The 144,179-nt window shown below is 36.3% G+C and overlaps 1 long non-coding RNA gene and 1 pseudogene across 1 annotated transcript; one reads left to right on the plus strand and one right to left on the minus strand.

Annotated features, from left to right (window-relative positions):
- Nucleotides 1-15,854: 15,854 nt before the first annotated feature.
- LOC147916052 (uncharacterized) lies at nt 15,855-107,467 on the minus strand. The gene is made up of 3 exons (XR_015553325.1): nt 107,308-107,467; nt 26,124-26,267; nt 15,855-16,016 (listed from the first exon to the last, which is right to left on the minus strand). It is a non-coding gene; the product is annotated as an uncharacterized LOC147916052 (long non-coding RNA).
- On the plus strand, nt 78,005-79,137 carry LOC101400767 (glycoprotein-N-acetylgalactosamine 3-beta-galactosyltransferase 1 pseudogene; annotated as a pseudogene).
- Nucleotides 107,468-144,179: the final 36,712 nt, after the last annotated feature.

Consider the following 144,179-nt stretch of genomic DNA (forward strand, 5'->3'; position numbering starts at 1 on the left):
ATATTTCTTCATGATTAAGGTTTGGGAGATTGTATGAGTCTAAGAATTTATCTATTTCTTCCAGATTGTCTAATTTGTTGACATACAGTTTTTCATAGTATTCTCTTATAATCCTTTGTATTTTTGTAGTATCTATTGTAATTTCTTCTCCTTCATTTCTAATTTTATTTATTTGAGCCTTCTCCCTTTTTTTCTTACTGAGTCTGGCTAAGGGTTTGTCAAATGTGTTTATCTCCCAAAGAATCAGCTCTTAGTTTCATTGATCCTTTCTACCGCTTTTTGGTTTCAATTTCATTTATTTCTGCTATAATTTTTATTATTTCCCTCCTTCTGCTGACTTTGTGCTTTGTTCTTTTTCTCATTCTGTTAGGTGTAGTGTAATATTGCTTATTTGAGATTTTTCTTGTTTGTTAAGCTGGGCCTGTATTGCTATGAATTTTCCTCTTAGAACTGCTTTTGCTGCAAATCATGTGAGTTGGTATGGTGTATTTTCATGTTCATTTGTCTTCAGATTTTTTTGATTTCTCCTTTAATTTCTTCATGGATCCAATGGTTGTTCAGTAGCATGTTGTTTAGTCTCCACATATTTGTCACTTTCTCTGCTTTTTCTTGTAGTTGATATCTAGTTTCCTAGCATTATGGTTGCAAAAAATGCTTAATACTATTTCAATCTTCTTAAATTTATTGAGGCTTGCCTTATTTCGCCACATATGGTCTGTCTTTGAGAAAGTTCCATGTGCATTTGAGAAGAATGTGTATTCTGCTGTTTTGGGATGGAATGTTCTCTCTCTCTCTCTCTCCATATATATATATATATATATATGTTTATATATATATATATAAACATATATATATATATAATCCATCTGGTCTAGTTTTTCATTTAATTCCACTATTTCCTTGTTGACTTTCTGCCTGGATGGTCTATCCATTGATGTAAGAGCGGTGTTGAGGTCTCCTACTATTATTGTGTTGATATTAATTTCTCCTTTTAAGTCTGTTAGTAGTTGCTTTATGTACTTTGGTGATCCTGTGTTAGGTGCATAGATATTTATAAGTGTTATGTACTCTTGGTGGGGTATCCCTTGTATCATTCTATACTACCCATCTTTGTCTCTCATTGCATTTTTTATCTTGAGGTCTATTTTGTCTGATATAAGTATGGCAACACCTGCTTTCTTTTGTTTGCCATTAGCTTGGAGTATCATCTTCCATCCCTTTAATCTAAGCCTGTTTTTGTCTTCACAGCTAAGATGTGTTTTCTGGAGGCAGCATATTGTTGAGTCTTGTTTTTTAAACCATCCAACCACTCTGTGTCTTTTGATTTGAAAATTCAATCCATTTGTATTTAGAGTGATTATTGATATATGAGGACTTAATACTGCCATTTAAATTTTTTAAAAGAGCAACAATACACATGGAGATAAATATGTATTCTCTCTTTCTCTCTCCCACTTTCCCTAACTCTCACTCTCTGAAGATCTAAAAGAATCAAAATAGTTTTAATAAAGTAACTATTAACTGGTAGTCATTTTAAAAGTCTATTTACATTTGAAAAATCAGAGAAAAGAGAAAACAAAATGGAAGCTAAACACACAATGATATGTGAGGATTATTTTTAAAGAATCATTGCCTAGAATAGAAAATGACATACTTCAAATGTTGAGAAGACATCTCCACATGGCTTCTGTCCACTTATGGAGAATGTTTCAAAGATGCAGAAGTTATTTATTTGTTTGTTTGTTTGTTTACTTATTTATTTTTCTCTTCCTGGACTTTGAGTCCCTTTCCCTATATCTGGAAACTTGCCAACTTTGAGCATTTGGGGGATGCTGGGCCCACACCCCACTAGAAAATGTGCTAGGAGATGACTTTGGCTCAGCCAAGCAGGCACTTCTGCTTAGGGTTTTGAACCAGAATCTAGTGACACACTGCAGCAGCCCTAATAACAAAAGTGGGGACACAGTCAGTGGAAATGATGTCAGGAAAATCAGTGGGGGGTCTGGGTCTAGTGCCCTGTGGCAGTGGCAGTGGTGATTAAGGTATGACACCCAGAGTTGAGAGGGAAAAGAAGCAGTTTTCTCACTGAACTGATTATGGGGCCTGATTTTGGCTGTGCTCTGCCTACAAAGCTTCCCTATGTTCCTATTTGCTTTTGAGCCTGTTTCTCTAGCTATCCTTGTGATACAGCGCTGTCCAAATGCCATTTTCTTAAATCAGCCTGAACCATGTTTTATTGCTCACAACGAAGAAGCTTGGCTAGTATTGAGACCATAACTAATCATACGATTGTTTTATAACAAACAAAAATTCTAATTTTGAATTACTGGCCACACCTTTTCTACCAAAGGAGTGAGCTTTCTTTAACAATACATATTAATGAAATATTGGTGCATCAAGGAAAGACCAGATTTTCGTTAGGGGTAAGAAAAAGAGAAAGATGTATGCTTGGAGTAATCACAGTAAAAAAGTTCAAAAATGGGTTTTCATTCCTATAAAATAAGGCGATTGAAGGTCTGGTTTGCCTGAATGTGGTTTTCCCATCTCTTTGGGAGGCTTTTCTTTCCTACATGACTGGTATATAAGGAGGGCCTGGGTGCAACTGGTTAAGGCATAGAGGACGAAGCATTTAAGTTGCCTTGATAAGTCAGAAAATGCATGATGCAGGAGTCACGTGGCCTGAGACTTGGAAATTATTTGTCGATTCACCAAGTAGTAATGGGGAGGGATACCATGCTTTCATTCATTCCACAGCATCCATTGAGTGCCTTGTGTATGCTAGGTGCTATGATATAGAGTTGAAGAAAGAAGACAGTGCTTTCCCTCTAGATCTACTAATCTAGTCGAGAAAATAAACTTTGCACACATAATGCCACACCTACTTTTATAAATACCAGATGTCCTAAGTGCTATGATAGAAAAGTTCAGGTTGCTGTAAGATAATATAATAAGGAAATTAATTCAAATTGGGGCTGTAAGGGAAGATTCTATTGAAGAAGGGGTCTTAAATATAAGATAAGATCTCGTTAAGTGAAGTTAAGTGGAAGAATGATCTAGGGAGAGTAAAAAGCAAATGTGAAGCCCTTGGAGATTAAATATGTGGTCATCCTAGAAACTGAAGAAGACTTGTGTGCAGACACAGTTAGAAGGTGGCCATTTGCAAGCCAAAGAGAAGCCTCAGGAGGAACCGACCCTGCTGGCATCTTGATCTTGGACTTCCAGCCTGCAAAAACTTGAGAAAATAAATTTACGTTTTTTAAGCCACCCAGTTTGCGGTATTTTGTTGTGGCAACTCTAGGAAACGAATACATGTACCAAAGTGCTTTACAAAGAGAAAACAACAAGATCTGCCCTAAATAAAATCATATTAATTTTCAAAACTAAAGCTGATGATACATACGACTAGATTTAATTTGTAGAAAAATTGTGGTGGTCAGTGGAAAATGTTCCAGAACTAACGGACACAGGAGGCAGAGACCTTATTTGGGTTGAGGTTAAAATAGTCTCACATTGATGAGGGTCTGAGTCAGTGTGGTGGTAACAGAGGAGAGGAGATGATTGAAGAAGTATTCAGAAACTGAAATCAAGCAGAACTGATGGTACCTGGGTTTTTTCTTCAGCAACAACTTGCCTCTACCAGGTAGATTAAGGAAAAGTTCCTTAACTGGGGCTGGGGAGAGAAAACTATAGGAGGTAATTTCAACTTTGGCCTTTCAGTTGAAGTATCAAGGGACCATCTAATGGAGATGTCCAGTAAGGACTTGTAATATCCAGTAAGGATTTGTTAACGGAACTTGTAATTTCAGGAGAAAAAAAATTTTCTCTAAATATAGAACTGTGATTACCTATGTATATTTAGAAGGAGATTTCAAGAAAAATTTTGCATACCATTTCCTCATCCTGCCAGTGAAAACTGTTTTCCAGAAATTTTGTCATTATCGTTTTTAGAGTTTGGATGAAAATATTATTTTCTCAATAGTTTGGTCAATAATCAAAATCAACAAATGCATTGCATGCTATGATGGATGCATACACACACACACACACACTCACACACACACTACACTAAAGGAAGCTTTTGCCCTATGAGTAACAAAAACAAAGCAAAACAACCACCACCACAAAATGCAGTAAAGTAACAGACAGGACTAGAGAGAGAGGTGTTGCCAGAGAAGGTCAAAAAAGCAGAGGTCATTGAGGACTAATATAAATAAAAGAAACGTCAAGGATTAGGCTGCATTTCACAAGAATTTGAACATGGATAATATTTGGCTAGTCATAGAAAATGGAACATGTAGAAAGCAAGGAGAGAATATCCCAGGTTGTTATAGTAGAATTTTAATACTGAGAGGAAAAAGGAGATATGGTTTGGGAGAAATTGTGAAAGATTTAACGTCATGAGAACTTTCTCAAGAGAAATTGCACACAAGTCGTTGAGGGGTGACTGAGATTGTAGAGCTCTGCTTCTTAGCTCAAGATGTGTGGTCTTAGGAAGAGCGCACGTGCAACCTCCTGTCCCATTTGTTAAACAGGAATTACATTATGTAGGCCATATAAATAGTTGGAAAGGTAACTAATGACCCACAGATGAATACAGTTATATTTGCTTAAAGCAGTACTATATGGGCCAGCGATTGCAACCTCTGTTAAAATATTTGCTTAAACTGACATTGGCTGGAACATAATATTATGTAGCCAAACTCGACATATAATAAGACATTTCCAAAAGGAGGAATATACTGAGAAGTTGCTACATTTGATCAATACTTAAGGAGTCAATTCAGTTGGCATCTATCCAACTGACAATAGAGTTGGAATTGCGGGACTTAGAAGCACAGATTATTCAGAGGTTTCATGAGAGCTAGAGCTATAGTGGGTTAACGGTCTAGAAGAAAGCTGAACTTAGTAACGTTAGGACAATACATCTTCCGTACAATGTGTCACGGGCCGGTACATGAATATGACACACTTCCAAGGGCAGATAGGTTTGCCTCTGAAAGAAACAATGTGTTTATTTCTTTAATAAGTTTTAATAATTGAAATAAATAAGCAAGTATTTTCAAGCTTACAAAGTGTGAAGTAGTTTGCTTATATGATCCAAGTGCTATCTGAAAAAAGCATTAAGAGTAATGGCATTCCAAAGTGACACAGTAGGGTCAAAATTTCTTCTGGCAACAGTGGCTGCAAGATTAGCAGTTTAAATTTATGTTGACATGTTTCCTGCTCTTGACACTGGAAAAAGCATAATGTTACTGTAGTTCTTTTCCCACTTTTATATCTACTTGGTGTTAAAGGCCTAGATACTGCATGTTACCCTTTTATGTAAATAAGCTTATCAAAGGTAGCAAAACCATGTGTCATGTCCATTTGAGGTCCATAGGATGAAGAGAGAGCTAGGGATGGGCAAGACCTCTGACAAGGTATATACATTGAGCCCAGGTGGAAGGCTCAGGTGGAAGGCAAGCCCAGGTGACCTGTAACCTGCAGCAGAGCCAATAAACAGATCACAGCCAAGATCAACTAAACCACAGCCAAGTTGCAGATCCAAGATCATGAGATAAATGATTGTTGCCTTAAATCATTGACATTTGTGATGGTTGTTACACAGGATTATTATGGGAATAGCTAATTAATATATGGGTCTATGACTTAAGAAAAATTTGGTAAATCAGAAACGAGAACAGAATTCACAAGACGTTTAAATAATTAGACCATGCAATCACTAAAACGAAAAAAGAAAGAAAATTAGAATAACATGGCTAAAAAATGGACTGTGTAAAGTAATAAAATTAGACTTAATAAACTCTCAAGTCAGTGTGTTGAGCTGTTGCATGTGTGAAGAAACTAGACTTCTTTAAAACAACCAAACAAAAAACTGGCTCATCTATGTGGTCAAAACACCACCAGCAGACCTGCCTGGGTTCCCTACATTTCTACTGATATTAATGCCTATATCCCTGTTAATGCTCATAAATTGATCACTTAAGGTTGTCCTAAAATAAGCAAAATGGCTGTTAGATTTGTTAGGCAGAGCACGGAATGAAACTGAATAGTCCGTTGTAATTAGGTTGAATCTTATAAAGAAGCAGGAATATGGCAAAATCATAAGAGTGGAGAATCTTAACTGAAGAATATAGACCTGTTTCTTTTACATGAATGACAGTAGTCTCTTCATAGCCTGAATCTCCCTTGCTAGCTGAGCCACCCAATATCTTGACATATCTGATTGTGTAAGTTCATCATTCTTGGTGATCCTGCCAAAATGTTTAAAACTGCTAGACGAGCTAAGCAAAGTGGATCCTGACCTGTTTGGCTGGATTGCCAATATGGTCTCAAAACAATGCTACCTTTCAGTCAAGAAATTTATTGTTAGCTCTAATCTCAAGGATTTAATATCCCTCTCATACTCCATATACCTAGTCTATGTGGAGAATCACTCATTAATTTATTTATTCACACAATGATATTTACTGAAAGTCTATCAGCATGCACTAAGCAAGTGAATGAGTGATTAAAAAATAAATAAAAACTCCATAATCCCTGATCCCAAAGAAAGTATAAATTAGTGAATAAAGAAGGAATACACAAGGTAAAATTTAATGCTACAAAACAAGATAAAATTGCAAGGTAGGTGGCAGGAAATGTCATTGTATGATTCAGGGGTGAAGGACCTTCTCACAGAGGTAGCAAAATTTTATATGACCCTTGAAGAAAGAACTTGCTGTGATTTAGCTGCACAGGGAGCAGAAAAACCTTCTATGCTGATACAGTGCAAGGGCCAAAGTCATGGAGGTAGAAGTATGTAGCATGTAGGGGTGGTTGTGATTAAGCAAATTTGGCTAGAGTGAGGGTTGATTCTGAATAAAAGTGACCCATAAAGCAGAAAGCACACCAAAAATAAAGCTAAGATGGAGCTATTTGGTTCAGAGCTCTGGTTGATATCTACAGAATATATTGAAAAGGGCCAATTTTTAGAATCTTTATGAGTTCAAGAGTTCATAAGGACCTGAGAGTCATAAAAGACGATCCTGGCTTAGGTTTAAGCTAAAGAAGATGCCTCTCTCAAGCATGCAAAATTTACTGTTTCAAAAATACTGTAGTAACCAAAACAGAGCAGTCCAGTCAGATGGTGGGTGAGTTAAGTGAGTTCCAGAAAGAGTTAAGAGGTAGATGCCCTAGCTATTCCATGAAGTAGGGCTACATATTAAGAGTGTGGAACAGGCAGTATACAGAAGCTAATCAATCAAGGGTAAATATGTGCTGGGATCGTACCAGGTGCCTTCTGGTCTCTGTGCTGGGAACTGGGGACTAAATGTTGGGTTAAGCAGGCACGCAAGCAGGACAGTGGATTGGTGAGAAGTTAGAGTTACACGCCTTCTTTCCCTAACAAATTCAAACTCGGTTTTCAAAGTGTGTGTCTTCAGTATCTTCTAAGCACAGGGACAATGGTGGATCCTGGGGATACAGAGTCAATCAGGATATGGTGATTGTTTCTCTTCTTGGCCCTGCCCTTTAGAGTCCCGCAGACCAGTTGTAGAATCCCCCATTAAGGAAGTTGCAGGAATCCACATCAATCACATATGCATTTTAGGCAGAACAGTCTGAAAATTGAATTAATAAGGAAGAAAGCCAAGAGGAAACACAACTCAAGCCAAATTAGCCAGGCAAGCAGACCACGCAAGAAGGAGCAGTGAGGTGTGTGAAGGAAGTTGAAGAAGTGGAGCAAGGAATGGCATGGGTAAAGGATGGCAACGCACAAACCACGTCTGAGAGTCACTGACATCCACTGGGATATTTCTTTTCTGTGAGGCCCAACTTTATGCTCTCACTGCAGAGGTGACTCAGTAAAGCTATCATGCAGGTAGCAGGGACTCCAGATACAGACCAGGCGTTCCAAGACAGGTCTCTAGACCAAAAATGGAGCAGTGAGACTAAAAAATACAGAGCTATAAGCCACAGGGAACAGATAGTGTTTTGAACACAAAAATCTTGGGACCTAGTCAAAAGATCAAAATAGAGTTAGCACCAAGGAAAATTGAGAATGAAATCTTGAAATACTCATTTAGGTCACTTTTAATTCTTCCAGACTAGGGTAAGGATTGGTCTTCAAGACCAAAGACTGTAAGGGATTGTGTGACTTGGGAATGAATGTGGGAATGAATTACGGGGGTAGATGATTACAGGGGTACAGATTAGTCACATGGAGTTTGCAATATGGATTGGAAAAACGTGTATTAGATGCATGGAGATAAGTTAGGAAGGTCCTGAGTCTAGTGAAGCAAGAAAGGAAGAATGTGCCTCAGACTCAGACTATGGCAAGGAGAAGGAAGGGATGGATCCAAAAACATTATGAAGAAAGCCTCAGAAGGAATTAATGAGGAAAGGAATATAGCAAGGAAGATAGAAGGAAAAGATAGAAATACGACTCTTTTTGGTAACAGTATCGTTGATACTGTTACTATCATTTACTCTGTGCCAAGCATGGAGCTAAGTGAGTTTATATTTGATTTAATTTGAAATCTGAGTCGTAGATTAATTAAACAACTGGTCTAATACGACACAGTCATTAAAGGTTGTAGTAGACACTACTGGCACTCTGCTCAGACACCCTTTGGTCCTTTTTATCATTTTAGTGTGTGTGTGTGTGTGTGCACGTGCACACACTTGCATGTCCTCCCTCCCCCCAGTTTTTGGGTGCTTTGATTCTGATAACTAGCACCTATGATTTTTTTCACTGAATGTTTTTGGCCTATGGGAACCTCCTGGACATATCAAAAACTGGGATGCCCAGGAGTTTACATGCTCTCCAGAGTGTCTCTTAACTAAAACAATATTATAAATACCCCTCACCTCAAGGTGGGATAAATTCTGAGGTGTAAGTTGCTATGCTTCAGGGCTCTCTGTGGGAGGAAAGTGTGGCTGGGAGTTCACCTGAGCTCAGCGCCGTGATCGCCTTCTTTCTCTTTCTCTCTTCTTCTCTTCCTTTTCCCCTCACTCCATTGCTGGTTTTCCTGGGAGAAATTCCTCAATGAATCACTTCCTCACGAGTCGTCAACACAGGGTCTGTTTCTGGGGAAACTGACCTACGAAAGTGTTGGAGCCGAACTTGAACTCAGGGCCATTTCACTCCAGACCTCTGCTCCTAACTCTCTACTGTATCCCGTGCAGGGTGCAGGGTGAAGGGGCCTTCAACAGCTGGCTCACTTTACCCCATAACAACCCCTGGCTAAGTCTGTACTCATGCTCCTCACTAATGTCACTAGCAAAACTTAAAGGATCCAAAATGCTAATGCTAAGCCACAGCACCTCCTGGGCTACACAACAGCTCTAGGTAAGGGAAATTATTGGCAAAAGTGTTAAGTCAGGAATTGAACACATTTTTTTCCCACAGAATCTAATGATCTTTATTTGACACATAGTGAGCTTGAAGCATTCACTTGGGACTCCAATGAAATATGTCGTATGCATTTGGAAAGCAGGATGCAGTTTCCCAAGAAATAGTAAATAATTTCCAATTAATTACTCTCCAACATTCCTATGTGGAGCCATCGAACACTAATAAAAATTCTTTCAATGAATATGGGTGGAATGACAACAAACTCACCAGATTTAGAGAGTCAAGAAACTTAAGTTGAAAGAACGTGGGTGACATCATTGAAAAGCAAGTTAAAGAATAGTCAGGGCTACCCCAAGGAAGCCATGGGACCTTTATTGTTTGCGCATGCTCTATCTTTAGAGGCAAAAAAAAAAAAAGAGAGAAAAATAAGAACACCACTTTGAGGTATAATACTCTGTAGTTTATATTATGTTTTATTATATTACATGTTTGAAATCATAGTCATTTCAAAAACTTTAGAGTATATATTTTATTATGTCTACTTTAAACATTCTTAAGTATCTTGTGAAATTTTATTTAATACATGTTTGTCATCTTTAGAGATTCTTCTGATTAAGTGGCTTGATCCTTATGTCCCATAGTGAGAAAACTTTGCTAGCTGGTAATGGCAAAGTGGACGAAAACTCAGGAGCAGTGACTCCCCCCCAGTTGTAGAGAAGAATCTCTGTTGCAGAATCTTTCAGAAACAGCCCATTTATATACTAATTGGTCATGTTTTCTTATATAGTCTATTTCCAATTTTCAAACATTGAAAACCCTCTTTAAATTGTACTACTGGATTCATGCAGGGATCCACTTAAGAATTTAATCATTTAATCAATCTAAAAAAAACTATGTCTCATACTTCTCATCACAATCAAGATTATGTCTATGTCCCAGGAAGAACAATAAAAAGATCAAACCTGGTGGGCAGACACTAAAATCATGAATAACGGGGATCCCGGGTTCTCTAGAAAATAATGCACTTTCAGAAAATAAACCACACTCCAATATCTACTTTACTGTCTTGTGAGAGGATTCATTCACTGTTTACATGATCCTTAGAAACACTCTGAAGGTCAAAGAAAGCCATTAATTTTTCATTGAGTTTAGTTAGAATATTAAAGATAAGTGACAATGAGAGAATGAAGGCATGAAGATAAAACATCTAAGATGAATAATATTATATCTCACTAAGGAATTCTCTCTGTGAAGAGGGAAGTGAGCCTGGACACTGGGCCATGGGTATTCATTACACGTATGTAGTTCCAAAAGGAGGGAGAACACGGATGAGTCTTTGCAAGATGAGCTAGCGAGTGGGCTGGGCCTTCCTGAAGCAATCCCCACGCTCTCTTGGGGGCTTCTTGGTGCTGACCACACAACCAAGTTGGCTTCAGTAGCATCAAGAAGTAGAAAGTCAGGGATGCAAAGAATGGAGAGAAGTGGCAGGGTATATTATCATGTCTAGGAACTAAATGCGGCTGAAATGTTTTGGACAGATCAGCAAGGAAAAAATGAATTTCAAAAACATTCTGGGGCCAGCCCCGTGGCTTAGCGGTTAAGTGCGTGCGCTCCGCTGCCGGCAGCCCAGGGTTCGGATCCCGGGCGCACACCGACGCACCGCTTCTCCAGCCATGCTGAGGCTGCGTCCCACGTACAGCAACTAGAAAGATGTGCAGCTATGATATACAACTATCTACTGGGGCTTTGGGGGATAAATAAACAAATAAAATTACAAGAACATTCTGAAGGAGTGACCACATTTCCACCCCATCCCTGCCTGAGAAAATGGACATGAATCACAGACACATCGGAGTTGAAAAGTACTTGATCAAAGGATTGCTTCTGAAAATAAATGAAGGTGCTTCAGTGCCCAAATGGCTGTTTTGTGAAAATTGTTTTATTACTTAGAGAAGAGATTTGGGTATGACTTTCTGTGTCTGCTTAAAAATAGCGCTTCATCTCAGAGACCTCTCACCAAAGAGGCACTGTAAGAGGGGGGTAACATCCCTCACCTAGACTGTGCTCTCTGCTCTTAAACCCTCCATCCCTGCTTCCTAGTAAGCGAGGAAGGAGGCAGAGACGAGTCAGCTATAACATATGTGCTTGTCCGTTTGTCCGTCCAGGCATGCTCTGCATTTAAAGCAAGGGGATTTGCAATTTCCTCCTACTCAATTCTCTCCCACATTTTCTTCCTTCCATCAAAAGGCCTTAAAGATCACTACTCTCCACATTGAGTATGTAAGAGTAAGTTATTGTATACTTTCAATTGTGAGTTTAGTTTTTCATCCTTTCCAGAGTTCCAAATAATAATTATATTTTTCTCTTGCTCTCCAGGGCCGTGTCTTGCTTTGAACTAGCTCTCAAAGATTCCCAAGCAAACATAAGATCAGCTCCATCTATCTCAAGACAATTGATGCTACAGCTGTGCAGGTTTGAGGGAGAGAAGCTGATAGCACCAGAGGCCATTAACTTTCTTTTCCAAAATCACCTTTCTCATTAGATTTGAAAAATGTGTTTGAGAACAGCAGCTTAGGCAGTTCACTAGATAAAACTTCAGAAAGATAATACACACAAGGAAAGGTGAGACAAATTGCAGTGATAAGGTATGTCAGCAGAGGGCTGATGTTGCAAGAATATAGTGTCTTTGTATCTGTAGCCATTCGTTACGGAAGGTTATGTCAGTGCTGTTGGTGTAGAGAAAGGAAGACTCCCATATACACAGAAGCAGCTGAACATAATTATTGGTACCTCTGGACTTCTGCATCCTTCCCTCAGACTACTCAGTGGCACTGATATGTTCATTTGAAGAAATTTATATGCCAAAAAGTTATTCTAAAAATAATTATTTTCATACTTTAATAAACAATTCATAGTCTGAAAATAACTACTCACTCTGCATTATAATATTAATGGTTCTGCCTCAGGAAAAAAATATCTGATTATTAACCCTGAATAATCAGGAAAGTCCAAAGGTGTCCTATTAGCTTAGGAAACATAGTTATGTTTCCTGAGGGGAGACGGAAAAAAAAGACACTTAAAATGAAAAAAAAAAAATCCCTGTTTTCAATCTTAAGCTATTATCAATATATATATCACAACATTTTATTCTTTTACAATAACATCAGTGTGCAATTCCTCATTTTTATCAATGAAATACTGACAAGTTTCTGTTGATAAGGGAAATATCTGCATAATCCACAAAAGTATTGAGAATAAGGTAGATTCTTATCTAAGCGTTTTCCAACTTTTGTGTCTTATACCTGGAGAATGTTTAGAACCTCTGTCCATGAACTTTCTCTTGGAAAAGGAACTACTTTCAGGCCAAACATGAGTAACAGGAATCTGATGTAAAAGAATTCCATTTGGAAGATTAAAACTCTCAAATGTGATTATGGACAAATCAGAAAAGAACTTCCGCACCCCTTCCCCAACACTACTACCTTCCAGTTGTATGCTCACGTATTCTGACTCTCTGGTTTCTATGAGTGAATCTCTCTGCTCCTATCTTAGGCTAAGCTCTCTAGTTTTGCAGTGCTCCTCATGCTCTCACTTACTCAAGAAAGTTGCTTCTGCAAATGAATTTTCCCATGTCTCTACTGGATCATTACACAAGCCCACAAATATGCTATAATATCCTTCACATCACAACACACAAATAAAAAACAAAACAATATACCTTGACCTTACATATCTCAACTAAGCTGATTGTTCGGTTGCATAGAATATCTTCAGCAGTCCAAAAAGAAACACCATGTCTGAGAATCACGCATCAGAGAGAGGATGGGAGAGGGATTTATCTACAGGTTCCCTCACATCTCCTCTTTCTCTTTGGCCAAGATTGTTCTCCAGAGCATTAATGCCATACTTTGTGATGTTTCACTGGATCTTTGAGAAGCCACTGGGGAATTAGATATCACACCATGAAGTGTGGGACTTCATTAGAATCCCAGAGAAATGGCAAGCATCATGGTGTCTGTGTGTCTCTTCAGGTAGGTTCTAGGTGGCAACATCACCTTGGCTCCCTCTGCATCGGGTATGAAATGGCCCTTACCCTGATAGAAGACCTAATGGCCTTGACCCCTGGTAAATGAGGCAGGTGACTGTGACCACAGCGGTGGTGACAGCTATGGGTTATCTAAGACCAAGCTGCCAAGAGCCTAAGAAATAGGTAAGGTAAAGTCAATCAAAATGTGTACATAAATTGTGCCTGATTAAAAAGAAAATTGTCTGTACTCTTATTTAGTTCCACCACTCCATGAAACTGCTCCTGTCATTGATCTTCAAAATGCCAACTTCAATGGTCAATTGTTTCTCCTCATCTTTCTTATTCTCTCAGCAGTCTTACCTAAAAGATTGCTCCCTCACCCTCGAATCACTTTCTTGCCTTCCCGAAGACCATACTTTCCTCATTTTTCTACTATTTGGTTTGTTTCTCAGTCTCTCTGGTTGGCTATTTCTCCTTTTCTGAGGTTTCTAAATATTTAAGTATGGAGGGTCAATCACTGGGCCTCACCGATTCTCTCGCTGCTCATTCTTTGTGTGATATCATCAGTATTGCAGTAAATACCATTTATATGCTGATGATGCCTGAATTAATTTCTCTGATTTCAACCTTCTCTGATCTCACTTCCCATATATTGAACTATTCTTTCATCATTTCCTCTTTTTTTTTTTGTGAGGGAGATCAGCCCTGAGCTAACATGCGTGCTAATCCTCCTCTTCTTTTGCTGAGGAAGACCAGCTCTGAGCTAACATCTATTGCCAATCCTCCTCCTTTTTTTTCCCCAAAGCCCCCCAGTAGATACATCATAGAAGTACATCCTTCTAGTTGCTGTATGTGGGACATGGCCTCAGCATGGCCGGAGAAGCAGTGCATCGGTGCGCACCCAGGAGCCGAACCCGGGCCGCCAGTAGCAGAGCGCGCACACTTAACCGCTAAGCCACCGGGCCGGCCCCATCATTCCCTCTTGACCCTTTTCAAATCTTAAATAAATAAATGAATAAGTTCATGGAAAAGGAATCTTGACTAACTAATAGGAAAGATTCTTAACTTTCACAGTAATCAGAAAGATGTAAATGAAATCATTAATTATATACCTTGTCACAACCTTTATAGCCACATAAATTTTTTTTAAAACAAGTAAACAAGCAAAATGGCATATAAAGTGATGGTGTGAAGAAAAGGAAATCCAAGGCGACCCTTTACTCTTAACACTTGGGAGAACTCGCAGTTGATAGCTGGTAAACTGGAAAATACATACTTCCTAGGACACATCAGACTTATTTCATCTGTCCACTCTAGAGACATGTCCTTGCAAGAAGGATATTCTGAGTGACTACATAGACCTTATGCCTAAAACTTGTACGTGTTCTCTTTTAAATAGCTTTATTTAAGTATAATTGATATGCAAAAAAGCTACACATATTTAATGTATATATTAATGCATGTGTAATTTGAAGAGTTTGAACACATACATGCACCTGTGAAACCACCACTGTAGTCAAGGTAATAAACATATTCATCCCCTTCAAAAGTTTCCTTCTGCCCCCCTCTCTTGTGTGGCAAAAAGACTTAACATGAGATCTACCCTCTTAACAAATTTTTAAGTGCACAATACAATATTGTTAAATATAGGCACTATGTTGTACAGCAGATCTCTAGAACTTATTCATCTTGCATGTGTTCTTAAAGTGACAAGAAGGCTCATTACAGAATCAGTTGCTATAGTAAAATACAGAAACAATCTAATTTGTGTTAATAGTGGAATGGATAAATTTTGATATTTTTATACAATTAAATATAGAACAACTTGATTAACTCTTAAGAAAACAAGTTGAACACTATGCACATTTCTTGATGCACCATGAATGGCTTCATACATCTATAGTCACATGATAATAAATCAGTCTAGAAAGAAATGCACTGTATTTAACATAATGTGACCTTTATATTGAAGGAGAGAAATAGGTCCAGGTAGACAATTAATAGAACTCCAAATGTATGTGTAACATTTTATTTCGTTATAAAGAAACTTTGAAGAAAAAAGAAAACACCTTGCCTTAAAAAGCATTTTAAAATCTATAGAAGTAGAAAGATACTAACATTTATCAGTGGCTTACTATGTGCCAATTTTATGATTCAGAGCCTAGAATCCAGAGCCAGAATGCCTGGGTTTGAATCCTGGCTCTGCCGTTTACCAGATGTGTTGCTTTGAACAAGTCAGTTAGCTTTTCTAAGATTCAATTTGTTTGTTTATAAAATAAGGATAGTAGTAGTACCTACCTCTTAGCAGTGTTTGATAATTTAACTACATGATTAATTTCTAAAGTGTTTCATATAGTGCCTGGCATTAGCAATTATTCAATAAATTTGAACTATTATCACTAGGTTATGAACTCAGGCAGTCTACCTCCAGGGTCTCACCATGCTAGATAAAGGAGAAAACCAGACTGAAAACAATTATAATTAGGTTGTATCTTTTATTTTTTCCATCTTGAAAATATACCCACGGTTGATGAGGTCATTAGCAGGAGGAGCTGCAGTCTATTCTTGATTAATTAGCACAAGGCCTTAAGCATAGGTCAAGCTTGATGAGCTGTTTTCCGTCAACTGATACATAGTATCATATCCATAAATCTAAAGAAATCAAAAAGAACATTTAACCAGTGATTCTTGCAAAAGTTGAATATGAAAACAAATTATTATTTGAAAACTATTCATTAATGCAGTTATACTATTGCAGTTATATTGTATTGTCTAAATTACACTGAAGATGAATTACAAAACTGAAAATAAAAACTCCAATTACCTGTCAATATCAATATGAGGATTATATATGTACCAGTTGAGGAATTTGCAGCCAAAGTCTCTATAAATACGTAGTATAAAATTTGCTGAATTTGAATTTGTTTCCCAAATTTATACTTAATTTTTTCGCACTTTTGAATACACAGGAGAACCGAAGGTTAGGGAAGAGACGAGGAAGATTTTTGCAAGAATCATTTAAACTAGGCAGACTGCTCACTGCCTGCCCTAGTTGCCACATTTTTGCTGAGGAGGCATTTCTGGGAGAGCTCGCCTTGCAAACACATGCTTTTGTATTTACTCTCCAGGTTTTTCTCATTTCAACTTTTACATGGCTTCCTTCTATAATTCCTTGGGGACCACCTGGCCTCCTTTTCAGACTAAATGCTTGGGTCACTATGGAAGCCTAACTGGTAGCCACCTGTCCTCTGAGACACCCTCCCTCAGCCTTCACAAAATGGCCACAGGGCCCCCAGCACAATAAAACATAGCCCTTCATGGATGCAGGCTTCTTGCTCTCTCCATTTTACTACCATAGTCTGATTGAGGGAAATGCTCTCACCTTTTTGCCATGTTTCTTTTTTAATAAAAGCAGAGAAGTGTAGGATGTCCAAAAAGGATTAAACTGTCCAGGCACCATCTTGGTTAAATTTATTCCTGGGTATTTTATTCTTTTTGATGCACTTACACCAAAAAGAATAAAATTGCATCAAATAAACTGCATCGAAAAGAATAAAATACCTAGGAATAAATTTAACCAAGGAGATGAAAGACCTGTACTCTGAAAACTATAAGACAGTGATGAAAGAAATTGAAAACAACACAAATAAATGGAAAGATGTACGATTTTCATGGTTTGAAGAATTAAATGTCCATACTACTAAAATTTAAAATGTCCATACTACCCAAAGTAATCTACAGATTCAATGCAATCCTTATCAAAATACCAACGGCAGTTTTTCACAGAAGCCAAGCAATTCATCCTAAAATTTGTATGGAACCACAAAAGACCCCTAATAGCCAAAGCAATCTTGAGAAAGAAGAACAAAGCTGGAAGTATCACACGCCCTGATTTCAAACTATGTTGCAAAGCTATAGTAATCAAAACACTGTTACTGGCACAAAAACAGACACATAAATCAATAGAACAAAATAGAGAGCCCAGAAATAAATCTCACTTATATAATCAATTAACATACAAGGAGGCAAGAATGTACAGTGGGAAAAAGACAATCTCTTCAGTAAATGGTGTTGGGAACACTGGACAGCTACAGGCAAATGAATGAAACTGGACCACTGTCTTACACCATATATAAAAATAAACTCAAAATGGATAAAAGACGTAAATGTAAGACCCGAAACCATAAAACACCTAGAAGAAAACATAGGCAGTAAACTCTTTGATATCAGTCTTAGTAGTATTTTTTTGGATCTCTCTCCTTAGACAAAGGCAACAACATAAAAACAAACAAATGGTTGGGCCAGCCCCATGGCTTAACGGTTAAGTGCGCGGGCTCCACTGCTGGCGGCCTGGGTTTGGATCCTAGGCGCGCACCGACACACTGCTTCTCCAGCCATGCTGAGGCTGCGTCCCACATACAGCAACTAGAAGGAAGTGCAGCTATGACATACAACTATCTACTGGGGTTTTGGGGGAAAAAGTAAATAAAAAATATAAAAAAATAAATAAATGGGACTATATCAAACTAAAAACCTCTTGCACAGCAATGGAAACCATCAACAAAATGTAAAGGCAGCCTACTGATTGAGAGAAGATATTTGTACATAATATATCTGATAAGGGGTTAATATCCAAAATATATAAAGAACTCATACAACTCTATAGCAAAAAATACCCGATCTGATTAAAAAAACGGGCACAGGACCTGAACAGACATTTTTCCAAAGAAGACAAACAGATGGCCAGTAGACACATGAAAAGTTGCTCAGCATCACTAATCATCAGGGAAATGCAAATCAAAACCACAATGAGATATCACCTCACACCTGTCAGAATGGCTATCATCAAAAAGACAAGAAATAACAAGTGCTGACAAGGATGTGGAGAAAAGGGAACACTTGGGTACTGTTGGTGAGTATGTAAATTGGTGCAGCCATTCTGGAAAACAGTATGGAGGTTCCTCAAAAAATTAAAAATAGAATTACCATATGATCCAGCAATTCTGCTTCTAGGTATTTATCCAAAGAAACAAAAATCATTAATTTGAAAAGATATATGCATCCCTATGTTTTTTGCAGCATAATTCACAATAGCCCAGATAATGGAAGCATCTTAAGTTTCCATCAATAGATGAATGGATAAAGAAGATATGGTATGTATATACAATGGAATATTACTCAGTCATATAAAAGAATGAAATCTTCCCATTTGTGACAGCGTGGATGGACCTATAGGGTATTGTGTTAAGTGAAATAAGTCATACAGAGAAAAACAAATACCCTATGACTTCACTTATATGTGGAATCCAAAAAACAAAACAAACAAACAAAATAAATGAACAAACAAAACAGAAACAAATTTGTAGATACAAAGAACAAACTGGTGGTCAGTGGAGGGGAGGAAGGTAAGGGACAAGAGAAATAGGTGAAGGGGGTTATAATGGGTGATTAATAGGTGACGAGGATTTATAACTTCCAGTTGTAAAATAAATGTATAGGGTTGGAATATACAGTGCAGGGAATATAATCAATAATACTGTAATAACTTGGTATGGTGACAGATGGTTACTAGACTTATCATGACAATTATTCTGTAATGCATATAACTGTCAAATCACTATGCTGTACATCTGAAAATAGTATAATATAATATAACTATACATCAATAAAAATCAATAAATAAACTGTCCCAGACACACAAAAAATTTGAGACACAATTCATTTTGATTTTAGAGTAAAATCTATTTAGGTTGGTTTTCTCATCTCTACATGGACTTCTACATCAAAAATAATTAGAAATAGAATAAAAATCTGTTGACTGTTAGGCATTTATGCCTATTTCACAAATTTACTACTGTGAAATAACCTATGAAGATGTTTTGAAGACATCTCCATATATGTAGTATTTTAACTTTTAAGTTTTGTACCAACTAATTTTTTTCGGAGCATTTTAGTTGTGGGTTATCATTTTAAGACCTATAAATAAAGCAATGTATAGAGCAAAAACACTGGGCTGCCTTCATTTCCAAATATACATAAAGAAAATACCATGTGTAGCAGAATGTTTAATGTCAACTTCAAGGAAAAAAAAAAGGGAACTCGAGTATTTCAGAAAGTTACTTTGTGATTCTTCCATAAAGAACCACTGAAATAGAGAAAGGCAAGAACACCATAATTAGAAATCATAGTTGATTAATAGAAAAGCAAATTGTCCCATCATAGAATGATTTGAAATCCTATATTATACGGGGTTGGATAGGAATTGGCATAAAATTATGTGAGAACATAGAGTGATCAATTTTGATTAAACTCTGTTTTGAAGAAAAGCTTGTGGAAAAGAATACTCTCTTTCAATCATTCGTCTTTTTAAATTTTCTTTTTAAAGGTTGCAGTTTTGTATTTTAGCACTGACTATCAATATTGCCTTTAGGTTGGAAATGGTTCACTGAAAATGGAAGAGTTAATTTAAGATGTTTACTATATGTTCAGGATATTTCGATGAACTAAATTCAACACAATGGACTGAAATTATACATTTTTACATTTAAAAAAGAAAATATTTTAGTGTGTAGCAACTTCACAGGTAGAAAGAAACATAGCTGAGGGCGGGTTTTTTTGATTGTATAAATCTAGCATTCAAGTTGTCTATATGTAAAATGTATAGCATTGTCTATTCAATCAATCACTCAATGAATATTTTTGTGCATGTTCTACTTTCTGTCCTTGGCACTGGGGATATAGTAGTAAATAAACAGACGAAAGTCCTGCCCTCACACAGTTTATAAAGAAGAGACAATAAGCAAGTGTGTGTGTCTGTGTGTGTGTGTACACAAAGATTTTATACATTAGACAGTGATAATACTAAAAAATAAGTAAATCAGGGAAGGGAGGCATATGGACTGTCAGAGTTGCAAGTTACGGTTTTAGACAAATGGCCAAGAATGGCCTCTTTGGGTAGATGACTTCTGAATAAAATCTGCAGAATGCAAGGGCACTCGCCGTGTTGACATGTGTGGTCTCTGTGAGAAGCAAATCCTGGGGATTCTCACATTGGAGGCTCATCAAGGAGACAAGCGTGCATGGTGGCCAAGGTGGATAGTAGAGAAGAGGACATTGGAGAGGTAAAGAGGCATTCAATCATGCAGGCTTTATAGTTACAAGATTTTGCATTTTACTCTGAGTTTGGAAGGCATTAAGAACATTTGAGCAGAGGAAGGGCATTTTAGTTGAATCTCTCTGGTTGCTTTTTTGAGAAGAGACTGCAAGGGGCAATGGCAGAAGCTAGGAGATCAGATAGGAGGCTATCGAGGTATTATAGCATTTTGGTGAGAAATGACAGTGAGATGGGAGGGTGAAAAGTGCTTGAATTCTATAGATTTGATGCTGCCAGGATTTACTGACAAATTGGAATAAGAGACTGGGGATGATAAAATGGAGAAGTCATGGCTGATATCAAGTTTGGGGGCCATAATACTTTCAAGAATGTGGGTGCGTGTAACTAAGAAAGGGATAACAACGGGAGGAGCAGACCTATGAAGCTCAGGGACTCAGTTTTGGACATGGTAGGAAATGGATACACCAGTATGGAGCCAAGGGCAAAGATCTGGGCTGGAAATATCAATCAGGCAATCATCAACATAGAGATGGCGTTTCCTTTTCTTAGAGTACTCATTTCATGGAAGTTCATCTCATTTGCAGTTCACATTACCATCCATGAGACTGAATGAAATAAGTTAGGGAGTGAGGATAGACAGAAAAGAGGAGATTCTCAAGGACTGAGCACTGGGGTAATGCAACTTTAGAAGGACAGGAGATAAGCAGGAACAACCAAAATAGAAGAGAAGAAATAGGAAGAAATGTAGAAGTAATACCAGGTGAGTGTGGTATCCTGAAAGCCACATGAAGGAAAAGTCTCAAGAAAGATAGTTGTGTCAAATGCCTTTGACAGATCCTACAGAGTGAGGATCAAGATATGATCATAGGACTATGTGGTCTTTGGTGAACTTGACATAAGCAGTTTCAGTGCATTGGGGCGAAAACTTGATTAGAGAATATTCATAGAAGGATGAGAAGACAGGCAATGAATACGGACAGCTTTTTCTAGGAGTTTTGTTGTAAACACAAACAGAGTAACGAAGTGGTACCTGGAGGAAAAAGGTGAGGGCAAAGATGGAATTTTAAGGTGAGTGAAATAATAGCATGAGTGTATGCCAGCAAGAAAGTACCTTTGAGAGGACGTAAAAAGATGCTGATACAGAATGAGGAAAGAACTGCACAAGCCTTTCGGGTTGGGGGTGGGGTGATAGGGAACACGTGACATTTAGAGATAAGTGGGGGGTAAGGCCTCAGGACATTTTCTATTACTGATCAAAAATTTTATGAGAAGGGCTCCTCTGCTCCTCTGATCCCCTTAAATTCCTCCACACCCCAACTGTGTGGGCACCTCCTCTTTCCCCATTGTAAAAGTTAACATAAGTCAAACTGCAGTAAAAATAGACCACCCGATGTGAAACGGCTCAATCAAGCACAATAAGTTTATTTCATTTTCACTTATTGGTCCAAAATGTCCTGTTCACTGTTGTTTTCCTGGAGACTCAGAATTAGAGGCTCACTTCATCCACAGGTCGCCTTACTTTAAGGTTTGTCATGGTTACATGCAGCAGTAGCTGAAGAGAGCATAGAGGAGAGAGAGCCACCTCATAAGCCTTGACGAGAAGTGGCCCCTTGACGAGAGAGAGCCACCTGATAACCCTTGAGTTCTCACCATCATTGGTGAGAAATAATCGCTGAAAAGGGAGCACATCCCAGGTACCTTTGAAAGAAAAGCACAGATTTTGGTGGACTCTTGCTTCCATGACCTGACATCTGCATATGTGTATTTCCACTCTGGATTACCAGAAAGTAAGCTCCATGAAGGAGTTGTGTTTACTGTTATATTCCGAATGCCTTGACGAAGGTCAGGCGGGTACTAGACACTCAATAAGTATTTCCTAAATCAATTAATTCAAAGCAAATACACTTATTTGGCCTAAAAATAATTTCCCCTGAGCCAGGAAAGGAAACTCTCTCAGCATTCAGGATAAAGTATCCATCTGACAATTTTACTAGATTTTGCTTAATAAGCTTCAACTTTGTAATGTATTTTCCACTATTCCCAAAACACAAGACAAAAATAGACTTAAAAAATGTGATTTGACTATTATGATAGGTAAACACAATGTAAAAAACTTCATTTGATATGGTTCAATGTGCTTGAAGTATGTTTTTTGCCTTTTGATATTTCTTACAGTGTAAATATTCCTTAATTTATATATACTTTTTTGATATCTAATAAACAGTAAAATAGTTAACATTTGCTATTCAGGAGAAAAGAATCCAATTTTTATTATTATAATCTTTGTAACCACAACTTGGATTAGTCGATTTCACTGTTCCTTAGCCCTGCTGGTGCAGGAAGAATAAAACAAGAGTTACAATGTTAAAATTCACAGTTACATTTAGGATATACAAAAGTCACCAAACTTAGTTAATAATTTGAATGCTTTCAATTAGTAAGTAAAAAAAATTTCAATTACAATATTTCACACTGCAATACAGAGTCCGGGAAATTTAGGAAGGTATGTTTTGAAATATTTCTGTATGTTAATAAATGGTGTTTTATTAAATTACATGACCTCTAGATATGCCATCACTTGCTTATCCAGATTTTCTGAAGTTTGAACCTTAAATGACTGAGAACTAATTATAATAATCTGCTTTGGGATATTAATGTTGAGTGACACCCAGAAGCCCCAGCTGGTACCCAACAACAGTGGCAATATACTTGAAGTCATGGGATTTGGGAAGCATATACCAGCTGTGCTCTATCACCACTTTGGCTGCCTCTCCATTTCTGAATACAATTCATAGAGTTGACATGTTGATTTAGAACAGTGACAAAGTCCTGAGTGCATCTCTGGTAAGTGCCCAGGCAAATGATGTTCTGCCGTGCTATTTTTGAAGTTCAATGACTTTCTGCCCAGTCTTTTGGTTAAAGATCTAGTCTACAAAGTTATCTCTAATGCCAAAAAATCATCATAGTTAAATTCTAAAATTTCCTTAGGCAAAGACACTGATCTTCAGTTTGAATTTTGTCCGTGATTCTACTGGATTTCCAGGTTAGCCTGGAGCTGAACTGAAACTCTTTGGGAGTCTAACTAAGCAGTCAATCTCAGTGAGTATTGCAGTGATTTTGAGAGAGCTGAGGCAGGAAAGTGCGGGCTAAGATAGTTTCCTCTCAGAAGGACCACACATTCCTTGGGAAACCATTTGCATAATCTACTCTAGAAATTTCTCTTGCACTTCTGAAAGGTAAACTACCACAGTTATCGAAAACAGAAAACCCAGTCAAGTACTATCGCCAAAACATTGCTAGTTTTCTGAGGAGCTTCGACGATCTTCCAAGCTATTTGTCTCATCTTTATCTTCATAGTTTTCATTACAACTTCTTTGGTTTATACTTATATTAACTTGGGCCAAAATTACAAAATAGGAAGACATGAAAAAAATAATAGTACATTAGTTTGGGAAGTAGATCTATATTTATTGATGCTGTTTAATGTCTCTTAGTATTATTGAATCTTAATTAGGTGCTTATGATGCAATGGTGTATGTATTACTCAACCTATATTTTCTATTTTAATTCTCACAAAAGCATCTGTAAAGTATTATACAGTAGTATCTATAAACTATTATTATGGAGAATTTACTGTAGAAGGAACTGAGGTTTAGAGATGTTACATAACTTAACAAGAATTGCTTCATAGCTAAAATATGAGAGTCAGGGTATACACTCAGTACCACTGATTCCAGACTTCTCACCTCTACATTGGCTTTCCTCCAATTAAAGCGTTACCTTTTCTATCCATTGATCATACCATTCTCTTTAACTGGAATGCAATCCCTTCCCCATTTTCATCTATTGGATTCCTACTTATGTTTCAAAGTCCAATTAGAATAAATACACTAATAATTTTTGTGGCAGAAATGACTAACTTCTTTTTACCAATTTGTGAAAATCTTTTCACTAACTTCTCACCAACATACAGAATATCTATATTCTCCCTTCCTTAGTTGATGGTTAATTTACGCTATCCAGGATCCTCCTATCTTATTAGGACCTTTTGACTAATCCTCACCAGTAGAAAGTAAGTAGAAGTGATGGATGCCACTTTTAGCCCTGATCCCAGAAATTTCTTCCGTTGGCATTTCCCACTCTCTCTTCCTTCAGCTCTTGCCTGGAAGCACAGATTCCAATGAAGGGCACCAAGACCCTAGAAAATGATAGAGCAAGTCTGTGTCCTCCACTCACTACATCCTGACTGCGAACATCCACATTGGGTTTTTCATGAGTTTGTAATTGTCTTAAGCCCCTGAGATTTATTTGCTATAGCAGTTGGTGCTATAGACTCTGTCTAATGTACCATTTAACCTGTGTTGATTATTTGCAGTTTACAATGTGCTTTCACAGACAATATCATGTTTTAACATTATAACAGTCACATGACATGGGTATTATTAGTTGCTGTTATGGGCTGAATTGTGTCCCCTAAAAATTCATATGTTGAAGCCCTAACCTCCAATACATCAGAGTGTGAGGTTATTTGATATAGGCTCTTTAGAGAGGTAATTAAGTTAAAATGAGGTCCTTAAGGAGGGCAATAATCCAAAATGACTGGTGTCCTTAGAAGAAGAAATTTCGACATGGACACACAGAGGAAAGACCACATGAAGACACAGGGAGAAGATGGTCATCTGCAAGACAAGGAGAGAGGTCCCAGAAAAAAACAGCCCTGCTGATACCTTGATCTTGTACTTCTAGCCTCCAGAATTATAAGAAAATACATTTCTGTTGTTTAACCCACCTTGTCTGTGGTAGCTTATGGCAGCCCTAGAAAACTAATACAGTTGCTCTGAAGATAAATAAATGAAGCTTAGAGAAAAAAACAAACTTTATAAATGACAAAATGATATTAAGTAGCAGAATCAGGAGTCAAGCTCCGTTATTGAGATGCAAACATGTAAACCCTGTCTATTGTTTCTGACCTTTACCGTGAAGATTCTAGCTAGATAAACTCATCCGAATTCTTATAATGCTTATTGTTTGTGCCATCGATTTGGAATGTCTATACCACCATAGTTATTTATTTTTGTGATATTTCACTACTGTATTTTAAGCTCCTAGTAGGAGAGGACTGTATCTCTGAGTCTTTTTATCCCTTATAGAATCTGGAACCATTCCTTAAAGTTGAGAAGGAATCAATAAACATTATACTTAAAATACAGCATTAGCAGGTAACAAATTATGTTGAGGGAACCAAAAACCAATGTTAAAAGTTATTTATGTCACAATCAAAGTATGTGGGCAACATGGTTTTATGACCTATAAAGATGTTTTTATTTCATTTGTCAAAAAATTTATCAAATATACATCTCTTCAAATTTTTTAATGTGAGATTTTTTTCCTTTTATATATTTTTTTCAACAAAGATTTTCCTGCAAACAGATTTTAAGGGGCATGAATAGGCTGAGTCTGTACTATGTTCTGCAACTCACATGCAACCTTATAAAAATACTTTATATCTTTTTTACTAACCCAGGAATTGACATTATTCTAGATATTAGAATAGTGACATATGTAAACACAAACTTTACTGTTACTCTTTGCTTCTTCATGTAGGATATGGAAAGCTCTGTTCAAATATTTGTTTCACTACTTACCTTGATTCATTTGTGCATTCTATTTGCCTAATAATATCCCACTCTAAAAGTCTTAGGCATAATTCCTTAAAATTATGAATGTCATGGTGACTATCAGCAGGCACGTACCAGTACCACCGGTAGTTTTCTTTAAAATGTTCAGGGCTGAAACAGCAAAATAAAGATATAAAATAACATCATAACCAAGCAAATTAATAAAAAATAATAGATTTGTAAAGCTCAACATTCGTGTTTGACACTCTTGAAACATTGTTAGCTTGCAAGACATAAAAAAAATATTAAATAAAAATATATGCATGCTGAAATAATTTAGATTTCAAAAGCATCATTTTTAGTAAAGGATTTTAACTGCCTCAGTCTGGAAATAGTCTGCAATCTGGTTGATAAATATGTGGCAAATGACAAATTAATATGTGTTGGCCCTCATCAACATCAGAGACAAATGTTATTATAATGTTTTGGACTCTGCTCAGTTTTCTCTGTCTGGGGAAAGGCTGTACAAAGTGGCAGAGAATCTGCAGTTCAGAGGGATGGAGCTGCCCTCTATGTGAAAAGCGTGTGTGCTGCACCACACAATAAAAAGTGAAAGGTTACAAGATTCAGAGGGAAACAAATTTTATTAATCCGCCAAATCCATTAAAACCCCTAGATATTAAAAAAAAAAAAACTACTATGGAACTGAGGTCGCACCAGGACCTCTAAAACCTCAGTGGAACTAACAACTGTTTCCCAGTGGATTATGTATTTCCAGACATTAAATACTCAATGTAGTTTCTATTTCTTTTAATTTTTCATTTATAAGCTTTTCAAAATGTAATAAAGCCACATTAACACAATTAGAAAATACAGAATAATTTAGATACTTAAAATTATTTTGAACACTTCTACTAGATTATACAAACACACAGTAATAAACCAAACTTTTTCTTATATTCAGAATATTTCCATAAAACAAATGTGCTAATGAGTTTTCTAAGATCCACCCCAAGGTGAAAGAAAATAGTTCAACTATAACAGATTGTTTAACTTCAAGAGTCTATAAATGTGGGCAAGTCTCAAGTTGCTAATAATAAGTGTTATTCTTTATGGTTTTAATTGTTTATATTTTTTATTCTCTGTCTTCTATTCACATCATCAAGAAATGATTACTAAGACGTCATATAAAAGAAACTATATCATATTAATGACTATGAAGTTACAAATAACTGTATTCTAGTCCCAGATATGTTCATTAATTATTTTCTTGGACAGGAATGAAGAAATTAATAGTATTAACTAACAGACTTCTTCCAAAGATTAAATAGAATATACATGTAAAACATTTATCTCAATAAAAGGCACATAGTAAATGATTAACAAATATTGTGTATTCTTATTATTAGGATGACTATGATGTAATATTATGTCTCTGAGTTTGGAGAACATCGGAAGACAGTACTCTTTTCCACTGCTATGGTGTTGCTTGCCCTCCACCCCAGCATGTCAAAGCAATAGTGGTCAGCATATTGTGGCACAACTATTAAATTGTGTTTGACCCCTATCATATTCAATTCTGATTTCCTCCTAGTATGGGATCACTACTACATTTGGCTCCAGTCTGCCTTCTCTCTTTCTGCTTAAAAATTGCTCTGGGAGTTTGGGGATTGAGTTTGTTCAGGCTTAGAGAAAGCCTGAAGCTAGTTATATTCTACAAGTGCATTGCTGTGTGTAAATATCATTACAACAAATATTAAAACACTCCCTATATCACAAAGATTTCCAAATTCTTGTCAATGGCACTTTTGGTATGAGCTGTAGTCAATACAACTAACTTCCAGTGCATGAAATAGTTCATAAAATTTTTGGAATTATTTGTTTATTACATAAGAATGTGACTTGTAGTTCATTTCAAAATTGAGTGACCATCCATTTTTGTTGAGCACTTACTTTGTGTTTTTGTACAAAATGTACATCATGTAAAATGTATTTTAAAGAGAGAGAGAATTCTAATGCCCATGATGATTTCAAATGATATAGCTAAGCCATAGATTAAAGTTAAGACAGTTCAACTTTTTCATACTCTAAGAAGATTCATTAATGCTGATATATGTCCCGGTGCATGTATCAGAAGAACACAAAAAGAATAAGAACTCTTTGATGTGATACGGCAAGAAAAGTAGTACTTAGAGCACAGGAGTTTTCTACCAAATTCTGCCCTGTGATCTTCCACTATCCGTTTAACTTATCTATGACTCCAGACCTTTATGTAAATTTGGAGATTGCATTATTCTCCAAGTTTTCTCCCACTGCCCTAAAGCTAAGATTCTAATATTTGTTGATAAATGAGGCTTGTGTTTAGCCCATATCACAGCCATGGGGGCCTCAGAAAGAGAGGCTGGACAGGAAGCCCCAGGAGCTCCTGGGCAGGTACACATATTTGGACTAAAATGTGGGTTAGCTGCATTCTGCTCCAAGAACCATCGACAGCATCTGTGTGAACCCAAACAAGCCACATGATCTTTCCCTCTCAATGTAAGAAGAGAGCTCATAATAGCATTCCACTGCCCTTCTTCTTTTTTTTTTTTGTTTTTTTGTGAGGAAGATCAGCCCTAAGCTAACATCCATGCCAATCCTCCTCTTTTTGTTGAGGAAGACTGGCCCTGAGCTAACATCCGTGCCCATCTTCCTCCACTTTATGTGAGATGCCACCACAGCATGGCTTGACAAGCGATGCCTCTCGCCCATGATCTGAACCAGGGCCGCCAGCAGCAGAGCGCACGCGCTTAACCGCTATGCCACAGGGCCGGCCCCGCACTGTCCTTCTATTGTACAGCTGAGAGTGACACATTACAAGCTTAATTTACAATAGATGAACAATATCTTTGTAAATAAGATTATAACTGTAGTGTTTATATGCTTAGTGGAACTAAACACGTAATGTAGGTTTAATGACACTTTCTTTTTATTCTTTGAGTAATTTAGGTATCAGGGAGAATCTGAGTACTTACGCCAAGTGAAAAAAATGAGTGAAACTCAGATTTTTAACCAACCAGTTAAGGCTTGCCTATTCTGTTAAGGGTGAAAGTTGGGAAGCAAATAAGAAAACGATCTAACATTTACCAAGGGCCTTCTTGTCTATGCCGTACAAGATACTGTACTTAATATTCTCCTCATTTTATACGTTTGGCATCTGGGGCAGGAAGAGGTTATGTCGTACGTCCAGGCACAAAGCACTGGAGTGCTGTGCAACAGGAATTTGATTCCATGTAAACAAATCATAAAGTTCGTGCTTTTCTACCACGGATTACTAGGCTAAAAGTCATCATCTTGGAATGGTCTGAACTTATTCCAATAATTAAGCTATCTAATGCTAAAAATTCTTTGGAACTCTTCAGATTCTCTTTATAGTAAATCATGAGCCATGTACACACACAGTCAAATTATTCTCATTATGGTAGTAATATCTCAGATGGAGTCTTATTCCACAATATTAAATGGATTTTGTTTTATCTTTTCGGTGGCTTGACATTAACATCATGTCATTCCTGTAGAATCTGTCTGAATATTTTATTCCAGGGCGGCAAAAGGAAGAGTTTAAAAGGAAACAATATGAAGAAAGATCAAGTTTTTCTGATGCAGCAAGCTTAGATCAAGGTACCCTGGTCCTTCATACTTGAAAACACATGCCTTGAGATGGATTTGAATCGCATCACATTAATACATTGTATCTCTGAACTCCAAATTCTTCACTATATATTAAACAACACTAAAGTATTTTCAACAAGTTAATGAACGTCATTGCTATCCTACTGAGATTGGTCTTAACTAGTCTTATAGATATGCATGAATCCTATGTTTACCATACACCTTATTTACAAAATGAAATAGCCTTATATATTGTAGGAAAAGATGACATTTAAAAAATAAAACAATAACAACGAAAACCTTCTAAAAGGTAACAATTACAGTTTTATCTGACATTGAGAAAGAATAAATGGACATTAAGAAGGTGAGAAAATAGTGCTTTCTTTCCTATATTCAGTCTCTATTCTAAATAAAAATGTCATAATTTTAAATAAAAGAAAGCTTTTTTGATTTTTTTTTCCAATTCACAAAGATCAAGCTAAGTAATGGCCTTAAAAATTTCACAGAAGATAAACTAGAGCTTCAAATGGAACAAAACCACACATAATTACCCTTGACAGTACTAAGAAAAAAGTTATGATAAAATTCACGCAGCAAACACAGGCAACACTGCATCCAACATGGAGAGACATTTTCTTAGTAACTAAGAAATTCGAAGAGTAGAGAAGTCAAATTAAAAAGAAAAAAAAAAGCAACCAAACTCCATGTTTGTGGAAAAGAGATTGGTGCCTAAATAGTAGCCCAGTACAGGCAGAAACATTTAACAATTATTTTAATTTAAAAATCCTGAAATAAGTAGAGAATTGAGGAAAATTCAGTGTAAGAGAGGAATCTGTGCTCAAAGCTAAAGAAAAAGTGAGAGCAATTTAGCTAAATAAAATTAAAGAAAAATTATTATGAAACAAGTATATTTATAATGTGAGAAATATATTAAAAAATAAATGATCTTTAAAAGTTCATCATTTATTCTTCTTAGTAAATCCAATGTATGTGAATAACTGATGGCTTTAGCAACTATTGACTAATTTATCCCTTTACCATGAATTGAAAATTCAACTTTATCATATAATAAATTCCAATATTTTTGAGAGCCTTATATAGGATCTATATTCTCTTTTGTTAACCTATTAGTACACAAAATAATAATTCTTTAATTACGCACTTTATAGTATGTTTTAATATCTCTTAAGCCATATAAGTCTCCTTTTAATTTTTAACATCCATTTTTTTGCATATTACTATTATGTAAAACCAGCACCTCAAATTTATTAAAAAAGAAAAAATCCAGTTTTTAGTTTGGTTTCAAACTGAATTTATAGCTTGACTTGAGGAGAATTTTTACCTCTGTAATATTTTGTCTTGCCATGAATTAATACAACACAGTTTCTGATTATATAAGGCTTCATTAAGGTCCTTTACTAAAGTTTTATTGGTTTTTCCTATATTGTTGTTGAACCTTTCTTGTTAAGACTATTCCCAGTTTCTCTACATTTTTCTTGCTGTTGGAAATCAATGCATTGTTTATTTTATTTTGTATTTGGTTATAACCAAAAGAATAAACACTTTATAATGTAGTCTTGAACAAACTAATAGTTTTATTTCCATTTTTGTTCTAAGAATTTGATAATTGATAATCTTGGATTTGGGGAATTGAAACTTTTTGTCTATGGCTTTATAATGCTTATAATACTATACAATACTTATATATTTTCTTTCTTTCTCTTATTTTATGCATTAACATATATTTGCTAAAGCAAAGTCTAGCAGTGGCAATAGTAGACATCCTTGTTTTTCACATATAAAATTTTAGTAGGAATGCTTTCTAAAATAAAATATTTACTGTTTGCTTCTGGTAGTTAACTGCATTATTATGTCATAATATAATAACACATTATAATTATAATATAATTATAATATAATATATCTAACACGTTATATATATAATAACACATAATTGCATAATTATATCAGTTTTATTCCACTACTCAGAAGATTATCATGAAGGAGTAATAAATTTAATCTTTATTTTAAATATAATCAACAAATATTTATGAAGTGCTTATCTGTGTTAAGCATGGTTAAAGAGCTTTTCTTGAATGTAATGAACTACCGTGATAGATTGATGTTTAACTTTTTGTGTTGCCACAATAAAATGTATGAAATTATGCTATACTTTAAAAACAGTAATGTTAGTAGTATTTACTATTTTTACTTGTATATTTATAAGTATTATCGAGTAATAATTTATTCTTATTATATTTTTAATTGTTTTGTGTTATTGCTTCTTCTTCCATAACTTGAATTGATTAGCTTCATATATTTTCCCTTGTTTTGGGAAAATGTGAAATATGAAAATTATCTTAAGGTGTCTCATTTATCTATTCAGTTCCTTATCACTGATCTTTGATGAGCAGAATTCTCCGACTTTGATGAAATCTAATTTCTTATGTTCTGTTTTATAGTAAGTTCTATGTAGTCCCATCTCTATTACATGAAGATGTTCTATTTTTTTTCATCTAGTCACTCCATAGTTTTAGATCTTAACCTTATCTCAATAATCTACCTCAACATAAATTTGGGTATGGGGTAGTGTAGATTATGCTTGCTTTCTTTAAATAGCTAGCCAATTGTTCCAACACCATTTGTTGAAAAAAATTCCTATCCTCATTGAACCTCCTTAACCATACTTGTCAAAAATCATTTGACTATCACCAAAAAAAAAAAAAGTGATGGATGTTTTAATCAACTTGATGGGGAGAATCTTTTCATAATATATGTGTATATCAAATCATCACATTTTACACTTTAAATATCTCACAATTTTATTTGTCCATTATGCTCCAATAAAGCTGTAAAAAAGATATAATTTGATGAAATATGAGCTCATTCACATTGGTTTCTCTACCTGTGAAATGAGAGTCATAACAATACGAAAGGCCAAAGAGAAGCCCCATGAAACTGGACCCTTCTCCAATCCCACCCTGGCCAGATAGTAAATCAGAATCAATACCGTATCCTGGATGCAATGGCAGAGACTTACAGCCCCTGAAAGACTTACAGAGCTCAAAGGTGGTGATCCCCATCTCACTCTTGTTTAATTCACTGGTCTGGCTCCTGGTGACACCAGACAGATGATGTCGGATGCCAGCGAATAACTGTAAATTCAACAAAGTGGTAGCCTGAATAGCAGCTGCTAGCGGGATGTGCTCTCTTCACCTGACTATGGCCATATACTCTCCAGCACTTAGTATGTAGCTATTGATCTGGCAAATGTGTTCTTTCTAATCTCCATCAGGAGGGGAGAATCAGAAGCAGAGTCCATTCACTTGGAACAGATAGCATGATACATTCATGTTCTCAGCCTCACGGGGAAGAACCACAAAGGGACCCACAACATCTCAAGTGCTGGATGTAGATGTGGTTCTAGAGTGAGCATCACGGGAGGAGGATGATATCAACTACTGTCACACACACTGTTGCTTGTGTCACTAAACGTCCTGTTATAAGTTTTTGTTTGTTTTTTAAATGTGACTGACCAACACTGTGAGGAATAGATGACAGGGCGGAGGGAAGGTAACATGGGGAATAGAGCAAGCGGTGGTCGAGATGGGGAGAACACTGAGGTGCGTGTTTTACACTGTCTTACACGGATTCTGAGTTCCCTACAAGGATTAAAGTGTCCTGTAACCTGCAGAGATAAAAGGTTTGCTTAAAACAAACCCGTTTTCGTATTAGTTTCCTTCCCTGTCTCACTTCCCAGCTTCACTGCTGGTGTTTTCCAGGATACACTAAAGTCAACTACTTCCTTTTGAATTCTTGTCTTGGAGTCTGCTTCTGATGAGACCAAAACCAAGATATCAAGGGACAGTAAAGAACAGGAAGAAACTGAAGGTGGAGATATGTGCCCTGTGAATCTTGAAACCTCGTGCTGAGAAAAACCCTCAACAATGTGTTCCCATAACCGCCTTCAACCCTGGTGAAACAATTATTTCCTGCTCCTACAGTTGCCAGTTTTCTAACTTGAATCCTAGTTATATCAAGCCCTTAGCATAATAATTAACATTTAACATGCTTTCTGTAAATGTTGAATAAATGATCAGAAATCTCTGGAAAGCTATAAATCTCCAGCAAAATATGAAGGAGGACTGAAGAAGATTATGAGAGAAGGTAGAAAGATGACCTCTTTGGGCTCACAGAAATAGTTATTGGAGTTATTGGTACATCTACATGGCTCCTGTGTTTTGTGAAATTTTGTGTATGTCGTTGGCACATATCTTCCTTTCATCTCTCATGTGCTTGGATTCCCCAGTTACGGTACTGACTTCTTTAAATGGCTTTACTCCTCTTTCCTCCAGGACTTCAAAACACTTTTAAAGCAGAGTTTAATGATAAAAAATGAAACTTTACTAAGATATGAAGAATGAAATGAAGATAATTTGAGGAAATATTTTAATCACCCCTATATCCTTGTAGGCAAGACTTCCTTGCTCTGTCCCTCATCCTGGTCTTCGTGTTGGTGAGCTTCACCATCCTGGGTTACCAAGAGGACTAAGTGAGATCACGGAGGCCCCCAGTACACTGGCTGCTACGTTACAGACCCACACTCAAATCCACCCGTTCTTCTCCTTCCTTTTAATGATATTAAATATTTGTGATAAGTTCACAAGATCTTAGTTTGAATACTAAATCATAGTTCCTAATTTCTAAGAGAGGATTTAAAGAACAAGGAAAACAATAGTAGAGCTTTGGTTTAAATATGAATTGACTCGGTGAAGAGATACCCAAGTTTTGGCCTACAAGATCTATAGGGAAATTCTTTGCCAAGCTAATGTGCGAAAATGAACTCACTCTCCTATTTACACCATAAAACAGTAACTTTTTTTTAAGGGAAACAGTCTTCTTGCTCATCCCTTACAATCTTAAAGCCATTACCCCTCACATCTCCTATGCTAGCTCTGTGCTTTGGCAGAAGGCCACACAGAATGAAAAAGGAATGCACTCGATGATGAGCTTCCTGATGGTGATGTTTCCATCTGTGTAACCATAGAGAACTGAATATTGTAGACAAACATCTTTTGCTGCAGTTATTTCAATTGAATAAGCACAATTTTAACATGAATCCATTAAAAAACTACTTTGGTTCTGGGAAACTGAGTATTAGAAATACGAAGAGCATATTGGAGTAAGTTCAAAACTGAACATCAGGAGTAATTAAGGGAATGGAGAGATTGATTTATGAGAAAAGATTAAAAGAGCTCAATCTGTTTAGCTTGGCTAACAGACAACTAAGTAGGGGATATGGTAATTGTTTACAAGTACTTACAGGATGTAAATATCAAGGCTGGAGCAGAAATGTTCAGGCTGAGATCAGAAAGCCTGAATCACTCCAAGTTAATAAAGAGAAAATTTAGGTTGACTGCTATCCAAAATTTGGTGATAGTTAAGGCCTTTCAGCAGGAATTGTCCATGAGGGAAAATGGAAAAACAAACTCTTTGGAATATTTCAACGTGAAATAGCTTTTGTGAATCTATAGCTGCCACATTTATCATTAGCAATATTTGAGAAGTATTGAAGTTGCATCATTGTGTGCATGGAAATGGCTTTCTATGCCATTCAAATGAACCTCAGTACATTTGAAAGATGTTTTATAAATATAAAATTCTAACATAGATGAACACAATACATGTAGGGAGGCGTTATTATTATTTAAAAAAAATATTTTTGACTTCTCTTTTTAAAAACTTTCTTTATCCCAAATAAATCACAATTTGGTATAATAATTGAAACAAGTTTTTGCAAATTCATATGTATCAATTAAAATATAATAATGTAATATCATGTTTATTCATATACACATGTAATTCCTATAAACACTCGTATAAGATTATTTGTGCTATTAAAGTACCAACACATTGTTTAAATTAGTAGAAATAAGAAATTCACAGCAATTTACTATATGCACTTAAAATTTACTTTATAGAAAAATTTTTAATAAGAACATTATGCTATTGAAATAACTCAGAAAAAATATAAATAACAAAAAATATAAAAAAGATATATAAAAATAATCATAATACACATTTTAGATCAAAATAATTTAGTAAATATTAATCTTATAATATTATTAAGCTCATATATATATATGATATGTCATATATATATCATAGCTATCAAATCAGTATCTATCTATCTTCTATATCTCTTTTTTCTGTCTCTGGCAGAAAATGTAATTTATTTCTTTACAGGTCTCTATAAAACAAGCACAATGGCCTAGCCATTTTTCTTTCTCATGGTCCTTGCTCTGTTGAATTTTATAGGAAATAAATGAATTAGAAGCCATCTTCTCCATTCTTCACATTTTTATTATTATTTAGGAAAATTAGAATTAAATATGTGTGCAAGTTGAGAGAGAAGCTGAAGTGAACTACAAATTCTACTTTTTGATATAGATTGGCTTTTAAATGAATGATTTCATGTTTTTTATAAATATCTAAACTGTATTTATAAATGTGTCAATTATTTAGAATGTGCTGTTTAATAATTTACCTTTGACTTTATCTGAAAGCTTTAATTTGAATTAAATAATCTATTGCACATATATCCATTGCCTAAGATTTCTTGTACCTCTGAATCTAGGTGTATACTACTTATCTATTAGCTGCTCAGGGAAATTAGAGAATTTAAGGTACACACACACATATACTTCCCCCCCCCCCCACACACACACACACTACAGTTTGAATCCTGGTTACTCTTGAGATTATTTTCTCCCTAATTGAAAATTTATTACTTTTCAAAATAGACACAGAGTATAGGAGTATATTTGTGCATATGATTTGTAAAAGAATTTGGAGTAGATGAAGTGGTTTGTGTAATGCACGAAAGTATTCCTTTAGGAAAAAAAGAATAGACATCTATTCTGCATAGATAAAAAGAATCGTTGCAATTTTATATAAAATAAATTATAGTTTAGGTCCTGAGTTGTTACATTACCATATAAAATATATTATGGATCTTTTGAGTATTCATGATGGTTGTAGTAAACATGAGTATATTTATCTAATTATAAAATTATATGTATTGTTTTCCTGTAGATGAACATTATAATTTATATACTACAAAAAGAATATATATAATACCAAAATGAAAACTTCTGAATACATTTGGCATATACTAGTGTTATATAACATAGGAAAGGACAAGAACTAGCAGAATTTGTAAATGTAAACGAAGACCTGTAGAAGTTCATTTTTCTCATAAACTGTAGGCACCTCACTAATTTGGATGCATTAAAATGAGTATTTAACATATTTATAATACTACCAGGCCATCTGATCTCACTTCTTACATGTCTCTGGGCACCTTTTCCAACAGTATTACACAAAAAGTCATCTCCCTACAATTAAGAATGGATTTTTGAAGTATCACCATTGCTCCATTAAAGCTAATGCTGCCAAAATGTCCAATCAAAACTTGGTTTATGTTAGATTATGTGTACAGCATCATGCATTCTCAAAGATTCTGGAATCCAACTGGATTAATTTATCTTCACGAGTGGAAGACAAAGAATGTCATTTTTACTCCAAGGGATGAAGATTGTAACTCTAAATCTGAAAAAAATTGTTATTGGACTAAAATTAAATTACTGCCTAATTTCTATCAATTGCTCCCAAAATTCTAAAAAAAAAAACTGAATAAAAAATGAAGATATTCATTCCTAGAACAGTTAATCCCTGAGTATTGGATGAAGTCTAATATTATTACATCGAAGGCAATATCCTAGGACTGTACACTGATTTAGACCATTGCTGGGTCATGATTAAAGAGGCAGGATTATCTAAAAATCATTCTGGGTTGCCTGGACCATGAGCCAATGGGAACTAGGGGTTTCTACCTTCTCCTAGCTTGAGGACCTGCCACCCAAAGCCAACTCCTACAGGATACTGGCTGTTCCCATGAGCTCCATGTTTCCAAGGTGCTGGAAGCCTGCTTTTTGAGATAATGCATGTGGACAGCTGCCATGCAAATCCAGACTGTCAAGTGGTCAAGTGGTCCTTTCCAATTCTGACTGACAGGTTGTTTCCATGCTCACCTTGTAAGCAATGAGAGCAATAGAGGGTGACATATCCAGCAGTGTGTTATGGCCTGGGTATGCCTCTCCATCGACAATATGAGAGATGATGGGAAGACTTATGCCTACTCTTCTCTTGCTGGCCTTCGATTTGCAAGTTTTTCTAAGGAAGCTTGTTTTTTAACCCATATCATGTGACATTGTAGAATTCATTCCAAGTTCTTTTGCTGATGACCATAAGAAGGTCCCATTGCAACGAAAAAAATGAAGATCTCATAAGACATATGCGTAACGGGTGTGATTTGGAAAGCATGACTTTTCTAAAAGAACATTCCATAAATTGAAATGTCGACCTGACATGCAGAAGAATGTTGAACATTATCAATAGATATGCAGTTGCTATTTTATGATTTGACTACAAAACTACACATCTCCTTTCTATTCCCTCTCACATTGAGGGACATCTATTATTTCTCAAGAAAGAAAATGTTTCCTAGAATGCACCCTGCAGGTGTAATTTACCCCAAGTGTCTGCAAGGCCAGAACTGGGTCATATGGTCAAACCTACCAACACAGGAGTCTGGGAAACATATATTTTATTTGCTATCCTCTTTTGTTGAAGGGAGTAAGTGATGAGGGATGTAGACATATCTGTTTGGTAGCCACCCATTGCTATTCACTTCTTGTACTGATATTTTAACTGACTTTCTGGAGGGAATAGAGGTAAGCTCATGTGTTTATTCTGCCCTATTTAACCTGGGTTATGGATCTAAATATACTTACTGAGATATCTCATCCCTGCCTTTTATAAGTGGGGCCTGAGAAAACTAAATGTAATTCCACAGAAGTTGAACTAATATATCATCACATGAAACAGCATCTCTTTGCCAAGCAATATTGTGAAAAGCTTAAGTAAGAGGTGGCCTAATTCCTCCACAGTCATGCATATTCTAGAATACCTCCAATCACTTCTCCCTGGAGAACAAATGTCAGAGATGTCTTAGATGTTCATGGCCAGAATCCACCTGATCCCTTCAGTGCCCTCAAGCGAGTGTCTCTCTGACATCTGTGTTTTGCTTGGGCCATAGGATTAGTAGACATATTTGGAGCCCCATGCTTAGGACCCATCCTCACTTGGTGCACCAGGAAGCCATCCTGTCTGATCCTTTGCAATTTTTAAGGGTGCTGTCACTGAGTTGAGAATGGCTTATTGATACACAAGAAACCACTAACCTCTGAAATATTTCAATGTCCATGTAGGTTTCTCCCTATCAGCTCTGGCTTCACTTTGGGTGCTTGCATTTTTAAAGCTAGAAAATACCACATGCTACTTCCATTTGTTCCAATTCTGGGATCACTCAACGCACTTCTTCAGACTAACATTTCATCTTACCCTGAAATGGCTTCTCCTGGATGTGACCCATGGACAATCACTAACCCTGATCTCTCTCTTTTTTCCCCAGCTTTACCGAGGCATAACTGAAAATATAAATTGTGTATATTGAAGATGTAAAACTTGATGTTTTGATATACGTATACATTTTGAAATGTTTACTGCAATCAAGTTAATTAACACATTCATCACCTGACATAGTTACCTTTTTGGTGTGTATGAGAACAATTAAGATCTACTCTCTAAGCAAAACTCAGGTATATAATACAGTACTATTAGCTACATACTTACCATGTTGTAAATTGGATCTCCAGAAATTATCTGTCCTGCATAACTAACACTGTATACCCTTTGTCCAACATTTCCCTAACCCCTAACCCCTGGTAACCACCATTTCACTCTCTGCTAACATTGACAGCTCAGTGTCTTATGCCAAGCAGATTCAGTACATGCTTTTGGAATATTTTTGGAATTGCTCAATTTTTTGGCTATGAAGAAATTAGAACTATGATTGTGAAGCAAAACTATTGGGACAGAGAAAAATTATGTAATATCAGATTTTAGTTCAATAGTACAGAAAACATGAGAGTAAATCAAAGAAAAGTAAACAGCAAGTATAAACAAGTGAATAAATGCATGTGTTTTATTTACCCTACTCCACAAGATCTAGGCAACACTAAGGCATGGAGGTAGACAGCCGTGAAAAGGACATTGGAATTGGAACTAGAGTTGTACGGTCATCCTTACACCACCATGTGAGTGTGATATTGGACACATTATTTCAACTTTCTGAGCCTCCTCTCCTATTGAGCCTTTCTAAGATTTGAGCTAATGCACACAGAAGAGATACGTAAACCAAAGCTTTATACATCTGTAAGGTATTATAACACACTTCTAACTTATTTCAACCTGCCAAGATGACATCTTATCTTCCTATCCTCCTTTCCCTGAAGAATTAAAGGAAAATCATTTACCTTCTTTCGCCAAGGTCCAAGAAAGACAGACTATAACAGATAGAAAAAGTGAAGAAAGAGAAAATTTAAAAATAGAAGTTGCACATCTGTGGGAAAAAGAGCCAAAAACAAGAAAGATAAAGAGCTTTGGATTATTGCTTCTGTTGTGGGAGGGTGAGAATAAGGTCAAAGATTTTAGAATCTTGGCCAAGGCCTCCTCGGGACTGACAGGCCAGCCGGACTCGCACATCTGCTTAAGCTCAGCGGCTCTCATGGCTGTGGTATATTGACAAGTTTTCAAAACTACCAAATAGAAATGAATCCATTTTAGTTAAGTCTGGATAATAGCATGTGGATTATCCCTTTGCTGATTGTACTTTGTCGACATAAACAGTGCCATAGTTTACACTGGCCCAGCAGGAGCTAGCAAGGGAGAAAAAAGAACTTTTAAGTTTATTAATTACTTCCTTTTCTCAGAGAAGGTGTGGAGTATCAAGTACACCAAGCCAGATCTCTTCTAATTCAGACAGACACACTGTGTTAGTTGAAAGGAGAATGAGGAGAATTTGAGAGCATAGAGCATGCTGTGTGGAAGGAAGTTAACAATAGAATGTTATGAAGTGGACATTCAGATCTTTAAAATATGATATATGAATCAAGTTTTAGTAATTGCTTTCATATTAATTAACTGGATATTCTCTTTTACAATGTTAATATGTCACTACATCTAGCCGTTAAAACATAGAGCTTTCATCATGTGGGATTCAAATACCACATGGGTGGTCTTCCCAAGTCTGTGAGGAGAATATACTTTCAGAAGAAAAAGGCTAACAAAGAAAGTAGTTCTAACTCGTCATGAGAAAATTAATATCAGCATCAGCAGCAGAGGGTTATTCAGTGGCAAATACAAATATCTACTGGGCATAAACTGAAGAAGCCACTATCATCATCTACACAGAGAGCACAACCTATTCTGGGGGAGAAAATGGTGTTTGGTGGTGGTAGCTTTTACTGTTCAACATTCATTTGTTCATCTTCCTGTTAAGAACCCTCTAGGTATCCTTTTGGAAACCAAACATTCACATTTTGAGCCAGGTGATATTTTCGGGGGTGGACGAATTGATAGCTCAGGGTGGCCCTGATCGAGGTAAGTCATTCAGCAAGGCTCGTCCTTTTAACCGGGAGAATTTGTCTGAGGAGGGACATGCAGTCATAGTCAATGAAGTACCGTGGGATATTTATCAGTGACTGTGGAAGTCAATCTTACTCTCTCTTTCCATAGCAGGTCCTGAAGGAGACACCATTGTTACCCTTGATACTATGATGTGAGCCCCTGAGCACAAAGATAGTCACACCCAGGTCACTGCTTTGAGGAGAACAACATTAAGATAACACTGAACCAGAGAAAGGTGAAAAAGAGAATTACAAGGAAATGGAGCTTAAAACCAGATAATAAAATTTCAAGTTCCTAAACAAAACACATTTAAAAACAATACTCTCCATGAATTATTCAAATAAAAAAAGGTAATTTTTTTCATTTTCCAGTTTCATTACATTTTTTTCTTTCTCATCAGCATTATAAATATTTCTATATTGTCACTTAGAAATATACATATAAAACAAATATTCAGTTGACTGGGTTTATGGAAAATGTGTTCTACTGCCAGCTCTATCATTAACTTGCTGTGATACTGGAAAGTTATTTAACCTTTCCTGGCATAGATTTCTTTTCTCTCTCTCTGTTTCTTCCTTTCCTCTTCCCTTCTTTTCTTCCTTTCTTCTATAACCATTTTTGATGCAATTACGAAGGGCTGGGACTGAGAATTCAAGAATGAAACAGGAAACACTTTCTGATCTTGAAGGGCTTCAAGAGAGTAGAAGCGACGTCCAAATAAACAAGTTAGTAGAGCAAGGTTATCAGTACCACAGGGACTTCAGTCTTGGAAAGTGCTGGGGGAGCTCAGCAAGTCATTATACATAGAATTCTGTCTGTAGATGTCAGAGAATCTCTAGTGGACTGTGATCATTGCAATTGTTTCTTCCAGTCTAGAGTGCATCCACTTCCTTTCTTCTTCTTGTAACAACTATGTCTTTCTTGTGGAATGTTCGATCCTTATCTCATTTAGTTCAGATAGGATTTGATCACCTCTCCCTCATCCCCAACCCATGCTGGGCACATAATCCAGGCCTGGCCAAACTTCAACTCTGTTATCTCATTAAAAACTATAAAAAACTTTTATAAAAAAATATAAATGAGATCTCTCTTTGTTCTGGCAATATGATAAAATATATAAACTGAAATAGTTGTACATCTAACACAAGAAAGACTGGTTGAGAATAACAAACATGCTAAAGGACGAAAGGGAAATCCGCAGTGCCAAAAAAGCACAAGCATCTCAGACTGAAAAACAGAGTGGTTAGTGCACGAGTTGACAGTGTGTGTGTGTGTGCGTGCTTGTGTGTTTAGTGATATGTGTATCAGTAATCTAAGTGCTTGGCTCTTAATAGCAATAAACAAACAGAAGTTAAGACTTTGAAATTACATGAGATGAGTTGGAGAAATCTCTAAATAAATCTTGGCCCTTAAATGTTACACCTTTCTAGGAATAATAGGCTGAAAAAATTATCTCACAAGTAAGGAAAGAAACAAGGACTAATCAGTATTGATTGAAGCCCCAATGGAAAAAAATCTCCCAAGATAATTTTAAATTTGGGTTCCTATCATTTTTTGTCTTAGAGTTCAAAGTTATACTACCTGCATAGTTCAAGAACTCTCAAATAAGGAATGCAAACTAGAAATTGGCAAAGCCACTCTCAAGGAAGACATCCTTAGTTCAGGCGACACAAAATAGGTAAAGCTATGATATAGAGGAACTCACATGGATAGGAACCCACTACAAGAAAAATTCAACAGATACAACCAACATAAGGCTGAGAATCCAAGTTCTTCAGATCATAGACAATCTGAAAGAAACTATAAAATAGATATATTAAAATTAATTAAGAAACCAATAAAAGGAATCAAATGTATAACAGAAGAAACACTATAAAAAATGGGCATATATGAAAAAGAAACAGAATTTACAGAAATGAAAAATTAGAGGCAAATTAGAAAATTCAAATGTCATATATTAAAAAAGTCATGTAAAGAAGGGCCAAGAATAGCAGAGACAATTCTACAAAAGGCTAAAAAGAGTAAGTTGAAAAGATACTCAGTATCTTAGGTTACTAGGGAAATGCACATTAAAACAACGAGATACCACTACACACCTACTTCAAGGGCCAAAGTCCAAAACATGACAACACCAAATGCTATAAAGGATATGGAGCAACAGGAAATCTCATTCACTGCTGGTGGGAAGACAAATGGTACAGCCACTTTGGAAGACAGTTTGGCAGTTTCTTACAAAACTAAACATATTCTTACCATATCATCCAGCCTGGGGGCCTGGGGGTATGTGGGAACTCTGTGTACTTAAAGCTTAATTTTGATGTGCATCTAAAACTGCTCTAAAAAATAATGTTTATTTTTTTAAAAAATGGAAGGGAAAGAGAAGAAAGATGAGGACGAGAAAGAGAGTTATTCTCAGCTATTGGGCCATAATAAAAAGATCAAGTAAATAACATTGTGAAGTATTAGCACCAGGAAAAACAACTAGACAAATAGATCAAAACGGGGAGGCAGAAAGAGACAAAAATGTATATTTTTATATATTTTAACTCTTTAGAATCTTACCTCATATTAAATACAAATTCCACATATATTTAGGAAAAAGTATGTGAATAGCAAATCTATAGAATTTAGAAGAAAAGATTATAGAAAAGCTTTATGACTTCAAGTTTGAAAGATTTCTGAAATAAAGCTCAAACATACAAAAACATAAACAACATAAAAAGAAAAATTACCCACATGGATTTCAATTCGCAGACCAAGGAAACTGAATGCCAAACAGACATATGAAAATATTTTTAACCTCACTGGGAGGCCATTATAATCAATAAATAATAAAGCCATATTTTGTCACAATAATCAGGTTAACTTTTTTAAATAATCAGATAATACCAAATTTTGGTAGGGAAATGCAAACCCATTAGAAAATAGTTTGGCAGTATTAATAAGTGTAAAAGATTTCTCTTCTAGGCATCTACACTAGAGAAACTGTGTCTATCAGCAAAGGGAGATTTTCACGTAGTGTTCATTGCAGCACCCTTTACAACAGCAAAAAACGTAGAAATTTCTTAACTAATTCTAAACAGATTTTGGGTAAATAAACTGTGGTTTTTTTATGCAGTGGAATTTTCTAGAGAGATTAAATAAAAGAATTTGTGTGTGTCAACATGCATAAGATCTAAAAACAACATAATGTTAAGTGAAAAAATCAAATTGTAAACTAATGCATACATTAATCTATATTTTATGCTGATACAAATCAAAACTATCATATATACAGTTTATGATAAATATAACTTAGGTGTTCATCTGGGGATTCTGATGCAGAAAGAAGATAATGGGGCTTTAGTGATGTCTGTAATGTTTCATTTCTCTAAAAAATAGATGGAGAAACTCAAAACAAATACAGCACATCTGTTTAATCTTGGGGGTTGGAGTACAGGGGTCTGTTCTGTTATTTTCTGTATCTTTCCATTTGTTTAAAGTGGTTTGTAATTAAAATAAAACATGGATGAGTAGGAATTAATCTGGTAGAAAAACACTGAGAAGGCACTGCCGTCAGAAGGAAGCCAAAGAATTAGGAAGCTCTGAAAGAACAAGATGTGGCTGCGGAGAACCACAAATGATTTGGCGTGGTTTTGGTCTCAAATGCTGGTAAGGAATTAGGAGAGGATAGGGATGAATAAAGTGGATCAGAGTTTGATAATAAAAGGACTTTGGGTATTATTCAATCAAATTTGGACTGCATCCTGTGGGCCAGTGTGTTAGATAGAATAATGGTCTCCAAATCTGTCCATGTCCTAATCCCAAAACCTGTGAAGATGGGGCGTTACATTGCAAAATGAGTTTTGCAGATGTGATTAAGTTAAGGATCCTGACATGGGGATATTTTCCTGGTTTTTCTGAATGGGGCCAATGTAATCACAAGAGTCCTTATATAAGGGAGCAGGAGAGTCAGGTCAGGGGAGGAAATGTAGTGATGGAAGTAGAAGTTGGAGTGATGCAGGGTCGTGAGCCAAGAAATGTGTGCTGCCTCTAGAAGTTGGAGAAGGCAAGAAAATGCATTCTCCCCTGGAGCCTCCAGAAAGCAGCCCTGCCAATCCATTTTAGACTTCTTACTCCCAGAGTGGTAAGATAATACATTTTTGTGGTTTTAAGCCACTAAGTTTGTGGTCAGTTGTTGGAGCAGCAATAGAAAACTCGTGGAGCAGTGATGATGAAATCTTGCTCCATGGAGGAACAAATAAAGGATCCTGCACTCTGTGTATGCAGGCACGGGGGAGGGGTGGGGAAGGGGCACCCTCATCTGCTGTGTTGCAGTTTATATCTATAACAAAGTAATAATATTTACTGTATTAACTTGGTTAAAGAGAAATCTGAGACTGATATTCTCAAGATTCATCCATCTTGCTGCAGAAGAACAGACACTGCATGATTCCACTTATATGGGGAATATAAAATAGTCAAACACATATAAACAGAGTAGGATGGTGGTTGCCAGGGGCTAGGGGAGGGGGAAATGGGGACTGTTGTTCAATGGGTATAAAGTTTCAGTCATCCAAGATAAATAAGTTCCAGAGATCTGCTGTACAACATATTGCCTATAGATAACAACATTGTACTCTATACTTAAAAATTTAAAAGGGAAGAACTCATGTTAAGTTTTTTTACCACAATAAAAAATAAATAAATAAGAGAAATCAGATGAGAAAACAAGCAAGCAGACAAAGCAAAATTAAAACTCAAACCTCTCAGTTGAGTGTAGAAAGGATATGTAAAAAAATACCAGGAAAATATGTGGCAATTAGGTAGTTACTTATAGTTATTAAGAGAATATCAGAGAAAATATCATGACTGTGGGGGATGAACATGAAGAAAAACAAATAAAAATAAGAAAATAAAGAAAACTGTACATGTTCTAATTGTTTTATATTGAATTTATCAAAAGTGTAGAACTTACTCATTTTTATATATTATTTTAAGAGTTAAACTTTATACAACTTTAAGTTATAAACTCAAATTTATATTATTTATCTCCTTTTATTCTGGGAAATTGTCAAGACCACCCACTAATTCTTCACAGAACCCCAAAACACCTAGAACGTTTTGGAACATAGTGGGTATTTGGTGGTATTATTTTAATCATTATTTCTTTAAAATATCATAGATCCCTAAACATTAATAAAGCATTATGAATACTACTTTTGGCATAAATTTCCCACTTATGATTTAATTATTTTGCTCAAAGTTGTATGAATATCCCTAGCAAAGCCACCAAAATGAAATTATGTTTTAAAAAATAGAATAGCAACAGCTGAAAAACAGCAAGTAAAATGCATAAATATTTCTCTTTTCCTATTATAGCTTCTATAGGTTTCTTATGGGGCAAATTTCAAAATTCAGAAAAAAATCCCACCATTTTTTAAAACATCCCTTTCAAATTTACATCCAATTTGAAACTGAAATTGTTTGGCAAACAAAAAGAATATATAAGTACACAATTCTCATATGCCAATTTGACAAACTCCCCAACCTCCCAGCAAACAAAATAAAAGAATATCAAATATATCACCAAATCAAATTTTTAGCCTTTGTAAATAGTAAAACAGAAACTCTATCACTGGATCTGAAATCCAAATATGCATTAGAATCACAAGTTAGCTGATTTCTAGTTAAATAAGTCATCTAAAGTCTAATGTATTTATTTCTTTGAATAAGTTCTCTTCTGCTTTCTTTCTCTTAGAATTCTTATATTACTTTTTCTAATTGAACTGGATATTTCTCAAAGAATTTCTTCATTTTTTTAAAATCTTAGTTCTCTCTCCTCCTCCACCTGCGTCATTTCTAAGTTTCTATCTTTGAGTTCACTAATTCTCTCCTTCATAAGGTCTGATCTACTTTTTTTTTTAACTTATAGCTCCAATACTGTATCTTAGCATTTGAGGTTCACTCCAAATGTCATTGTTTTTTAAGGAAGATTGGCTCTGAGCTAACATCTGTTGCCAATATTCCTCTGTATTTTTTTTCCTTTTTTTTCCCCAAAGCCGCAGTAGATAGCTGTATATCATAGCTGTACATCCTTCTAGTTGCTCTATGTGGGATGCTGCCTCAGCATGGCTTGATGAGTGATGTGTAGGTCCCTACCCAGGATCCAAACCAATGAACCCGGGGCTGCCAAAGCAGAGCGTGTGAACTTAACTGCTATGCCACTGGGCCGACCCCAGTTCTGCTCTGTTCTTAATGCTTTCTACGTCATTTTTTTTTAATCTCACTAATTATGTTCTTCATATCCAGAATTTCTGTTTGTGGTTGTTTTTTTTTGAGCCTCAATCTCTTTGGTGAAGTATTCCTTCTGTTCAATAATTTTATTCCTGAGCTCATTGAACTGTCCCTCTGAGTTTTCTTGTAACTCTGTTTCTTTATGACAGGTATTTTGAATTCTCTGTGAGTTAGATTATAATCTTCTGTGACTTCAGGATTGGTTTCTGGAGAGTTGTCCCTCTTTTTCTGTTCTGCTGTGTTACTGTAGTTCTTCATGGTGTTTGATGAATTGACCCTCTGCCAGTGCATTGGTGGTAGTAACCACCTTTCTTATTTGGATGTGGCGTTGGTTACTTTAGTTCTGAGCTGCTTCTGGTTGTATTTGAGAGCCTGCACTCTCCATCCTCCATTGGCTCTGTTAGAGCCATTGTCAGTGCCCTCCTTGTGCTGTTTGTGCATCTGGGGTTACTGGTGCCTTGCTTCTTAGATGTCACTGCAGTGTCCGGTGACACCACCAGGGTCACCAGGTTGTGAGCACTTCTGCTGCTTCTGGGGTCACCTGGGTCTCAAGTTCCTCCACTGGCTCTCCAGAGGCTTGGATGCTGCTGTCCCATTCACCACGTGTGCTGCTGTTCCCAGGTTGTCTGAGGGTGCTGGTTTTACTGCTGCTGGGGTGATGGGTTCACAGGTGTCACTGTTGCTGGCTGGGGCCCAGGGACTTGTATGCAGCCCCCACTGCTGGTGGAGCTAGCGTTGGGGTTGCCACCACTAGGGGCTGGGTCAGTGGTTCTGCTGTGGTTCCTGATGCTTCCAGACACAGATTCCGCCTGCCACCTTTTGGGTGGGGGGCAGGAGCTGTTTTTTCTGCTCCCGCCCCGTGTGCTCATAGTTGTGCAGGTCGGGCCACTGCTGCCACTGCCGCTGCTGCTGTAAGGACCTTTGCGTGAGCAGGGCTGGCGCAGCTTGGCAGGCATATTCACACAGGTGGGGCCACCACCCCTCTACAGGTGTTCGCGCACAGGCAGGGCTGCCTCAACCTCCATTCACAGTCACGCTGGCCACTGCATGAGGATCCAGGGCCTGGATTGCTGCCATTCGGGGGGAGGGGGCTGCTCCTCCAGTTCCATTGCTTCCCTGGAGTCCAGTCCACCCACCTTCAGATGTATGGCTGCATGGATCTCTCAGGCATCCTGCTGTGCTGTGTAGGGAATCCACTGTTGATCAGTGGATGTCCATTTGGTTGTAACTTAGAAGCGAGAGGCAAAGGGAACAACTCACTCCACCATGAGGCTGATGTTACTCCTAATGTTTAATGTAAATGGGGTTTAAATCCTTGCTGTTGCAAAGATTAAATGAGACTTTTTTTAAAAATAAGACATTTTGATGTGAAATCACTAAACTATAAAATGGTTTACAATTGTAACAGTTATATTATAATGTACCAATAAGGACAGACTAAGACATGAGCAGTATCAAAGAAACTTGAGAATTTATTTGTGAAGAATCTTTAAAAGATTACAGAGAGCAGAATACATTTCATACTTCCCAAACTACATCTTTGACACTTTAAAAATCATTCTTGATGTCAAGCTGGGCAGGATTATCTTACTAGAAAAATAATGCCAGGATCCATAAGAATACCTTAACCTGAGACGACATGGTAGAATTTAAAGGGCAGATATGAGTGAGTGCCATGACTTTTTCCACTGCTTAGAAAATCTGCCTGTTTTCTGGTGCTGAGCGCTCAGCTTCATCAGCATTCACATAAGCTGGTTCCCTCAGGCTTAATTTCTCTAACTAAGGCGCAGTTCCTCAAAAGTTTAAGTTTTCTTTGCATGTATTAGTTACAACTTTTTACCATAAAATATTTTTTCTAAAAAGTTAATTTCAGAGAGATTTAATGAAGAATGAATTTATAAGCTCTATGTAAGATTCCTTATTATTTACTCAAAAGCCCAAAAGTGGACATTACTCAAAAGTTGACATTCATACAAATTTTGAGATTCTTTTCTTGTTTTATCTCATTAGTCAATACTCAGTTGCTTAAAATATAGAACAACAACAAAAAAGAAAGAAAAAAGAAAAGATTGAAATGTGTCTCCCTGGCACTGGAAACAAAAGAAACAAATTTTATGTTTTTATTCAATTTTTCAGAGACATCTTCAAAAATCCCAGTGTTTAAAAATAAACTTATCTTGTGGAATAATTGTAGATATACAGAAAATTTGTGAAGAGACCACAGAGAGTTCTTGAATACCATTAAAGCAGTTTCCCTTAGGGTTAATATCTTAAGTAATCATGGTGCATTTGTCAAAACAAAAATTAATATTGGTACAATACTATCGTACTAATTAGTACAATACTATTAGTGGTACTATTAGTACAATATTGTTAACCAGACTCTAGACTTTGCTCAAAATTCACTAGTTTTTCCACTAATATTCTTTTTTTGTTTCAGGATCCAATCTAGGATACCACATTGCATTTAGTACAATATTTTAAAACTATAATTAGTATTTGGATGGTGAACATGATGTAATTCATGCCGATATAGAAGTATAATGATGTACACCTGAAATTTATACAATGTTATAAACCAACGTTACCACAATAAAAAAATATAAAAAAAATAAATTTAAATAAATAAATAGAAAATCTTAAACTTCTGCCTTTGACACTTTTTCCAATATGTGCATAGCCAAGGGTAGTTCTGATCCGTGCTGCCCAGTCTTTCATTCTTACTCCTAAAGGCAAGCATTCCAGACTTAAGTACATTCATATCAGCCCTTTGTATTATTGAGTTAAAGTTATTTGTAGACTTTAAACATAACAGATGTTTCTTACATCTGTATAAACTGCCAGCCTTTGAAAAATCATGAAGCGTGCATTTGGCATTTTTTTTTTCTTTGTGAGGAAGATCAGCCCTGTGCTAACATCTGTCAGTCCTCCTCTTTTTTTTTTTTTTCCCCTGAGGAAGACTGGCCCTGGGCTAACATCTGTGCCCATCTTCCTCCACTTTATATGGGATGCCACCACAGCATGGCTTGCCAAGCAGTGCATCGTGCACGCCTGGGATCCAAACCAGTGAACCCCGGGCCGCAGCAGTGGAGCGCGCGCACTTAACCGCTTGCACCACCGGGCCGGCCCCTGGATTTGGCGTTTTTAAGACCTTCTCCCTTCAACTATTTGTTCTCTCCAACACGTGCTTTGAAATAAACACTGTTCCCAACACCAGACGACACAATGCCCTCCCCCCACTGTCCCAAATTTGCCCTGGCCTTCTTCACCTGACTCATACTTCATACCTTCCTTATTCCCACATTGTTTTTTGTTTACCATATTAAAATTCATCTGAGCTATTTTCCTCTCCCTTAGGACCCTTCCATCTGCTTATCAAATAATTATTATGTAAAGAAGTAATAAGATAAAGCGCCAGGGTCCTCCTAATGCAGGAGTTTCACTTCATTTTCCTCTGATCACACTTGCTCCCACTTCTCAAAGATACAGATGTTGCTTCTTGAAACCAAGTTCTATAGTTTCCCTCCTTATGTAGTGAGGCCAAAAGAACAACTCCCACATGCCCAGCACAGAAGGCATCAGTATGCGAGTATCTCTATCAATGAAAATAGTAGCAAAAATAATATGAAAAATAAGTGTCAATTATATGCTGTTCTAAATACTTCAGATGTAACTGTTGGTGGACCCATTTAGGAAATGAGAAAACAGAGGCTGCCGGTAATTAAGTAAGTAACACTCAGTCTTCAAGCTCATTGAAACAACTTCCTATCGTGGCGTTACTTGTGCTATTACCCCACAGCAGTGCTGCTTATCGGCTGAACTCTGTATCAGACCCAGAGCCTGGCCTCACCCTCGCAGGGGACTCACCCAGTTTGGTCTGCCTCCCCAGTGGGGACTGCTTTCATCTGGCACTGAGTGCTGTGCTCTTCCTAAAAGACAACGATGGCCTTGTGTCCTGTCCCCAATCAGAACAGATGGCATGCTCTCTGGTAAGACTGATGAGAGATCACCGCCAGCCCTGGGAATCTGAGGCCACTGTGCCTTTTCCTAGATGGTCTAATATGAGCTATTCTACTTCTTTTTATTGTATCAGCTCAATTTTCTTCTCAATTCGCATGTTTTTCTTTCATCAGTTTTTAAAATTGACTCCATATCTGTTTCTTTCTCCAGCTGTTACCAGCCCCACTCAGAAGGATTCCCCTCCCCTGAGTCAAGCTAATGGATTTCTGCTGTCTCATGCATCATCATGGCAAAGAACCACATTTACAACTAGTGTGCACAGCATGTCTTCTCCCGAACACAAAAACACAGTCTTGTAAACTGGAACTATTTATCCTAGACTGAGTTCATGTGGTTATCCTAAGCAGAAAAGAAATGTGTCTTTTAATAGGAACTCTTTGAAAATAATTTGTTTACCTAAATGAGTAATTTGCAAGCTGGTGACATAGGTGTGATGACATATCTGGGGGTAAATAAGGCAAGGATCCACCTGAAGGCAGGACTTCCACTAGAGCACAACTCCAGGTCATTGAAAAATCATCAGATTTCCTAATGTTCCATTAGGAATTACATTAGGAATGTAATGTTGAATACACACTGTATAAAAGTAATTCAACATTTTCAAGGTGATTCCTCTAGTATGAGTTATATAGATCATAAAAATAGTACATTTTAAGTATTTTTAAAATAACAGCACAGATTTAATTTAAAATACAATTTTATAAATAAAAATTAACACAAAATGAAACACAAATGTTCAGTTGAAGGAATATACACATCCCCATACATGGATGGATAGTGTCTAGACACTACATATAGATTGTTGTCCTCATTGGATAAAAACTGTAATTAATACTAATACTATTAGTATTATTTATATAATAATGTATGTGTTTATATATGTATCCTGTGTATTTATTTTATATGCACACACATTTCAAGGCCATTCATATGCCCTATATTATTTGCCAGTGCTTTGTAAATAGAGAAGTAATAAAAATTACCTAGTGCCTGTTTCAAAAGTTATTTAGCCTGCTAGTCTATTTTATTTTAGGAACTGGTGAAGAGAGACATTCAATACACTTTCCCAGCTCCTGCTTTCTCTCAGGTATAGCTCTCAGTTGGATTGTAAACATTTTACTTAAAATAATTCTCTTAAATCAACATGACAAAGCTGTTTCCATTGCTCCACAAAGCCCCATCCCTCTTTTTATTTCTTTTGGTTGTTGTTTACTTTGTGTTTTTGATCGCGGAAGACTTCTTTGTTTTTTGTGGCTTTTTTTTTTCTTTTTTCTACTAGATCTGCCTGGTTGCCTTTCCCTCAGGTGTGTCTTCAAGAACCTTTTCTAAATGCTCAGGCAAACAAGAGGAAAAATGTCAGCTTCCACGGTTGGCAAGACAACCAGGCCCAGAGGATAGGAAGTAGCTTTCGCAGCAGGCAGCGGGCGGCCAAGAGCAGGAGTCAGGCAAGGGAGCACTGGTCCATTTTCAACAGCTGCACAGTACTGAAACAGCCCGCCTTTCCTAATACTTTATTTTCCGATTTTCCGTATTTCCTAAAACTTTATACTCAGTTGCTCCACCTGGGCTGCCACTGCAGTAAATAGTTGGCCCTCCTTATCCGCGGATGCTCCAGATTTAACCCACTGCGGCTGGAGCCGCAGTAGGTTGAATCCGAGGCTGCGAAATCCGCGGATAAGGAGGGCGACTGTATTCATTGCACAATGCCATTTTACATGAAGGACTGGAGCATCCGCGGATTTGGGTATCCATGGGGGTTCTTGGAACAAATCCCCCGCAGTTATCGAGAGACGACTGTGTTTCTCTGAAGTTACAACCCAGCCGAGTCGGAGAAATCAATAGAGCAGAGACAGGAAAGCGCATGTAAAAGTATGCTACTTTGTACAACCAAATTATTTATAGATTGTGATTTATCTAGCACTCACCATGATTTGCTCTATCTAGAAGTCAGGAAATTTGCCTCAAAAACATATCAAAACGAGTTTGACTATCAGTGAGTATTGTGATACTGTCTGGTTAAGAAAATCATGAAACAATTTCAAAGTTATTCAGGGCACTGGCGAAAAAAAACGTCATTGCAAAATAGTACGTCCATTGCACACTAAGAAAAGGCCCTATAATTACTCCTACATGTACCTTTTCTTTAACTTTCAAGAATAATGATTATTAAAAGTAGCATTGGGGATTTGGAGAATTAGTGCAGTTCTTCACATAACAGGGATAGGGTGTGGAGAGTACTTTGATTTTTCTATCATTTCTAGTATACATTTTTAAAACCCTGAACAAATAAGTGCAACTAGCTTTTGGGATGGGCTGAACTCACTAGATTATAAACAACTTTATTTTCTACCACCATTCCCTTGAAATATGTTTTGTCAGATTTCCGTTTCCTGATCCCTAGGAGCACCCTGGAAAAATCCAACAGTTTTCTGGTCATTTTAATTCCAGTCTGATCTCAATTAAAATTTCAATCTGTCATCCATCGAACATCTCTGTCCTATGCGTTCTCTGTCTGTGCCACCACTCCGGAGCTGGACAAGCAATGAGGAACAGGGGCGACCATGGTCTAGTCTTTCTTTTTCTTTCTCACTCATCTCTCTTCCACCTGTCCTCTCTTTCAAGGATGGGGCAGTAGGAAAGGGCATTAGAAGGAAGAGGGAAAGATCTACTTCTGTACCTTGGGGGAGCCCCTACCCAAGAAGGTAACTCCTTTGGGTTGGGTTTTTGTCAAGATAACTAGAGCAAAGTTACCTTCTGCAGAGGCTATTTGTCCCAAAGAAAAATCTAAAATTCTTTGTCCCCTGAAACACTGGGAGCACATGTTGCTCTCACTGTTAGCTTTCTTCTTGTCATGACTTTGTGGTTCATCCAGCCAGCATCCTGTTTTTGGCTTCTTCAGGCTTGGAACAGGCATCTAACTCCATTGGCATGTATTACAAGCTCCTGGGACATATCCCAATTTTCAAAGAATTTCCTAATATTTGACTACTTCTAATTTGGGACATAGCTGATAACTCAACAAGCATCCAGTCAGGGAGTCAAATATCAATCTTCTCTAATGCAGAAGACCCCCAACCTTTTGTGTTCTTTGAAACTGCCTCACTTGGGTGGGGTGGGAGAATTGTGCACCATTTCTCTCTCATGGAGATGGGCTGGGAAATAATGTTGCACTTTCATTTTTGTAAAGTAAGGTTTTTGCTACTCATTTAGCAAAGAAACCTGTTTACTAAGGATATCTGTATCTACTTTTCTTTGTATGTAGGATTTGATAATCACTGGACCAATTTATTCACTTAAAAAATCTCAACTGTCTTTAAAAAGCAGGGGTAAGCCTCACACACTGTTCTCAACTTTCAGTCTTTAGCTGATTTTGAGTATCCTGATATACAGATTATTTCTCCAATTATTCATTTCACTCAATATACATATATTCTCAAATTTGAGTAGGTTAGCCTGGCAAATGAGTCTTGTATCATGCCCCAAGAAAAAGGCAGACCTAATTTTTCAGCAACTTCCAGAAAATACCTTATTATTTCTTACATGTTGACTCAGTGATGGTCATCAGATGGACTCTGAGATGAGCATGTTTTCCATCATGCCACCTCTTTAGGCTCACGTCTTACCTGGCATATCTTGCAGGGCTCTTCTGTGTTCCTGGATTTTGATCGTTCTAGAGTACCTCCTTGATGTATATCTTTTTTAATGAAACCTGAGACCTCTGAACTATGGCTAAGATTCCTATTAGTTCAAGGCTAACCTTTAGCACAGGAAACCCAGAAGTTGGAACATTCTAGACCCTCACTTGTGGATCCAAAATATCCCCAAACTCATTGAGCACAGGAGTTTTAAGTGTGTTAACTCCTTCTGGAAATCCATATCATTATTATGATGGCAGTAATCTCCCATTCCTTATGGAATTATAATTAATACTAATGGATTATAGTTAATACCCTGAGAGTCAATATAGTGTAGTCCTTAGGAGACAAACTATGAGGTTGACCACACCTAGGATCATATCTTGGCTCCACCTCTGCAAGCTGGGTGACCTTGACAAGTTATTCAACTTCTTAGTGCCCTAATTCCTCAGCTGGAAAGCCAGTATAATAATCATATCTACAACATAGGTTTGTAATAAAGACTAAATGTGTGACTATGTGTAAAACATTTATAACAATGAATGGCACATAGTAAGCATTAGAGTCATTGTTTTTTATTAATACTCTTATAAATCACATTCAAATTTGTATTTGATCCTCTTAAGAGCATTGTAAAGTAAGTCAGATATATTTATTTTCTCTCCTAGAAAATGGAAAATTAAGGGGCTGGCCTGGTGGCCCAGCAGTTAAGTACGTGCGCTCTGCTGCAGCGGCCCAGGGTTCGCAGGTTCTGATCCCGGGCGTGCACCAACGCACCGCTTGTCGAGCCATGCTGTGGCAGCGTCCCATACAAAGTAGAGGAAGATGGGCACGGATGTTAGCCCAGGGCCAATCTTCCTCAGCAAAAAGAGGAGGACTGGCAGTGGCTGTTAGCTCAGGGCTGATCTTCCTCACAAAAATAAAAAATGGAAAATTAAATTTTTTAAGACTTTGTTTTTTAGAGTAGTTTAAGGTTTATAGCAAAATTGAGGGGAAATTGCAGAGATTTCCCATATATACCCTGCCCCCACATATGTATAACCTTCCCCGTTCTCAACATCCCCTACCAGAATGGTACACTTATTACAAGTGATGAACCTACATTGACACATCATAATCACCAAAAATACATAGTTTGCATGAGGGTTCACTCTTGGTGCTGTATATTCTATGAGTTTGTACAAATGTATAATGACACGTGTCCATCATTATAGTATCATACAAAGTATATTCACTGGCCTAAAATCCTCTCTACTCCACCTATTTATCCCCCACCCCCACCCAAACCCGGGCAACCAATAATCCTTTTTTAATGACTCCATAGTTTTGTTTTTTCCAGAATGTCGTACAGTTGGAATCATATAGTATGTAGCCTGTTGAGATTGGCTTCTTTCCCTTAGTAATATGGATTTAAGGTTCCTCCATGTCTTCTCATGGCTTGACAACTCATTTCTTTTTAGTGCTGAATAATATTCCACGGTCAGGATGTACCACAGTTTATCTATCCATTCACCTACTGAAGTATACCTTGGTTGCTTCCAAATTTTGGCAATTATGAGTAAAGCTGCTATAAACATTCATATGCAGGTTTAGCGTAGACATAAGTTTTCCTGTCAGAGACATAAGTTGAAAAGGAGCACAACTGATGGACTGTAGGGTAGCGGTATGTTTAGTTTTGTAAGAAACTGCCAAACTGTCTTCCAAAGTAGCTCTACCATTTTGCCTATGCACCAGCAAAGAATAAGAGTCCCAGAGCCCAACATTGTAATGCACAACTAGGCAGTACCTTGGCAGCTGCCGGAAAATGAAAATTGGTTTCTCCCAAGGAGAGGAATTGAATGGCTTAGAAATTGGGATATCATGGAAACCTCACAGTATTTACACTTTGATATCTTCTAATAACATTATGTGAAGGCCATTTATATTTTTAAATAAATGAAATGAGTAATAATGCCCAAGCCATAGAGCTGTTGGTATAATTCTTAGCATTAATACATTGTTAGCACATTGTATATTCCCATGCACTAAGATTTACCAAACAGCTCATGTCCACTTTATTTTTATCTATTTTCTCATTGTGGACCATGTACAAATCTCCTATAAAATATAAGAATTGCTAAATACAATATAGTACATTGACAGTGTGGAATTCTATTGGCAGAGATTTTATGATTCTTATAAAAATTAATTAGCAACATGGACAAAAATTTTGACCTCCAGATGAAATGCCAGATAACAATCTTAAGAATAATACAGAAATAATGTAAAATGTTCTAAGGGAATATGAAAGTGATAAATTTTGTTTCAAGGATGTGCAATTGTATGTATTTTTGTATATATGTACTTCTATCTTACGTATGTATATATTATATATTTTTCTCTCTACCTTATTTCAAAGGTTGAAGTTAGAATAATAGCTGGATCTATGTTTTTCTTATGAACAATAGCAAAGGATTCTCTATCAATGTCATACCAAAATCAATGATTGGTTTTAAATTCTGGAATATGTCTCATCCAGAAGATTGTTAGTAATTAATCACAATTGGCAGAGGTAGAAAATAGAGTGTGGATTCACGGAAACTGTGCAAACAAATTGTAGACTGCATGGGGGCTAGAAGAATCCTGGTTTGAAGGACCTAAAGCTTGGTGCTGCAAGAATATATGGTAAGAAATCAGGCAACCTCATTGATCTGGAAGGACTCCTTATTGATATTATTGTTCATCATTTCAAACCAACCTTTAGCTTCGTGTAGCTGCCTCTGGGGGTCTCCTGGTGATCTATACAAATGTCCTGTTGAAGCTCGGCTGAGACACTACCAAAGCTTTAATTATGCTATTAAAGTTCACTTCATTTTATTTTTCACTAAGGAAAAATATCGTTAACAATCGGGATTCTGAAACTAGAGCTAAAAAGTCATTATGAGGGATATATTTTTCTTCCTCTTTAAGAGATAGTGTGTCCAGAGCAAGGTTTGGCTTTGGGCCATGGTCACACCAGTGGAGAGTAGAGAGAGCTCTCTAGGAGCCAACATGTCGCATTTGGTGCATTTAAACAGAAGGCCTGGCTTCAGCTTTCTGCTCAAGTAAGTTTGCAGACACTCTCAGAGGTATACTGTTGGAAAGGTCATGGGCTAGGGCTGCAACTTGTGAAAAAACTCTCAAGCTAAATTAATTATATTTCTGGAAATGATGGAAGAAAAGAAAAAAGTCAAGAAACTGTAGGATCTGGAGAAGTAGTTTACTCTTGAATTATTGCTTAGAAATTCTTAGGTGGTACTAGAGCACTAAAGAAGGAAATATCACTGATAACTAACTCTTAATGAGGACCTACTGAAGTGTACCTATGACCTGATACCAAATTAGGGCTGCAAAGAATACAGAAGATCTATATGGCATGATCTCTACTTCAAGGAATTTTTAACCGTTTAACATAATTAGACTTTGGGCATGAGCTGTGTCTTTTCCTATGGTTCTAGCAGGCAATCTGGAGCTGGGACAGTCATCTAGGCTAAAGCTACACATTTTTACAGTCATTGCTCTTTCCGAATTTTAGGGAGAAACCTAGGCAAGAAATAGGTCACTCTTCAAGAACTGTGAAGGTCTAGGGTCTTATCCCACATGCAAGCTAACAAGTTTGCCTGCTACTGTTTCATAGGTGTTAGGGAACCTGCGTATGAGAAGAACAGCAGTAGCCAGAGCTTCATGTCTATTTCTGTCAGCTCATCACGGCACTCAAATCCCACAGGGTGACAAAAACGGTCCATGGTGGACACTTGCTCATGCAGTAAGTTGCATTGCAGAAAAGGAATACCGAGCTTGAGGAATCGACTGCTTTCTATAGAAAGAGAAGTCAGTTTGCTCTTTGTTTCAGGAGAGATTTCACCTCATCCCTTAGAGTCACTCATTGAAAACACAACCCAAAGAAATGTCCTGGGGAAAGAGTGGTCATAGCCTTACACTCTTGACATACCTAGTGAGAATGCACAGTGCAATCCATAGCAGATGGATCATCTCTCCCAACAGTTGCTCAGGGAGAAGTTACAGAGGAAATAGTAGATGGCTAGGAGTAAATCTTAGGAAAACACCAACATTTAAAAATAGTTGGAAGAAAATAGAAAGGAGTAATGAGAGGAACAGAAGAAAATTGTATAACAAGAGATAAGGATGAAAAGACTATTCAGGAGGGAGCAGTGACATATGGGTCAGATATGTCAGTAGTCTTCCCTTACAAATATATGACATGGAATTGTTTGGACCAGTGGTTCGCAAACTTTTTTGTCTCAGTATCCCTTTATTCTGTTAAAAAGCTTTGAGTATCTGAGAGCTTTTGTTTATGTGGGCTGTATCCATTGATAGTTACAATATAAAAAATTGAGTGTAAGAAAAATTTTAAATAATTATTAAATCTTTTAAAAGAACAATTACTTGTTTTTATGAAAAACTTACTGTATTTTCTAAAACTAAAAAATTAATAAGAACATTGTTTTACATTTTTTCATGTCTTTTAATGTCTGTCAAGACAAGACAGCTTGATTCTAATACCTGCTTCTGTGTGCTTTGTTTTCCATAAGTTGTTTAGGTTAAAGTGTATGGTCACAAACCAGCCCCACAGAGATATGTAGTTGAAAAAGATGCAATGGTATAAATAGCCTTTTTTCAGATAATTGAGGATACTCTTCTTTAATACTTTACCAAAATTTGACAAGTGGTAATTTTTAACTATAAATTGAAATGCTGAATCAGAAACATGTTTTTTTTGCACTGTTACATTCAAATTCATTGGTCTATCTTGCACTCTGAATGAATCTTTTAACCATAAATGGTTATGTAGCATGATGCACAGATCATTTGGAAAGTATTGTTTTATTGAATTGTGCCAATCTTTCAAATGTTGACATATTTCATTATGCGATATTAACTATCACATTAGTTAAGTTCATCACCAATCCCATCAGAAAAGTATTTAAGAATTAGATAGTGTCAGTCTCACAGTGGTGGATACAAGTTTTCCAAATTTCTAATTTTTATTTGAAAGCTCGAATTTTATCATTGGCAACAAATACTACTAGATGTTTTTCTTAAAGTGGCAGGTTCAATTTCTTTGTTCACTGTCAAGAAAATGACTATGAGATATTCAGCTCTGAATAAACAGTTTTTTTGTCAGTCTTTCTTTCAAGTAAAAAAATGGTGTTTCACGAAGAAAAAGCAGCCAGTTTAGCTTGCAACTCAGACAATTCCATGAGCCATGGAACAATCATCATTCTCTGTTATGCAGCAGTAAGGCTTCATGAGAGCTTCCATTTCATCACACAGGATACTAAAACAGCATGATTGGAGAGTTATGATTTAATAAAAGTAATAATTTTTATGCCTCATCTCATAAATATATTTTTTGTTTTGTTTTCCTTACAAGTTCCTGGCTGTGAAGAATGCAATGGCTACTAGTAGTTTGGTGTCATTCTCTCGATTCATGCTAAGAAACCAGCGGTTTTACCAAAATTGCTTTCGCAATGTTAGTGCATGTGTCAACACCATAAGAAAGACAATAACATCTTAGTACAATTATGAAAATAGTTTGACTATTACAATGAATGTATCTGGGACTGTAGGAGTCTGAAAACTATATTTTGAGAACTGCTATTCTAGAAAATGAAGTGAAGTCTGGGGTCTCTTCCTTCCTTCAATTACTAATCTAGTCTTTTTTTTGTTTTTTTATTTATTTTAACTTCTTTGTTCGCATCATCTCTGACTCTGTGTGTGTGTGTGCGCTTGTGGGAGCTCTGTAAGTGACTATTCACAGTTTAATTAAAAACTGGAGAAATAGCTCATGTTCTTATTGCAGAATATTTTCAGAAATTCTTTGTTTTTTTAAATAGTTATTTTTTTACTTTATAAATAGAGTAGCTTTTTATTATTTTTATTAAGATTTTATTTTTTAGAGCAGTTTTGGGTTCACAGCAAAACTGAGGTGAAGGCATAGAGATTTCTCCAACACTTGCACACATACTCCCCCTACCACCATTCTCAACAACCCCCACCAGAATGGTATACTTGTTACAATTGATGAACCTATATTGACACAGCAAAATCACCCAAAGTCCATAGTTTATATAAAGGATCTATTTTGAGGCTCTGAAAGCTGTAACTCCCTTTATTTACCTGTCTGTCTCTCCAATCTTGGGGACAGCTGTTTGTCCTGTGTTCCCCCCTTTTTTATGGAGTCCAGAAGAGTTGTTGACTTTTCGGTCTGTTCAGCTTTTTGTTTGTTATTAGTACAGAGTAGTGATTTTCAAGCTCCTTACATGCAGAACCAGAAACTGGAAGTCTTAATAGAGTATTTTGAGTATATTATCTCTTGTGCATTAGAGAAAAACCTCTCAGTTTCTGGCTAGACTAAAAAGCAGTCTCCAAGTCTATATCTATAACTATCTTTTCCTTGTTTAACAATCTAGTTAACAAAATAATCATAGAAATTTCACCCATGCACATCGTCTAATCTTGTATACACCAGTATTTTAGAGAGGGGCACAAGGATCCATCAACAAGGCCAGGATAAATCTCAATTTTTTATTAGGAGGACTTGACAGGGAATTGACATTCATTTTTTTATTATAAACTCATCCAATTGGCAAGGCATACATTATATCTATTAGTTGGATTTACACGTAACATCTTCACATAGTTAGAAAATGTCATGACATATTGTAACACAACACATAGAAGTTGCATCAAATTAGAACATAAAAGGATGATGTAAGGCAAAAAGCAGACCTTACTAAATATTTCTGGTTTCCCTGGAATCTAGCATAACCTGAATATTTATACAAAGTAGAGATCATCTTAAGGAATTAAAAAATGTAAAAGGCTATTAGGAATTTTGCCTGTTTCTTGGAATTAGATTAATGTATTTGAGAATGACTAACTCATAATAAATATTATTTGCACTTATATTAGGAAGCTTATTCATCACCAAATACAACTGGAAGTATAATGGTCAATATAGTTTATGGTCTTTCTGCAAATGCAGCAAGATAGTCTTTTGAAACATTGTTCAACTGATTTTTTTTCTCTTTCTTAATTCCATTTTACCCTGAGGTTCCTCCACCATTAAAATAACACTGAGTTATTGCTCTGGGAAGGGAGAACACAAAGAACAGAATATGAACAAATAGTCACATAATTGGCTTTGACTTCCAAAACAGATTTTTAAAATCCAAAGCTAGGGCATGTCTTGAATGGACTGTTGATTTATATAAATGTGGACTTACAGGAACCAAAAGTAATTTGAATATTCCAAGGATTCAAAGAATAGACATTCACCACACAGAGAAATGTAAATAATGAATATTAAAGTAGGAAAAATAGTATGTGGATACATTAGTCATTTTACCAAAAAGATGGAAAAAGGTCTCAATAAATAAACAGGGAGAAGAAAGTTAGAGAAGTTACTAGTCTTTAGAGGTTGATGGTACATGAAAAGGAGCCCAACAGTCCCATCCCTAGGCTCTCTCCAGTGGGAAAGGGCTAGACCCATATAAATCTAAGGGAAATCTGAGAGTAGAGGAGAAGCCTTCTATCTTCTCCATGTGTAGCCCATGAATGTTCAAGCCTTGTAGAGAAGCTCCACATTATGGTGCCAAACCAGGAAAACAGATATAGGCTATGGGCTTGAAGGCAGCTTCTGAAAATTCTGATAATCTTGGCCTGGTGCAGATAAAGAATCAAGTCCCCCAAAAGGTGGGTGTGGCAGATGGTATTTTCCAATGATGACTGCAACAGTCAATCTCATTCCACATGCTGTTTTTACTCTGTGACTTTGACAGTCCTACCCTCAAGAAGTAGGGTTTGTGTCTCTTCTTGAATCTGGTGGGCTTACAAACAGTAGAAGTGACATTATGTGATTCCAATGCTACGTAATAAAAGGCAAACAACTTCTGCCTGTTTCTCTTAGATGTTTTTTCTTGGAACCCAGCCAGCAGGGCTGTGAGGAAGCCCATGCAGCCAAGAGAAGCTGCATGTAGGTGTTGGCCCAACAGGCCCAGTTGAGGTTGCAACCAACAGCCAGCATCAATGTTCAGACATGTGAGTAAAAGAAAAGCCTTCAGATGATTCAAGTCTCCAGACTTCATGTATTGCAGATGAAGCCCAAAATAGCTCAGAGTAGAAACAAGCTGTCCCCACTGGGCCTTTTCTGAATTCCTTCTCCTCAGAATCCAAGAATAAAATCGCTGTTGTTTTATGTCACTAAATTTGGAGTGGTTTGTCATGAAGAACAGACAACTAGAACAGTACGGTGGGGAAAAGAAGGGGTAGAAATGAGACAGCCCCTGGAGGAGAAGAATCTGCTCTGAGGAGAAGTAAGCAAAGCTTCTAAGGCCTTGACCCAATGCCTGGAAGCCATGGCAGGACACTTGGGCATCAGTACCATAGCCAGGAGCCCCAATACCTGGCTAATTGAGTTACATCTTAATAGGTACTGGCAGAGAGAGAAGATGACAATGGAACAGAAACCTTTTCCTTAATGCCATGACAATGCTGTAGTTTCCTAAGTACTTAAGCTATAGAAGAATGGAAGGAAAATATGAAATGGGAAGAATTATGAATTGACCAAGTTTCACCCTAAAATATCCACAGTTAAGTCATGTATCTGAGCTGGGATGATTTAGGTTTCCTTTGCCACTTTTGCATTATTTTAAATTTGGTCAAAGAGAAATAAAGTACCATTTTACTTATCTTAAATTGTAATTTTTTGTAAAAGGTCTAAAATGCCAGCTAAATGTGTTTTTGATATGCTTGTAGAAATGCACACTGCTTTGAGCAGATGATATATATTACCACATGCACCTCTACCAATTTTCAAATTTTAACTGGAAAATAGTTTAAGTTGGCAAATTGAAACCAAACCTTCACGTCTTCAATGGAACCAATTTGAATAGAAACTAACAGCTCTTTCTGCTTCCACTTTTAATTTTAGTTTAGTTTAATTTAATTGTAGCAAAACACAAATAACACAAAATTTATCATCTTAACTGATTTCAAAAGTATGATTCGTTAGTTTTTGCTTCCACTTTTAATGATTCATTCTGTACTTTAGACCTCTCTAGAGATCTAGTATAAACTTTTAAAGAGGGGTCTTAAGAAAAGAACATTTATTATTGTTCATAAATGACATGTTCAAGTTTCTGCTAGTGATAATTGGACCACACCCATCTAATCAGACTCAGTAGAACACTGAGAGCTGTGGAGAAGTTTGTAGGAGAAACGGCCTTGATTGGGATGCATCTGTGGCCCCAACCCAAAGTGGAGTTAATGGGCCTGAAAGGTAGTTGAATCCATAGACATATGTTCTAAGAAGATCAATATATCTGACAGAATCAGATATTAAAATATCGTCAGTGGCACTGCCTTGACTAAAATTTATAAATTGTCAATATGGTGTAATAAAAAATGTTAATTTTATGATAAATCTCATTTGCAGCCAAATTGTAATTATTTGACACCAGCTTAATTCATTAAATACTCATGGAATTCATACGTTCAATTTTAAGATAAAAAATGGGGAGTGTCAGTTATTTATTTTATTTGAATCCTGCAATTTCAGACAAAGCTCCCATGCAATCCCAAAAGATGTTGCATCCATGTGCTCCCTTGTTCCTCTCTCTAACTGTTAGCTCCTGAACTTTGATTCTTTCCGCCACCAAAGCCTCATCTACATTTCCTTCCTGAGATTTTGGCTTCAGTTCTATGGCACCAGTGTTTCTCAAACTGGAGTGGTGCTACCAATGGAAAAAAACTGAGTGGGAGATTTAAGACATTATAGTGCACAAAATCATTAGCTATATGGAACCCTAAAGAACTTGGACCTTGAAAGTATAGACATTCTGAAAAGATGTACTGTGTATTTATTACCTTGTAGACAATAATAATGCCAGCCTTGGTGGGCTAATGTTAAGACTTGGGACTCTGACCACTGTGACCTGGGTTCATTTCCTGGTCAGTCAGGGAACCACACCACCCACTTGTCTTTTTTCATACTGTGGCAGCTGTATGTTGCTGTGATGCTGAAAGCTACACCACCAGTATTTCAAATACCAGCGGTGTCAATCATGGAGGACAAGTTTCAGCAGAGCTTACAGACTAGGAAAAAGGACCTGGCCACCCATTTCCAAAACAATTGGCCATGAAAACCATATGAATAGCAGCAGAGCATTGTCTTGATATAGTGCAGGAAGGTGAGAGGACGGTGCAGGAAGACCAGGCAGAGTTCTGCTCTGCTGTGCACAGGGTTGCTAGCAGTTGGAATCAACTTGACAGCACTAGCAAGAAAGACAATACTACGGAAGTTGTGTTCAGTTGCTTCTCATAAAAATTAAAGCAAAAACTCAATATTAGACGTTCACGATGTTAGGACATACCTTCTTTATTTTGTGATGGATGAATTATTAATGGTTGCTTGAGTTCAGTTCTCAAAGAGAAAAGAAAGAGGAAGAGATAGCAATTCATATTTCAGTTTCCTGTTCAACTTTGAAAGGAGAATTTGGGCAAGCTAAGGGCATTGATCACACTTTAGGTTCATTCCTATCAAGTCCAGAGAGAGAGAGAAGCATGTGTGGAGCATTCATAATATTTCCTTTCAATAATATTTTGAGCCATGGATCCCTTTGGCAATGTGGTAAAGCTCATAGATCTCTAACATTTTTAAACATATTAAATAATATACATAGGATTACAAAGGAAAACAACTGATTGAAATGTAGTTAGAATATTAACAACTAATAACCTCCATAATTTGAAAGCAGTGGTGAGTATGTACAATGTTTTTTGATATCTTCAATAACTTTTACATAATATGAAGTTTCTGATTTCTATTGGTGATAAAGTCTCCTAGAATTGCTTGAACTATTATGGTTTGTTGCCTACATTTAACATCAAAGAAAATGTTAAATTTCAATTAAAGGGCAATAAAAATAAAGATGCATTTTTTTTCATCCAAGTTAATGAACTCCCAAAGTCTATCCACAAATCCTTTAGGATTCAGTGGAGCCCAGTTTAAGAACCCCTGAGGCAAGATTAGGTTGCAGCTTTAGTCTAACATGGAACGAATTGCTTCATGCTTCTTACTAATGTCAAGAAGAGTCATTTATCGTAAAATTCTAGCTAAAGTCCAAAAACAAACCAAAACAACAAAAAAGCAAACAAATCCCACCTATATTCATCAACAATAAGCTAGCAACCATAGCCTGACCTAGTCTAAAGAGAATGAAGGCCATATGCATAAGACTTCAAAAAGGATTTTGGAAAATTTGTAATTTTAAGCTTAGGGTAATTCTATATTTGATTAGGGTTTTAAAAACAACTGAAGAAAATTTGTAGACGTGTCAGGTGAGCCACATACCATCTGTGTTTAATCATATGTTCTTTTTCCCCTGGTCCTTCAAATGAAATTTCTTCTTTGGTTAATTTTCTGTGTAAGTTTAGCTATGCCAATCACATAGGAAAGGGCAAGTCTTTTAAACACTCAGCTTCTTGGTTTTCTCTTGTGTAAAATAAGTGGCTTAAGCTAAATGATCCTTTAGGTGAACTGTAGTGGAAAGAGAACTGGTTTTGAAGTTAAACATTAGTTAAAATTCTTACTACAATGCTATTAAATAAAATATGATTTAAGAAAGTTGAGACCTAGTTCATTATAGAGTTGTTATGAGGCTCAAATAAGATAACATAATATTTCTGTAAAGGACACAGTAAGCACTAAATAGTGTGACTTCATACCCAGATTCTCATATGCTTGAAGTAGAAATGCCTGCTCCATGTGTATGAAATCCCAACTGTTACTTTCAAATAAGTGCTCATTATTGAAAGTACTATGAACATCTTGCTACAAAATCTTTGCATATTTTAGAGAAGTAAAACTACCAACATTTCTCTAAACTGCTTACATCAGAAATGCTGAAGTGTAGAATATAAAGGTTGTGGAAGAGACATGGGTAGAAGATTCTGGAAGGAAGCAGAACTTGAAAGACTTTTTATGACATATTAAGATGCATGGATGATAAATACTTTGAAATGTGAAGCAGAGAACTAGATTCTCTGGTTAGATATGGTTAGATTCTTAGTCTCGGGGAGGACTTTCCAACATTTTTGTAGGCCAGGGGCACACAGAAAACAATAAGGTGTGTTCAGGGTGCTGGTGTAAAGAGACCAGGCTCCTTGTGGTGGGCACCAGCTCACAGGGAGGACAGGCTACTCCCATGGCCCACATCCCTGCCCCCAGTCCTGTCCAGCGGTAACCCTCACCTTAGCTCACCTGTAAGCCATCTGTACCCCCCCCCCCCCCCGCGCCCCGAGCAAAAGGGACTTTGCAGATGTGATTAAATGAGAGGTAGATCCCGACGTGGGGAGATTATCCTGGATTATCCAAGAGAACCCAATGTAATCATACTGGTACTCATAAGAGGGTGGCCAAAAGGTGAGAGTCATAGAAGAAGCAGAGGATGAGAAAGAGAAAGAGAGAGAGAGAGAGACTTGAAGATGCTATGCTACTGCCTTTGAAGATGGAGGAGGGGCCAAGAGAAAAGGAATACAGGTGGCCTACAGAAGCCAGAAAAGGCAAGGAAATGAATTCTTCCCTAGAATCTCCAGAAGGAACACAACTTTGCTGACACCTTGATTTTAGAATTTCTATCTACAGACTATAAGAGAATAAATATGTATTGATTTAATCCAGTAAATTTGTCATAATTTTTACAGTAGCGATACGAAACTAATACACTATGTGTCTACGTAGAACTACAATGTTTACACTTTTCTGCCTCTGCTTAACTTATGAACCACAGTACTGAACCAAACAGAAATACGTCAGTTCCAACACAGAACTCCAATCCCTCATCTTCAAGAAGAGTCATGGGAAGATAGTTGAGGACTTGTATTGTTTCCAATACTTTATTAATCATTTACATTAAAATGTTACAAAGTATCAGGAGTTTCTTAAAAATCACTAAATAGCTCATGTTTAAAACTCTTCCCACACAATTAGGTTCTTTGCTTTTAATAAAATGCACCATTCATCACATTTGCTTTGGAATATCAATGATTTGTTAATAGTTGGTATCTGATCTTTTCTGGTTAAGATTATACCTAGATTTTTAAAAGGATAGATATTTAAAGAGAGATAGTTTGGCAATATGCATGATTGTGTGTGTGTGTGTGTGTGTAAAAGACATCACACAGTCTATGTCAAGTCCCTTGGCTTTATCACTTTCTAATTCTGGGAACTTGAAAACTACCTACCCACTCTGTACCTTAGTTTTCTTAAAATTAGATACACTAATACTACTTCATAAGATTTGTAGAAATAACCAATAAATAAAATGTATGTAAAATGCTGAGCACAGTACTTAACACATAGTAATCACTCTGAAAACATTAGCTACTAGTATTATTATTATTATCCTCACTATTATTCCCGCTAAACTAAATAAATCTCTAAGAAACCTAAAAGCTCTTCCATTACTACAAGGATTGTTGAAACACCACAATGGCCATTAGTGTCCAACAACCCTACTGTATCTCATGGATGGCCTACATGCCTTCCCTGACTGGCCATTTATATTCCTGTTGATTACATTATTGCCACATACTCCCACTAGAGCAAATTGTTCTTCTTCCATTTCAATGGTTCAGTTTCAATAATGTAGGATCATTAGAAATATTTCTCCAGAAAAGTGAGTTGTTAGCATACTTTTGGCATTTACATTCCCGTGACTAAATTCCGATCACATCTGGGCTTCTTAGTTGGATAGTCAGAATCTTAAACCAACAAATGGATGAGACCCTTTAAATCTGGTTGTATGCATTGACCTATATATTCAATCTAAAAAGAAATTCACTTTTCTGAAACAAGCATTAATCATGTCATAACTGTGTTGGATATTTTCCCCCTTAAAAACAGAAATCTCAATATCATGCTAACTTTGTGATTTCTGAATTGTGGTGGTAAATATCCAGTAACCAGGGTACTAGACACCAATTGCTAGAATAAGAATATGAGTGCTCCTTAAGAAGCCTTTTCCAATTTCTGTCAGAAACGGCAATTGACAGCTTCTTGAACTAGCATTCTAAATTTGTTAAGTATTGACATAGAACCAACAAGATATCACCTGATAATTACAACGTATGCTGAAAAAATATATATAGCTAAATTATTTAGAAGCCAAATGTAATCCACCCAAGAACTTGCTGTCTTTGAAGCCTTTGAACACACTGCAGATCACTATAACCTCTCATTTTCCCAAATTCACGTTAATTAAATATATCCCCTCATTTGAATATTAATTATTTTGCCATCTAATGACACTTTTTAATTTACTTTTCTTTTTCAAATTTTTACATCTTGCCTCCCAACTATAGTATACAGTTAAAATGGCTCATTCATTTTTAAAAACATTCTGAACATACTAGGTATTAGCTCCCCAGACATTTATTTTTATCAGATTGCTTTAGTGTATTAATGAGCCTATGTGGACAGGCTTAATTTTAATATGTTCTAGTTAATTTCCTACACAGTATAGGGCAGAATACAACTCATTCATTCCATCAGAGGCAGAAGGAAAGACAAGATATATCATAGTGAAACTAATATCTATTCCTCAATAATTATAACCTGAAGCTTTGATTTTATTGTCAATCAGATATTAGCATCATTTTCAAATAGGTACAGAATATTTGGTTGGCTTAATTCTTTCACTAATTCAATAAACATTTACAGAAGATCTCAAAAGTTTTGGACTATTCACTCATTAACAATATAAATAACTATTCTATTTCTCATAGTTTATAGAAGGAAAAATGGAAAAGTGATTTTAACATGGACGCACTTCTTTTTAGTGACTTGTTATTGCATCCGCACAGAATCAGTCCTAAGAAGGGCATTGAGAAACAATTCAATTGTTTTCCTATCTTTGACATAACTTGTAAAGCTTTTACTCTAAATATTTGCATTTGTAACAAGGGGAAAAAAATAAACACAGGGATTTTTATACTATACTATTGAGACTCTGGGCTGCTACATGTACACCTGGGGAAGAACTTTCAGAGGCAAGGAAAGCACTGAAGAGGGGGAAGAAATGAAAAGTGAAGAGCCACCCCTTGGCATTGTATGGGTTTGAGGCAGAGCTGACTCATGCTGGAAAGGGTGTGAATAAAGTTGCATGCTGTCCAGGTGCCACCTGTCTTTTCTGATCATTCTTGGTACCAGAGGGTTGGACTGCAATTGTCAATTGTTCCCTTTAGTAACACTGAAAAAAGTTCTTCCAATCAGGACTATTTTTTAAAAAAAAAATAACAAAGGCTGGGGGCCTGCCTGGTGGCGCAGCAGTTAAGTGCATGCATTCTGCTTCGTTGGCCCAGGGTTCTCGGGTTCAGATCCCAGGCGCACACCAATGCACCATTTGTCAAGCCATGCTGTGGTGGCGTCCCATACAAAGTAGAGGAAGATGGGCAGGGATGTTAGCCCATCCTGCTCAAAAAAGAGCAGGATTGGCATCAGATGTTAGCACAGGGCTGATCTTCCTCACAAAAAAATAAATAAATAAATAACAAAAGCTTTCCTTGGGAATGACTAAAACATGATATTAGAACCACATGCAGTTCATTAAATGATTAACTGAATCAGAAATATTCATACATCAAAATATAAGCAACATATAAAGTAATTCTGATTAATCTTCAGTCCTTCTCACGGGAAATTGATGCAATTCTTAGCATATCATGACCAGCTGGTGTCCAATTCTCTCCTCACCAGAACCTGCTTTGGTTTATTTTCTGATACTCTCTTGCATGTACATTGTCCACGTCCCAAATTGTTAGCTTTGAAAAGATTGATATCAATACAAATTGCAGAGGATTCTTGATTTATACCGTCTGCTAATGTTCAAAGTTCAAAAAAGATGAACATAGGGGCCGCTTGTTGACGTAGTGGTTAAGTGCGCGTGCTCCGCTTTGGCAGCCCAGGGTTCGTGGGTTCTGATCCCCGGCGTGTACCGACACACCGCTTGTCAAGCCATGTTGTGGCGGTGTTCCTTATAAAGTAGAGGAAGATGGGCATGGAGGTTAGCCCAGGGCCAATATTCCTCAGCAAAAAGAGGAGGATTGGCATCGGATGTTAGCTCAGGGCTGATCTTCCTCACAAAAAAAAAAAAAAAAAAAGATGAGCATATTTATTAGTAATTTATATAATGCTACTTAAGGCTGTTACTACTAGATACCGTACTGATCTGTGCAATACAATAACATAGCAGCATACAGTCTCCTTTGCTAGGCTTCCTGTGGGATTCATGGCATGACTGACAGTTTCTTCAACTGAGAAATGTGCCGCCATCTCTGTTCCCTGAGTTTTGTCTCCTCATTTGAAATTTGATTTGTGCTGGGGCAGTAAGAGAGATTTTATAGTTCATTTGAGTTTTGGGTCTGAAGGAAACTATTGCCAGGTTGGTACATCCTGATCATGTCCCCCTGCAGACTCTTCCTCTCTGTCCTACTCTCTGGATTCCAGCAGCAAATGTCTCTCCTAGCTAATGCAGTTGAAGAATCTAGGAGTTTTCTCTTTAACTGCTTCATTCGCGATCCTTTCTGGTATTTAACACGAAGAATGTACAATTATGTCTTAAATGATATGGTGATGAATGTGTATATCAGTCATTTAAAAAAGAAATTCGTTAATTAAATACATTATTTCAAGTAGATAAAACATGAAACTTTATTACTATGCAAAAATATATAGTGTTTCTCTTTTCCTCAAAAGAAAACTGCTCTTAGATATATAAACATAGAGATAGATAGATAGATAGGTAAATAGGTGTAAATATCTCCTTTTATTTTTCCCTTAAACCTAGTTGATTATTTTGATTTGTGAACAAAATAAAAAAATTTCTATCAAGTATACATGAATACGACAGGCTCTTTTTCAGTAAAAAACGGCATTTTTCTCTTATTGCTACTTGAACAGAAACTGAACAATAGATTCTACTAAGGCTAATTGACATAAATTCTATGATCTCATTAATTCAATTTCCATTTAGTAGCATGGTGCTAAGCCTTGTGTTATGCCAATCATTCATTATCTTAGGAAAGCTTGCTCTATTATATGAGATATAGGATTTGTTCAAAATAGAATGATAGATATTATTTGGAAGATAATATGTAACATATTATCCACTAGGATTAGCAAAATATTTTTTTGGAGACACTGATCTTTAGTGCTGTAAGTATAAATTTCAGGATAATAGCAAACTTAATAAAAACCTTCAAATATTTTGTAGTTAAATAATTAGAATTAAAAGAGATTAATTTGCTTTCTGCTTTTGTAAAATTTCATTCAAGAGCATAATGCAGGATGTAGTCTTCCTCTAAGAACTGCATTTTTGTATTACTATTCCCTTTAGAGAGTTCACTAACTCTAGATAAATGCTGTATATTTTATAAACTGCCTTTTATGTCTAAAAAAATGTCTATTTTCTGAACAGACTGAAAAAGCTACTTCCTCTTCTAATGTATCAAGCTTAAGTCTGGAGGACAATAGTGACTAGGTCAAAAGGGGCTTAAAACAGCAAGATACTTCAATTAATAAGATAAGATAAATATTTGAGGAGATTTAAAGGTTCATTTCTCATAAAGATTTAGATAACCATCATATGTTATATAATGACTTCATTTTCATAACCATCATCTGAAATTCCCTTCAAATTAAATATATATATTATATGTAGATATATTTTATTTGACATATCCTCCCAATGAAACAATTACTTTGGTGAATTTAATGGCCTCCCTCCTAACTGATAGAGCTATACAATGTTCTCCATTCTGCTATTAAAATATTCTAATTAAATCAGTCACCCTGGTCCCATCTGTTATATACTGATCTCACGCAGAGAAGCTGCTGGAATCTCTCCAGGGCAATGAATGTACTTAGTTCCTTTCATGGCTCATTGGATGTCACACGCAGAAGGACCTTGTTCTTGGTTTGAAATTATAACGAAGGCTCTGGGTATACAATAAAACCACAGTGAATGTTATGGAGATTAAATCAGCTTTTTTTTTTACATACTCTCAGAATGCTTGCAGAGTAAAAACAATTGTGGTGCATGTCACTGTTTAGTCATTTACTCCTCATCAGGGTCTAGGAGAGGGGCATGAGGAGAATGCCTGAACATTCTCCCCAGTTCTAAGCGTGAAGTGATGGTCCCAGGAACCTAGGTCTGTAAGAACATCAATGAACTGGTGAGTCCACTATTCGCAGCTGCACCTGACCAGGAAACGGAAGTTAGCACCAAAGCTCAATTCACAAGTGCAGAAGATCTATGTTCTCTCAAAGAACATGGCACCTCCTGTTAAAGTTTTCCAACAAATTTGCTGGTTTTTAAATTTTAATATCTTGAAAATTAACAATGGTTTGATGGGGGGTGCTAATCCACAGAACTTCACCTGTATAATCTTTTTGTTAAAAGATGATAGTAACAATGGTCTTGATACATTAATTAGGAGAATTTGACTGACAAAATAGAGGTTTCCATAACTGATATTTGAGAAAACTGCATTTTTCTCTGCTTTTGCCACTGTTATTTTTCAGCTCTAAATATTAGATTCATGGAATTCCTGATGTCTTTTACAAAGAAAAAAATCTGATTTTTTATGACCATGTTTTAATAATTAGTTGGGTTAGTCTAGCTGATACTGCTTTTCCCTGAAATGCACACTACACACTATTTATTATGTGGATGCTCCATTATAGAGGCAGCAATTCTGCTTATATCTCAGATTCTTTTGGCATTAAGAAGGTCATAAAGAGTGAAAGAATAAACACATACTCTATTTATTCAAATAGCTAAACATATAACTTATCCACATGTACATATACAAATGGGCATATACTTTTTTCTCCCTTACTCTATTCGATTTTTAGTATCTCAAATATTAAACGTTTTCAAATATTTATTTTTACCAAAGCTATTCATGCATATAAAGAATCAACTAGTTATACCAGATTTAAAAAGAAAATTCGGTCCCTTTCAGAGGCAAGCATTTAGCTCTTGTATCTGATTCATTGAGCATTCACCTTTTTATATGAATTACATGTCTGTAAATATCTATTAGCCTTCTGCAATGGCTCTTCTCTATGTGACTCTTTTTTCTCTCTTTGCCTCCCCCTGCACATGTACACCATCCTCATCTACCTTGTCTCCTGATAAGGTCAAATCCCACTCTGGGTCTGATCAATACTCGGTGTTGGTGTTGGCATTACTCTGCATCCTACCCAAAGCTCATTTCAAATCTACTTGGTCCATTCAGTTTCCCACGACCCTGAGACTACCATTTCAAATCTCTCTCTTCAAACCTGTAACATCTTCTCCTCAAACCTCACTCACAGCTGATCTTGCTTCCTATTTTCCTGAGAAAACTGATGTAAGCAAGAGAGATAACTTCCACAAGCTCTCAGATATGACACATCCACCCCACATCCGCCCTGCCTCCACCCTACCTCCTGTAAAGATGACGAGCCATCTGTGCTCCTAACACACGCCTGCCTTTCCTCCGGCCAACGGATCCACTCCCTCTGGCCCACACGAGGCATGTGCTGCAGGACTTCTCCTTTTCCTGCATTTCTACTGGACCATTATTATTATCAAACACTCTTGCTACCATTTTTTAAATTTTTCTTAATACATTTAACGTTAGTTCCCACATTTCTCTGCAATTCTCTGCTTCTCTTCCTCCTTCCTCTGGCCCCCCATTAAGGCAAGTCTCCACAAAGTATTGTCTGCACAGACTTGCTTCCTTCAGTTGAACTCTTCCCATTTTCTGCTGAACACTTCTCAGTCATGATTGCATTCTCACCAGGCTTGCAAGCCATTAACAAACAAGAAGACTAATTCCCATTCTCCATCTGACTTGAATATCAACATTTCACGTAATCTCGCCCTGAAACATTTTCTTCATGTGGATTCCAGGAAACACTTGCTGTACTAGTCCTTTTTCTCAGGCATCTTTACTGATCTCGCCTTATCCCTCTGACCCCTAAATGCTGGTAAACCCCAGGGCTGTCTTCTATCCACACTCAGACCCCTCATAAAATTACCTGATGGTATGGCTTCAGATTGCTATCTCCAACCTGAATCCTCCCTCTGAAGGGAGGGATGTTACATTCAACTGCTCAGTCAACATTTCTACTCGGATTGACACTTCAAGCTTACCATGTTTAAAACCACTCACCCCCCTCAAAAAAAAAAAAAAAGAGAGAAAGCAAAGAAGGGAGGGAGGGAGGTAGAGAGGAAGGGAAGGAGGGAGTTAGAGAGGGAGGGAAGAAAACAAAAGAAAAACTACCTCTGCTTCTCCTAATAGTAAAGATTTTGCTTGGCTTTGTTTTGGACTGTTGCCTTTCAATCCCACAGCAAATCCTAGAAGTTCTACCTCCAAATTAGATTCACGCACAGGATCCCACCACTCTTCCCACCTCTACTGCTACCGCCCTAGCCAAAGCCCCCATTTCCCCTCATCTGTATTATCACAAAGGGTACAAACTGATAGACCCTCTCTGCCTTTCCCTCTCTTCAGTCTGTTCTCAACGCAGCAAACAGATGGATGAAGTTAAAATGACAGATCACATCATTTCTCTACTCAAAACATTCCAATGGTTTCAGATCTCACTTTAGCAAAAGCCAGCATTGTCACTGCTGCCCACGAATTCCTGAAAGATTTGACTGTTTTCTCTCTGTGCTCATCTCCTAACACATCTTCCTTGCACACACCACTCAGGGAGCACTGGCTGATGGTTCCCAGGAATAGGAGGCACTTCAGTCAGTATGCAGGGCACTTGGGGATCCACTGTCAATTTAGATACACACCCTTTCATTCTAGAAAGTTTCCTTGAATTACTGAATTGATGCTCTCTTCTCTGCTCTGTCTCTTACTGTTCATAGAATTCACGGTACTTCAACTGTGGATCTCCTGGAATGATTTTTATTTTAATCTTTTTTCATATCTTCCATCTTTGTCTTTCTGCTCTACTTACTGGAGAATTTTTTCAACTTTATCTGCCAAAATTTCTACTGAGTTTTATTTCTGCTCTCTTGACTTTAGTTTCCCAAAGATCTTGTGTGTGTGTGTTTGTGTGTGTGTGCGTGCTTTATGGATCGCTCTTTTTTCCCTGGCGTATTTTTCTTACTTCATGTTAGCAATATATATTTTTACCTCTCCGAGGATATTGATGGTAGTGCTTTAGTATTTATGAAGTTTTCTTTTCCCTGGAGATTCCTTATTTCCTCCAATTTCTTCCCCCCACCCCCCTTTGGTTTGTTTTTCCTTTTGCCTCAAATCTTTTCTTTGAGAAACTTCTGGTTGACTTCCTTCTCTGCTCACGGTAAGGTGGCAAACTAAAAAGCTATTTAGAGGTTCCCAGTGCATGTCCTCTAAGATCTTCTCCAAGTGGCACCTCAACTGGGCCATTTAGTGCCAAAGGAACCATGTCAGTATCTTGAAGATTCTTCTCTTGGAGCCATCAGTTTCTTGCTAAAAAATTCCTCTGATGTCCTGTATGGGGGATAAGTGTCTGGGAGTTCAGTGGGAGAAGAGATTTAGGACAATAAACTGCCTTCACAACTTGAGTTTTATTCCTCCCGTTTCAACCTCATTCTACATAATCATCATTCTCCACATTACTTGTAGAGAGACCAGTCACTACTCTCGGGAATTCGAAAGCCTGTTGACAATGGTTCATTTTAGATCATTTTGAGTCTAAGTGCTCCCTCCCCCGCCCATACAGAATTTTGTCTTCATGGGTCTGTTAAGTCAGTAACTTTTCACTACGTTTTACATCTTCCAAAATGGTGGTGTTCTTTTCTCCTCTACCATTTTTTTCCTAATAATTTCGATTTCTTTCTTTTAAAATATCTCTTCACTGTACCTTTAGAGCAGTTTCAAAAGGGAGCAAAAAGAGATGTCCTATTCATCTTCTGTTCCAAATGCACCTATATATTGAAGGAACATGTTATCAGATTCAGTACCAAACTGTATCATTAACAAGTTCGTGCTCAGGACCCCAGAGATGTGGGCGTGAGCGCTCCCGGCAAGGTGCCCGGAGCAAGGGGGCGCCGCCCAGGGGTGCAGGGCGGAGACGCCAGGGAGGGGGCGCGCCGGGTGGGAGCGCGCGGGCCGGGTGCGCAGGCCCGGGCTGCTGGGGAGGGGGCGTGCGGGGAGGGGAGGCTGCGGAGACGGTACGCGAGGCGAGGGGAGGCTGGGGGCAAGAGCGCGCGGGGCAAGGGCGCGCGGGGCGGGAGCGCGTTGGATGGAGACGCAGGTGGGGGGTGCCCTGCAGCCGCCCATGAGTGACGTGGCAGCCCGAGCCACCTTCGGGCTGCTTTGAGGAGCGGTGATGGGCGGGCGGTGTCGCCCCCGGAGGGCCAAGCCCGGGCCGCTACGCGGTCAGCTTCCGGGAGCGGGTCAGCTGAGTGCCTCCGGCCTCCCACAGAAGCCCGTCTCCTCCACCCGCTTTCCACCAAAGGTGCCCGCCCCAGACTGCCAAAGCAGGCTGGTTCTGGAGCTCAGGGTCTTCCTGGAAAATGATGGGGTAGCAGGGTCGTCCTTTTCCAACTGGAATTAATCTTAAGGAGAGGGCCCGAGATAGAAGACAGGAGATAAAGGATAAACATGGTGTATTTTCTTGGTATGGCGACTTTCCTTGCAGATTTTAGGAAACACGTTCAGGAAATGGCCTCTAAGGCTTGGCTGAGTATTATAACCGTACTCTATGGATCAGCAATCGGATTTTTCTTATGTCCTCAGCTTTTAGTATTTTCTGGGGAGAGGAGCATGACATGCAGCCTAATATTCTTCATAATGAGCTTCAGTCTAGGCATTCAGATGATAAAGGACAGAATCATCTAGAAGGACAGATGGACTTCAGTGCAGATGCCGGCCAATGGAAAGATGAGCGCACAGACATCGCTGAAAAACTCTACTAGAAAGTTAAAATTATTTTCTGGGTTATGACATCGCCTCAAAATCTAAAGAAAAGAGCCAAACATGTCAAAACTACTTGGGCTTAGCATTGTGGTAAAGTGTTTTTTATGAGTTGAGAAGGAAATAAAGACTTTCCTACTGTGGGGTTAGACACGGAGGAAGGCAGAGACCAATTCTACTGGAAAACAGTTAAAGCTTTTCAGTGTGTTCATGACCATTGTCTGGAAGACGCTGTTTGATTTATGACAGCAGATGGTATTACAGGTCATACTAGAGAACCTGAGATGGCTTCTGGCAAACTATAGCCCTGAAGAACCCTTATACTTTGGGAGAAGATTTAAGCCCTATATAGAGCAGGGCTACATGAGTGGAGGAGAAGAGTCTGTACCAAGCACAGGAGCCCCAAGGAGATTTATTGGTACACTCAAGATGGACAGGTGCACACTAGTTCTTCCACTGAAGACTTCGTGCTGGGGAGGTGCATAGAAATCATAAACATAGAGGCAGGGGATTCCAGAGATCCCACTGGAAAAGAAACTTTCCATCCCTTTGGACCAGAACTCCACTTAATCAAAGGTTATCTAACCAGAACATTTTGGTACTGGGATTATAACTATTATCCTCCTGCAGATGGTCCTGGTTTCTGTTCTGATCTTACAGTTTCTTTCACTATGTTGACCTGACAGTTATGTATGTGTTAGAATATCTCGTTTATCATTTTCCTTCACATGGTTATATATACAGATGTCCACCTGCATTACCTGAGACTAGATGAAACAAGTGAAGCATACAAAAATGAAGAGCCAAAGGCAAAATTAGGAAATCCTTGGAGGAAAAACATGAGTGAACAGAGGTGAAGTGTCTAACTTTACCCTGAAGAAGAGCTTCACCGTTTCAATTATAAAGTAATGGAAGCCCAGTGAAGACTTCTTTCTAAGTGGACATTCCATATTAGAACTCTTTCATATGTATGACTGTCAACTGAACCTTTAAATGAGGTATGCAGTCTGTTAAAATATGTTTTGATACAGTCACACACACACACATACACATATATTATTATTTTTTTAATGTTTTAAAAATCGTAGTGGTCAGGTAGAAGAACTAGAGATTCTGTTGCCTGACCACATGTATTATTATCACTGAGAAACCAAAACAGTTAAATTTGCTAAAACTACACTACACCATTTTGTAACACATACACAATGCTAAATAAACCTGTCTTAAAAAAATTTTAGAAATATTTGTGTTCAGTATTGTTTGTAAACGCAGGTCATAAATTTGTACTTTCAATGATTATTTGCAATTGGCAGTATTTCTTCCAGAAAAAGAATAAAAACGGCACTGGTTCTAAGTGTGCATTAATGAAACCACAATTTGAAATAAAAAAGAAAAATCCCCATCCGTGTCTTCCAAGAGTCTAACAGAACATAGCATTACCTTTCTAACATGAAATTACAAGATCTCCATGCTAAAAACCATCCAGTTAGACAATCACTTAATGATGATTATTATTATTTACACCAAATTTCCAAGATCTGTGCTAGAGATTGCACAAGAAACAAGTCAGGCATGACTTTTACACTCCAGTTGTTTATTTTTTGGTTAATATCTATACCTGTATGATCAACATGAACAAATCAGAGAACATCTAACTGGCAAAGTGTGTGGTTCTAAAAATAAAATGAGAGGTGAGAAGAAGGAATAATCACTGTTGTCTGGAGAGCAGAGAAAAGACTTTCTAGGGGAATGGGGATGAAGCTGGACTCAGACTTCAAGGAATGGGTAAGACTTGGAGGGTAAAGGCATGACCCAGAAGTAAGAAGAAGCTTTCCATGTGAAGCGAGCACAATAACTTCATGACATCTCGTACAGAAGGAATGTTGAAATGAGGATGTAGTTTTGAGAGGACTTTAAGACACGTCTGATTAAAAATGTTGTGTGTTGTTAAGCAGTGGGAAGAGGCTCCTTCCACAGGCAAGCTTTCAAATAAGACTCCAGTCCTGGTCAACACCCTGTTTGCAACCTTGTGAGAGACCATGGAACAGAGGACTCCGCTAAGCTGTGTCTGGATCTCTGACCCATTGAAATTGTGAGATATTAAAGATGTGCCATTCTGTGCCATAAAATTTGTAGTCTTTTATTCCACAGCTGTAGATAACTAATAAAGGTATACGAATGTGAGCTCTTAGACAAAGATGATAGTATTGGTGTTCAAGAAAGGAAAAGATTGCACAAGCAATATTAAGTTGGTGTGCAGGCATATTAGAGAACAACAAAAGAATGTAGAGGGAAGTCATACATTTAGAAGCTTGTGGAATTGTTTAGACCTGAAAGGTGAAATCTCTAATTGTACTACAATCCATGGAAATTAGGATATAGCGACTCCTGCTGCTACTACTGCAACTCATTTATTGAGAACATTTTTCAGTGCTGGCACACTTCTAAGAACCTTATGTGTATTGACTTAGTTAAAATTTATAACTACCTTATGAGACAAGTTCCTTCATTGGCCTTTTACAGGTCATGAATAATAACTGGGCAAAACCAATGAGTAGTAGATCCAACCAATGTGATCCTGAAGCCCGTGTTCTTAGAGATAAGGTGCTCTTATAACAACTTAGGATTCAGAGGGTGAACAGAGACACTCCACCTTGAGACCAGAGAGGGTGGTGGGCTCCAGGGTTTAATGGTAACAAAAAATGCTCACTACTAGTATAGGCAAAATATTTTGCAGTGTATCTGAATCTGACCCTAAAACACAGAGATGGTATAGTGTCTTTGGTCGTAAAAGAGAAGTTTAGTTTTTACTTCATTGTATGGCAACAACTACACAATTCTCTTTTATTATTTAAGAATTTCTCTTTTAGGTTGAAATTTAACTTGAGATAAGCAGAAGATGCTCTGAATAGAATTTATATTGATTATGAGCAAAAAAGTAAAAAAAAAAGCATTTAAAAAATATATGTTTTGTGCCAGAATAGATTCCCAACTGATTTGATGGTTTGAGATGTCAAATGCTAAGAAGGACAGAGGATAAATTAATAGCATCATGGTTGTGTGAGTGCAACATAACTGTTATCCTAATGATGAGTGTACCATAACAATAATAACAGTTTCAGAAATGATGGGACACTTATACCTTCAATGAACCATATAAGTAGTTATTTATGTCATATCTCTGGCAGAGGATACATGCCTATGTTTCATCATGAAAAGCCACTGAGATCTGTTGCAGACTTTGAAAACTTTTTGTTTATTGGACTGCACCATTCATTTATCTAGTCTTTTCAAAATAATTTTTGAGAACCTGCTGGTTATAATACAGATTTTTAGAAGTAGTATATGTATAGGACCAGCTCATCCAGAAGCACATCAGCCATGTGTTGTGGATTTGTTTGCATTTGGTAATTTGAGATATAACTCTGTGTCCAGGGACTAAAACGCAAGCCACATCACAGTCCTTTATGGCTCATGAAGTCGCTGGATGTGAGAAAGTGAAGGAGTTACAAGGGTGAAAGATGGCTAAGTTTCCTAGCTAGGAGGAAATGGTGATTGCATGTATAAACAATATAGCGGAAAAGATGATGGAGTTGGGGACATAAAATAGAGATCCCATGAAGACTACACCCACATTTAAAGGTAGAAGATGAGCAAATATAGCACTAAGAAAACAGACAAAAAGTGCACTTGATTCTTTTAAGCCTTAGTGTTAGATGAAAGGGGAAAATTCTCCTGAAAATTCATAATCACAAATCACCCCTCATATGGTTTTGAGGTATAAATTCATGTTACCTGTATATTCCAAAAATCCTCAAGGAAAGTATTTAATTTATAGTGGTCTCAGATTGTTATTATCCTCAAGCGTTTTCAGAGGTAAAGATAAGCCTTTTTGGAAAAAAACTTCTACCTAGGCCTCAAAGAATTTTCCACAGATAAAGTGGAAAGACACTGGGGATCAGACTGAAGGATTACAGAATACCCAGGGTTGCACGGTATCATGAGAGAGAACTGACACACACAATAGAGGGCAGGATCAGACCCACAAAGACGTCAGATTTTGGAGTTATCAGGCACAGAATATAAAATAAGCACGTTTAATATGTTTTTAAGAAAGCAACTATGAAAATTTGCGCAACATTTAAAACATAAACTAACAGGCTTTTAAAATAATGAAAAGAATACCTAGAAATGAAAGCCATAATCGAAAAATTGAAACTCACTGGATTGGACATGGATCAAGAGAGATCCCAAAAGCAATCAGAATACAGTTCTGAGAGAAAAAGATATGGAACTATGAAAGAAATGCTAAAAATTATATAGAAAACAGAAACATTCTAATATATATATAATTAATTTTCCACAAGGAAAGAATGGGAATCAAATTAGAAAAAAGGCATATTCAAAGAAACAATGTCTGAGAATTTTACAGTTAGAAGATGGTAGACTTCAGATCCAGGAATCATGGAAAATACAAGTAAAAAGAAATCCACACCTAGACATTTCATACTAAAATGGAAGAACCTCAAAGTAAAAGAAAATAAATTAAAAATATTCATGGAGAAAAGACAGTTCACCTGCAAAGAATAATTAGGCTGACACTTAAATAATTGCCAGCATCAATGAAAGCCAGAAAACAGTAAAATAATAATTTTAAGGTTCTAAGAGAAAATAGCCATCAACCTAAATTCAAAATTCCAATCAGGAATGAAATTTTAAAATTTTTGATATTTGAAACCCAAAAGTGTTTATCACCAACATATTTTCACTAAAGGAAATTCTGAAAGACACATTTCAGGAACAGGGAAAATGATTTCAGAATGTAGATTTGACACAAAAAACACTGGTAAAAATTTTTTTTTGATTTAGCTATATGGATATATATAAATGAACATTAGTTCTGTATAACAATAATATATGATGTCTAGTTTAAAAGGTTGGAATGAAGCAAGCACTACCCAGGTTGGCGAGGGAGACTCAAGGCTAAGTGGTAAGTTTCTCAATTAAATGGGGTCAATAAACAAGAGTCTGTAGGCAACAGGAATGAGGGGTGTGCAAGAGAGCGTAGGTGTCGGAGGGACAGGATTTGATCAAAGAATGTCTTTGGACTTATAGTCTGAGGGGAGAGGAAGCAATTCCTGAAGGCTGACTCCACCATAAGGAAATGTAAATTCTTGGCAAAGCAATATAAACATCCAAGTCAAAGTGCCTTTACAATTGGAAGTCCATATGGTCTTTTATGTGTTACAAAAATGCAGGGAGGTTAACAAGTGAAGGAAACTCTCTACACAGTCATGAAGAATAAAAGTTCATTACATCCTGGGGCTGCCAGGGCTGCCTCTGTTCCCTCCTCTCATTAACATATCATTCTTGTTCCTTGGTTTGCTCTGGTCTCATTAAAAGTAAAAGAAGTTGTAAGCCTCATGCCACAATGCAAGGTTTTATGTTGGAATGTATTTATTTAAAGAAGTCAGAAGGGAGGACATTATTATTACTCAGCTTAATTTCACTTTGAAAGGGAAGCTCACGCATCAGATGCTAATGTGTTCAGTTTCCTAAACCAGTCCCCTTTGAACAGTGAAAGCATTTCTTTGTCAAAACCTTCTATTTTTTTCCTCTCTCCATCAAAGGAATAGAAAAAAAAAAATATTGACTTTCTTTTGATTGTTATTTCATACCATATCAATTAGTTATAAAAGCTTTTTAGAGACAATTTTTATTTTCCCAAATATGTTCAAATATGAAACAGTCGTGTAATTAATTTATCTTCTGGAAAGATGAGTCTGCAATGTGTATTTATAATAGGGCAGAAGACCAAGAATAATAAATAGAGTTCCTCGTCTTATTTACACCTACTTGAATTTTCTCCAAATTTTTGCATTCAGTCTTGTTCCTAGTAGCCTGTAGCCATAGAGACTGTAGAATAGCCATTCATACTTGTTTAATTCCTTATATCTTTTTAAACCTCACGTTGGGGCACAACGACTATGACTTGCTTTGTGGCCCTGATCCTTGTGGGTCTGTCAATTGTACCCTCTTGGTAAGAACCATTTTATTCTTACATATCAAGTCAGCATTCTCTGTTAGATAATGCTTTCCATTCTTAAAGAGCACCATATACTGATTTTCTTGCTCTTTGCCGCTGTCTTCATTAGAAGAAATAATCCTATTTCTTTCTCTTATATATATCACTTTCTAACTCTTTTATCTAACTTGCTCTTTATGCTTTCTGTCTCTTACCCATGTGTGTTCCTCAAGGTATGATCTTTGGTCAAGTGCTTCTTTCCAACATCTCTTATCTCGATATGCTTGTCTCATCTTAAACTGTCCTCTCTATAATTGTGTAATGCCCAAGGTGGATAAAGGGCTCTCTGAAAATTCTGAAAAAGGTAAAATTTGACACACAAATTAGGCCTAGGCTTAAGCAGTTAGTCTGACTGCGTCTTTGAACATCTGAAACAGGAATTACATCATAATCTTTCAAGCTTTAACATATAATTATGAGAATAGACAAACATATCTGATACTACAGAATGAAGCAATACACCAAAATATTGGGCATTATTCGTGCATATGTTCTATATTTACTTACTTCAGAGTTTGACAAATAATACAAGCCTATAACCCCCCATTAAATCACCCATCCATGATCTTCTCTTGCTCCTTGATGACTCCTGACATTAATCGACTCACTTGGATAATGATGAAGAGTGTAAAACCCAGTATGATAAAAGGAATACATCAAGCCAAAAAATCCCTGGACCTCATAATTCTCTCCTTCCCTGACTCCACCAAAATATTAATTTAGTGAACCTCAGAGCAGGTTCAAGAAGAATAATCTTTAGTTTGACGTTTTCTAATTGGAGTTAAGAGTCCTGTTGTGAGAATGTCTGTAAGACTGGCATTTCTGTTTTAGCTTTATTTTGATACTTTTATACCAAACATATTGGCAATTGAAATCAATGTCAACATTTTTTTATTGTCAAAAGTCAAGAAAAACGTATATTTTGATAATAAAATGTAGTTGATTATTTCTTACATAACATAAAATCTGGATAATTAAACAAACTTCTAGAATCAATATTCTTTTGAAGAGAGAGTGAACCTGCCCTGAAATACTTTAAAATCTCATTCAACTTTATAACTATATTATTAAATAAATTCAATAGTTTTCTGAAATTGTTAAGAATTATAAATTACATTATTTCTGATGTTACCTTTGTCACTTTCGTGGCTGGTGCTATACTCTTTTTTTTTTTTTCTCATTTACCACTATAATTATCACTGCATAATTTATGAATAATGCTTCAAGAAATTATATTACTATGGAAGTGTTTCGTGCATCACTGACTCATTATACAATAGCTTCCCTGTCTGAAGCATTTCTTACATAGTTCAAATTAAGGCTTTGGATTTATTCTTTTTAGCTTGATGGTACTATTTCTATGTTAGTTGGGAGGCCCACCCAATGACAAGGCATGTGGGTAAAAGCAGGACAAAGATAGAACAAATATAAAGTGACCCAGAGATTCAAGAGAGCAGGCAAATATGAAGGAAAAGTCAAGGAAATGGTATGCTAAATTGAATTAATTATCAATACTTCAGTGACTTCATTGAATCTTTTAGTAAATAGTGAATCTTTTATTGAGATCAAGCTTGCTTTCTGCCTTTAGTAGACCTCAGCTAACCCTGCAATATATTTTTAGATCTCTTTTATCTTCCCTCCAATTCCAACTTGACTTTCATCTGATATTTAACCTTATATGTTGTACAAATAATAGGTACTATTTAAGAGTATAACAAGTTCATTTATATATACATAGAATTTAATAACTTTTAAAACCTCTAAAAGTACAAGTTTGTTTGCTTGTTTTTTTTTTTTTTAATTTAAACAAGGTGACATTTGGAAATTGTTTCTCTGAATGAGTAATTAAAGATATAAAAATTGAAATGTAGTTAAAAAGACTACATTATCTACTAAATTAACCCAAATTAAAATTGATTATATAGTTATATAAAGAAAATGTTACATATGTTGAATGGAGGCACCAGTGTATATTCATATAATCCTTTTGTGAAAATTAAATACATAACAAGGGCTAAATAGATGCTATCCACAATTTGAATCAGTTGTAAACTCAGGAGAATTTATTCTTAGAAAATAATTGATAATAGATTATTAAATGTCTAAAGTGATTCTACTTACTATTATTTATACAAGCAAAATTCTTATATAAAAATAAGGGATTATTTTAATAGTTTATGGTACAAAAGCTGGGATAATAGCATGCTTCTATTAAAATAATTAAAATATAAAAGAAAATTATTTAAAATGTTATGATATAATATTAAATTTTAAAATTCTGGGGAATGTTGATAATGGGGGAGGCTATGCTTGAGTAGGCATAGGGAGCGTAAAGGAAATCACTGTACCTTATGTTCGATTTTGCTGTGAACCTAAAACTTCTCTAAAAAAACTATTAAAATATTTAAAAAATTCAGAATATAATATTATATGTAGCTTTGGGAAGGAAAATGCAAAAAAATATCTATATGTGTTTACAGGTTTTATGTGGAAGTAAGAATAATAAAAATAATTTTGTTAGGTTTGTTAAATTTTTCAGAAACAGATTATAAAATTCCATAATGATCATAATAATACCAGCTCAACACAAAGTTGACATAAGGGAAGCCACATTATGGAAAAGAAACCATATTGTAACTTTGAATGACCTCTGACTAACTATCCCAGCTGGCTATGCACCCTCCAGGAGATCTAACTGCTCTGTAGATTTTACAACCCCTGCTTGTGCACGTACCTCCCAGCTACAATAAGATGATAACTTTGTTCTTTTGAGTTCCTTATGAATGTGATAGCTCCTGGACAGAGTCCATCTGGTGTGGCCACTCCCAGTCTGTAACACCAGAGGGTCAACATTCCTAACTCCTCACCTGTAACCCACTGGCCTAGATAACTGCTTCAAGCTTCTGTGCCCCTTCAAAATGGTTCTTTCGGACGTTAGTCAGCCATCTTCACCCTTGCTAGCAAGCTGTAATAAAATGCCCTTTCTCTCCCGCCATCTTGCCTCTTGATGATTGGCTTTTGTCTTGCGACGAGCAGATTGTCCCCTTTGTGCAGTAACAGTAAATATTATTTTTAAACATGCAAGAATGATTTAAAATGTAATGTCCAAGGATCTACTGACATCACTGAGAATTTTAATAGGTATTGAACTTAAGAAACCAAAGCCCAGTAGGTTTCAGTGACCTCTCCTTCTAAAACACTTACACACCCACATGCACACCCCAACAATCACACACAGCCACACTTACACACCCACACATACACACACCCACACACACATGCACATACACCACACACACACACACACAAAGACAAGAGGAAAATTATTGCATGTAAATGGAGAAGGCATAAAAATAAATAAGAATATAAATTATTTGTTTACACGTTTAAGAAAGTATTGCAGTGAGCAATCTAATGGAAAAAAAATTTCCAAATAAAAATAAAATGCCAAAGGTATTGTTTTCAATGTTATTTGCTTTTAGTTAAAAATATATTTCTATGAGAAAGAAATAAACAAGAAGATATTTCTAGAAAGAAAGGGAGGAAGTAAGGAGACAGAAAAGAAGGAAGAAACAAAATCTCAAAACACTAACATCTGAAGATCTAAAACAAAACAAAACAAAGCAAAGCAACAAAACTTTATTTCGAATTCGTATAAGTTACACAAAAGGAACACTAAAGAATGAATGAATGAATGAGTGCATCTATCAGTGTGTAATCAAATGAATGGAACAGCATTCTCCTCTTTCTTTTGATTCACTTTTATTCCCTGTTTCATTGACGGCTACACTATAAACAACAGAAAAATGAACATCATATTTTCTGCTATCCGTGAGTCTCTTCCACAGTATGCATGCATAGGTGCTAGCTAAACATTTTAAATTCAATCAGATTTTTTTCCATATAATAGAAATGATGATTCTTTTTCAGCTACACTTTTCCTTTTTACACTTTCAAGGTACTTTTAAAAATAAGTAATTTACTGTTAAATGTCTCAGAGATGGAAAAAAATGAGTTTTTACTTTCTTTTACTAGCCATGCCTTCTTGTGTCTACACAGAGCCTTTATATCAATAGCTCTGTTTTTTGGGACTGTACTCAAAAAGGTGTCTCTCCATCACACCATGCAACACATTTTTTTTAACATAAAAGAGTTTTCCTTTAGGGTGTTGTGAGAACTAATTTGCAGTGAACTTAGAAACATATCGTCTCAGAGGCAAAACATTTGTATATAAAGCTGAGGATTTTCATGAGCAAGGTCATGACCATGACGCCATAAAATTAACCAGTTAATTAGTGTCATGTTACCACCTCCGATTTTACACCTTTTCAATGCCCTCATGTTCCACAGCTGGAACCTCTGGAATTCTGTATAGGCTGTAAAAGATTCTCAGTTGTTCTGTGACCTTCTCTCACGTCATCCATTAGACTCTACAGAGAGGCTTACTCTCTGCCTAGCCACTTGGGAATTACAATTTACACTGTCAATCTGCCCAAATCTTCATTCAGTTTTACCACAGATTGCTGTCTTCCTCAGTTCAGGCACCACAGCCCCCTGCAAACGTCTTTGCTCCCCTCTCCTGCCACGTTTTGTTAAATGAGTTCCTGCCAGTAGTATTCTCATCTCCTACCTCTATGGGAAAATATGTTAGACAGGTACTTCCCATTTTATAGACTCAGAAACTAAGGGATAGTCATACATGTGATCACACCCCGGAGTCTGTGGTCTTTAGAATTAAGCCACTAAACAGCCTCAAATACTCATTCATTAATTTACTTACTCAGTTATTCATGAAGTCATATATTTAAGAAAGAAGAATTGGGCTCATTCTATGTGCCTAGAATTGGACTAGATGATATTTATGCCCCCAATAGCTTTAAAAAACAGCATACCCAATATTTATAAAGCATCCTAATTCAAGCAACACATACTCAATAACCTATTTTTTATTATATATTTATTTATTTATATTTTTGTTGGTGAAGATTGGCCATGAGCTGACATCCATTGCCAATCTTCCTCAACAAAAAGAGGAAGATTTTTGAGCTAACATCTGTGCCCATCTTCCTCTATTTTGTATGTGAGATGCCACTACAGCATGGCTTGATGAGCAGGGCATAGGTCAGTTCCTGGGATCCAAACTCGCAAATCCTGGGCTGCAGAAGTGGAGCGCATGAGCTCAATCACTATGCCACTTGGCTGGCCACTCAATAACATATTTTTGCATGCAATACTGTATTAAATCAAGTGCATTACCACATTCAATCAGATGGAACCAATGTTGGAAACACTATGTGATCACTATCAAAAAAGTGTATATTTTAGCATCTCAGAGAGAGGTTTCTGATTACTTTATGCATACATTTTCACTATAAAATATGGAGAAATATGTAATATAATACTCATATAACTTAACATTAATTTTTGAGTTGTTAAAAAATATTTATAAGAAAAAGGTTATTAACAGTTCCTGTCCAATATCCTCAGACATTCTTCTTCATGAATATCTATTCTCAGAGCCCTCTATGAAATTTTACATGACTAGTGTAATTATTTTTCTCCTTGTGGATTTAGGGAAAAAATGCTGTGAAATGGTTAAATGTCTGTTGATGGAAAAAAGTGATATTTCTTGGCATCAAGGAACAAACAGAAAAAAGAAAAGAAATAGTGTAACATTTCTTTTCCATTTCTTCAGCACTCAGGATTATGTAGAAATTTGGTTATTTTAATATCAAATTTAGTGTTATAATTTCATAAATAAAATTTTCTAATTTTATGAATATAGTTCTGTGACCAAGAATTATTTGCCATAGGGTGACTCTTCTATGAACCTGTGCACCTTGGGGTTAGACAGGTCTTGAAGTCTAACTAATATAACCAGTTAGGAATTGCAAATCTGACCATTTCTTACATCAGAAATGCTACAATAAAGTGCCACTCTTATTGATGAAAATGCAGCCCATCACTCAAAGGTGTTAGGACGGAAGAATGGTTGGAATTTATTGATTTAGTGAAATGAGGTTCCTCAAGTAATCAAACTAATGTAATTTCAAACTTGTTTTTGCTTGCAGTTTTTATATGAGCTGTACATGGAAATTTCAAACTTGATGTGACTAGTTTTAATATTTATATTGCCTTTAATGAATTCCACATTTTTAAACACAAAATTCCATATCCATAATCTACATTCTCAAATGGTTGTTGAAACAATGTCACATGAACAAGCAAATCAACGAACAAAAACTTATAAATCTATTAAAAAGAAAAAGGTGTTTAGCAACTATCAGATTCATAATATATGCTGACTGACTGATGATCATGGAATATAGAACATAAACACAACAGGATCACAAAATGCCAAAGTCTTAGAATTATGGATATAAAATATGTTAAAGGCAGAGCTTCTCTAGTTGAAATGGAGATGGTTTATCTCCAGTATAATTTGGGGCTGACTTCTCTGAGATGCTTCTGTGGAACCATGAGAGTTCAGGCAAGAACTTTACAGAAAAGAAAACTGACATAAAAAAATATTTTGCCCGAGACCCTGATTTATTAGTAGGTATTACTTGAACTTGGGACCTGTAACCGCAATGCCAGGCTTTACTTCATTCTTTATCACTGAGTTTTAAAGAATGTTGCATTGTTTAATTTAGTAATTTAATTATCTCTCCTTCTAGTGAGACCCTGGGACAAGCAATAGAAAACACAGGAACAGCACATGAGTGTCTCATCACCAAGAACTTGATGGCTGTGATTTGTTACAATCATTGAAATGAAAAAGAAAGTGAAGTTACCATACATAGTTTCTTTAATAACATTTGTTTATAACCCAAAAAGAGGCCTTCCATAGAGTATAAAAGTTAAGTGGGGGATTCTAAATATGTAATGCCAACAGTCATTCTCACCATCACCACAAATAGCAACAACAAAATAAAGACTTCTACGCACGGAGTGTGAGGAAAATTCCTCTGTATTCAGAAAAATAGTGTTAAAAGTGTCTGTGCATTCAGCTGAGAAAAACATGATAATATCTTTATATTTATTACTGTACCATCTTCGAGTCGTGGTAGTTTCAGTTTACAATATTGGCTATGAAAAAACTAAATAAAAATAAATAAGATTCTGTAAAGAATCCCATTTAGCGTGAATGTTCAGATTATAAATACTGAACACGAGTGATTGTCAGCATAATGCACTCAGATAGCCTACTTCAATGTGTCAAAAAATTGCAAAAATAGTACTTTATTAATAGATGACATAATGATATTCTAATATTTTTGTCATCAGAAAACCACTTGGCTGCAAATGATCTTCACTAGAAGCATTTGGCCATGAGATGTTATTTTTTTAAATATGTATGAAATTTTCCAACAAACACTCAGTTAAAAATAGTATCTCAGAAATGCAATTTTCCTGATATTTTCTAATAAAGCATCCTAGAGATATTCATTTATGTGAGAATCAATTTCAATAGTTATAAAACAATCACAAAAGTTCCAAGAAGTAGATTTTGCTCTAATTTTTTATGTGCTGTATGCAATTGCACTACAAGAATAAACTCGCCGAAAAATTAGTTTAATGGAGGTTAAGTCTGTGAATGCACAACAAAGCTAACACTACCAGTGGAACTGATTTTAAAAATTAAAAGAGAATCATTCAAATCAGTGCTAAGGACAAAGATAATTCAGATTCAATTCCTAACCTTTAATATAATACTTTAAAGTTTCAGTTTTTTTTTTTCTAAAGTGGGTTTTTCAATTCTTCCTCCAATCTTCTTTTAAATACTCCATACTTTTAAAGGCTGTTGACAAACGACATGGCAAAAATTCGACGGCAATCTATTCTGACTGCGGTGGGAAGATATGATGCTCTTTCATTCAACAAATGCTTATTAAATGCCTACTATTGCCAAGCACTTTCCTTGCAAAAATCCTTCTCTTCCATGCACGTTATGATCTAGTGGAGAAGCAAGTAATAATAAAAATAAGTAAAATAAGTAGCATGTTAACTGATAAGTACCAAAAAAGATAAAAAATATAATGCTTCATGAGACCGGAGATGCCTGAGGGAAGGATAGCCATTGAAAGTCCCTCCAAGATGGGGAATTTTGAGTACAGATGGGAGGAAAGTGAGCAAGTTGGCTATGCAGATATTAGCAGAAGGAATGTCCTGCTGGGGTGAGGGCCTCCCTGATATGTTCAAGAAACAGACCAGAGACATACGTGCTGGACCAAAGAGAACAAAGAAACAAATAGAAGATGTTAGAACAGTAATGAGAAGCTGGACTATGTAGAGTCTAGGAGGGGATAGTAGGGATTTTGGTGTTTGCTATGAATGAGATGGAGTAACTGGAGGGTTTTGAGCAGAAGAATACCATCGCTTGACTTCAACACTAACCAAGATCCCTCTGACTGCCATGTTAAGGAAACAGTATACAGAGCAAGGCCAGAAGCAGAGCTGATTCAAGGACGTGGGCAAATTATTTTCCATCTGTTTCTTAAACCAGAAAACATTGACTTTTGTGGCTTGAAGATATATTCTTAAGAACTCTACATTATATATTCTTATATATCATATATAAAAATAATATATATTATTTTGTTAATTTAAGACATTCAAAAATATATAAAATGTTTATAAAAGTTACCATGCACCTAGCACTTAGGTTAAGTAATCAAAAATAGCCAACATAGCTTAAGTTGCCTGTAAAGATTGCCCTGCCTCACCATAATTCCTTCTTCTTCCTCATTTGAGGGATCATCTCTATCATAAATGTAATGTTTATGATTCTATGATTACTTCATACTTCACATTTTTTTAGGCAGATCTAAGAATGTAAGTATATTTCCCTTTCATCAGCTAATAGTGTGTGAGGAAAACAGAAATCCTCTAAGTATTTCAAACAGAGTGAAGGTGATGCAGTGAATTGTTTACAAAATGTTGGAAAGGTGAGGGGGTGAAAACAAACAAGAAGTCTTAACCCAAAGCCCACTAGAGCTTTAATGCTTTAACGCTGAGGCTGCTGCCACTGCTGCTGCTAGAATGGCTGATGTGCAGAGCCGGGAGCCTGTGTTCCTGCCGTGCCTTAGGAGGAGGCAGGAGACTGTGGTCTCCTGATGCTCTTTCCCTCATAGGAACCGAGGCCAGGGACATGTGCTGCTGGGAGTCTACTGAATTCTGGTTACTGCCATGGAAGAAAGAAACACAATAAAGAGAAAACAGAAACTAGCTGGGAAGGAAATCCAAGAAATAGAGTTTTCAGACTTGTAGCTTTCTGCAACACAGAGAAAAAGCACAGAAGGTTGGGTTAGAGTACAGAAAAATTCAACAAATAGCCAGCATACTTGGATATAATCTTCTCAATTTTTAAAGGTTTTTTTTTTCTACATGTAAATATTTTAAAGTACCTGGAATTAATTTCTGTCTTTGGTGTGGAGATCCAATTTTACTTTTTCTATATGTTACTAATTATTGCTCTTGATACCATTGGCTCACTAAAGATCAATGCCAATTTTATTGTATTTCATGCTTTCTTATATGTGAAGTTCTTTTTCAGGGCTCTGTTTTCTATTGCATAAATAAATATGTTTAATTTTTTCTACACCAATAATTATAGCTCATGGGCCTTGGTTCTGGTAGAAAGATTTCCCCATATTAATCTTCTGTAATATTGTCGTAGCTCTTCTTGGCAACTATCTCTTTCAAATACAATTTAAGATTGTCAAGCTTTCTAATAAATTCTGTGGCAAATTACTGATATTACATTAAATTCATAGAGTAATTTTGGGGAAATTATATTATGTTTGTGAGACTTAACTATGAATGTTGTATCATGTCCTTAATATCTCTCAAAAGTTTTATGTCTCTACACAAAAGACTTTATCTTTTGTTAAATTTGTTTCCGAATATTTTTTTGATACTATTATAAGTAGCATCTTTCAAGTATGTTAAAAAAGTAATTTGTGACTAGCATATAGGAATACAATTAATTTTTAAAATATGTGTCTTATACTATCTACCTACTCATTTGTTTTAGTGATTTGTAGATCCTTTCAGTAAAAGCAATCATAATTAACATCTTTTTCACGCCCCATTTGAAACAAGATGCTTCTAATTTTTCCATACTAAATATAATATTTGTATTAAGTGACACAAGCTTATTTTTTCAATCTTTTTTTTCCAGTATTATTGAGGTATAAGTGACATACATCACTGTATGAGTTTCTGGTGTACACCATAAAGGTTTAACTTACATATATTGTGAAATGATTACCACAATAAGTTTAGTTAACATCCATCATCTCCTATAGATATAATAAAAAGAAATGGAAAAAAAATATTTTTCCCCTTGTAATGAGAACTCGTAGAACTTACTTTCTTAACTTTCTTACACATCATACAGCAGTATGTAGCTATAGGTTCATGCTGTACATTACATTCCTAGTACTTATGTATCTTATAGCTGGAAGTTTCTACCTTTTGACGACTTTCCACCACTTCTTCCTCCCCCAAAACCCTGCCTCTGGTAACCACAAACCTGATCATTTTTTCTACAAGTGTTTTTTGTTTGCTTCTTTTTTTTAGATTCCACGTATAAGTGAGATCATATGTTCAATCTTGTTTTTTTTTTTCTGAGGAAGATCTGCCCTGAGCTAACATCTGCCAATCCTCCTCTTTTTACTGAGGAAGACTGGCCCTGGGCTAACATCCATACCCATCTTCCTCCAGTTTATACAGGACACCACCACAGCATGGTTTGACAATCGGTGCAGCGGTACACGCCCAGGATCCAAACCGGGGAACCCCACTGCAGTGGAGAGCGCGCACTTAACTGCTTGTGCCACTGGGCCAGCCCCGTATGTTCAATCTTTTAAGAACTGGATCTGCTCTATTCCAAATATTGTTCTAGACTCATATCACTGAACAAAGTAAACAAAGGCATTTCTCTAACTCTGTGAAGCTAATAAACATTCACTTTTTCTGTTTTCTGCCATTCTTTTTTCAAAAATAGGTATAGAATTTTACAAATATATGTAGCAGGATGTTGAAATTGTAGACAGTTTTCTCTGAGACTAAGTCAATGAAGAACAATACCTTCCTCAGTCAAAAGGAGTGAGCAGACGTGCATGCAGGACTTGGAAGAGATGTGGCTAAAAACTGATTATGCATCGCTTGTACTTTTCGTCATCTGAGTGAACAAATTTGAATAGACAATGAAGGTTTTAGCTTAGAAAAATTCCTTAAAGAAGCACTGGCCACCTGAGAATTTATAATAAGATTACTCTTATCTTCTTAAGTTGAAATTAATACTTCCTGATTATGGAAACCCAAAGGCAAGGAATTAGATGCATGTTCCAGGTTGCTTCCTTCCATTGGCACCTTTTGAAGGCAAGTATAAATCTCTCTAAGAAGACAGTATTCATAAATTAGGACTTCAGTATTCTCACAGAAGGAAATGAGTCACCATGAGTGAACAGGAGCAACAATAAAACACAACTAATTCAGATAGCCAAGGATCTCAGATTGTAATAATCAGATAAAATGCAAAACAACTATCTATGATGTGCTTGATGAATTATCATTGGTGTTTTCCAAGACCATCTTTTCCACCTTTTCTGAGTCCCCAAATAAAGACAAGCCAGGAAAGATTATCAGAGAGAAAAAAAAAAGAACTTTTAGGAATGAAAAAAATAAAATGATTGTAATGTTAAAATTCAACAAATAAATTAAACAGCAGGTTAGGCACAGCTTAAGAGAGAGGTAGTGACATGGAAATTACACAGGACACTGCAAAATAGATGGTAAAATAAAAAAAGATGAAAGAGTGACCAGAGATGCTGGATATGGAACGAGACTGCTGAGATGCCTGGATAAGGCCATATTGCTCCAGAAGACCCTTCATCTGCTTCTGCCAGGCCCCCCTGGGAACAATCAACTTGACATCATGTTATCTTAATTTCTCAACTCCAGCATTTCCAGGACCATGACAATAACATAAATAATATAAATCCAAATCCTAAACCTATGTGAGAGAAACTTAATCACCATAAATTTTCTGTGAAGAGACCTTTTGCCTTCTAAGACCCCAGACTGATATAGATAAAAATTCCCCATTTAATAGAAAACCTGTTTTCGTCTACTGCTCCTTTCTAGCAAGGCTATAGTACCTTGAAGACCCCAGATTTTTGTGGGAATTCAATTGTGTGAGCCTAAGGCCCTGTTTCCTGCCTCCTACGCTAATATTAACACTCGAGCATTGAAGTTAGCACAAGTGGCAGATACACTCAGGGCAGGCAGTTTCAGTGACTGTTTAGAATTCTGGTGACCTGCTCCCTGGGATGTTTTAGGCTCTCTGGTCTCCCTTATTCTCTTGGAAGCTTAGCAAAGAATTTACAGGGAACTTCCAGAGATTTTTCAAGGTACAGTTTTTAGGATATCTGGTGTGCCACAGTGTAGAAATAGAAATGTTTAAATATGTGTTTTATACTCTGATGATGACCTATGAAAAACAGAATATAAGCATATTCTCATGATGTGAATGGTCATTTTTATCTAATATTTCAAAATTTCATTGTCCATCATTGCAACACATAATGTTATTTTTAATGTTGTGGACTAGTAAGACATAAGTAATGTTGATGTGACATATGAATGATTTATTCACATGAAGGGAACACTAAGTGACATGTTCTGCACATAAAGAAAGATGGTGAGATGTTGCATACATAACACACAGTAGGGTAAACATGCTAATTTTTAATAGTCATCGTAATAGTCAAGAGCACCACAAATGTCAAATTAATTTAAAAAAATCACTATATTAACTTGATATTGTCATGTGGAACTTATTGACTTGTAATTGTTTTGATAATTAAATTATATTTTTGATATATATTTTATTTGACTTGCAAGTGGAAATAGTTTTTATGTGATTTTGTGCTTTACTATATTTTGATAATTTTAAAAATAATTTGTAGTAGTATCCTTAACCATTGCACACCCACCTACCCAGTAACCCAGAGTACTGAATTCCTCTGCTATCAGCAACTTGTTAGTAAAATGTTGAATACAAATAATTTGGAATTCTGAACAATCTAATAATTTTAAAAGACTTGAAGGTGAATCCTTTAAAAATTACTCAATATTTAGTTGGAGGAAAAGCTGATACTATTTTGTAGAACATTGGAGGGTCCATCCTGGTAGCTGATAGGTTCCCTTGATGCAGCTGTGCTTAAATGGACAAATCTAAGAAGCTCAAGGGTGAATTACATTTACAAGTTGTATATAAGATGAACATAACTGGACCATAATGTTTAGACACATAATAACAAAAATAAATATCATTTTTTGAATGCTTCCTATGTCCGGAAATTATGGCTAAAGCCTATACATGCTTTAATTCTTTAAATCCTCACAAGCCCCAGATAAGGAAACTGTCTTAGAGAAATATGACATCTTCATTATCCCATTTCTAGTCAAGCACTGGCTGCCTGGTTGTCTAACTCCAGAGTCTATGTTCTTAATCTTGTTGCTGTAATGCCTCTAAGACAGAAGTCTACAAAAAAAGGACACGTATTTCTGAAAGAGACAGAACCGGGCCTTGAGCTCAGATCTGCCACTTGCCAGAACAAATTATTTAATTTTTCTATGTTTTGGTTTCCTTATTTGTAAAAGAGAAGTGAGATCTGCTCATTAAGGCTGGTGTAGGGGGAATGGCTGTAGACATACAGAGCACACTCTGGCACCCAAGTTCCTTCACCGTGTCTAAGGGGAGTGTCTCAATCAGCCTCCTGTCTCTTGTTGTACTCCTTCTTGTTTTCTTCAAATGTCTGCACTTTTCTGCTTTTTAGCCTTCTTCTCACAAGTTTCGCTTTCTGTATTTGCTAATCTTTCCTTTTTCTTTCTGTTAAATCTCTCTCATTCTTCTTCACATCTTTAATTCTCTAAACCATGATCTTCTCTTACTTCTAAATCTCTGCAGCGCCTGCATTTTTTTCTCTGATTATTCTGTTTTCCCCATGGACATCAGCTCCTTCAAATAACATCTCTGTTTATTCACAGTGCGTTAACACAATCACTCAGGAGGTGTAACATCAAACTACTTCGGCTTAAAATGCCCAGAAAATATATCACAATATTTATTTCCCCTTCTTGCTGTTCATTATCCAAATTATTGCTTTAGATTTACACTATGTTCAACAGTAAAGAGAATGTCAGAGAATTTGAATGATACAAGAAAGCGTGCTATGGCTGTTCAAATAAAGAAAACTTCTGTGATCTGAGTAGATTACAAAGATGGGGCATATGAAAAAGATCTTTTTTAGCTTAATTAAAATCCACTGTATGGGGCCGGCCCCCGCGGCTTAGTGGTTAAGTGCGCATGCTCTGCTGCTGGCGGCCGGGGTTCGGATCCCGGGTGCGCACCAACGCACCGCTTCTCCAGCCATGCTGAGGCCGCGTCCCACATAAGGCAACTAGAAGATGTGCAGCTATGACATACAACTATCTACTGGGGCTGTGGGGGAAAAATAAATAAATAAAATTATTAAAAATAATAAAAATAAAAATAAATAAAATCCACTGTATGGAATTCATAGTAATGCAGCCATGGGATGCTCTGTTTTATTAATTAATATCCATTGATGTTAATTCTATTGTTTTATTAAAAATATTATTCCTAATGAACCAAACTTTCTCTAAAGTACATGTTGCAATCATGTTAATCCTTCGTTCTCATGGTGATACATAAAAAATAGATGATAAATATATACAGAAACATATTTTAGTGATTTAAGAATTTAAAATAAAATTTATATGACAAATACGAATAGTCTTCTCTAATATTCTAAATGTATGTATGTCAATTAAAAATTGGAGCTTTTTAAAGAATAATTTTTTCTTTGTTGTTGGAGATTATTTCCTCGGAACCAATAAGACTTCCAGAATAATCCCAATTAAGTAAAGCTGATTTCAGAAACGGTTTTATAAATATTTAGGTACCGAAAGCTTTCATTCTACACCAAGGAAAGTGACTCTGCACTAATATTGTCTGACAGTGACCTAATTAGAGTCATTTGCATACTAATGAGACTTTGAAGGAGATAAGCAATAGCATGCTTGTAATAGATAATTACTTTATATTTCAAACTAAGCTATGGCTATTTAACAACAACTCAAATGACACATTGAATTAAAAGAGTTGTTCAAGTTACTTCTTAACAATAAACTCCTGTCACAGCTTTTCAATTTTGCTTAAACTTCAAACTGATGAACATATCCCATAAATCCATTTATATTCATAAGGTGGCTCCTCATTAGGTGCTTAATTCTCAAATTCACCTTCAAAATATCTTTCTTTGCCAAGACGTTCAGAATGTTTTATGCATTATTAATTAAAATAGTTTCTACTTATGTAGCAATGTGCATCTGAATAGTACAATGCACTTTTCAAATAATCTTACATCATCCCACAGGATCGTAATTCCCACATTTTAGTTGTTGAAATGATTGAACTGAGAGGTAAAGAGATTTGGGCACAGAAAGCAAATCAAAGTCATCCTTTTGCACTCTTAATTTTGCCTCCTAACATGACATAAGACATACAGAACCTTAAATAAACTGACCAGGACAACCAATAAACTTGTTCAACATGTCCAATATACTGTCCCTTATTGATCACTGAAGGTGTAAAATGTCTAGAATCATTCACCAATCCCTGCAACTGGAGATGGATAAACGAACTGGGGTGATTTATAGAATGCCTTCCTCTTCTGACCCATTAATCTCTCTTTCATGTAAGTTTCAAACTATAACTGTGGTTTATTATCATAAAGATGCAGTCACTCTATAGTATAGCTGTTCTGTTATCAATTACTCTATGCCTGGCAGTTCTGGAAAAAAAGCACTGATGACATAATTGTGGGTGAGTTATGAAAATAATGCAGGCTTTAGTCCAAGAGAAATTTCAAATTTTCACATGAAAAAATTTCTTCATTGACCCCAGAGGGCACATCCAACAGAGACACCCACTAGCATTATTTACACGGCCTCTGACAAAAGGATTAAGATTAAGCATTGATGGAGTTTCAGGTAATTAGGGAAGAACTAACAGGTCAGCACAAATGGGGAGGAGGAAAAAGAAGGTGGGTCACATGTTAGAAACACCAGGTTTGTTGTCAGTCATAAAATCTTGAAAATTCAGAGTAATCTTAAAGGTTGGAAATCTTTTCTCTTTTATAATATAAAAAACATTTTATTAGAATTTGAGATTTATAGTTGTTTATATGTCATTGTTTTAAAAACCAGTAGGTTTTTAGTGATTGTTTTAAAAACCAATAGGTTTTTAGTGATTGTTTTAAAAACCAGTAGGTAGTGATCAGTAGAATCACAGACCCTAGAGCTAAAAGAAACTGCAAGAGACTTTATATGATGTTATACATATATACATTTTTAACCTGAAAAGATTTAGAGATTTTATTTTATTTTTCATTTTATATAGGGGAATCACTACAGCCTCAAAATGATTAAGTGGCATTCTTAATTCACAAATAATAAGCAGTAGATTGCAGACTAATCTAAGCTTTTACATAATAGAATGTTAAATATCTGTTTTTTTTTTTTCTTTAAATTCACCTAGAAATGCCAGAATGAAACATTTATTTGAGGAATCATGTTTTTTTAGGTTCATTGTATGTGTCACAGTTTGGATACTTCTATTTGTCTTGCAAGGAGACCCCTTCTAGAATCCATACTTTTGCTAACCAGGATTTTTGAAATCCATACATAACACTTTATCTAAACAGGTGCATTCTAATCATTTCATTGCAAAACCCCATTTGAATTCCTGCATTTGAAGGTTATTGACCACATAAACATTGTAGGCAAGCCCGAATTTAATACAAAACAAACCAAAACAAAAATTTTTTACCAATTTGGCAAAGGCCTGCTTACTAATACTTCAACACCTACAAATATGGGTGCCATGCTAAAATACCCCATTTATTTCCAAACCTGAAAATAATCTAAGTTTGATTTTCTAGCACATAGAGCTGAACTTATACTACTCTGAAGTGATTAATCTCATCCTCAAACTGACATCAGCACATCCAATGCTCCTGTGTTTGGGTTTTGGGATCCCAAGTCATTTCATGACTTGTTCAGAATTTATACACACTGTTTCATTGATACACACACAGATAGACACTCAGCTGGCTTTGCTGAGCAGTTATTACTTCAAAGAACGGAACCATAAAGCTGTAAGTGAAAAACAATACCGTGTGGTCTATCATCTGAAAAAATATTGTCTTAATCATTAAGACTTTTTCAGGATGCCGAAAATTCTGAGTTTCTGATATTGTCTGGGCACTGCAAAGTACTGGTCTAAAAGTCACCTTGATGCATGTGAAAGTAACCAGCAACGCATCACCAAAATGACATTTCCTTTTAAAAAAAAGTCATACTTTCTGTGCACTACAGATAAAAATAGCAGAGGCCTCCAGCACTGTTCCACATTTTATGGTCTCGTATATATCTGCATTTTCCTATGGCAATCATGAAGCTGAGCGGCTACTGTTTATACTGAAGCAAGTATCATTGGCAAAGCCTTCCTTGGAAACTTTGTAATTTGGGGTATTAAACCCAAATGACTCTAGAAGAAAGAGAAAAAGAGATTCAAAGATGGAAGCTCTTCTTAGTTTTTGTGCGTATTATTTGTAAAAGCGGGATAGACCTTACAAGTGATAGACTCAAATTCCCAACCATAATGGAGAATTCATGTCAAGTGTCACCTTCTCTTTCAAGACTCCTCGTGAAGCCCACAGATAGTTAAGCGTGCTCTGCTTCCCACCACCACCATAGTTTACACGTGCTTTTGTTATTTGTTTGCTTCATCTCATTGTAATTATATTTCTTTTTAATTTTTATCAGCACTTCTGGACTTGGAGTTGCCAAAATGGAGCTCATTTCTTAGTCATCCTTTCACTTACAGAGACTAGCCCATTAGGTCTTCAGCAAGTCTGGATGCTTTTCCACCTGCCTGCAGTCACTGCTAACTTGATGCTTTACACTCTCAATAGCCAAAGGAAAACAAAGATGTGGTAAGAAGAGGCAAGAGGTCTATTGGGATTTGTTTTTCCCTCCAAAGCAGTACTTGTCAACTGACTATTAAAAGGTTAGCGAGTCCAGCATTTTACTAGACACAATACAGTTAGCCATGTTTATTTTAACTACAATATGTTGATAATAGGTATATTGAGAAAACCTCTTCCTCAAGTCACCTGAGGTAGAGTTTTCAGCAGCCCTGAGATAATAGCCATCACCAATATACCTTCGAGAGCCGTCTCAGTCACTTAACCTCCCCAGTCCTGTCAGCATCCAGTCATTTGGGCTGACAGATCTAGGGAAGCTCTACTGAGGTCATACCCAGACCAGAATGCTTCTCAAAATAAATAGTAAGAACAAAGCAGCTAAGTTGTTAGCCGTGGGGCAGAAATGTAGTCAAACCGTCTCCTGAAATTATTCTCCTCATTCAGTTTCATAGGTTTCAGTTAAGTAAGTTGGTTTGGGGATTATTCATCTAGGTATAAATGTGTCTCTAAGAGAATCGTCTCTAGAGCATATATCCTTCAATGGGTTATTGACTGTCGGTGGATTCCATCAAATGTATAGCCAATTCTGATCACCAAAACCTCAAAGATGATCAATTCCAGTGCTGGGAATATGGAAGGAACAAAGATCACGAAGGAGAGAAAACACATGCAAGCACACAGCTTGAAGCCTAACGTGTAACTCTTAGTGTCGGGACACATCACATCGATTAGTCAGGAACGGGATCAGGAGGCGGGGCATTTATTCCTGCCTCTGACTCACCATGGGCTAGCCTTACGAGATGGTTCTTCTAACAAGGTCCACAGCCAAAGTCACTAACAACTCCACATTTTTCTGAACTACAGGAGGTTGTTGGTATCTGCCTCTCTTACATGAACGCGTTCTAATGAATTGCATTTTTACTTTGTTTCCCTTAATAGGAAAGATTTTGTCTTATTTTCTCAGAATGAGTATAGATAAATAAAAGGATGGAGTATATGTAGACTCAAAGGAAAAAAACAGATGGAGGAGGATGATTATGAGAAGTTATCAAACAGTGAAAAGAAACCTATTAAGAGGCAAGATATATTTAAGTAGGGTTAATACTGTTTCCAAATAGATATTGTGACCATTTATTAATAGCTGTCATATAGCAACAAGGTAGCTTCTCATAAAAAAAAATAAAAAGACACTGGCTATTTGGGCAATGTGTGCCATGGTGGGAATGAACAAATGCAGCTGAAATTAAGTCACTTTCAAGGGCCTCTTATTTTTTGCTCCCTAGCTTCAATTATAACTTTGCAGTTGAAAAGCCTGAATTAGTAACTTAAGCGCAGTTTCTGGAGTTAGATAACTTACTCTAACTCTGGATCCACTAATTACTAGTGGTATAACTTTGGCAAGTATCTTAATCTCTCTAAGTCTCTGTTTCCTTATGAGGAAAATGGGCATACTAATAGTGACTTGATAAGACTTTTGTGATAGAGAAACGAGAATGTAGGTAAGTGGCTTTGCACAACCCTAGACCAATAAATGGACTAAACAAACATATTAGTTCTTCTAAACAAAAGTCACAGATGTAGGTTCCAGTCATGACCTTGTTAAGGTCGGCTGGTTCCATACTCATCTGTCTTCAAAGTTACATCCTCTCCACTGGACACTCGTCTAGCTATCTTTGTCATCATTACCTCACACACATATACACAAGAGCACACAGTTAATACACAATGAAGTCAATGGTAATCACAATCACGCACATACATATAGTTAATACACAATGGGACAATGATTTGGATCAATGTTTTCCATCATTACAATCAGCTCGTTACAGAGACAAAGTAGAAGTAACCTCTTACAGGGATCGTTTCTACATTTTTAACTTAGCTTTTTCAGATGTGTTCTCTGTGGATGCTGCTCTGAGAAAAAGATGGTTTATGCACAGTTAATGACAGCAGCTTGTGATGACAGAGAAGCAATGCTGTTCTTTTTCTGATATTAACTTTTTTATTGTCACGGTGCTCAAAATTCATGAATGCTCCTCACACCTGCTGTATCAGCTAGTTTTCCTAACATTTCATCCCATAGTGTTGAGTGTGGAGGGAACTTATTCTTTACAGCTGAGAAAGGTTAAAACTGAGCCAAAAATAAAATTGTTAAAAACCACTTTGGTCTGATTTAGTATCTGATGTTTTATTTAAAAACCAAAAAAAAGAGGAAAGGAATAGTATACAGTAAAATATCATACACATATGTATTGACTTAATAGCATCGGCAATGATTGTCACAAATATAGAAATATTAATACACTGGTATAGATAACACTAAAACACTAATATTAGTACATTGATATTAAATGTGCTATTCAGCCAGGGTGGCCCCATGAGTTTCTCTCCTTTGCTGTTCACACTCTGAACAGTCTCCTCCCCTTCTGCACTTGAGGACGCTGTGACTTGCTCTTAGCCAATGGAATATGACAAAGGTGAAGGGATTTAGTAATGAAGTAATTAAAGTAAGGTTAATCTGTCCATGGCATTTTTGCAATTAGCTGTGCCCAGCTTTGTGGGGGAGTTTCAGTGGGCGTGGACGAATGAGCTGGCTCAGGGCTTTTTGAGAGAGGAACTACTCTTTTTCAGCTGAGAGTCTTGAGAAAACAACAGCGAACCTCCTGATCCTGGGTGTGGAGGGGGCATGTGCAGATACAGGGGTATGGTGGAAAGAAAGGGTTCAGTGTTCTACCTGAGAGAGTGCAGGAGCGAGTGCAGAGAATGTTGGTCAGGGGAAATGAAACAAAGGAGTGCCATCAGCTTGGTCTCACGTCACTAGGCGTGGCATCTCTCTTCTCAGAGTCCACCCCTCCAGATTTGGTCTGGCAAAGTGACCCCTGCTTCAGGCAGCTCACAGTGTTTACTGCAGACTGAGCAACTTATATTGATGAAACAGATGTAAACTAATTACATAAACCTCAGGCCCTGATGTTATTGAAAAAGTATTATAAACAGCAAGCATAATTCAAGAATTAATTGTGCCCTTTGAAATGACTCAAGGGTAACTGGTATCACTAGCTAGTATTCAAAATACCGCTGTTCTCGAGACTCTAATCTCATTATTGTTACTGCAAATGTGCTTTGGCATTATTTTCTCCTTGAAGTTTTCACTACTCTATACCAAATATAAGAAAGCAGTATGGAGACATTATACTTTTTATTCAGAAACTGAGATCTAAATACCCTAATACAGCACTTAATGAGAAATCAAGAATTGTCTTTGATGTTCTAAAATAATTTAAACATCTTATTTCAATAACCCACTTTATGGACTTGTGAAACTCAAAGGAAAAAATGAATATTTTGCTTAGTTAGTTGGTTTTTGATAGTTTTGAAAGACCAGACATAAATCAATAATAATAAAGCAATAATACAGAAATGATCTTAAATTATGAGATGTCATATAACACCATACCTAAACATTGCTGAGGGCTGCAAGCTTTTCTAGAAGCTTCTTTTACTTATATTTAATAACATTCAACATTTTTCTAATGACAAAAATAATATGTAATCATATGTGCTTCAGTAAACACCTACCAATTGATAAGGAAAATATTCATTGAATACAGGCTTTTATTCAAGACTACCTAGAATATAATTTTTAAAAATAATTCACAAAACATAAATTATACTCAAAAATAAATTTTATTTTATTTGAGGAAAATATAATAGTTATATAAGTAACAGCTAGGAAATATAACAAAATGATGCCAGTTCAGAAATGAAAACTGGCTTTTTGAGATTGGCAGAAAAGATGAGAACAGAGTTTAAAATAGGTGGGAATTACCATACGCATTTTCAGAGACAGAAGATCATATAACATTAAAGTATTCTGATAAATGTGGGCAGTTCAGCCCAGAATATAGTGGAGGTATATTTTGAGGGGAGATTGGGAAATTTTGGAAAGTGCAATTATAGTCGATTCTAGGTGATCTTGTAATGTAAGTGAGAGAAATTTTTGGCTGTTGAGTAAACAATAATGAAGTTTGAGTTTGTTTATTTCAATTGAAACGGCCCCCTAAGAAAGCTCCAAGATCCTAGTTCAGGGATTTTCAAAAATATATATCAGCAAAGTGGACCAATTTTTTAAATTAATCTCGCGTGGAAAACAGAGAAAAGTGGAGCTCTTTTGTTAAAGTGAGGTAGAGTTCCCTCACCCTCTTTGGAAACTCCTTTGGTCAGGTTCCCCAGAGCACAGTTTGAAAACCACTGCAGCCTGTCCAGAATAACAGACTATTTGAAAGTATGTTGATAGCTGGTGAATTATTTGGAGAACACCAGCCTTACTATTAAAGCCGTAATGGAGGAGAGGAGTCAAGATGGCGGCGTAGGCAGACTCGGAACTCACCTCCTCCCGTGGACACAGCCAATTTACAACTACTCGTGGAAAAATTACCCCTGAGACAGAACTGAAAACTGGATGAGAGGAACTCCTGCAACAACGGACAATCCTCACTGAGGTGGAAGAGGCAGAGACTCCCTTCTGGAGAGGAAAAACGCCGCCTTCACAAGCCGCCAGCTCCACGGCCGCCGGGAGCAGCTCACAGGTACGCACCCTCCCTGGAGGCGCGGGGCCCTGAGCCGGGAGCGCCCCCGCTGTGGGCATTTTGTGGACCCAGCACAATCGAGACCAGCGGCATAATATCTGACTGTGCCTGCTACTAAAACATTGGGGAGCACCCCCAGAAAACCCGGTTCACAAAGAAACTGAAACCGGCTCTTAAAGGGCCCATGCGAAAACTCACCCATTTCAGAAAGCATCCTAAAATCACCAGAAAGAAAGGTACAAAGTGCTGTGGTGAAAAGAGACTCACCTAATAGGCCCTGAGTGCATCTCGGTGAGGGGTGAGACCTCTCCAGGGACTGGGACATTGGCAGCGGCCATTGTTGTGGCCTGGTGTGAGCGTGCTGACACAGACGCCATTGGAGTTCTCCCTGAGGCCTGCTAGCCCAGGGTCTGCCCCACCCGCTAGAGCACCGATTTAATCCAGCTCAGCCAGGGCAGGCAGCCCACCCTAGGGACTGGCCCCACCCAACAACAAGCCCTCAGGCAACTTGTGGGCCTGCATAGATTAGTGACTGGATTCTCTGCAGCCTGGCAACTGAGCCGACTTGAGCAGGGCAGGGTGTGCACAAGGAGCGGGTGGAGAGTGGGGGGTGGTGGCGGAGTGTGTGGGGCTCCCGCCATGGAGAGACTGGGTCCGCTTTGGGAGGTCGGGGCGCTCACACAGGGCAGGACTGTGTTGACTGTGTGTGTGGACCTGTGGGCGGCAGGGCTTGTCAGCTGCAGAAGACTTGTGCTTCTCAAAGACCCACGTAGGGGGTTTGCCCCACCTTCCAAAGCCTGAAGCAATTGGGTGCTCCTGTGCCTGAGGCCAGCCCCACCCAGCTGCAATCCTCAGAGAGCTGACAAGAGACCTAACAGGCTAGAGGCTTACAGCAATTATAAGACCCTGAGCCTAACAACCTGCCACGGTGGGGGCCTACTCACTTAAAAGAAATACTGCAACACAAATATGGTATTAGAACTTACAGCCAACTGTGCTGGGGCTCCCCACACCTCATAAAGAGACTGAAGGGCCCACAACAACTACAAGTAGCTGAGCATTACAACAGCTGGCCAAGAGCATAACTCGGCGTCCCTGGGTGCCTACAGGGAGAGCAAACAGGCCACAACAGAATGACACACTTAGCCCACATAGGGGTCACCCCTGGAACATTGAGAACTGAGGGAAGCACACTGGAAGCCTCCTAAGGCATCACTTACATAAGGTCACCTATCCAAGAGCAGGAGACGTAGCTGACCTACCTAATACGTAGACACAAGCACAGGGAAAGAGGCAAAATGAGGAGGCAAAGGAATACATTCCAAGTAAGGGAACAGGACAAAACCCCAGAAAAGGAACTAAGTGAAACAGAAATGAGCAACCTACCTGACAGAGAGTTCAAACTAAGAGTGTTAAGGATGCTCACTGATCTGGGGAGAAGAATAGATGAACTCAGTGAGAATGTCAACAAAGAAATGGAAGATATAAAAAAGAACCAATCAGAAATGAAGAATACAATATTGAAAATGAAAAATTCATTAGAGGGACTCAAAAGCAGAGTAGAGGATACAGAAGAACGGATCTGTGAGCTGGACGAAAGAATAGAAGAAATTACCTAAGGTGAACAGGTAAAAGAGAAAAGAATTAAAAAGAGTGAGGACAGTCTAAGGGACCTCTGGGACAACATCAAGCACACTAACATCCGTGTTATAGGTGTCCCAGAAGGAGTAGAGTGAGACAAGGGGGCAGAGAATCTATTCCAAGAAATAATAGATGAAAACTTCCCTAACCTAAGGAAGAAAACAGACATCCAGGTACAGGAAGCACAGAGAGCCCCAAACAAGATAAACCCAAAGAGGCCCACACCAAGACACATCATAATCAAAATGTCCAGAATTAAAGATAAAGAGAGAACCCTAAAAGCTGCAAGAGAATGTCAAGTTACTTACAAAGGAAACCCCATAAGGCTATCAGCTGACTTCTCAGCAGAAACCTTACAGGCTAGAAGAGAATGGCACGATATATTTAAAGTGGTAAAAGGAAAAAACTTACAGCCAAGAATACTCTACCCAGCAAGGTTATCATTCAAAATGGAAGGAGAGATCAAAAATTTCCCAGACAAGCAAAAATTAAAGGAGTTTGTCACCAAGAAACCAGTGTTACAAGAAATGTTAAAGGGACTGATTTAAGGCGAAAAGAGAAGACCACAAATAGGAAAAATTATCTATTTCCATGATAAGAGGGTAATGGATACAAAAGCACAAAAAAGAGGTTAGATATTATATAAAAAACATAAAAGCAGGGAGGAGGGGAGTTAAAGAGTACAGCTTTCAGACAGAGGTCAAACTAAAGTGACCATCAATTCTGTACAGAAGAAGAAAGGAACAGAGAAGGACTACTAAAACACTGAGAAAAAAAAAAAGTTAAAAAATGGCAGTAAGTATATACTTATCAATAGCAACTTTAAATGTCAATGGACTAAATGCTCCAATTAAAAGGCATAGGGTGGCTGACTGGATAAAAAAACAAGACCCATATATATGCTGCATACAAGAGACACACTTCAGACCTAAAGACACTCACAAACTGAAAGTGAAGGGATGGAAAAAGATACTCCACGCAAACGGCAATGAAAAGAAAACTGGGTAACAGTACTCATATCAGACAAAATAGACTTTAAAACAAAAACTGTAAAAAGAGACAAAGAAGGACATTACATAATGATCAAGGGAACAATGCAACAAGAGGATATAACACTTATAAATATCTACGCACCCAATGTAGCTGCACCTAAATATATAAAGCAATTATTAACAGACATAAAAACAGAAATAGACAGTAACACAATAATAGTAGGGGACTTTAACACTCCACTTACACCAACGGATAGATCATCCAAACAGAAGATCAATAAGGAAACATTGGCCTTAAACGACACACTAGAACAGATGGACCTAGTAGATATATACAGAGCATTCCATCCAAAAACCGAAGAATACACGTTCTTTTCAAATGCACGTGGAACATTCTCCAGGATTGATCACATATTAGGCCACAAAACAAGTCTCCATAAATTTAAGAAGATTGAAATAATACCAAGCATCTTTTCTGACCACAACAGTATGAAACTAGAAATCAACTATAGGAAGAAAATCAGAAAAACCACAAATACGTGGAGATTAAACGAAATGCTACTGAACAACGACTGGGTTAACAAAGAAATCAAAGAAGAAATCAAAAAATACCTGGAGACAAATGGAAATGAAAATACTACATGCCAGAATTTATGGGATACAGCAAAAGCGGTTCTAAGAGGGAAGTTTATAGCGATACAGGCTTGTCTCAACAAACAAGAAAAATCTCAAATAAACAATCTAACAATGCACCTAAAGGAACTGGAAAAAGAAGAACAAACCAAGCCCCAAATCAGTAGAAGAAGGGAAATAATAAAAATCAGAGCAGAAATAAATGAAATAGAGACCAAAAAAAAAAATACAAAAAATTAATAAAACCAAGAGCTGGTTCTTTGAAAAGATCAACAAAATTGACAAACCTTTAGCTAGACTTACCAAGAAAAAAAGAGAGAAGGCACAAATAAGTAAAATCAGAAATGAAAGAGGAGAGGTTACAACAGACACCTCAGAAATACAAAAGATTATAAGCGAATACTATGAAAAGCTATATGCCAACCAATTCGACAATCTGGAAGAAATGGATAAATTCTTAGAATCATACAACCTTCCAAAACTGGAACAAGAAGAAGTAGAGAATTTGAATAGACCAATCACCAGTAAGGAGATCGAAACAGTAATCAAAAACCTCCCAAAAATAAAAGTCCAGGACCAGACGGCTTTCCTGGTGAATTCTACCAAACATTCAAAGAAGATTTAATACCTATCCTTCTCAAACTCTTCCAAAAAATTGAGGAGCGGGGGAAGCTCCTTAACTCATTCTACGAAGCTGACATTACCCTGATACCAAAACCAGACAAGGACAACACAAAAAAAGAAAATTACAGGCCAATATCACTGATGAACATCGATGCAAAAATCCTCAACAAAATACTAGCAAATCGCATACAACAATACGTTAAAAAGATTATACACCATGATCAAGTGGGATTTATTCCAGGTATGCAGGGATGGTTTAACATTCGCAAATCAATCAACGTAATACACCACGTTAATAAAATGAAGAATAAAAATCACATGATCATCTCAATAGATGCAGAGAAAGCATTTGACAAGATACAGCATCCATTTATGATAAAAACTCTGAATAAAATGGGTATAGAAGGAAAGTACCTCAACATAATAAAGACTATATATGAGAAACCCACAGCTAATATCATCCTCAATGGTGAAAAACTGAAAGCTATCCCTCTAAGAACAGGAACCAGACAAGGATGCCCACTCTCACCACTCCTATTTAACATAGTACTGGAAGTCCTAGCCAGAGCAATCAGGCAAGAGAAAGAAATAAAAGGGATCCAAATTGGAAAGGAAAAAGTGAAACTGTCACTATTTGCAGATGACATGATTTTATATATAGAAAATCCTAAAGAATCCACCAGAAAACTTTTAGAAGTAATAAACGAATATGGTAAAGTTGCAGGATACCAAATCAACATACAAAAATCAGTTGCATTTCTGTACACTAACAACGAAGTAGCAGAAAGAGAAATTAAGAATACCATCCCATTTACAATTGCAACAAAAAGAATAAAATACCTAAGAATAAACTTAACCAAAGAGGTGGAAGATCTGTACACTGAAAACTATAAAACATTGCTGAAAGAAATTGAAGAAGACACAAAGAAATGGAAAGATATTCCGTGCCCTTGGATTGGAAGAATTAACATAGTTAAGATGTCCATACTTCCTAAAGCCATCTGTAGATTCAATGCAATCCCTGTCAAAGTTCCAACAACATTTTTCACAGAAATAGAACAAAGAATCCTAAAATTTATATGGAACAACAAAAGACCCCGAATAGCTAAAGGAATCCTGAGAAAAAAGAACAAAGCTGGAGGTATCACACTCCCTGATTTCAAAATATACTACAAAGCTATAGTAACCAAAACAGCGTGGTACTGGCACAAAAACAGACACACAGATCAATGGAATAGAATTGAAAGCCCAGAAATAAACCCACACATCTATGGACAGCTAATCTTTGACAAAGGAGCCAAGAACATACAATGGGGAAAAGAAAGTCTCTTCAACAACTGGTGTTGGGAAAACTGGACAGCCACATGCAAAAAAATGAAAGTAGACCCTTACCTTACACCATACACAAAAATTAACTCCAAATGGATTAAAGACTTGAATGTAAGACCTGAAACTGTGAAACTTCTAGAAGAAAACATAGGCAGTACGCTCTTCGACATCGGTCTTAGCACCATCTTTTCAGACATCATGTCTGACCGGGCAAGAGAAACAATAGAAAAAATAAACAAATGGGACTACATCAAACTAAAAAGCTTCTGCATAGCAAAGGAAACCATCAACAAAACGAAAAGACAACCTAACCATTGGGAGAAGATATTTGCAAACCATACATCTGATAAGGGCTTAATCTCCAAAATATATAAAGAACTCATGCATCTCAACAACAAAAAAACTACCAACCCAATTAAAAAATGGGCAAAAGACCTGAACAGACGTTTCTCCAAAGAAGATATACAGATAGCCAACAGACACATGAAAAGATGTTCAAAATCACTAACTATCAGGGAAATGCAAATCAAAACTACAATGAGATATCACCTCACGCCCGTCAGAATGGCTATAATTAACAAGACAGGAAACAACATGTGTTGGAGAGGATGTGGAGAGAAGGGTACTCTCATACACTGCTGGCCGGAGTGCAAACTGGTGTAGCCACTATGGAAAACTGTATGGAGATTCCTCAAAAAATCAAGGATAGAACTACCATATGATCCAGCTATTCCACTGCTGGGTATTTATCCAAAGAACTTGAAAACACCAATTTGTAAAAGCACATGCACCCCTGTGTTCATTGCAGCATTATTCACAATAGCCAAGACTTGGAAGCAACCTAAGTGCCCATCAAGGGATGAGTGGATAAAGAAGCTGTGGTATATATACACAATGGAATACTACTCAGCCATAAGAAACGATGAAATCCAGCCATTTGTGACAACATGGATGGACATTGAGGGTATTATGCAAAGTGAAATAAGTCAGAGGGAGAAGGTCGAATACCGTATGATTTCCTTCATTAAGTAGTAGATAATAACAACAATAAACAAACACATAGGGACAGAGATTGGATTGGTGGTTGCCGGGGGGGAGGGGGGGAGGGATGGGGGTGAAGGGGATGGTTCGGTACATGTGTGTGGTGATGGGTTGTAGTTGGTGTTTTGGTGGTGAACATGATGTAATCTGTGCAGAAGTGGAGGTGTAGTGATGTACACCTGAAATTTTTAGAATGTTGTAAACCAATGTTACTGCAATAAACAAAAAATTTAAAAAATAAAAAAATAATGATAAAAAAAAGTGAATTTTACTTAAAAAAAATAAATAAAGCCATAATAGAGTTTCTTTTATATATTTAATATGATTTCAACTTGCCCACATAGCAGCTTAATAAATGAGTTATGTATACTGATGTACCACAATTTGACAAGACCCTTTAGCAACGCTATTTGAGGAGCAGGTGCTTTGAAACATAATAAAAACAAACTTTCAGTTTTGGTTAATTATTGCCAAGTAATGGATGCCATAGACATCTTGATTTCATACTTGAGGTGCTGAACGCCCGCACCGCACCCTATCAGTGATCTCAGGATCATGCCTGATCCCATCACAGGGAAAGAGCTCACGCCTTGTCAGAAAGCTGACGGATGGGGCAAAGTAGAGGATCCAGGAACTCTGTGTCCTTATATTTTTGTGAAGAACTTGTGACCCTGCTCTATCAAAACGTCTACCCTGGAAGTCAGCAATCCATGGCTCACCTCGTTTTTTGTACTACCAGCGAGCTAAGAATGTGTCTTACATTTTTAAGTAGTTGAAAATTCAAGAGAAAATATTTTCTGACACTTAAAAATCATGTAAAATTCAAATCTCACTGTCCACAAATATGATTTTATTAGTACACAGCCAACCCTATTTGTTTATATTTTGTCTACGGCTGCTTTCAATCTGTGACACTATTGACTAATTTGATGGAGACCTTATGGCTCTCAAAGTCGAAAATATTTACTATCCGCCACTTTACAGTAAAAGTCTGTCCACTCCAAAGAGGTGATTTCAAATTAGCTACATTAAAATGCCTTGCTTCTGAAATATCTTCATATTCTAGCTTTTAAAGAATTTCTCTTTATGAAATCTACATTTTCTGTAATGATTTAAGAGAAAAAGTACAATACCACAGGGTGTACATATTTTCCGCTTATTTTCCCACTCCAGCTTGAAATTTAGCTATAAACTTTATAACTTTTACAAAATTGAAAAACATTGGGTATCACCTGTATGTTGCACGTGTTTTGTAGTAAAACAGCTGTTTAAGTTTAGTTATGATTTCATATTTTCCTGAAAAGCTGGTGAGAAGCATCTTGTCTTCCACTATGACCATAATATCTAATTATTACTTCAATCTGCTAGAATAAATAAGCAATAATGAAGCAAGGACTACAACATGTTGCCCAACATTTAAATGTTAAAAATTTTTAAAATGGTGAATTTTTATACATTTGTGAAAGAAACACCATGTGATAACCAACGTAAAGGGAATACAGGTATTGCAAACTTGATTATAGAAACATGGGCCAAACTAAATACCAGGTAACTGTAAAATAAAGATTTACAGATTACATGCATCCATTCTCAAAACAAGAAGCTTCAATGACATGGAAATTGCTAAACTAAATACACAAATACATTCTTTTCTTATACTTTAACACTGCTCCCACACAAAATTTGGCTCCATTAAAACAAGACAATTACCTAATTATCTTAATGGAATGAAATATGGACGTATTACAGTTACTTAAAATTAAAATAATTCAAATAGATATTTATTTAATTTTGTGAAAACCTGTGGTTCAACATAACTCTTCTTACCTTTAATAACACTACCCCTTATTATACATAAGTGGATAAAAATGTTAAACTACGTATTCCAAATACAATCTACTTGCAATAAACACAAAAAATTGAAGACGGAAATAATATGGCAAACTATTTCATGTGTACATTAATACTGTCTTTCAATAGAGGGGTTCTAAAGGAACATTTATGATTCTTGGAAAAACTGTTATGCTAGGGGCCAGCCCTGTGGCATAGTGGTTAAGTTTATGTGCTCCGTTTCGGTGGCCCAGGGTTCACAGTTTTGGATCCTGGGCACGGACTTATGCGCTGCCTATCAAGCCATGCTGTGGCGGCGTCCCGTATAAACTAGGGGAAGATGGTCACGGATGTTACCCCAGGGCCAGTCTTCCTCAGCAAAAAGAGGAGGACTGGTAATGGGTGTTAGCTCAGGGCTAACCTTCCTCACACACACAAAAAAAAAATGCTAAAGTTAATTAAAAATATTATACATTTTAGTACTAAAAAATTAATTTTTAAAATTTAATCCCTCGCTTGTTTTCCCTTATTTCAACTGTCTTGTTGTATTGAAAGAAATAAGTCAGTAACAACTTAGGGAAATCAACCCTTTGTAGAAATACAATAGCTTCAAAAAGCTAAATTCAAATTCTGTCCAAAGTAAGGATTATCTCATTTGAAAATGGAAAGAGCACTTTTTGCAAATGTGAACACTTCAAAATGAAAAGAAAAGGTGGACGGATTGATTATCTCTACCCATTGAACATTTTAGTCCTTATATTGCTTATATGGGAAATGATGAGAATTGATAAATGGAATTGATTCCGAGGTCTATTTTTTCTGATATTTTAAAAATGGATTGTTCATTTCAAACTGCCATGATTTCCTTTTTCTCAGAAGCAAGTATTTAATCAATATAATTTTTTGTTCTCACATATGATTAACTAAATTGTTTTCAGTCCTATGTAATTTGTACTAATGAATACCTAGTAAAGGCTAATTTACTTTTCTGAATAAAGGAGTGGACATCTAAAGGATTCCATTAAATCAACGACCTTAAAAATAGAATTTATAACATAAAATAACATAAAATGCCACTCACTTAAGGACAATGGCAAAGGAAATATAATTTTCATGTGTATTGACTTTGTTATAAAAGAAAACTCAATAAAAGGAAAATTTACTTCAAATTCTTAAGAAAAGAGCAATGTTTTTTCTGACTGGATATTGTAAACAGTTATTTTATTTTTTTTTTAGTTCTAGTAATGTCAAGTTTTTAGGGGAAATTTCATTTTAATTAAAAACTTGTTTCACACATTTTAATTTGTTTGAATTATAAGAAGCAAAATTCTCCTTAGCGATTCTTTTACCACCCGACTGATGGACTACTTCATTGGCTTTTTCATCGGGGAGAGAAATAATATCATGCAGGATAATTCACAGCAGAGTTATTCCAAAATTAGACTTATGGAGAAGGGTGCACCAAGTATGGAGACAAGACAGAAGTTTGTAAGACACTCATTCTACCACAAAGTTTTCCCTGTCAATCTATCCATTTGTTTAAAAATTGTGCCTTAGTCTAGACATGTAATTTCTTTGCCACTAAAGACAGGAAGCCCATTGCATCTCTGAGGTAGTCAGGCCACTGCTATAAAGAATCCCTCTGTGATCAGCTTAGTATGTGCCTCATCCGCTCTTTATACCAAGAGATGGAAGATTTCAATAGTGTACTATATTTTGAAAGTTTAGATGTAAAATACAGTGCAGGTAGTGAAATTTTTGAACACATGATTCTATCATAAAGATCCAGTTCACTGTAGTGACCAGTGGAAATGCCATAACAAAGCAGAAACACTGTTTATTCGCAATAGTTGTGTCATTGTTTTGATAACGCTGGACTCTAACCTGGCAATAGTCACAGCAGAAAAGAGAAGTGAACAACAGGCAATAATAGTATATTGCACAATGCCTTTAATAAATGGAGGTTGGGAAACAACTGGGATATTATAATATTATGTATATCTCTATAGATAAATCAAGAATGGTAATCAACATGCATTTTTCACTTAATGTGCTTTTTTGGCAATGATTTTCAAACAGTCTTACCCTAAAGCTCCTGCACATTATCACTAGAGTCTCTGGGAAGGGGAGAGAGTAATTTCAAAAATGACAACTTTCAATGTATACACAGAATTTCTATAAAATCAAAACATTCGTAGTTGAGTGGACCAAAATCTCATTTATTTACATCAATAAAATATGCAACTCAAGACAAACGGTCTCAGTTGAGTAATGTATTACATTTTCCACTGTTTTTAGAAGGAATGAGTAATGACAGTGAGAAGGCTTAGGTTCATTGAAGAAAAACAAGTTTAATGTACTGGAGTCCTTTATTTAGAAAGAGCCTGTGATGTGAGTTGACAGTTGCTTTGTTTAGACAAGTGTCATAGTTTTATTTCATTGACCATATTTTCTAAAGTCAAATAGGGCAATCGTTCTCTCAGCATCCAACTTGGACATCCAACATCAACAGGAAAACAATGGCTTCAAGCTAAAGAACCGAACCATTCAAAATCAAATAATTGCTTTTTTTTTTTTCAATAATGGCAACAGTTTACATAATTTGACCCATATGGGGCTAGATCACCAATAGCTTGTTGAGGTGAAATCTAATTCCAGATTCTCATTCCAGAATTTTTAGGAAAATAAAAGATTTTAAAATAAATAAGAGATTTGTTGTTAATTAACTAATGAGAGCTAAATATGTTATTTGGAGGTTTAACTATAACGTAAATAATACTCTATTAATACTTCTTGATTTTCAGCAAGTGCATGCCACTTCCTCAGAAAGACTAGAAATTAAAATCAGATATTTCCTGTCTCTAGTAAGGATGATACCAATTGTCCTTAAATTGTTTACATCTAGCAAGCATCGAAAGTAAACACACTGGAAATAGCAAAGAGAGACTACATTCAGGGTAGAATGGTCTTAAAAATTTTAAGTAAGATTAATTATTTTTTTAATTGGATTTCTGAGCAAGTAGGATTCATCTCCTAGAAAACACAGATTTGCGGGAAAATGCACCCGTAGTATAAATTTTAGAAAATATTGTCTTTAGTCATTAAAAATGAATATTCATTTATGAATTATTTTAAGCTGTAAGTGCACATTACATTTTTGTTAGTGATTTCTGAGATTTTGCTTTCTAGCATAAATCATCATTTATACTAAGGATGCTTCAAAGCGACAGCCACATTCAGAATATTAGAAACCACCATCTCTTCTATACAGCTTATGTTCTTTAACGAAGGTTTAAATTGATGATAATCTTTTTATTGTATATCTCAAGACATAAAATTGATCAACAGAACTGATTAAATTGTACAAATGATTTCAGCTGAAAAAGAATTTAGCTGAATTACCTAAATATAGAACCAAATATTTCATTTAGTTATATTATTCAAAAACTCTCTTTCATTATTTTTTCCAGTTTTATTGATAAATAATTGACATACATCACCGTATAAGTTTAAGTCATACAGCCTGTTGGTTTGATGTACATGTATTGTGAAGTGATTACCACAATAAGTTGAGCGACATCCATCTTCTTATACAGATACAATAAAAAAAAAGAAGATAAGAATAAAGGGAAAAACATGTTTATCCTTGTGATGAAAACTCTTAGGATATACTTTCTTAACAACTTTCCCATATCTGATACAGCAGTTTTAGCTATAATCATCATGTCATATACTACATCCCTAGTACTTATTTATCTTTTAACTGGAAGTTTGTATCTTTTGACCATCTTCCTCCAATCCCCACCCCCACCACGTTCTACCTCTGGTAACCACAAGTCTAATCTCTTTTTATATGAGTTTAGTTTTCTTTCTTTTTTTATAGATTCCACACGTAAGTGAGATCATACAGTATTGTCTTTCTCTGTCTGAGTTATTTCACTTAGCGTAGTGCCTTCAAAGTCCATTCACGTTGATGCAAATGGTAGGATTTTCTCCTTTTTTATTGCTGAATAATATTCCATTGTATATAAATATATACCACAACTTTTCTATCCATTCATCGATCCATGGACATCTTTCATTATTTAATTTACTTTTATATATAACAAAATTTTCCTCAATCAAAGATCAAACAAGTTATATGTAGGATCCTATAATCTCTAACTAGCCCTACCACAAAACATAATCATTAGGTAAAAAATAAAAGCAAACTCTACAAGAAATTTTTGAAGATTGTACAAATAACTGATAGTAAGGAAAGGGAGATGACTTATTCAAGTGCCCTCTGGCCTTTTTCAAAATAATTTTGTTTACTCCGTGTTGTGAATAATACAACATGAAGCCTTAAATATTGACCAAACCTAGAGTTAACATGAAATCTGTTTCCCAAACCCATGACAGATGGTTTGATGTAAATTAAAGCCATCACTCTCCCATTTAGAGTTGTAGGAAATGCATACGTTTGAAAGTATGTTAGTTCCAAACTATTTACTTCAAAACCATCATACATTAAGAAAAATCAACTGATTTAGTAGGACATATATTGTCTACTAGATAATGTAAAATTCAAGTAAAGAAAAAAGTCTGTACCATATAAGAATACTGTACATATTATAACCTTTCTCAATGCATAGGGAGCGTTGTGCTGAATATACAGGAGAGTTTTATCAAAACAACTCAAGAGTTAGTAGTCAAAAATATGAGCAGTGTGTACTTAATAGTTTTAGTAGATAATGAAGAGACAACATGCAAATTGCTTGGTGTCATTGGCCCTCAGCTGCTTATCAGAAAATCTGGAGTTGGAAAGCAGTGATTTCTAAGTTTCTTTAATATTATATGATCTCATTATCCATGTTATTTAACTTTCTGTGCTTATCTGCTTTAGGCTCAGGTACGAATTTTGGACTGTCTTGAGGGCACGGCTGATAGTGTTAAAAAGTAATAATTGGCAGGCTTGAGGGCATGGCTGACTGGCACCCATGCTAAAAGTGGGTTCTACTTCAGAAACCAGCAAATTGCCTTTGTCTAAAATAGATACAATGGTTATTTATTTAAAATTGAGTAATAAAGAAACTAAAGCAATAATCACAAAAAGAGTCATATATGTAAGGACAATAGCTTCTTTACTGGGGCAGATTTATAATAAACTACAGGCCTCCTCAAAGTCCTGGAAAGGGAGTTAGTAATGTGTTCACATGGTTTTATGTTTTTGTAAAATTTGCAAAATTAAATTATTTTAACTATGATTCGTGGAGATCGTTGTCTCTTTCTGCCCTGATTTTCCCTCTATTACACCATCCCTTACTTTAGTTGACCATTAAGAAACTACTGGGATTTTTGGGATTCAACTGAGGGAAGTTGGCTTGGGAATCCTTTTCATCTGGATTTGGTAATTTGGGTTTATTTTATGCTCTGTTGTCACTTCCATGGTAAGTTTTTGTGGACTGAACTATGCATGGTACGAGAAAGGCTTCCAGGAAAACATCTACTGTCCTCTGTGCTGACCTGTCCAGCCTCAAGATTCTGATACACTGCCAGAAGGCGTGTCGTGTCATGAATGGGTACCATAGCCCTGACATCAAAGTCCTCACGTCACCCCTGATGTGAGAAGTATAGCAGCCACAAAAGGCATGAAATAGGTGAGGACAAATCTTCCAGTCACTAGAAATGTGAAATTGTGTGCAGAAGATTCAGTTTTCATTGACAATCAAAATAGAAATTCAACTCCTCCTGCTAGGAACACACACAAATGTGTGCGTGTTTATGTGTGCATATGTGTATGCATATGCATACATATATGTATATATTGTATCCAATTATGAAGGGACCATACATTTTATTTCTTTTTTGATAGGAATTGCTCAGAATGGAATTCATAAGACTCCGTGTTTTTGGGCACAATCCCATAGCAGCCATGCAAAACCCAGTAGGGCCTGTGTGTGCAGTTGCATGTTTTATGCATGCCAGCCTACCAAATCACACCTTAGTGTATCTGATGCATTTTGTCCTGAGGAAGTCTGGCAGTTCCAGACTAAACAGCACACAAAATTACTACCAACTCAGCAAAGAGAGTGAGGAAACAAGTACTATAGTAACAGTGCACCTACACATATGCCTCCATAAATCAATGTAAGGTAAGAGTAATTTGATTACAAAACAATGTAGTTCAATGTACATCACAGCAATTTAAAATTTGTTTGAATTGCTCTTGTGTATGCTTTAATTTCATATTACTTTTGTGTGTTTTTTTAAGAAATATTAATCAAACCAATAATTTAAAAATATAGAATTGATCAGGCAACTAATTAATCATGATATTTTGCTTTTTTTCTTTCTAGATTTTGTTGTTCATGATATTTGCCAGCTTTTTTCTCACCTAATTTTGGATTTATAATTTTTATTTATTTCTATAAGAGAAATAAATATTTCAAAACCTGTTAGCATGTCTCACTAATCAAGCAAGTAAAGTATCCTGTTCCTTTGCAAATTTTAAAAAAATATAAAATGATAAAAGTTTCAGCTCTCATAAAATTTGAATCTGTCCCTGCATCTTGTAGATGTCCATATTGATAGAGCAGCTTTAAAGACTGAAACCCACTGGGAAGCACCAGTCACTGTAATGGCCTGTCTTCCCTGACACAGGTAGATTCTTTATAACTTATATGTAATCTGTTTCCATTTTATACTCACTGCCATCATTTTACAAGGTTAGGTTGGACCCACGCATGTACTGTTGTTTTTTGTTTTTTTTTACTTTTCTTTTTCCAGTCTAAATGCAGAAGGATTTATCCTGGCTTAAAAACCCAGTGTTTTAGAGTGTCTACAAAACCTATTGACACTTATCACAAGCCAAGCAAGTAAAGTGTCCTGTTCCTTTGGTACTAATCACAAAAAGTACATAGGAGATATTGACCAACCAAAACATTTTCTCGGCAATATTTTTTAGCACCCTAAAATTCTAGTTGGAACAACCTCTACTCTGCTGGTAAAGACTGGAACTCCCAACCCACTTCAGAGGGAGGATTTTGAGGATCTTTCTCCTATTTAGATGTGTATACACCTATAAAGCATTATGTTCTCTTGCCAAAATGATGTTTGTTGACATTCATCATAATTACTATTTATACTTAATGATTCTATTAATTAGGTTATTTTCAGCCACCAACAGAAGCTCCCTACTCAAGGTATTTTCGGGCACATGTAACTATAAATCTAGAAAAGAAGCGACCTTCAGTCATTCCACAATTGTATTTCAGGCCTGTTTTCCTGGATTCTGTTAGACCTGCCCTCATTGTATCAGCTTTCTCTCAGACTGGCTCCCCTTAAGGAGACAAGATTGCTGCCAGTAGCAGCGTGTCCATAGACAGCAAGAAATAATGAAATCGTATGTTCTCAATATGTAAATATGAAAGAATAAGGTACACCTACTGCTTCACACTAACAAAAAGTAGAAAAACAAAATAAGGTGAATCTCTACCTTGTGCCAGAGTATGGCAGACATTTGTACAAGTTTTCTCACTCAGTTCTGCCAAACTTTCTTAGGTAAATAGTATTTTCCTCATTTTACAGATGTAGAACCTAAAGATCAGTGAGGCTAAATAATTTGCCTATGGAATTAAAAAATGGTAGAACGTTTTAAGCCGGATCCATGTGACTGCCAAGCCCACCGTTTTTTAAGACGTATGCCATGCTGATTTGAAATGCCTTCTCATACGTAGAGCTTTCAGTCACATTTACATGCATGGCTAGCTATGCTCTAAGTGCTTATGCTACGGGAACCCTTGAAATTTTCCAGTAAGATTTGTTTCAAATGTGCATTTTCATCTTTTTGTTGAGGCCAGTGATGTGTGTTAAATTTATTTATCAAATAAATTTAAATACTCTTCTATGTGAAACTTTCTCTTATGCAAATGAGGAAATAAATAGCCAATAACTAATGTAGCACTCTAACGATTTCTAAAATACGTATCCCTCTAGGGTTATGGTTATATTTAGATGACATCAACTTATTAGACAAATTTACCATCTAAATGTTTGATTTGCTCAGTAGCAAACAAGCAGTTTTAGAGTTAACTGACTGGTTGTTTCAATAGTGCCTAAACACAGACCAAGTCTCTTTTCATATTTAGGCACTGGTGACAGAAATCAGGGCAAGTGGGGTTGAGGTATTCAAGATCATAGGCAAAATAAGAGATGTGCAAATGGTAGATAATTGAACTGCTCTCAAAGAAAATCAATTGCCTGTCTTGTGGTTTGAGATATAGGTTAGTATTTTGTACATTTCCAGATATGACAGAAGAGTTACTAGTAGCCACCCGACGTTCCTAAGCCTACTTACTGGATGAGTATCTGAGTTATCTGAATTATATATTTAGATGTAGTTTTAAATGACTTCAATCACTATAAAATTTTCCATATTTGGAAAAAATATATCTAACTATTCATATATTGCCCAAATTCATCAAGGTTGGGTCCTAAGCTCTTTTCTAAATATAGTTCATAAAATGATCAGCCTTCATGCTGTTTAAAGTCCATATATACATTCAGTGCGGCTGTTTTCTTAGGCCCACTGTGTTTCAAAGGACCAATGTAGCAAGACATGTATGATCACTGGTCTCTATACAAAACTATAATGTCTATCTTTTTTTTTTGGCCCCTTCCAGGATTTATATTATCTATAAGCATTTCATTATGCAGGCCTGTTCTACATTCTTTCCCACTGTTCTCATCTAGTTACCTTCCATATGCCCATCACGACCGAATATAAACTTCCCCCCAGAGCTCACCTCTAAGTTCTGGACTCATGCATCAAGGGCACTTCGAGGGTTTCCTATTTTAGTAAATACCATCATTATTCAGTTAATTATGCAAAGAACAAATTTAGATAAGAAGTCATCCATGATGCCCCCCTCTCCATCGCATGCCATAGGTAGTCAGGCACCAAAACTTTTCAATTTTTCCTTCCCAAACGTCTCTGGAATCTGATTATTTCTGTTCACTTCTTGTTACTCCCTTGTATATACTCTCAAAGTGCCATATACTTTTCTTACACATGGTTTGTAATTATACAGCCTTTGGTGTAATTATTCATAAATACCGATTTCTCCCATTAGGTTCTAAACTTCAAGTGGGCAGTGACAATGTGTATTCTAATCTCCATTTTATCCCCCGAGACTACCAGGGGGATTGATAACTGTATGTGGGAAACATGACTGTGGAAACTTAGATGATTTCCCTTGTACTTTATTAAAATGATAAGGTTATAGATATCATTATATGAACATTTTGACTGTGTCTTAGATTCCTCCTTAAGGTAGTTTCATGTCAAGTAGAAGTATTTTATCAAACATGAGGAAATAGCAGAAGGTTTTCTCAAGAAAGCTTTTATTGTTTTATGTTACCCAAATGAGTATGAATTCACTTCTATGCCTTCCCAAGCGTTGACTATTGTGCGTGCGGCTTATCTTTGTAAATTTAATAAGAAATTGGGTTTGTTGTTGTTATTTCTCTAATTTTCATGTATTTTATTTCTTGTGTGGTTCAACTTTTTAAATTCATTGGAAATTTGTATTATTTCCTATAAATTGTCTTTTAGAACCATTTCTAATTATATTGGAGTATTAATATTTCCTTATCCAATAAAGATCTATTTATATGTTAAGATAATGTGGTAAATGTTAGTATCTTTTCAATTACATTTGTGACATTTTGACATGAGAAGTATTTATATTATATTTAACCAAAGCTGAACTTTGTTTTCGTCTGTCATTCTATGATAAGGAAGCCTTTGCTCATTCTAAAATTGAGATAAATATAAACTTATATTGGTATCTATTGGTTCTGAATTTCATTTTTTTAGATAACATTTTTAAACCCATCAAGTTTTTGTAATTTAAATTACTTCTACAAAATAATTCATGAAACTATTTGTCTTATAAAATGATTATGACAGATAAAATAAAAGTCCCCTATGACCCTCACCTCTAAATCCATTGAGTAGGCATTGAGTTAGGGAAAGAATTCATTGGATTGTGTAGGATGAGGGAAAAACAGCAAGGATAGTTTATAGATATAAAGTGAGGCAATCCCTAATACTGACAAGAGTGTAAAGATCTCTGATACCTTATCTAGTGATAACAGAAGAGCAAATAATTCAACAGGCTGAATAACGTTTTATATTCTTAGAGCCACAACATGGCTCTGAGTCAGAAACACAATGGGAGCTTAGCCAAACAGAGCTGAGCTCTCACTAGAGGTGGAAATGCACCCGCTCTGGTGGTGGAACCTATACCTCATGGTAATGGAAACGGCACCCTAAGGAGGAAAATAGCCCCAACCTGGATAAATAGTATTTAGAGGTGGAACTCCATCATGGCAGGTATTTGAGGAAACGTTTAAGTTTTTTTTTTTATTTGTTTGTTTTGTTTCTGTTTTTTTAAACATAGAAAAAGAATCAAGTCATAAGTGTCATTTATAGAAGTAGTGCTCAAGAGGTTTTGGATATATAGAATGCTAATATATTCTTCCTTCTACTAAATTTCATCCAAGTTGATATAGATAATAAATTAAATAGTTGCACATCCATTCTGTCACGTTTTCCACTGGTTTGGTATCGGTGCCTGGAAGAATCCTTGGACTGAGAAGAAGCAGAAGGCTCCTCCTGGGTCCCTGTGTAACTTGACTGAGTCTTGTAGCAATCAGAGGAACCTGCCACTAGACATTCTTATAATTTAAAAATTGCGTTATGTCCTGTTTATTCTCCTGATATGGTTCCCTGTCCCTCTATTTGCTATTGCACGTGTGGTAGTTCCTAATTTATTAGACTTTTTTATGAACATTTTAGGTTTTATTAATCAGTTCTAATTTGCTGGTGACAGATTTTGTAATTTCTACTGTATTTCTTATTCTTTCTTTTTTATTTTGACTGATCTCAGTTTTTAGTTTTATTTTGCTTTTTGTTCTTATTTTGTGTAGCTTCTTGAGCTGAAAAATTTCTTCATTCATTTTAAAACTTTTATATTTACAGTAAATGCATATAAAAATATAACTGCCTTTTAAGTATTGCTCTATCCACATTTACATATATAGTGTTGTTGCTATCATTTGATTCAAATTATTTTAAAAGTTTTAGTTTGTTTGTTCTTTATCCTCATAATTGTATAAAATTGTGTTTTTTTAAATTTCTAGATGTTACTTGTTACTTTCAAATATCATGGAACTGTGGCCAATAATTAGGATTTTAATAATATAAAATGTGAGAAATTTGCTGAAATTTCCCTTGTGGTCTAATGCATGGTTATTTTTATAGTAGTTCACTGTATATTCACTGTTTTTAAAATATATGTACACATATCTATCATGGAGATCAGGCTTGTTAATTGTATTATTGAATTCTTCCTTAGTGTTTATTTTCTGTCTGGGGAACTTTCTGTTTTATGACAGAGTGCATTAAAAATTTCTAAACACTTTTAGACATTTTCCAACTCTCCTTGTAGTTTTATCAGTTTCTGCTTTAAATGTTTGGAAGTCCTTAATTGTTTGAATTCAAATAAATAACATTATTTTCCTTTCAAAAAATAAAACAATTCTGTTTTCTTCAATAAGCTTTTGACTTAAATTTCATTTTGTCTCATAGTAACGTTGCTATATACTATTTTTAATTCATATTTTTCTGGTATATTTATATATGGGCATTTATTTTCAATCATTTTATTTCATAGATGTCAGTTCATTTTTAGGCAGGATAATCTTTTAAACCTATCCTGATATGATTATTACAAAAACTTCTTATTCTGAATTTAATCCTACCATCTCATTTTGCTTTTTTATTGTTTTTTGTTTTAATTTTACTTACCTTGTATCTTTTTAAAATAAATGTCTATTTCAACAATGTAAAAATTAAATTATATTTCTTCCTTGTGCAATAATCCAAGAGTATTCCTGGTCATCAGTTGGCTCTTCTGCCTCTAGAAGCCAGGGCTCTTCCCTCCTGTTGCCTAGTTCCCTAAGATGTTGGGAGTCCTCTGCATCCAGGAAGAAGTGTAAGGAGAGTGGAGAGGGGCGTGCAATTGAACCACATCCTCTCCGCCTACATTCTGTTGGGAAAACTCTTCACTTGTTCTGTGATTACGGATTCAGGTGAGCTGAGAAACATGGTCCCTGAATGGAAAACTGCCTCCCAGTGATATCTTCACACTCTATTGAGAAAGTCTGAATTTGGTAGACATTCAGCAGTATCTGCCACACTATGTTTTATCTTTGGGAACTGATGCTAATTGTTGAATAAATCAGATCTTTTCATATATACTCTATAGAAGTAAGGTAAATTTTCACAAGTGTTTATTCTATTACAATATTTTACTGATTGTACCAATTGTGCAATATTTTATTGTTTATAAATTTATAACATATTTTTACATTTGATAGAACTTTATTATTCTCCTTTTTCAAATATACTTTAGTTACTCTTTGTTTCGAAAATCTTCCCTTAAGAAAATTTGCCTCACTTTCTCCCTTGAGCTCCTTCTTCTACCCTTTACAGCAAACTTGAAAAAAAATGTCCACACTCAAGATGTCCACTCTTTTTGACTGCCCTTGAACCAGGCTTTTTCTTCCAAGATCCCATGAAGAAGTGCTCTTATCAAGGTTACCAATGAGATTCCTGCTGCTAAATGCAAGGATCAACTCACAAGCTGCATCTCTGACACAGGTGATCATCCCTTCTGCTCAGAAGTATTTATTTTTGGGCTTCCATGGCAGAAAACTCCACTTTGCTCATTTTCATTCTAACTACCTGGCCCCTCCTTTAAGTCATTGTTACAGAGGCTTCCTTTGTTCCCTGAATTTTTGCTCTTTCAGTGGCTCAAGATTCAATCCTTGGCCTGTTTTTTAATTTAAGTTTTGTCTCATGGTCCCTTAGTCAGACTCACAGAGCTTTATTAATTATAAGGTTGCAAATTTATAACTTTTTGCATATAAAGAAATCATCTGAAAGTAGTTACTACCTGTGTATCCCATTAAAAACATGTAGTATTTCTGTTTGTTGCATTAGTACCACAGCCAGAACTTCCAGAAAATTATCATAGAATGATGACAAGGATTCTGCATTACTTATTATACATATATTTAACAAAGACTTTACTCTTTTGATAAAAATGGTTTACATTCATTATAAAGAAAGAAAGAAATATAATAACATGTAAAGAATGAAGTAAAAAAATCACTCAATATAACCATCTTTAACATTATGTAAACATCACTGTAGATATCTAGTCATGCATAGAGAGTGTGGGCAAAAGTTAACAAGACCCTTGCCCTTTCTGCATGAGAATCTGGTTTTTTATTAACTTCCCAGTTTTGTTCCACTTCTGACCTGACAACATGGGATATGTCAACTACAACACTAGGCAACATTACTTAGGGTAGAAAGCCTGTGAGAAACTACAAATAAACTATAAATACCTGATGGGGGCTATCGCTTCCTTCAGTATGGTAAAGCATAGTAATTGAACATAATCTTTGAGGGAACATTAGAAACTATGCCGGTGGGATCGTTACAAAAAAGATTAGATCCTATGGGGCTCCCACAAAATCCTTCCTGGAAACCTCCTACTGACTCAAACTACCATCCCAAGCATGGCTTTCTTTATACTCTGATGCTTAAGAATGATTTGTACTAATAGTTTCCACTTTGTCACTTTCTACTTATGCCATATCTTATCATTTGAATTTAGACTAGACTATCCCATGTAAATTGCTGTCTCAAGAGTGATCAGTCATTTCTTTCTCGCCCACCGCATCTCTGTGCCCATCCTCCAGGATATCTGTAACATTCGATATTATTTAATCCTGGAAATTCTTCATTACCTTTCATCATCCTGTTCTGTATGGATTCTCTTCTCATTCTGATCCATTCTTTTCAGCTCTTCTCTCTTTCCTCTTTCTGTTTTTCTCACCAAATATAGGCATTATTCAAAACAGTATCCCATTTTCAGTTTTTCTCAGTTTTATTGTTTCAATGATCACCTCAATTTCACACCCGCCAAATCTTTCGTGGAAAGAGTCTGACATTTTTCAACAGCTTGTGTGTGTAGATATAAACTCATCTTTGCTCTCAAACCAGCAACTCCTCTTGACACTCAAGGTCTATTCAAAGCACTTTCATTTTTCCCCCACTTGGGTGCAAAATATTAGTGGTATGTGTAAGCTTTCTATTACCTCTCATCCTAACCTCAATAGACAAACCACGCAAGTCTATGTTACCTTTGAACTATACTTTGAATCACTTTTTCTCTCCTGATTTTATCATCACTACTGCCACAAATTCATTATTTCTCATATACACTATCCCAATAACCTAAAATTCATTTTGTAATTGGCAACTAACGGAATCCTGAAGCTCACCACCCCCCATTCGCTAAAAATTTCTCTTGTGTACTGAAATAAACCTCACTCCTCAATCTATTATAAACCAAGGGTCACAAACACGAAATCTTTACCAGAGTGAGGGAGATTCGGTAAAGGCTGAAATGCACTGATGGAGGGTGCATGCTCCATGAAAAGGAAACAACTGCTACTCAGATTCAGCATGATGTTGCCATGTGGAAATGTGGTTCATTGATCTAAGATCTTCACTTTATCCAAGTAATCCAGAAATCCAAATTTGAGAAATGTGATAAATCTCCTGATTTGATAAATTTGATCTTTATTTTTCTTTAACTATGTGTAAGTCAAGCAATAAAATGTTTGCTGGCCAGACCTGGTCCATGATCAATAGCCCACCGTCAATCTCGTCTAAATGCCCTTGCCCTAACCTTTTATCCCAGTCCTCTTAAATAACGTGGATCCCAAAGAGATTAACTCCGTGTTTGTACAATTTGTACTACTCATTTTCACTTTATTCGTGTAAAATTAGGGACCATATTTCTCCAAATCTAATTCCCTTCAACCATCTCCTGTTTGAATCAAAGTGCCGCTTGAAATGAGTTTACTTTATTCTTTTGTGTTACCTCTACCTCTGATGAATCAACTTCTTTTTATTTCTACATAACCTAGCATAAAAAATTATGAGGAATAAACGGGAAGCTTTTGTTAGGTAGTTTCACCAACTAAACCATCTTTAAAATCTCTATGACTGTGGTTCTCAATGGAGGTGGCACCGTTCCCTAGGGAACATTGCGGAAATGAGGGGAGATGATTTTGTCAGTCGTAATAATTTTGGTGGTCGGGGTTTGCTGTTGTTTACTGGGTGTACCAAGGGATACTAAACATTTCTGTAATACATGGACAGTTCTGCACATATAATTGTCCTGCGTACCTCCCATCTACCTAAAGTCCTACTAGACATTTATGTTGGCTAAAGACCTGTTTAAATCATTTAAGCTTAGAATCTAGCACTATTTCACAGAGAAACCAAAGTCTTTTTTGCATGATTTTAATATACACTTTGCTTTTCAGGAGCATAACTACTATGCACAGTGAAGGAAGATTTAACTTTGCTTTATTTGAGTCTTTTAGTAAACACTGTCACCACCTTGGAAAATCACATCATAAGTGGAAACTTGCTTATAACATTTGAGTTGCTGTTCAAACACATGTCTATAACTCCGTATTTTTGGCTACCATATTCACCTTGATTTTACACAGATTTGTAAATATCTGATTATTTTATTGTGTTCTGATCCAGTCATACCTGAGCATGTTCATATCAAAATATGTATTATTGTGTTCTAAATTACTTGACCTTGTTCCTCCTTTATATCACAAGGCGTTACTGAGTTTGTTTTTAAAACATTTCTGTAAAGGTAAGTTATTTTATCTATAAACATTTTTCTGGATATAAAAGTGCCATTACAAAATATTTGTTTGCTATAAAAAAAAGGAGGAACTGGGACTGATAGGGTTGAAAAGCACTTTTCTGTGGTACACATGGTCCTGAGTGGATATTGGCCCCTTCAGGTCACTTTGTGATAGTAGAGACATCCAGGAGTGGTGAGAAGATTAGATATGCAATTTAAAATCAAGCAAGATTCCAGATTAATTTTATCATGTTTAATGATGTGAGAAATGAAGAAAAGTGGAGGAATTTAGTTCCCCTGCACCCTTGTACCCTGTCACATGAGACTGGGTTAAAAGTCTGTCAGATATCTCCCATGAAACCCAAGATTTATTCTTGCTTTTGCAATTAATTATCTCATGTTTTTGCAATTGGTGATTTACTTGTCTCCACTAAATTGCATGATCCTTGAACATAGTGACTCTCTTACTCATTTTTTTTTAACATACATATTGCCTAGCACATAATAAATGACATCCTTTTAATTACAAGCAACGGAAACAAATTCTAACATGAGAAAAACTGTGGTTATGGATTTTACTGGATGGGTACTGGTAAGGCTCATAGAATTTAAAGAAGAGCTAAACAACTGAGACTCAAGGAAACCAGAAACCAGAGTAACAGTAACCACAGACAGTGTCTGTGTTTTAGGGGAGAGCAAATATGATGGTTCTAATTTGGGTCATATTTTCTGTCTTGGCAGCAGTCAGGACCAAGGGAAAAGAAAAGTAGCACAGTGAGAGTCTTTGGAGAAATTGCTGGGAGCTAGACAGTCACTCCAATTTGTGTCTATTATAAGCACTGAATAACATTTGTTTAATAGATGAGTAAATAAAAATAAAAAGACTGTGGCCAAAATATTTTCCATGAGCCAATATTTCACAATTTTTTCTTTGCTGTAGCTCAAGAAAATGAAATTTGAAATGCTAGCATTGAACTAAATCATTTTATTTATATATTTTTTTACTTACATTCACATTAAAACGCATCTTCCATGACTGAAAAGAGGAAAGAAAATATTTTGAATATATAATAGAAGTATTTTTCAGAACTTGGAACTTTCATTCTGAACTGATAAATGAAAATATTTCATGACTGACTACACATTATTTTCCTCCAAATATCAGGTTGCATTGCCTCATTATTATGATAAACACTTTTTAAAAATCCTATTTGGAAATGAGTTGGTTCACTCTTTGCCTAGCATCCTGTTAGACCAAATGAAAATCCATTTCTTCCTTGTTTAACAAGTCCTCCAAATCAGATATATCTTAGTGATGTAACTCATAGGGTATTTACCTCAGTTGAAATATCTTATTTCATTAGACTCACTGTTATCCTTATTGGGTGATGTGGTATTGTAATTTGAAATTGTTGAAATATTTGTGATTAAACATAAAGGTACTTAAAACCTAAATATTTAAAATTTACAATAAAATGGAAAAGTGCAAATTATGATGACTTTAAATTTTAAACAGATAACTCAAATTTAAATCTACATAGTTTCATTTGTAATATAAAACTTTGTCCTGTTGAATAAAACACAGAATAAAAATTTTCCACAAAGTAAAAGTGTCATTGGGCAAATTATTTATAACCAATGTTAAAGTAAACTTTGTAACTGTGAAAGGTGTGAGATTTTACCCTATTTAAAAGCTAACAATTGAGCGTGCCACATTGTCATGAGTGCTGCAGAAGACATAAGACTCCTTAGCCAGAGCCAAAGCATGGTTTATTACCCACAGCCATCACGGTAGCCAAGAATCATCATTTTTGCTCCAGTTCCCTGGGCTCCAGTCCCCACGAGGTGATGCAAAGAGACCCAAGTGACACCTTCACACACAGGGCTTTGTGTGAAAGTAGGAGAACCCTAAGCTGAAGGAATCCAAATATTTTATTATGGGCAGTAGGTTTGCTTGCCTGGTCTTTGCTCAGAGGAAAACACCATCTCCATCTTCCAGGGCTGTTGACCATATAAACACCATTGAAAATGTAGTCTGTGGGCCGGCTCCGTGGCTTAGCGGTTAAGCGCGCGCGCTCTGATGCTGACGGCCCGGGTTCAGATCCCGGGAGCGCCCCGAGGCACCACTTCTCCGTCCAACGCGAGGCCGAGTCCCACGTACAGCAACTAGAAGGATGTGAACCTATGACATACAACTATCTACTGGGGCTTTGGGGGGAAAAAACTGAATAAATAAAATCTTTAAAAAAAAAAAAAGAAAATGTAGTCTGTGCCAGGGCAGCCAGTGCCACTACTCAAGAATGCAGAAATAGGAGAGACCTGTAGAGAACTTTTTCCCAACAGCCTACTGAAAACCTTCCCCAAACTTTTCCCAGGTGTCCTAAGTAAACATGCCAATGTCTGTCTGAGACCAGAAAATTCACATATAATTCATATAATTTTGACTTGTTAGTTATCTTTTCTTCTTTCATCAGTAATATAATGTTGCTCAATTCCTAACAGATAGGCTGACTGAGTCAACCAACCATTGTTAAAAAGACAGTGGACTCTCTGTGGACAACTGAGAATCTTGTGGTTCCCTGCAAAATGTAGAGTATTCTGGTAAGAGGAGTTAACATATCACCAATAATTTCATTTTTCATGGCTTATACTTTTATTGTTCTACTTCCAAAATCTAATCTAAAGTGTGCTTTGCTTTTTGTATCAACTCAATTAAGGTTAAAATTACTTCCTGTCTTGCTTTACTGAAATTTACTTTTGCATTAATACCAAAAATATTCTTTCCACTTAATTTTGCGCATGTTTGCTTTACTGATCTGAATAACTTCAGTGTGAGCATTTTCCCCCCTCACCAATTGGAGACTATGAGTTTGTATTATAAAGCTTCACATATGATGCTACGCAACTAATGATGTCCAAACTCATGTGCATATTGATTTACTTAGCCTTAAAAATTAATTTGAAAATATTAATTTTGGAAACTTGTGTTGGCTAATCTTCAGTGCTGTTTCTCCTCTGGTTTTGTTTTTTGTTTTTTTTTTTCCTTTTTTTTTGTGAAGAAGATCAGCTCTGAGCTAACATCCATTGCCAATCCTCCGCTTTGTTGCCGAGGAAGATTGGCCCTGGGCTAACATCCGTGTCTATCTTCCTCTACTTTATATGGGATGCCGCCACAGCATGGCTTGACAAGTGGTGTGTTTGTGAGCGCCTGGGATCCAAAGCTGCGAACCCCAGGCCACTGAAGTAGAGAGAACACATTTAACAGCTACCCCACCAGGCCGGCCCTCCTTCTGGTTTTAAAACTAGATCTTTGAAACAGGTACACTAGATTACTCCTCTGTCCAGTATGTTGGCCATTAATCACATTGTTGAGAATTAGAAATGTGGCTAATATAAATGAGCAACTGAATTTTTTATTTTATTTAACTTTAATTAATGAAAATTTAAATTTAAAAACTGATTAATTCAGTTACTTGAAAACTTTTTTGGAATAACTGGGGTATATGAATCTACTTTTCCAACAGTAAATATAAAGAATTCTAAATACAGATCTAATACTTCCCATGAAAATTGAGCATCTAAAATGAAATGTGCTATAAGAGTGAAATACGGAGCAGACTTTGAAGGAAGATATTTGAAAATTACATGTGGGGTTTGCAATATATTGGACAGACCTAGAAATTTTTAGTTGTATGTATTCTTCAAACAGCTGGTAACTCTTTATTTCCATATCTTCTAATAAGATCTCTGTGTGACTGTATTCAATTACCAAAGATCCGGTCACATAAGTTAAATAATTTTGTTAAAGTACTCATAAATATCTTTCAGTTGTGTTAAATATCTCTTTATGTACCTTGGAAATCATTTCACTGCTAAGTGATTCAAAATATAAGTGATTTAAACTAATTCAATTTGATTAATCTGTGTTTTACCTGATTAAGATTCTTGTTAAGCCTCATATCGCTAGCCTTTCTTAGTCATATTTAAATCTGGTTCTACATGGAAGCATCCAAACTATTTCTACATGAAAACCAGTAGCATTCTGAAGCCACAGGATAGTGCTACACCCACAGCATTTTGGTGGCAGGTTTAGCTTAATCCACTGATTCCATTTTAAAAATATCAAAACCAGAGAACTTTTTAAAAATGTTATTCTCCCTCTGGAGAAAATTCTACATTCTCTACCCAACTGGATAGTGTATCAAATTGATTGAGAACTGTGCCAACACAAATGCAGCTGTTTAGAAATGGAAATGTTTGCAATGTATAAACTCTAAACTGTTTAAGATTAAGTCCACCCAGGGAGAAGAGCCTGGGGCACCAGCTGAGGGGCCCAAGACTCCATCTGCCCCTCATCCCAGAATCCATCACTTCTTCCCTTGGTCTTTATTCGTCCCCTCACTGCAGTGCCAAGAGAAACATCTGACCCGAGTATGGAATTCAAGAACTGTAGGCCGAGGAGTGTGATGTCTCTGATTGCCCTGAGTTGTGTGTTGTGCAAATGTATGAGGATGGAAGCAGTGGCAAAAGGAAAAATAAATAGAAACAGCCAGAGCTCATCCATCAGAGTATATTTGCTTTCTCTCTTCTACACTGCACTATGCTTTCTATAAGTTTTGAAGTTAATTTTGAACTATTTCTACTGTTTATTTCCCAGTTAGCCGTAACTCTCTTTTTGCCTCCACTTTTCCCTTCTGACCTCATTTAGCTTTTTGCACACCACATGATATGATTTACACATCTATTTTTCAATAATGAGATGGACTAATTTTGAGGTTATTTTATTCTTGAACATCTTTAATGGGCATTAAACTCACTGCTATATTTATGTGCAGACATCTGATGGTTACTCAGTAGTGAGGGGGAAAAATAAAAAGAAATAAAACTTTGCTATCTGCTCTAATTAGTTTCAGTTGTCATAATAGAGGAGCTAATTTCTGATAGCCTTCAGATATTAAAGTTGAACTATCTCAGCCTTTTGTGGAGAATGCCAAGTTTTAAAATATTAAATATTTTCTTTAATAAATTGTGGATATTTGATGGCTTAGGAAGTATTTCCTCTTTCTTCTGTTTCATATACTGATCTAGCTTTAAATATAATTAAGTAAGAAATAAACAGTGAGATGTCTTTAAATAGCATTAATTCTCTAAAAGCTTTAAAATATTTCCAAGTTATTTAGACATTGTTTCCCTTCATTTGTTCAAAGGCTAATTCAACTTTTACTGGCAGTAAAAGTTGTGATTGAATATTGATCCTGCAAGCAGAATTAAAACTTGAATGCATTCCATTTTACTTTGATAATTAAAATATAGACAATGAAATTATACAAAGTTATAATTGTATTTTTATGTAGAAATATCAACCAAATTAAGGAGAAAATAAATTTATCACACCTCCTCCGAGCTAGAAGGTACTCTTGCGTGCACATGCAATGTTATTCAATAAAACTATTATTAGAGGTCCTGGAGATGAACCAAATCTCAACTCATTCTCAAACTTTAAAAGTTTAGGAAGCTTTGCACTTCTTTTTTCCACCTAGTCTTCATAGCCATTCTATGAGGTAGGCATGTCATTCTCATATTGAAAATGATAAAGCCATCTAACAGTTGCAAGATGGTGCAATAAGGAATTTCCTGACCCCTTATTCTCTTGCAAATATCCCCTAAATTGCAAATAGAATGAGAATCAATATTTGATTTCCATCTTCAAGAAAAGATATCTTTAATGTAACCCACAGTATAAACAGAAAGCATGCAGAGGCAAGATGACTGATATAGTTGAGGGGAAGATGTTGAGGTCTAAAAATCCATAAAGAGTCCACAAAAGACAAGAGGACTAGTTACTCTAGAAATGACAGCAAGAGAGGTAATTTTGCTAAAAGTCTACATGAGGGACTGTTGGATCATCATGGCCACCCTGGACAGACAGATGTTTACCCCTCCAAAGAAGCCAGGAGAGTCTTTTCTGAGGAAACTAAAAGGGTCAGCATTATTAGGGGCAATGAGTGGGGGGTGGAATTAAGGAAATCTTACAGGTTGATGAGTAAAACCACCTACGGCCACCCTGTTGTCTGAACACCAGCTGCAGGTTTCACACCCATATGGACATTTGGAAGAGCCTTATCTGAAGACATGGAAAGTTTCCAAATGAATTCCTTGCTCTCAGCAAGAGTACCATGCAATTCTCATGAAGGAGGAAGATCACAGTAAGCTGCTGGTTTTTTTCCAGTTATCACAAATACATTGATTTTAGTACCTGTTATCTTTTTAAAACGTGTGTCAGGATGTTATCTTAATTAAAAAAATAGGTAATATAAAAACCAATATAAGAATCACAGAGGTGAAATAACATGCAAATGGACTCAGGAAGAGAGGGGGTGAGAGACAGAACTTCTACCCACACCCAATACTCCACAACTGATGCTTGGCTAGCACATGAGGCTGGGGCCCTAACTCCTTCTATACGTACATACAATAAGAAATAAATAATAAAACTAGGCAGTGTTTCTTAAAAAATTATTAAATTAAGAATGCAACATTCAGAAGTGCATTTGGCATTTTAAAAGAATAATTTGATTCACAACAAAAAATATTTAACCACCTAAACACTTGATATTTCAGGAAATTATTGTCAATTTATCACTGAGCCATACAAAAAAATAATTCTCAACTTTTCTCACTACATAGATGGCTAGAAAATAGTTATCTATTATTATTATAAAATAGCCACTATTTTTCAGCCAGTAATAAAGCAAAACTAATCTAAACATTTAAAAAACAATTACACTACTGTTTTTAAAGTCTGTTTTACTCTTGGTATTTTTTTTAACTTTGATGCTACTAATTTGGTATGACAATAACTTATCCATCCAAGTGATTTAGTGATCATCTAAAACGTGCTGGAGACTGGGTAAACTCATTTTTAGTGGCAGACAGATAGACATATAATCATAACTTAACGTACAATAAAAGGGCCAGTTTGCCCGGCAGAGACTGGGGAATCGCGAACTGCAGAGGTAGTAATATCGGACAGGAATTTGAAAGATGGATTAACGCAAATTCGCCAAGAAGTCAGAGTGTGAGAAGGCAGCCAGGATCATCTGTGTCGTGACACCTACGCGTAAGAGATCACAGTTTTTCAAAGAACTGTGAGTAATTTGTTTTGTGTGAAACCTTTGTGTTTTTGGCAAAAAGCGATATCACAAAGGAAGACAGGAGCCAGATCACAAAGACCCTTCTAGGGCAAGGTAAGAAATTTAGTCATTATTTTGCTGGTAATGGATCCATTGAAGGTTTTTAAAATAATAAAATAATTTTAAGGGAAAATATATATTATCCATTTGGAGAATATATTAGGACTGGCAAACTGAAGTGGTGACATTGAAGAGAAAGAATTGGAAAAATTTGAATGCTCTTTAGTCCAATGGAATGTGATAACCAAGGAGATAAAGAAAATGAAGACGATAGCTCTCAGGGGGCTGGCAAAGGCAATCATGTGGAACTTAGTGGCATTCTCTGAGAAAGTAAATATTCAATATTAAGTGAAGTTTTGTGTCTAGTTTGTTTGTCTGTGGAATATATTTATGAGTTCACTTTTACACATTCATTCACTGATTTAAAAATATCTACTGGGCATATTCTATATACCAGGATTTATTTATATAGATGGATATGTACCTTTATTTTGGATGACTGTGAGATATCTCAATGAACGTGGACAGAAATGTACTCTGAATTCCAGCCTGAACAGAAGTACTAAAATTTTAATTTTATACTACCATGTATAAATTCATAAGGTTGGGATGAGTTTTCTTGGAGAAAACATAAAAATTAAGGTAAATGCATCGTAATTTAAGATTTTGGTTGATGAAGAAGCGTAAATACAGGATATTGGTAAGAAGGGTCAGAAAGTTGGATGGAAAATAATGAGAGGGACATATTTAGCTGAATAATCTTGCATTTTATTACAACAAATGTATCATTAACATTGCGTTAATAAAACAAGTAAAATAAACAGTGATAAATTTTAAACTTAAAATTCAGGCAGATTTTGTGAAGTGGAGATAATAGTCACTCAGCATTTGATTTCTCACCTGCAAACTGTATATGAATGTTAGAATGAGCTTCAAAAGGAGGCCTGAGATTCACTAGAATAACAATTCCCATGGCACAAGTGGAGAACATAAATTCCTGAGATGAATCCAACACTTAGTTAGCAAAAACTGTATGCAAATCAAACTCTAATTATTTAAAGCCCTGCTTATTTCAATCCTGGCTCCACCTCTTTCTAGATGCTTGACTTTGGATAAGTTACTGAATTTTTACTTTTAACATTGAAAAAATGAAAATACTTTACTTGGTTCTTTTGAGGAATAAGTGAGATTAAGTGAATGAAAGTAATTATAAATTACAGAGAGAGAGAGAGGGAGAAATGATAGTTTTGATTATGTAAGGTACTGAAAATAGCAGTGGAAATAAGAGATTGCCTGATGCTATTTCTGTATTTGAAATGAAAAAATTAGAGGAAAGGGAAGCAATGTGACTTGTCTAAAATCACTCAGAGCTGAAATCAGAAACTGAATCTAGCCCCCACATCTCTAACTTTTCCATTTTCATCTGTTGATTCCTTTACAAGATACCATGATACTGGAGAGAAGACTGGTATTATGGTTTTTATGATAATACCTTTTAATAGAGACCCTTACATCTTAGCTGGGCACACTGCTGCTAAAGTCTGACTTTTTCATAGCTTCTCAGATGTTTATGCGGCCATGTGGCTAAGCTCCTTGTAAAAGGTAGGGCAAGCATATTGTGGAACTTCAGCCAAGTTTCCAGAGAAAGAGTGAAAACATTATTCTTAAGCCTTTCATCCAGTCTGCTGTTTGGAATACTGATATACCGGTTGAGGTTCCAGAGCAATTCTGGATGAAGTTGATGAGAGTGACATGGTTGGTTTGGCAGAGTGGGAAGCTGTCATGAACAGGAACCCTGGTGACCATGGAGAAGCCATAGCACACCTGGGTTGCTACTTTGGATTCTTTTGCTGGAAAAACTTCAGGTTTTATATTGCTCAGTCTCTGTTATTCGGAGCTTTTCACCTTATGCTGCTGAAACTTCTCTAAATGAAAATAAAACTAAATTAAATTAAATGTAGAGGTCTCATTAAAAAAAAGAGGGAAAATAGATATTGGGATAAGCAATTAAGAATTTTTGACACATTAGTTTAATGAACTCCCTTGTATATTCATTCACTCATTTATTAGATATTAACCAAACATTTATTAGAGATTCACCACATGTCAGTCAATCTGCTTGCCACTGTGAATCTCAAGCTGAGTAAGGACAGCCTTACAAGGTAGTGGACTCCAACAACATAAACCAGTGTAACTCAACATAGGATCTGCAAACTCTCTCTTGCCCATCTGCAATGAAATATGTACAGAAATTGAGAGCGTTTACTAAATTTTTTAGTAGTTTGGCAAAATACTTTATGCCTATTGAAAATTAAAAAATTGTTTAAGCTGATATTCTATATGATTATAAACTTAATTTTTCCTATATTTTTCTTGTAGTTAACAAAAGTGTTGGTCCAAGATGGTTTGGAAACAAAACAGAAAACGAATCAGTGTGAAGATACACTGATTCAGGACAAACAGCAAAGACAGCCTTGAATCAGGATGCCTTGGATGGTGAGGGACCAATTTGGCCACATTGAGGCTCATATAGAATCATATTGTGAAGACATATATAAGTTTCATTTGACATTTTCCTGCAAGTTGGATGACAACCCAAAACAGGTGATCTGATGGTCCTTATTGAAAAAAGAGAAAAATAGTATTGTCCTTGTTCTGAGTAAATGGCCTTCTTCCCAACCAAATGCAGTTCCTCATGCTTCAGCTACCTACACTAAATAACTAATTTAATCATTCCACCTACAAAATGAATATTGAATGAACACAATAAAAATATATTAAACAAAACAGTTACAAATAATAAACATGTAATAGAAAGTATTCTCATTTGGAAAAGGAATATCATGGATCCATTGCTCAGACCATATCCTGTTGCACAGATAGAATAATGATTTTTGCCTTCACAGTGGAGTGAGTTTCTTGGTCAGTCAACTTTGCCATCCTCAGGTCTGATCTCTGAGAGTGCACCCCTCACTCAGTCTTCCATGGATATATCTAAGAAGGGCATGGGGAACAGAAGATCATTTTGATGGGTAGACAACTATTTGCTAGGCTTATGGGACAGAGAGACAATTTCCTTAAAACCTTCCTTGATGGGCCGGCTCTGTGGCTTAGCGGTTAAGTGCGCGCGCTCTGATGCTGGCGGCCCGGGTTCGGATCCCGGGAGTGCCCGGAGGCACCACTTCTCCGTCCAACGCGAGGCCGAGTCCCGCGTACAGCAACTAGAAGGATGTGAACCTATGACATACAACTATCTACTGGGGCTTTGGGGGGAAAAAGCTGAATAAATAAAAAAAAAATCTTTAAAACCTTCCTTGACTACTGATTGAGTCAAAGAGCAAACTGGCAAAGTCTGAGATCTTCTCCATTCATGACCCATGATGCAGGCTCTGTATCTTTGAGGAATGTATTACTTAGCTTTACTGTAACTCGATCTGTCCTGGTTCATCTGCTTCCAGCCTGGCCTCTGCCTCTGAAAGAAGGATATGGTAAGGAAGCTGGATTAAACTACCTGAAGGTGACATTTTTTTCAGTGCAATTTTAGCTTTTGTCAAAGCAAGAAGTAGACAGAATAATTGTGGCATCAGACTTCCCTCTTTTTTCTGTCTTTAGCTACATTGAAATCATTGGTCTCTTGTGATTGTTGTCTCCAGGTCTCTACTTGGGGCAGAGAATTTGATGTACTTTTCCAAAGCTACAAGGCACATTATCATGATTTTTAGACGTATCGGTTGCTGACCATTAACAAGAAGTATTTCTGGAAACCTACGGGTATTCTATTTCTTCTCTTATTCCTGATGGCCTGTTGAGACTAAAGCTGATTTTCTCGTAGGATCTTACTGAAGGCTGGAAGTAGTAGTCAACACACTTCAATCTCCTAAAATTTTTCTACCCAGTCCCCAAAAGCTATGGTCATGACAGCTCCCTTATGTGAGTCTAAGATACAATGGGCATTATATTAACTACTTTTTGTGTGCCAGCATTGACTACTCACCTTTCTAAGCTTTCAAGTCTTACCTGCTTTATTTTCAGGCAGATCTCTGTCCTCACAGAGAGCAGATCTGGGCAGGGAGTGGAGGAGTGAGGATTTAAAAAAAAAAAAAGCACTCCAAAGAACCTTGAATGGACCGGCCTTAACCACTCCCGGACTAATTAGCTTTCCTGGAAATATGGTTTATTTCAGTTACCCCGACTCATATACCCATCCCCGAGGTGGTCGTGGTCAAGGTCAAGTTGAATACCTGTTCTCAGAATGATGTAGGGTGGGAAAGGGTAATTCCCCAAGGGAAAGAGTATGGGATGGATTGTCAAAATTTGGCAGATTTCCAAAACAGATGCTTAACTTCAAATCAAGAGATATTAATTAAACACAATGTAATTGAAAGCATTATAGATATTAAATATTTATTAAAATTATAGAATTCACAAGTTTTTTTCCAATATAAATTTTTGTATATTTATTTTAATAATATTGATTAAGGCATGAGAAAAATGTATTTCAAAGTTAACCTCTCAAAAAGAATTTTTTCAGAAGCTTTTGCATGAAAAACATAGCCAGGAAAACAGCCACAGAAAGAAGAACTGAGAGCAACTCTTTGGCAAAAGATCCTGTGTCGCTCTCCATCCTGCCTATTTCCAAAGCCAAAACGCCCATAATTAAAATTGTTAGTTTGGAGTTAATTCAGCGCTCTATCACTAGAAAACCCCGTATAAACAATAATCATATTACTTGAAAGTAAGAAGGGATACATTTTGCCACATTTTCATTGATTATATGATTTTAGTTTTTATCACAGGAACCCCAACAAATTTAAGGAGCAAGTTTGAATAGTAATTGTATGTGTTACAGACCTAGAAATTCAGGCATAGAGTAGGGCTGGCAAGAGGGAATTAAAAAGAGGAACTGTCGGTTGCCACGGGCTGGGTGTTTGGGATGTCTGCTGGGTGTCACCGAAATGAAAGCTCTTCCATTTTGCAATGTAGCCGTTGGCTGGCTCCAGTAAGTACTGTGCAATGTCCTGTGGGCATATTAGCTGGGGAAGCTTAAGACCAGCTTTGGACCCTGCACTCATAAAATACTTTAATGAATAGAGATTAGTGAGCCTAGCAACAGTTTTTTCCTGGCAAACATCAGCTATTTTTTAAATGCTTGGAAAATGCAAATCCTTGATTACAGACCAAGAACATTCACCCTCCTAATGATTAAACCCAAGTATATTATAATATAGACTTAATTTATCATTTCTAATTCATTTAATCTTATCTCAACACAATGTTATAATAACAGTGGTATTTTATAGGCCAACTTGCTGTTGAGCTTTTAAATTAGGCATTTAAAAAAATTCAAAAATAACATTTTAACCAGGTGTAAAAACAACTTGAAATCTACATGGTCTCAGCTAGCTGAAAACGGGGGTTTCATGATTTCACATGGGCTCCATACCACACATTCCTCTATAACTATGGGATATAATCTTGCCAATCAACACCAGTGATCCTTCTCAGAGTCTTATATTTACAACTTGTATAATGTCTATGTACACTACAGCCTCATTATTGTAAAAATTTCGCTGTTTAAATTGCAAATATTTACCCAAATTTTCCCTATAGATAAATTACTGTCTGAGATGTTAGGCTCTTTGGGACATCCATAAAATATTTCAGTGATTTGTGGTACATTTAGTAAAATAATTCACTCCAAGATACACAACTACTCTGGAAAATAGCATACCTTAGTTACAGGCAAGCAGTACTATATCTACTAGCAGGCATGGGAAGTGATTTTATTCTTTAAAAAAGTTCTCAATTAAACGCCAAAAATTACTAATTCTCTCTATATTTTCCCAATGATAGGTGAGGGAACTAGAGCAGACATGAATGAATGTCATTAAAAAGTGTATTAATATGGGGTAAAATATATGGTAAAAAGTAATTTAAATCTGATCACATATGATGTTGCTATCACTGTATATAGAATTAAAGTGTCTTGGGAGGATTTACACAGGTAAAGGAAAGCCCATTGCAAGTAGTGGGAACTGTTCCCAATGTTTCATTCATTT

The sequence above is a fragment of the Ceratotherium simum genome, chromosome 10, assembly GCF_057802395.1.
Source record: "Ceratotherium simum simum isolate JZ-2026a chromosome 10, ASM5780239v1, whole genome shotgun sequence".
In the NCBI taxonomy this organism is placed as follows: domain Eukaryota; kingdom Metazoa; phylum Chordata; class Mammalia; order Perissodactyla; family Rhinocerotidae; genus Ceratotherium; species Ceratotherium simum.